This window comes from Salmo salar, chromosome 11 (genome assembly GCF_965601325.2).
Source record: "Salmo salar chromosome 11, fSalSal1, whole genome shotgun sequence".
In the NCBI taxonomy this organism is placed as follows: domain Eukaryota; kingdom Metazoa; phylum Chordata; class Actinopteri; order Salmoniformes; family Salmonidae; genus Salmo; species Salmo salar.
The window spans coordinates 35697435-35839319 of NC_138301.1; the positions used below are offsets into that span (position 1 = coordinate 35697435).

At 41.9% G+C, this 141885-nt stretch overlaps 10 protein-coding genes and 1 long non-coding RNA gene across 20 annotated transcripts in view; 6 read left to right on the forward strand and 5 right to left on the reverse strand.

Annotated features, from left to right (window-relative positions):
• The first annotated feature begins 2992 nt into the window (after positions 1 to 2992).
• Positions 2993 to 4444, forward strand: hypk (huntingtin interacting protein K). Its single transcript, XM_045689425.2, has 4 exons — positions 2993 to 3259; positions 3656 to 3711; positions 3805 to 3856; positions 4110 to 4444. Exons 1-4 carry the CDS (start codon positions 3098 to 3100, stop codon positions 4203 to 4205), a joined length of 366 nt encoding a protein of 121 aa, XP_045545381.1. The 5' UTR covers positions 2993 to 3097; the 3' UTR covers positions 4206 to 4444.
• Positions 4439 to 8761, reverse strand: mfap1 (microfibril associated protein 1). Its single transcript, XM_014127584.3, has 8 exons — positions 8563 to 8761; positions 7982 to 8198; positions 7542 to 7686; positions 7155 to 7348; positions 6454 to 6723; positions 5818 to 5977; positions 5393 to 5482; positions 4439 to 4984 (listed from the first exon to the last, which is right to left on the reverse strand). Exons 1-8 carry the CDS (start codon positions 8642 to 8644, stop codon positions 4805 to 4807), a joined length of 1338 nt encoding a protein of 445 aa, XP_013983059.1. The 5' UTR covers positions 8645 to 8761; the 3' UTR covers positions 4439 to 4804.
• A 29709-nt stretch (positions 8762 to 38470) lies between these two features.
• Positions 38471 to 41957, reverse strand: hddc3 (HD domain containing 3). Its single transcript, XM_014127586.2, has 4 exons — positions 41735 to 41957; positions 41000 to 41055; positions 40550 to 40790; positions 38471 to 39555 (listed from the first exon to the last, which is right to left on the reverse strand). The coding sequence occupies exons 1-4, from the start codon at positions 41844 to 41846 to the stop codon at positions 39425 to 39427; spliced, it is 540 nt and encodes a 179-aa protein (XP_013983061.1). The 5' UTR covers positions 41847 to 41957; the 3' UTR covers positions 38471 to 39424.
• Positions 41958 to 64963: 23006 nt separating this feature from the next.
• LOC145859126 (uncharacterized) lies at positions 64964 to 74427 on the reverse strand. Its single transcript, XR_014379377.1, has 3 exons — positions 74090 to 74427; positions 72663 to 72777; positions 64964 to 66126 (listed from the first exon to the last, which is right to left on the reverse strand). It is a non-coding gene; the product is annotated as an uncharacterized LOC145859126 (long non-coding RNA).
• On the forward strand, positions 74265 to 82534 carry LOC123725156 (vacuolar protein sorting-associated protein 33B-like). 3 transcript variants are annotated; one of them, XM_082957897.1, is made up of 17 exons: positions 76051 to 76068; positions 76586 to 76635; positions 77228 to 77295; positions 77389 to 77434; positions 77515 to 77609; positions 77809 to 77953; positions 78284 to 78364; positions 78494 to 78555; positions 79205 to 79254; positions 79848 to 79915; positions 80009 to 80054; positions 80135 to 80229; positions 80429 to 80573; positions 80904 to 80984; positions 81114 to 81175; positions 81825 to 81874; positions 82467 to 82534. In XM_082957897.1, the coding sequence occupies exons 5-13, from the start codon at positions 77560 to 77562 to the stop codon at positions 80507 to 80509; spliced, it is 678 nt and encodes a 225-aa protein (XP_082814023.1). In that variant the 5' UTR covers positions 76051 to 76068; positions 76586 to 76635; positions 77228 to 77295; positions 77389 to 77434; positions 77515 to 77559; the 3' UTR covers positions 80510 to 80573; positions 80904 to 80984; positions 81114 to 81175; positions 81825 to 81874; positions 82467 to 82534. The 3 variants fall into 3 exon arrangements, with proteins under 3 accessions (XP_045545384.1, XP_045545385.1, XP_082814023.1); XM_045689428.1 differs by lacking the exons at positions 80009 to 80054; positions 80135 to 80229; positions 80429 to 80573; ... (2 more) ...; positions 81825 to 81874; positions 82467 to 82534 and adding exons at positions 74265 to 74372; positions 75322 to 75466; positions 75797 to 75877 and having other exon boundaries at positions 76007 to 76068; XM_045689429.2 differs by lacking the exons at positions 80009 to 80054; positions 80135 to 80229; positions 80429 to 80573; ... (2 more) ...; positions 81825 to 81874; positions 82467 to 82534 and adding exons at positions 74668 to 75466; positions 75797 to 75877 and having other exon boundaries at positions 76007 to 76068.
• A 1242-nt stretch (positions 82535 to 83776) lies between these two features.
• LOC106562628 (vacuolar protein sorting-associated protein 33B) lies at positions 83777 to 97182 on the forward strand. Of its 2 annotated transcripts, none has more exons than XM_045689426.2 (28): positions 83777 to 83794; positions 84444 to 84493; positions 85086 to 85153; positions 85247 to 85292; positions 85373 to 85467; positions 85667 to 85811; positions 86142 to 86222; positions 86352 to 86413; positions 87041 to 87090; positions 87685 to 87752; positions 87846 to 87891; positions 87972 to 88066; positions 88291 to 88395; positions 88734 to 88824; positions 89053 to 89130; positions 90120 to 90193; positions 90305 to 90391; positions 90649 to 90739; positions 91319 to 91393; positions 91506 to 91570; positions 91939 to 91993; positions 92098 to 92144; positions 92553 to 92685; positions 94838 to 94911; positions 95780 to 95881; positions 95983 to 96058; positions 96201 to 96323; positions 96709 to 97182. In XM_045689426.2, the coding sequence occupies exons 5-28, from the start codon at positions 85418 to 85420 to the stop codon at positions 96786 to 96788; spliced, it is 1953 nt and encodes a 650-aa protein (XP_045545382.1). In that variant the 5' UTR covers positions 83777 to 83794; positions 84444 to 84493; positions 85086 to 85153; positions 85247 to 85292; positions 85373 to 85417; the 3' UTR covers positions 96789 to 97182. The 2 variants fall into 2 exon arrangements, with proteins under 2 accessions (XP_045545382.1, XP_045545383.1); XM_045689427.2 differs by having other exon boundaries at positions 96204 to 96323.
• A 99-nt stretch (positions 97183 to 97281) lies between these two features.
• Positions 97282 to 108945, forward strand: prc1b (protein regulator of cytokinesis 1b). Of its 6 annotated transcripts, XM_082957523.1 has the most exons (15): positions 97283 to 97458; positions 97995 to 98123; positions 98455 to 98577; positions 99054 to 99287; positions 99775 to 99945; positions 100304 to 100453; positions 100909 to 101056; positions 101286 to 101422; positions 103286 to 103381; positions 103570 to 103716; positions 103983 to 104093; positions 104346 to 104459; positions 107456 to 107644; positions 107774 to 107814; positions 108434 to 108945. In XM_082957523.1, the coding sequence occupies exons 1-15, from the start codon at positions 97444 to 97446 to the stop codon at positions 108480 to 108482; spliced, it is 1854 nt and encodes a 617-aa protein (XP_082813649.1). In that variant the 5' UTR covers positions 97283 to 97443; the 3' UTR covers positions 108483 to 108945.
• A 4421-nt stretch (positions 108946 to 113366) lies between these two features.
• Positions 113367 to 127081, forward strand: si:ch73-314g15.3 (Rieske and Ferritin_like domain-containing protein). Its single transcript, XM_014127591.3, has 12 exons — positions 113367 to 113594; positions 113742 to 113830; positions 114031 to 114149; positions 114629 to 114731; positions 114996 to 115093; positions 115385 to 115534; positions 121448 to 121615; positions 121949 to 122018; positions 122311 to 122389; positions 122670 to 122823; positions 124456 to 124560; positions 124905 to 127081. Exons 1-12 carry the CDS (start codon positions 113488 to 113490, stop codon positions 124935 to 124937), a joined length of 1275 nt encoding a protein of 424 aa, XP_013983066.2. The 5' UTR covers positions 113367 to 113487; the 3' UTR covers positions 124938 to 127081.
• LOC106562631 (methionyl-tRNA formyltransferase, mitochondrial) lies at positions 125294 to 130154 on the reverse strand. Of its 2 annotated transcripts, none has more exons than XM_014127592.3 (9): positions 129594 to 130154; positions 129207 to 129404; positions 128737 to 128859; positions 127992 to 128094; positions 126952 to 127027; positions 126698 to 126789; positions 126393 to 126471; positions 126116 to 126189; positions 125294 to 125914 (listed from the first exon to the last, which is right to left on the reverse strand). In XM_014127592.3, exons 1-9 carry the CDS (start codon positions 129851 to 129853, stop codon positions 125717 to 125719), a joined length of 1203 nt encoding a protein of 400 aa, XP_013983067.2. In that variant the 5' UTR covers positions 129854 to 130154; the 3' UTR covers positions 125294 to 125716. The 2 variants fall into 2 exon arrangements, with proteins under 2 accessions (XP_013983067.2, XP_013983068.1); XM_014127593.3 differs by having other exon boundaries at positions 130012 to 130148.
• Positions 130155 to 132585: 2431 nt separating this feature from the next.
• Positions 132586 to 137320, forward strand: LOC106562634 (uncharacterized). The gene is made up of 6 exons (XM_014127595.3): positions 132586 to 132738; positions 133573 to 133639; positions 133796 to 134191; positions 134573 to 134701; positions 135587 to 135677; positions 135984 to 137320. The coding sequence occupies exons 2-6, from the start codon at positions 133600 to 133602 to the stop codon at positions 136381 to 136383; spliced, it is 1056 nt and encodes a 351-aa protein (XP_013983070.1). The 5' UTR covers positions 132586 to 132738; positions 133573 to 133599; the 3' UTR covers positions 136384 to 137320.
• Positions 135914 to 141885, reverse strand: part of rasl12 (RAS-like, family 12) — a 7235-nt gene continuing 1263 nt past the window's right edge. The window contains exons 4-6 of the mRNA XM_014127598.3: positions 141792 to 141865; positions 141211 to 141401; positions 135914 to 139063 (exon numbers count right to left, since the gene is read on the reverse strand). Of these exons, the coding sequence (XP_013983073.1) occupies positions 138715 to 139063; positions 141211 to 141401; positions 141792 to 141865 (614 nt within the window). The 3' untranslated portion in view covers positions 135914 to 138714. The remainder of the gene's footprint in view (positions 139064 to 141210; positions 141402 to 141791; positions 141866 to 141885) is intronic.

The following is a 141885-nucleotide window of genomic DNA, read 5'->3' on the forward strand; positions in this document are numbered from 1 at the left end:
CCAAAACAACGCTTGAGTGAAAGCATTCCATCTATGGTTTCAATAGGCCTTTTGGAAGAACGGTTCGATCGAGTCCAAGCACGTTTTCCAAAAAACACAGTTGACTGTAGTTTGTTTTGTGTGTAAAAAATAAAACATCTTATGATTCTTTAGAGCCCAGTTATTTAGAGATATGTCTGAAGTGTAAGAATGTAGAAATATTGTAGTCTTACTGTCCATTGAGAGTGATATGAGACAGAACTAAAACGATGACCCAGAGAGAGTCAAGCCTCACATGTCAGTCAGAGGATTCCCATGCCAACCCATGGCAACACAATTTATCCATTCATCAACAGTGACATAACTGATTGAGTGTACATAACAGTCCATTTTCCAGTTTACGTTCTCTGGATTACACAGAAACGGCAGATTACGGCAAACGTCCTACACGTAATCTACACCACAATCCCAAACATTTTTGAAAGGATGAAACATAATATTTCTGCTTCACAGGTTGGGGGATTGAAAACAGTATTTCATTGCCTTTTTTATGTGGCTCAGCAACCCATGAGTGCAAAGTTCAAACTAGCAGTTTAATGAATTGAGGATTTTTTCAATGAGACTTTCTATCAAAAATAATATACAGTATAGGCCTATGTGAAATGAATTGTATAACAGTAAAATGGGCCATTTCACTCTAAGGAATCATATCAATATGATCACAGTGTACTGCCTGCCAGCCAGCCGGTATCTGTGGGTTGGTTGTTCAGTCTGTTTGTCAATCCATAGCATACTGTAACTGTATATGTCTAGGTCAACAGTAACTATTACAGATCAAGAAGTGGATCATAGTGAGGTGTTGATGAACTACTGAACATGGCCAGGAGCTAAATTGGGTGAGAAGGAAGGCTGGCGAAGGGAAGGGGGGGTGACACAATAAGACATTCTATTCTTTCCATTGTGTTTACCAGGATGGTAATGTCTGAAACACCATTCACTGTTTCTCAGGCTGGCAATGCGATCCATAAAAACTACAGAATTTGATATAATTAATTAAGTATTCTTTGTTATTGAATTTTAGGTAGATAGTCTAATCTCATCCATTTTGAGGGAAGTCCCACCAGAGTTGGATTCAATTCCATTTAAATGAAATAAACTGAATTGAAATGGAATTGATCCCAACACCAGTCCCACCACTTGCAAAAGCCCAAGCTCACTCCCTGAATGCTTCGTTCTGAGTTCATCAGTCTCTCACCTGAGTACAGAGACACAACATTACTTCCCAGACTGGTGCAGCAGGCACTGAGGTGGGTGAAGAAGCTCCAGGTCCACCGGCTCTCTACGATCAATCATAAAGCAGGATGAAAGGGGTACCGGGACAGCAGTACAGAGTTAACAAGCCCGTAAACACTCAAGTTTAGTATATGCATATCACCCTCCTGTTTTTCGTTAATAAGCCCCAGCACCACCATTCCTCTGGGCCCCATCGATCATTCCACACATCTCCCCCAACAGACAGACATACATGATTTACAAGGCAAACACCCTGAGAGGGAGAGCCAGTCAAAGAGATGTTGGCTTCAGATGTGATCAGGGAAGGTTTCTCTACTTTTTAGGCTTAAGCTGATTAAAATAAATTTGATTGATTGGTAAGTGTAGTGTAGTGTACAGGAGGTGGGAAAACTATTGTGGGGGATCAAGAGAGAAACGTAGGAGGTTGGCCAGGTTGTTGGGACTTCGAGTATTAAAGTACTGTAAACCTCTTATGCAAGACAGAAATAGGCCTAGGTGTGCGGAGTACCCTTTAATCCAACCACATGCAGTCTACACATCAACCTATCCAGTCAGAATATAATTTGGCATTTTGCCCATCTGGCCAAGTGACACTTGGAAGTTGGATATCACATTTTTTTAAAGAGAGTGAACTGGATCTTAAAGTAACTGTCCTGAGAAAATCTCACTTTTGAAAGTTAATACTTTGTTAACTCATACCCAAATAATGTTTTGACTCATCTTATACTCGTATTTGTGGCCAAAGCATAAATTGGAGAAAAAAACACTTAAAAAACCCAATCTCAAACTTGTATCTCAAACAGACCAATTAAAAAATGCTTGCTATTTCCTCATAGAGTGGAGCAGCAGCGTAGCCTAGTGGTTAGAGCGTTGAGCTAGTAACCGCAAGGTTGCAAGATCAAATCCCTGAGCTTACAGGGTAAAAATATGTTGTTTTGCCCCTGAACAAGGCAGTTAACCCACTATTCCTAGGCTGTCATTGAAAATAAGAATTTGTTCTTAACTGACTTGCCGAGTAAAATAAAGAGTATAATGTCATCCAGCTGGCCAATCAGTGGTCTATGTTCATGAATATCTTTAATGACCGGTATACACCCATACCATTACGTTGTTGTGGTACACCCACACCATTCCAACACAGAAAAGCTGATTTTTAACATACTTGATTACAATTTTTTTGAAGAAAAACTATTTCACTCATATTGTAATTAATTATAGGTCATATATCATCGAAATCTGGAAACACTGGACAGTTACTTTAAGCACTTACAAATTCGTAATTGCATGACATTTCTTTTTTTCCAGGATGTAACATATCACCTTGCACACTTTTCGGGGACCAGTTTTGGCTGGTGATGAATTACTGGCTGTATCACCAAGGATATCAAGAAATGTTTCTTGCATGGTAAATTAAATATTTGCCAGGCATGCTAGAATATGCATAATTTGTAGTAATATTAGTATAACTACTATAAGATGATTTAGGATAAAAATTTAGTTAATCTAATTGTATAGGAAGTTAACAAAATATAAATTAAAAATGAATATCAATGTAAAATATTTTACTTTTTGCTTACAAATTGCTGATAATGGATTGCGGTTTTCTATAGCGCTATCTTCGATCCTTGGGACGTCCCTACCATACAACTCTTACATAACCCTAACCTTAACCTTTTTGGAACTGCAATGAGGGTACGAAAGTCCCAAGGACTTGGTTAGCACTCACACTGGAAACCAAGTGACATCGGTGCTTCTTAATTTGCCTTCCGATAGTTTTGTAAACGGGTACCCACTCTCTTTTCGTTCCGGCTCTACAGGAGCAAACATGGCGGCAGAGGGTGATGTGGATTTGGACCTGGAAGCTGAGGAGAACTGCACTGGGAAACCAGCAGAAAAGCCTCGGAAACATGATAGTGGGGCTGCCGATCTGGAGAGAGTCACTGATTATGCCGAGGAGAAGGAAATATCAAGCTCCGATCTTGAAACGGTGAGGCTGGGCCAAGCACGCGGGTGGCGATGGGTGCCCACGTTAGCATGAAGGCTAGCTAGCTTATGCTAACAACGGGCCTAACCGGCGTACAGTGAAGAATGGAAACATATTTGCACAAACAATGTGTTGTTGTGAATGTTACCGTAATCAACTCACAAACGCGTCATTTCACGTTGGCACGTGCTGTTTATCCAAGTCAGCCCTGAACAGAACAGGCGCTGAACATCCCAGGACAGGGTAGAGCTTCTGTCTATTCAGCAAACGTTAGCCTATGGCTGCTTGTATGTTTTTCTGCCTTGCATAATTAATAGTCTTCCAACCTGTGTTGGGAGTTCTAGTTACTGACTCGTTAGTGCTGTCATACTAATATGATCCCTGCCTGTCCTGTTTCAGGCTATGTCAGTGATTGGAGACAGGAGATCAAGAGAACAGAAAGCTAAACAAGATAGGTAAGTCACTTCCTTTGTCAGATTTTCATTCAACAACCATTGATCTGCCAATTAATTAGTATACTAATGACTTGTCTGGGGTTATGATTTCAGGGAAAAGGAACTGGCTAAAGTCACTATCAAGAAAGAGGATGTAGAACTCATTGTAAGTATCCCCCCAGACATGTTTCTTGTTTAAGTGTCAGTGTCACAACCCTCATCTAAAGTTAAATGGTATTTTGCATCACAAAAGCATTTAATCAAATGAGTCCTCTGGAACTCTAGTCATCCATATTCTACTAGGGGAGTTATTAGAAACTCTGCTTCAGAGGTACATTCACAGACCGTCTGAAGTGTTCTATCAATACAACTACCCATTCTGATTATTCTAATGTCCTGCCTCAACTGGCTTTCCACAGATGGGTGAGATGGAGATCTCCCGAGGAGTGGCCGAGCGCAGTCTGAGAGAACACATGGGCAACGTGGTAGAGGCTCTGATTGACCTGTCAAACTGACCAGGAGAAACTGATCCTAGAGCAGCTTTATGCAGCAGCATTGGACACCGGACTGCTTCCTAGCCTGACCGTATTCACTGACTCCATTTCATAGCTCAAATCAGACATTTTGTCACTGAAATAAAATGTTGCGTTTCTCTTTATGTATATTCAACAATACTTCAAAATTGATTACTTTTGCAAGCACCTGTTTTTGATTTATAATAAATGTGGAATGAAATAAAACCAATGGATGAAAATGTTATGTTTTAATCACGTACGCTTTATATCCAAATTAGAAGAAATGAACAGATGACGATAAAACAATGGCGATAAAACAAAATAGCTACACAACTTTGAAAATGTACAAAATTACATCAATATGCCTCCATGAAGCATCCATACATTATCAGGGCATAGCCCTAAACCCAGGGCCTTGCTCAAAGGGTTGGTGCATTCAGGATATTGCAGGTAAATGTATGGCCATAGAACATACTTCAGTGAAGTGTAGTTCATTTCCATCTGCAACATTCTGAAACGTTTCATCCCACTGAACACACCCCAAGCTTGTTAAACAGTCTGAATATACTGAAGTCTCTCTTCCCCCTCCAAACTTAGATTCAGGTCTTCCTCTTTTGCACTGTTGGCCGGTCAAACACGTCTCTCACTCCTGCAGCCTTCTGCTTAAAGAACTTGCTGTTCTGAGCGCTCTCCTGAGCCCAGGCTGAGTCAAACGATGTGGTGTCCTGGTCCACCAGGTGGGTGTACTTAGTGCGTCCGGAGCGACCAAAGTTCTTGACCTGGAATTAAATGAGGGGGTTGTTAAAGATGAACTATCTGTGGATGTTTATTTACCAATTGTTGACATCACATTTTGGATTGATTGTTGGCTGTATGGCTCATATATAATTGTATAATTTCTTGTCATGAAACCACACACATCCTTATTTTGAGGTAATGTCTGGATAATATCTGTCTATTTAGGAGAACATTGTCTCAAGAGCAGCTCCAGAACAAAACATTCTGTATAGCCACTACAAATGAAAGAAATTCATTTACACAGGGGTTGCCAATACACTGGGTTCAAAAACAGTCAGAATTTTCTGTTTACATCGATAGTGTACATTTATAATAGATAAACAGGGGGAATTCATGTGCTACAAAAGTAGGATGTGTGCTACGTGATGTTTGAAAGAAGTCCAGCTGACCTGCATGACTTTGGGGAGGATGGTTTTGTTGAAGTGGTCCTCCAGAGTGGGGGCACTGAAGTCTCTCTTGAACACATTCTCTTCTTCATCCTGGAAACAGATCACATTCAGCCAACATCAAAGACAAGACAAGCTATTCGGACAAAATACGTTTACCAAGTTTCAATTATATGAATGGAGGATCATTTCTTTTTTATATACCTGAATCACATCTCTGAATATTCTATAACAGTGCACACACTGCTTATAAGAATCACTCAAACAATCTAACACACGTAGTGGTTAACAAACGTGGGACAGTTCACTCCTGTACTTACACTTTCTCCTACAATTCTAACAATCACTCATCAGCAACATATGGTGTGTTTCTTATAAGAATGCACTGTATTGAGTTCTCTGAACCCCAGTGTCTACAGCAAACTCACCATGAAGAAGGCTCCTCTGTGGTAGTACTTCTGGAGGAACTTGTATTTGCCCTTTGAGGCCTTGTTTGTGATCTGTTTTCCATTATTCCGCAGCTCGGCCCTGCGCTCCTCCTCGGTGAGGCTGTGGAACCTCTCAATCTCAGACTTCTCTTTCTCCATTCTGGAAAATCCGATAAGGCAAGTGGGTTACATGGACAGCAAAGGCCTGTGTCAACATAACTAACACTGGACCAGTAATTATTAACATGGTTCAAAACACTTAAAGTGTACAGATCATTCATACAGATAATCAAATAATATAAAACAAAGACGCTAGTCTTTTTTACTTTGAGAGGGAACACCAGCTTTCAATGGTTAAGTGAATCAATGCACTGAAGTATTTCTGATGTCTACTTCCATTGTCATCCAAGACGGTCTTAATATGTTCCTCTCTTATGCATTTGCCTGTAAATAGTTTTGAATGGTTTAAAGTGCTGCACAATTAAATGTACCACCGTGGGGCACTTTAGGGCACACTAGCAAAATTTTTCTAAAATTAAAACGAGTGTTTGAAGATAGTACTTGCCCGTTTCAGATCTATATTCATTTAATGCCTAGTGAACACCATGGTTCATGTTTAAGTCTGTCTGTACTCACGCTTCACGGGCCTCCCGGTCCCTCTTGATGCGCTTGAGCTCCCGGACCTTCCACGCCTCGTACTCCTCCTCCTCATTCTCCCCGTCCGTGTCCAGGGAGTCGAGAGCGGCCAGAGTGCGGCGGTTCTCCTCAAACTCCTTCTTGGCCTCCTCCTCCACGATCTTCAGGGTGTAGCGCCGCCGCTCCTCCACCTGCTTCTTGGCCTCCGCCTCCAGCTCCCGCTGTTTGAGCTCGTCCGCCTCGCGCTCCGCCACTGTTACTCGGTCCTTCCTGAGGAGACACACATCAAAATCCAATTTTCTCACTCGGGACACAAACGCTGCAACACAATCCATTTGTTGTGAACATACTCTGTTTATACGATAACAGGACAGCAGGTATACACATTTAAGTCATTTAGCAGACGCTCTTATCCAGAGCGACTTACAAATTGGTGCATTCACCTTATAATACACAAACTGATGCATGCAGTAGAAAACAGCATAAGAACTGATAACAGTTTTGTACTGGCTTTTAAATTAAAATTGTTTCTCATATAAGCCTAATGTATTTTCAGTCAATTTGGCCATTTTGAATTGTCTAATCCCAAGCCCACGATCAAAGTGTCCCTTAGAGAAATAATGTTATTACATTCTATGAAATAAGTCATATTAAGCCCTGATAATGGTTCAGGAGTGATCTTGGATGGCAGGACTCCTTACTTGCGGATGAAGACTGGTTTTAGCCGCGGCTCGGCCTCGTCTTCACTGTCCGTGTACTCCTCGTACTCTGACTCCGACTCCTCCTTCTCCGCGCCCGAATTCCCTTCTTCCTCCACCTCCATGATCTCCGGCATGTCCTCGTTCTTCCGCTCCTGCGCTCGCTGGCGCATCATCGCTCGCCGCCTCTCGATTTCCTACACACAAAACAAAGTCAATGTGTTACATACAGGGTATCTTGTATACCATTCCATGTTAAACACCTGGGACCGTATTCACAAAGCATCTCAGAGTAGGAGTGCTGTTCTAAGATCAGTTTTGTCTTTTAAATCTTAATGAATAAAAGGGGTGCCTGATCCAGCTTTCCAAGAAGATCCTTGTGCCACTCACCTCATCGTCCACTTCTTCCTCTTCCTCCTCCTCTTCGTCACTGCTCTCTTCGGGTGCTCTCTCCGGGTGCCAGGTTCCCTCGTCGGAGTCTTCACTGCTCTCTGCAACCACCTCCGGCTCTGCGATCTGTCTGTGTCTTGCCAACCTGAGAGAGAGAAAGAAACATTTACAATCATCACAGCACTCAACATCCAGTAGGGCTAATAGTTAGGCCTAAATGGTTTAGAGATCAAAGCCCAATAAAAATCAATCAGTCATTCATAGTATTCAAATTCCTGATAACCCACAATATGTGCAGGCATTTTTTAACAACCCCTCACCCAACTATGGGTGTCCACTGACAAATACAGTTCAGCTCAATAAAGCTGGGACTGGGAGCCATCACAACCAACACAGGATCCCACTGGTTTACAAGATGAACTGATGAGAATTATCTTCACCTCTCCTCCGCATCCTCAGAGACGCGGTTTAGCAGACGTTTGAGACGCGGGTCAGACACCACCTCTTCCTCCATCTCCATCTCAGGCTCGGCATCCTTTGCCTTTTTTATAAACTGGAAGTCCTCCTCCTCCTCGTCAGAGGAGTCCATGGGAGCATAGTCGGGACGTTTACCCGACACATAGCGCTTCACCTTCACCTTCTCCATCGAAATCTCACCTGGGAAGGGGAGTAGGGGAGCACACTTGGTTACCATGAACTGTCCATTATCATAGATGGCTCTATTTACTCTGTTACATGTGGTGAGGTTAAGTTGTATATACTGTCGTTTTGGTTTTGTGATGGATTGAAACATGAGTAAGGGCATGAATTGTGTTTTTATATCTACTGCAGACGCATACAAAAAGTTTGTCCATACGATTAAGGAAATGCAGCATGCAATTATATCGTGATATTGACTAGCTAAGTTATAAAAAGTTGTGCACTTGGATGGCTAGATAGCGATCTATTGCTTCCATTAAATCGGCTACCACCTAGTCCAGGATAGCTTGCCCTAGCTAACGTTAGTTACAGGAAAACTCACCTTTCTCATTTCGAATCGGCACAGCACCAGCCGTGGACTGGATCGGCGGTTGCTTCATGTTGAGGGCGTCCCGTCCAGACATGACTGCCCGATCAACAATATCAATATATGAACAAAAATTAAATCAACTTCTAGATAGGAAAACAAACCCGACGTTTATTTTCTCGACCACCACTGGAAATACTCTAACAGTACCGGAAATCATTCTTCTTCTTTGGGATTGGGTTGGCGGATCGCATCCAACTTTTAAGGTGCATACACTGCCACCTACTTTACTGGAGTGTGAGGCCAGTCACGGCCTACTTATATTATATTACATTATATTCATTATTCCTGTTCCTCTAAGTGAAATAGAGCCCTAGACACCACTTTCCTCTGTCCACTACAGCAACCCAGCCAGCATCTAACCCTTTCACACAATCTCTCCCTATCTACGTCATACAGTCCACAAAATAGAAACACCTGCACCACTGTTTCCTCCACTACACTCATCAGACATACCTGTTTCATGTCTCTCTATCGTCCACAACGTGGCATTCAAACCCAAACTGTAGTCTACTCCACACAACTTCCTCTGTCCTACATCCCATACTCCCCACATCTTCCTTTCCTGACTGGTGTATGCTGTAACATTACCTCCCCTTACTACTAGCATCACACTCCCTTTGCCAAAGATCAAGCCCTTTTGCCCAGATCAAGGACTTGACTTCCCTGCAGCCCAGCGGGACCTGAATATCTACCCCTTCTCTCCTCACAGCACTCTTAGCCACCACATCTGCCTTCTCATTACCCCTCCACACCCACATGGGTTGGAACGCAGCAAAAGCTTACCACCATTCCCATCCTCTCCAATCCAATAATAGCACCATCATCTCCACAAACAAGCCTCCCCTATCCAACCTGCCCGTCTTCACACTACTCAGACTGCTGGCGAATCAGAGCCGATCACCACGGAGTGTTTTCACCTCCTCCACCCATCTTAAACCTATAATCATGGCCATCAACTCGGCTGCATACACTGACACATAATCAGTTAAACACACCATAATCACATCATAATCAGTTAAACAGATATTCTAACATTGAAATCTGGGATATACACCTCTGCCCCACCCTACCACTGACTGGATCATTTTAACCATCTGTATATATCCTTAAAAACAAATAAAACCGATTATCTATATATCTCTCCACACACCATCTCACATCCTCACCCCATTCTCTCCTACCCTCAATTATGTCCACATCTACTCTTGGTTTTCGGAAAAAGCCATGGAGGAACGTTACCTGATGCAATTGCTAGCCCTATCTCGCTCGCCCCCAGTCCATATTCTACCAGCTTCTGCCCGATTGTCCAGCCGTATGCCCTCTGCTTACCCAATCCTTGCTCCCAGCATTCCCCAGTTGTCGTGACCGCAGTATGTCCTTTCAACCTTGTCCAGTATGCAAGTTTGTCCCACTTTATCAGAGTGGCAGGTAGCCTAGTGGTTAGAGCGTTGGGCCAGTAACTGAAAGGTTGCTGGCTCGAATCCCTGAGCTGACAAGGTAAAAATCTGTTGTTCTGCCCCTGAACAAGGCAGTTGTTCAGGGGCAGGCTGTCATTGATGTTCCCCGGTAGGCTGTCATTGTAAAATAAGAATTTGTTCAGAACTGACTTGCCTAGTTAAATAAAGGTTACATTTAAAAAATCCTCAGTGGCAGTTTCACACTATCCACCTGCAATGCCTCAACAGGTTGTGTCCTGAAGGCACCCACACACAATCTCAGGGCTTTTGACTGTATCCTATCCGTGTGTTGTAGTGCCGTTTTGGCTGCCGATCCATATACAAGGCACCCATAATCCAAAGATGAGCTGATCAATGCCTGGTATATATACAACATGTGCAGTAAATATACATTGTCTATCTGACCCCCAATCATATCCTGATACTGCCCTCATGAGGTTCAGCACCTTCCTTCACTTAATTTCAATATGCTCAACATGTTTCTTCCACGAAAGCCTCTCATCAAACCACATACCTAAATATACTGCTCAAAAGAATAAAGGGAACACTAAAATAACACATCCTAGATCTGAATGAATGAAATAATCTTATTAAATACTTTTTTCTTTACATAGTTGAATGTGCTGACAACAAAATCACACAAAAATGTAGGGGCCGGCTGGGCCCCAGAGACAAGGTCAGGTGGTCTTCCACATCGGCAGGGCTTTGAGTTGTCCAAGGCAGGAGGCGAGCGGCCCCATAGAATTAGAGACAGCAATCCCCCTGGGTCAGGGAACAGTGTGTCCCCCAAGTCATGGGGCTGAACCTATCAGTGCAGGAAACTCAGGGTCTCACAGGGCAGGGGACTTTTAACCTACTACTAAGACTGACGATTGCAAGCCCGTTATGGTGGGAGGCTGCAGAACTAGCTGAGCAGGGAACTTATAGCCTACTGCTAGTTTAGGCTACTGGTTGCAGACTAAGGCTGGGGGCTGCGATCTGGCTAGAGACAGGGACTGCATACCTAGTGGGGCAGAGAACCTATAGCCTGGCGGAGCAGTGGACTGAGGTCTGACTGCAGCTGGAGACAGCAAAACTAGAATGGCTGAAGGCTGGGAGCGCAGTGCTGATTACTTTGCACCTGAAAGGGAGAACGACTCTGAAACCGAGAGGGAGAAAAGCTCTGGACCGGACAGGGAACTGACTTTGGCCTTGCAGGGAAACTGACTCTGGAATGCCATGGAAACTGACTCTGGAACTGAGAGGGAAAATGACTCTGGGCCTGCCAGGAGAAACGACTGAAGGCTAGGAGAGCAGTAGGGCTCAGGGCCTACTGGAAAGATTGGTACCTTTGAGCCTGGTGAGGAAGGAGCCTGATGACCCACCTGGGCTAGGGACTGAGGGCCGACTAATGCTGGAGACAGCAGACCTAGTGCAGCCGGAGACTGAGGACCTAGTGCTAGGGACTGAGGGCAGGGCCGGAGGCTCTAAGCCTGGTTGGCCAGGGTACTGCAGACTGAATATGTCTGGAGACAGCAAGCTAGTGCAGCAAACTCTGGGCCTAGTAGGCCCTAAACCAGGCGGGCTAGGCAACTGTCAAACAGCTAAGGCAGGGGGCAGTGATCTGAGCAGGGCAGAAGACTGCAGACCTGCAGACAGGCCAGCGACTGTGGGGCCTAGCTGGGTAGGATACCTAGGGCCTGGCAGAACAACAAACTTAGGGGCTACCAGTACAGGGAATTGTGGACCTAGAACAACAGAGGACTGGGGGACTACCAGTATGATAGGAGTCCGGGAACCTAAGTCAGAACAGTGTGAACCTGCAACCAGGGCCAGAGACTGAAGGCCAGGTACAGATAGAAACTGAGAGCCTACCAAGGAGGCAGGATAGACTGGATCAACCGGGAAGGTAGGGAACTCTAGACTTACTTGAGAGTCAGGATACCTAAACCCTACCAAGGAGGTAGGCAACTGGACAAGTAGACCAGGGGGGACATCAGGGATGACTTCGAGTAGGTCACCCGGGGTGATGTCTGGCGGGTCCCCTGAAGCGTGGTCTGGAGGTAGCAGGACCCTCTGGGCTGGAACTTGCACGGTGTTGGCAGGCGGGGCTGGAGAGGCCCCAACTTCCTGGCTGCACTTGACATCTGCAATAGCTGCAGGCTGTAGCTCCATCCTAGGAGCAGGTGAAAAATCCACAGCCTGCTTGGGCTCTGGGCCCGGAACAGGGAGGGGCTCCTGAGGGAGAGCAGGTGGAATCTTTGTGGCTGAAGGTTCCAGGGTAGCAGACAGATCAACCTCGGGCACCCCAGTGTCTGCCTGACCACTGAGGAGGGGCACCCCAGTGTCTGCCTGACCACTGAGGAGGGGCACCCCAGTGTCTGCCTGACCACTGAGGAGGGGCACCCCAGTGTCTGCCTGACCACTGAGGAGGGGCACCCCAGTGTCTGCCTGACCACTGAGGAGGGGCACCCCAGTGTCTGCCTGACCACTGAGGAGGCCTGGTCGACTGTAGGAAGAGAGGTACGTAAGGCCTCGCAGCTCATCTTCCTCTGAGAAGCGACGGCTTTGTGTGTGTGTTGTGGGTGGTGACAGCAGCCCCTTACGGCGTACTTTTGTATCTTCTTCTTCCGACGTCAACCAAACACTAAGCTAGAATGGGCAGCTGTAGTGTCCATATGCGTGTCCAAACCCACTAATTATCCAAACCGAATGTTGTGATTGACAGCTGAGATGGAGAGATATCCACCCTAAAGGGTGAGGAAAGTCACACGCACAGGCATGACCTTTTTTACACCAATTTTAGACCATTTTCTTTTTGTTCTACTTTTCGACATTACTGTTGTTCAGTATCCATTGAGGATATTAATCTTCACTAACTTTGCTCAACACACTGCTTGACATAAACTCAGCATCCACCTCCGCCATCTCTAGATCGCCAACTATGGTTCCTACGTTGCTTCCAATAAAATAATCATCTCAGCTTCTTTACGTCTTTGATTGGTTGACTTCTCATGTAAATTTATTTGAGGACAACTATCATTTGTATGGGATACAAACAAAAAATCTATTGCGTTACTTTGAACAGTTACTGGTAATTGTAATCCAGTAATCCACCTGGTCAACTCGTTCAAAATGCATACAAAGGAATCCCAAAAGTTAACAATAAACTTCGTCCAAACAAGTCAAACAACGTTTCTAATCAATCCTCAGGTAAGCTAATATGTAAATAAACTATAACATTTAAGATGGAGAATAGTGTGTTCAATACCGGAGATACATTTTTATTAATTTTTTATTTATTTCACCTTTATTTAACCAGGTAGGCAAGTTGAGAACAAGTTCTCATTTACAATTGCGACCTGGCCAAGATAAAGCAAAGCAGTTCGACACATACAACAACACAGAGTTACACATGGAGTAAAACAAACATACAGTCAATAATACAGTAGAAAAATAAGTCTATATACAATGTGAGCAAATGAGGTGAGATAAGGGAGGTAAAGGCAAAAAAGGCCATGGTGGCAAAGTAAATACAATATAGCAAGTAAAACACTGGAATGGTAGATTTGTAGTGGAAGAAAGTGCAAAGTAGAAATAGAAATAATGGGGTGCAAAGGAGCAAAATAAATAAATAAATACAGTAGGGGAAGAGGTATTTGTTTGGGCTAAATTATAGACGGGCTATGTACAGGTGCAGTGATCTGTGAGCTGCTCTGACAACTGGTGCTTAAAGCTAGTGATGGAGATAAGTGTTTCCAGTTTCAGAGATTTTTGTAGTTCGTTCCAGTCATTGGCAGCAGAGAACTGGAAGGAGAGACGACCAAAGGAGGAGTTGGCTTTAGGGGTGACCAGAGAGATATACCTGCTGGAGCGCGTGCTACAGGTGGGTGCTGCTATGGTGACCAGTGAGCTTAGATAAAGGGGGACTTTACCTAGCAGGGTCTTGTAGATGACCTGGAGCCAGTGGGTTTGGCGACGAGTATGAAGCGAGAGCCAGCCAACGAGAGCGTACAGGTCGCAGTGGTGGGTAGTATATGGGGCTTTGGTGACAAAACGGATGGCACTGTGATAGACTGCATCCAGTTTATTGAGTAGGGTATTGGAGGCTATTTTGTAAATGACATCGCCGAAGTCGAGGATCGGTAGGATGGTCAGTTTTACGAGGGTATGTTTGGCAGCATGAGTGAAGGATGCTTTGTTGCGAAATAGGAAGCCAATTCTAGATTTAACTTTGGATAGATGTTTGATGTGAGTCTGGAAGGAGAGCTTACAGTCTAACCAGACACCTAGGTATTTGTAGTTGTCCACATATTCTAAGTCAGAACAGTCCAGAGTAGTGATGCTGGACGGGCGGGCAGGTGCGGGCAGCGATCGGTTGAAGAGCATGCATTTAGTTTTACTTGTATTTAAGATCAGTTGGAGGCCACGGAAGGAGAGTTGTATGGCATTGAAGCTATAAATAACGAAGTGCGCGCCCTCATCCACGCGCACCACAAGACTACAGTCAAAATGAGAGCCACCTTGAAAAACTACAACTTCTAGCTAATTAAAAAAAAACAACAACCCTGAAACCCTTTCTAAAGTCTGTTGACATCTAGTGGAAGCCATAGGAACTGCAATCTGGGAGGATTTCCTTTGAATTTCCCATAGACAAGCATTTTCAATAGGTGGTGACCTCAACAACAAAAGAATTCCTGTTATACTCACAGACATTATTTTAACAGTTTTAGAAACTTCAGTGTTTTCTATCCAATATTACCATGCATATATCCTAGCTTCTGGGCCTGAGTAACAGGCAGTTAACTTTGGGCACGTCAGTCATCCGAACTTCCGAATACTGCCCCCTAGACCTAAGAAGTTAACATGTTGTTTTTGAATCACGATGTGAATCATGTGTTCGAAGGGGAAATGACCAGTTCCCTGGGGCCCTGGTCTTTGGGTAAATACACAAATGTATTTTGTTCAGTCTGCATATAGAAGGAAAACATATATGTTAATGAGGGTTGACAGGTATTTCAAATGGATTGTGATATGTGTATTGCGGATTTCATGAAATGGATTGTGATATGTGTATTGCTGATTTTGTTTTTGTGTTTGTTTCGATACAAATTTTACCAGATTGGGTCTGCTGGAGTGTTGGGATTCCTCCATAGGTTAGGGTGCTACTCCCTGATCTGGTAACTCTTCCGAGAGGTCGCCAGTAAAATAAGGGAGTATGAACTAAGTTGGAAAATGGTTTCAACAGTAACAGTATGCTGTTATGCTCTTTGACATTTGTCGTAGAGATAATGTTATTAAGAAAATTGGGAATGTAATAATTTGTCATATAGTCAATGCTTGTCTGGATTTCATGAATCAGAAATGAATTGAACTAAACTGTTGTTCTGATCTGTCCTCTCTTGAGGTTATCATGGAAGGTGAACGTCAGATTGTGTCTTAATGCATGGTAGGAATAGTTTGACCACAAACAGTGAGTGTGAACCTCAAAACCCTTCCTAACCGGCTGAAGAAAGAGCGACAAAGGTGTTCAATGCGACAGTGACTTTTAACACTCCTATCTGAGTTCGAGTCATTAACCTGGGTACTGGCGGTAGGAGTGTGCCATGAGTCCTGAGACCGCGGCTGTGGAGTGAGCATGGAGAGAGATAACATTCAAACTTCTCTCATGCTCCTGGTGTACTGGTGGGAGAAATTGACCAGGCAGAATGGTGGTAGCGGCTCAGGTGAGAGACTTGTGTACGTGGGAAAAACTGATTACCTTATATTGAAATCGGGACATTACCAAGGGCCATCAAATGTGACAGGCAAGAGTTCCATGTGCCGTTGGGAAGATGAACTGTAATGCTATCAGAAGAAGACACGCTAGAATGATAAGTGCCGGGAGAAGGGTGGGGTGGTCAACCGTGCCCGTAATTATTTAATTGGGGGGTGGTATTGAGGAAGGTCTACACACTGCAAACAATTTAGACTAAGATACTGATCTTTCATTACCATGCCACTCGAGGGAGTTTGAGGTATGCGTCATGGGCAGTGTCAGTAGTAGTAGGGGTTACTTTGGCTTGGTAGAGGGTAACTGGGAGACTGATGAAAGTACTAGGGGCTGTTATTCACGTGTCACAAATTAGTGATCTGACCATAAGGGGAGAGTCTATGTTGTCCTGTTGACAGGAAATGACCCATGCGTTGCAGTGTGCATATTCCCAGGTGGAAGTGGCACATGAGTAGCAGGAGATAACCGAGGGCACGGGCTGAATTCTGGAGATTGTGTACATCAAGATACACCAGGCGGTGGTGTTGGGACAGCGTTGGTCTGGTCCACACACAGAACTATTTACAGCACCTGCAGCGGTAAAGATCGTCATGTCTCTCCTCGGTGTGTGCATAGCTCTCACGTGAAGTGAGGTCCAGCTGCATAATGGGTGAGCTTGAAGACACCATGACAGAGGAAGCGGAGCTAAAGAGAGAAAGACTAGATTCCACTGTAGACATGCAGATGGGTTGGGTCTGGGAGCTACTTTAACTGCCATAGTTGGGTTGGGTTAGTTGCGTTACTGGTTAATGCATCATATGAAAGAATAGATGTTGGGGGTAATTGTACACTGGACAACATTCTGAAGGCATTGATGTGAAAGCATATACAGTGCTGAGTTACCTCAAGAGGATGTAGCGTTGATTAGGGATACCCACTTGCCTTCCAGGTGACGTGCCTATCAGGTGGCAAGGGAGGAGATGGGGAACAAAGTCAAAATGACATGGCTTGGGAACACCTCTCAGAGCCTGTGGCCGGAAAGGGGAAGACTGGGAGAAAGCATGAGGAGGCTTTTTAGGGCTTTCATTTTTGACAAACTCAGCAGAAAAGTGTCTTGGAGGCATAAAGTCAGGCAAAGAGAGAGTGGGAATTGTCATGTTATCAGACTTTGGGTTTTCATGCATATATAATTATGCATAGCTTACCACATTGTTAATACTGTTAAGTTTTATTTTTTGTTTGTGTTTTATTATCATTGTCCATCTATAAGTAATTTCCAAGTTTATGTAATGTTGAACAGTATGGAGTTACATGTTCAAAATGGGGGACTGATGGATTCTGGGTTCTAACTCCTAAACTTGAAACAGGGTTAATTATCAGGTATCCTATTGAAATATTGAGTGCTATGGTTTAGAGGGTTTACACCAGAAGTTAATGGTTATCTGTAGGAGGTAGGTATATGGTGGGTGCAATTAAGCTTGGAATGTACTGAGTGTAGGGGAAACAATCATATGTGGTAGGCATTGATAAGGGGAGAGCCATGGATTAGTGATGAAGGGGGTGGAGGTCAGGTCACGTTAAGGGAAAAGGAAAAGTGTATTGCCTGTATCACTTAGTTTCCTGCCTAGCAATGAAGATACATAGTTTAGTGAGAGGAGACTCCACCCAAAGTGGGGTACATATACCACCACTATAGTAACCATGTCTTTGTCTGTTCAGCTGTTCAATCCTTTGGGAAGAATACACTTGGTTTAAGCTTTCATAGTGTCTGTTGAGTTCTTACTCTGATAATTAGAATCTAACAGAAAAGGTAATATACAGTAGCCTGAAACATTCAGATGAAGGATAGGCCTACCTAGCTACAGATCGTACACCAGATAATGTAATATAAACAAAGATTTTGATATCCATTACTGGGCATTACAGGTTTGCCTATACAAAACGTTGCCATGGACTTTTCAACTAACTTGATATTGGTGATACGATCTTTGTTCTCAATTCAGAAGAAATGTGTATCTTATCAAATGTCTGTGTTCAGTTATAGGTGGTTCTCCAAAAACCACAGAATATTCAGAAAGATAGCAAAATCCACACTTTTCACCGAGTGAGGAGTTCCCTCAGCATTTTAGCTGCCAGACATCTTGTATTACCCAACATCTTTGCAGGAACTAGTCGTTTCTATGCGACGCGGCCACATATATAAGTAGATGACAGCACATCACAGTGTGACAAAACAAAGGATCTACACATGCAAGAGGCATTTCTCACTCGATACAAAACGTGTATTTTACTCTTTCTGAATATATTCTGGTTTTTGGAGAAGCACCTGCAACTGAACACAGACATTTTAAGGTACACATGTCTTCCCGATTCGAGAACAAATAAAGTAGAAGCAAGAACAGGTTAGTGGAAAAATTGCTTCCGACCCATTCTACTAGCAAAATGTATAATGGCTACTATGGAATAATAGATAGATAGAAGATAGAGACAGATTTGTTTTAGTGTTAAGAATATCGTCTTTGGTCCAGCCCATTATTTTACACAGACCACATTCCACAGTGCTTGTGGGCATTACAATGACTATTACTGGACACAACTGTCAGATGAAACATATATATTTTTTAAATAAAACAATTTACAAAATTTGCACATAAGCTGAAATCAGATACATTGTACCATTAACTTAGCTAAGTTAATATAAAGTATTTCACCATCTGTCTGTTACTCCCTCCTTCTGTACCTTCCTCCCCCTCTGTTGCTCTCGTCCTCCTTTTGTACCTTCCTCCCCCTTCTGTCCCCCACTTTAAATACATTTTAATTTGATATGTTTCCTTCAAATGCATTTTGGATTACTTTTTTTGTAACCAAAGTAAACAAAGTAAATACTTAGTAACTATTTTCCCTATTTCAGACACATTTCATGGTACATGACAGGTTATCAATGAGAAGTTGTGCTCTTTCAAAGAGATGTTCTGCTATTTATTTTCTTGTTATGTTGCTAGGTGCACCAATAAATATGAGAAGGAATGTCTAACATTTCTAAAAACCTGTTTTTGCTTTGTCATTATGGGTCATTGTGTGTAGATTGATGTGGGGGGAAATAACTATTTAATCCATTTTAGAATAAGGCTGTAACTTAACAAAAAGTCGATGGGTCTGAATACTTTCCGAATGCACTCTATTTCAGGAGATCATCTGCAAATAAGTTAGTTTATATTAATGTTTACCAATACTGATACCTGTTACGTTTGTGTCCTTTCTAATTATTCTGCAAGAGGTTCAATTGCCACTGCAAACAGGAAGGGGAAAGGGGACATCCTTGTCTTGTGCCCCTTTCTAAAGCAATTTCATCAGATTATGTTTTAATTGTGTATATTTTTGCTTTAGGACATTTATATAATATTTTTATAAAATGTATTATTTCAGCTGGAAAGTTCAAAGCTTCCAAAGTTTGAAAAGAAAAGTCCATTCAAGACGGTGGAAAGCCTTTTCGGCATCAACATTTTTGATGAATCTATATCTTGTTTATTAGTGTATTGTATTAAACTGAAACATGTTCCTGTATTTGTTTATTAGTGTATTTTTAATAAACCATGTTTGATATGTACTATACATTGGAGAAAGACTGCCACTTCAGTACTGTGGCCGGTTTGTGTTACCTTATAAATTAAATTAAAGAATAATGGCTGGTGGGGGTCTACTTGGGAAGAGTAGGTCCACCGAAAGACTGAAATGAGTGGATGCCCCATGTACATCTCAGAGAAGTGTCTGATGCCCTCCCAGTCACCCCATCCCAGTCCCCTGGTTAAAACACCCTTCCATTCTCACCAATAACCACAATTGAATCTTAGTTATTATGACAAACAAGGAATAATAATGATTTGACATCCTTTCCTAATCGGTCCAGAACTCTTTTAGCAAGTTTAATATTGTATGTTTTTATTATCCTTCTTGTATGATTAGGTCCTTCCTTCTCTCTCTCCCAAACCAAATCCATCGCTCTCCACCACCCCTTCCCAATTCTCCCCCCTTTAACACATCTAGCCAAGCGCATACACACACATTTACCGATAAGTAGTCTAGTGGTTGAGGAGATGTCAATTCGTAAGTAGCTGAACGGAAGAATGTCCTCCCCTCCTCAATAGTTACCCTTCAATGAGGACATCGTAAATGTCATCGTAAATCTCCTGTCAGTGTTATTTCCCAGAGGCCCATCCTCAGTAGAACACACACACAATAGTTATAAGAATCCTAAATTCTGTTGCATAAAACAACCATTTGATGCAATAAAAGTATTATAACATCATCTTGCAATTTTCCACCATACTGGTTAGCTGGATGGTGGTGGTAGTGAGTTAAGGAGGCACTCTTCAGGCTATGATATTCCTTGAAACAAAAGAAAGTAACGCCAATTGCGCCATTGACATTTAACGATGTATTAAACTGAAGGACTCATGACATGTTGGTATAACTTAAGAATACTGTGATATTTTCTTCAGATTTTTCTATGTTATTCAAAATGGGTATAATGTGTATTTGCTGTAACATGGAATGTATGAATTTCACCCAAGGCATGTTTAGAACCTACAGGCTACGTATTTCATCCTAGGGACTGTTGAACTGTTTTCTGTACAGTAGGAACATGCTGTGGACACTTATGAGGAAATCTCAGGTTTGTCTCAATGGACATGGATTGAATTCTCAGAATCAATGGGGTGGTCCCATGACACAATGCCTGGTCTATCAGAGCCCGCTCCCTGTGAGTATCCCTATAACTACAAGACTTGCTAACAGACTGGCAGATCAAGTATCTTAGCGGTGCGGCCACACCATGTTGAATGAGGCACATTCCTTGGAAACCAAACATCGACGAGACAGAAGCAATCATCCCAGAGGATGATCCTGCAGAAGGCTCTGTTGGTTTATTCAAGACTAATTCAAGACTAACTGACTGAGTTCATAATCCATCCCAGCTTTGATCAGAGGAAGAATTTACTGATCTGAAAAGCTCTAATATACTTTCCTTTCCTGGACTGAGAACTGAGAGAGAGAGTGAGAGAAGTGGGTATTGCTCCTTTGGCTGTGAGCTACTTTGTTCTGCTAGCTTCAGCACTACTGTCAAGAGAGACATGGACAACAAACTTTTTCCCACTCCATCCCATCCTAATGGAATCCAACCGGGCAGGCAACACCAACATACAAGTAATCTACCCTATTACATTCTTCATTAACTCTGCAAGTGGCGCTGTTTGTGTAAAGTGGTGGAAGTCATTGAGTATTGGAAGACGGCAGGTCTAATTTATAAACTAATGTTCAACACTGTCCACATCGGATGCTATCGGGTAGCCTAGTCCATTGCCTATTCCTTCTTGGTGAAGCTCTCTATAGTTCACGGTTGTGAAAGCCTATGTCGTTGTAGACCTCTCACATTTTCTCTTTCAATTAATAAGATCATATCATTCTCAAAAGTCCTGTGAATGTGTTGTTGTAAATACCTGAGTTGAATACGAAGCCTATTCATATTGATCTGTGTGGCTTCTCACCTCAATAACTGTGTTGTATCCCATTGTACCCTGTCTTTACTGTATATTGTATATTTTAACTACCTAATTTTCAACTTATTTAGTCAAGTAAAGACAACCTTTAATTAATTATTTGTGGCCTTGAAGTAATTTGCGACCGACTGGGTTATTTGAACCTCCAGAGCTAACGACTATTCAGAATGAGAATATAGTAAATGTACCGTTGATTAGAATATTGTTGCTATAGTAATTAATGGTATAATGGTTTATGATAACTACTGATATAGTTAATTCAAGGGTTTATCTATATCCAACCCTTAATGGTGCCCCTCAGATTTATTCGGATAGGATAACCAAATTAAGCAAATAAATCACATCAATGAATTATTACTTTCCAGTTGAAAGAGAGCCTAATGCCCTGATGAGAGGAAGAGTTGGGAAAAAGTGATAAGCACACTAGGCTACATAAAGTGATGCCCAAGACCAGCTTATCGTAAATTTAGTCAATATTATTTTCCCCTCCCCCCAATACAATCTAGACTCTATTGTCCCCAAGTACACAGTTCTTTTCTAAGAAGTAGATATGGAATTAGCCGATGCCAATGAGATACATGCACAATGAAAAAAATATATAAAAGAAGAAATATAGCATGTACTGTATGTCACGTGTGCGCTTGGCTAGATGTGGTAAAGGGGGGAGAATTGGGAAGGGGTGGTGGAGAGCGATGGATTTGGTTTGGGAGAAAGAGAAGGAAGGACCTAATCATACAACAAGGATAATAAAAACATACAATATTAAACTTGCAAAAAGAGTTCTGGACCGATTAGGAAAGGATGTCAAATCATTATTATTCCTTGTTTGTCATAATAACTAAGATTCAATTGTGGTTATTGGTGAGAATGGAAGGGTGTTTTAACCAGGGGACTGGGATGGGGTGACTGGGAGGGCATCAGACACTTCTCTGAGATGTACATGGGGCATACACTCATTTCAGTCTTTCGGTGGACCTACTCTTCCCAAGTAGACCCCCACCAGCCATTATTCTTTAATTTAATTTATAAGGTAACACAAACCGGCCACAGTACTGAAGTGGCAGTCTTTCTCCAATGTATAGTACATATCAAACATGGTTTATTAAAAATACACTAATAAACAAATACAGGAACATGTTTCAGTTTAATACAATACACTAATAAACAAGATATAGATTCATCAAAAATGTTGATGCCGAAAAGGCTTTCCACCGTCTTGAATGGACTTTACTTTTCAAAACTTTGGAGGCTTTGAACTTTCCAGCTGAAATAATACATTTTATAAAAATATTATATAAATGTCCTAAAGCAAAAATATACACAATTAAAACATAATCTGATGAAATTGCTTTAGAAAGGGGCACAAGACAAGGATGTCCCCTTTCCCCTTCCTGTTTGCAGTGGCAATTGAACCTCTTGCAGAATAATTAGAAAGGACACAAACGTAACAGGTATCAGTATTGGTAAACATTAATATAAACTAACTTATTTGCAGATGATCTCCTGAAATAGAGTGCATTCGGAAAGTATTCAGACCCGTCGACTTTTTGTTAAGTTACAGCCTTATTCTAAAATGGATTAAATAGTTATTTCCCCCCACATCAATCTACACACAATGACCCATAATGACAAAGCAAAAACAGGTTTTTAGAAATGTTAGACATTCCTTCTCATATTTATTGGTGCACCTAGCAACATAACAAGAAAATAAATAGCAGAACATCTCTTTGAAAGAGCACAACTTCTCATTGATAACCTGTCATGTACCATGAAATGTGTCTGAAATAGGGAAAATAGTTACTAAGTATTTACTTTGTTTACTTTGGTTACAAGAAAAGTAATCCAAAATGCATTTGAAGGAAACATATCAAATTAAAATGTATTTAAAGTGGGGGACAGAAGGGGGAGGAAGGTACAAAAGGAGGACGAGAGCAACAGAGGGGGAGGAAGGTACAGAAGGAGGGAGTAACAGACAGATGGTGAAATACTGTATATTAACTTAGCTAAGTTAATGGTACAATGTATCTGATTTCAGCTTATGTGCAAATTTTGTAAATTGTTTTATTTAAAAAATATATATGTTTCATCTGACAGTTGTGTCCAGTAATAGTCATTGTAATGCCCACAAGCACTGTGGAATGTGGTCTGTGTAAAATAATGGGCTGGACCAAAGATGATATTCTTAACACTAAAACAAATTTGTACATTATCCCCTAAACCAGGCATTCATCTACTAAATGCCATATGTTGTAATTATAATTACACATTTACAAACAATATATTTTACCTCCACCACGAACACCCATGTCATTTAAACAGTGCTCTTGAATATCAGCATAAAGACAGATATAAAAACAAATTATGTTAAAGATGCAGGAAATAAGTTATTTGGAGCATTTTGCAGGTGCAGTGGACTTCTGATAGAACCTGTGAGAGGATATAGGTAACATAAGGTAGGTGTAAAGTAATTAATAATATCCCAGCAACATTACTAATTCAAATATTTGACTAACTCCCTCTACCACTAGTATTACTGCTACAAACTGCCATTGATGCCCACTCATTTCACGGTAAAGGAAGTAAGATATTTAGCCAAAAAGGACACCCATATACTGCTAAAAACTATTTACAGTGTTCACACCCCGATTTCACACCTATGTATGCTCTCTACTTATTACTAGTTAATGCTGTGATTGATCATTCACTCTATTTACTTGTTGGTGCATATAAACCTATTGGGTGTGTGTTTTCTACAATAGTCTACTATTATTGTACCTATAGATGCTGTGGTTATAATAGTGTGTGATTTGTGAGTTTTGATTTACATTTAATTGAGTTGGGAATTATTTTATTTTTTTAAACATTCAATTTAGGTGGAGTAAAAAAAATAAACAAGAAATCACAAAAATCTTTCAGGTTGATGACTTTTTGCAAATCCAATCAGTTTTCCACTTTGATTAATCATGTTCTGAATGAAAAACATAGATTATTATATATATATATATTTATTACATGGATACAACATTGAATCAACCAGTTTGTGTACAGGGGGAAGTCACCTAGCTCACACTATGTTTCATAATTATATAACATGATAAAAAGAGTAAAAATGCTAAGATGCTGCTGTATGCTAGATACTAGCATCTGTTGGTACACTTAAACTCCATGTTAATTCCCCCTTCAGCCTGTAGGCCTAAGTCTGTGTATTATTACCATTAGCTCAGACAGTAACAGTAGACATGAACGTACATATCATTTATTGTGTATCATGTCTTGAAACCGACTGTTTGTATGAAATAAACAATTGACATAAACAATATTCCTTCTCATTTTTATTGGTGCACAGTGCCTTCTGGAAGTATTCATACCCCTAGACTTTTTCCAAATGTTGTTGTGTTGCAGCCTGAATTTAAAATGGATGAAGTTAAGATTTTTTGTCACCAGCCTACACACAATACAATACCCAATAATGTCAAAGTGGAATGATGTTTTTTACATTTTTACTAATTCATTAAAAATTAAAAGCTGAAATGTCTAGAGTCAATAAGTATTCAACCCCTTTGTTATGGCAAGCCTAAATAAGTTCAGGAGTATATACACTACCGTTCAAAGGTTTGGGGTCACTGAGTAATGTCCTTGTTTTTGAAAGAAAAGCTAAAAAAAATGTCCATAAATAACATCAAATTGATCAGAAATACAGTGTAGACATTGTTAATGTTGAAAATGACTACTGTAGCTGGAAACGGCTGATTTTTAATGGAATATCTGCATGGGTGTACAGAGGCCTATTATCAGCAACCATCACTCCTGATGTCCAGTGTCTGTGTTCTTTTGCCCATCTTAATCTTTTCTTTTTATTGGCAAGTCTGAGATATGGCTTTTTCTTTGCAACTCTACCTAGAAGGCCAGGATCCCAGAGTTGCCTCTTCACTGTTGACGTTGAGGCTGGTGTTTTGCGGGTACTATTTAATGAAGCTGCCAGTTGCGTCTGTTTCTCAAACTAGACACTCTAATGCACTTGTCCCCTTGCTCAGTTGTGCACTGGGGCCTCCCACTCCTCTTTCTATTCTGGTTAGAGCTAGTTTGCTCTGTTCTGTGAAGGGAGTAGTACACAGCGTTGTATGAGATCTTCAGTTTCTTGGCAATTTCTGGAATGGAATAGCCTTCATTTCTCAGAACAGGAATAGACTGACGAGTTTCAGAAGAAAGGTCTTTGTTTCTGGCCATTTTGAGCCTGTAATCAAACCCACAAATGCTGATGCTCCAGATACTCAACTAGTCTAAAGAAGGACAGTTTAATTGCTTCTTTAATCAGCACAACAGTTTTCAACTGTGCTAACATAATTGCAAAAAGGTTTTCCAATGATTAATTAGCCTTTTAAAATGCAAAACTTGGATTAGCTAACACAATGTCCCATTGGAACACAGGAGTGATGGTTGCTGATAATGGGCCTCTGTACGCCACGTAGATATTCCATAAAACATCTGCCGTTTCCAGATACAATAGTCATTTAAAACGTTAACAATGTCTACACTGTATTTCTGATCAATTTGATGTTATGTTAATGGTCAAAATTTTTGATTTTCTTTAAAAAACAAGGACATTTCTAAGTGACCCAAACTTATGAACGGTAGTGTAAGTGCTTAACAAGTCAGTAAGTAAGTTGCATGGACTCACTCTGTGTACAATAATAGTGTTTAACATGGTTTATGAATGATTATCTCAACTCTGTACCTCACACATACAATTATCTGTAAGGTCCCATCATGTTATGGGAATGCTTGTACTCGTTAAGGACTGGGGAGTTTTTCCAGGAAAAAATAAAATAAACAGAATGCAGCTAACCACAGGCAAAATTCTAGAGGAAAACCTGGTTCATTCTGCTTTCCACCAGACACTGGGAGATGAATTCACCTTTCAACAGGACAATAACCTAAAACACAAAGCCAAATCTACACTGGAGTTGCTTACCAAGAAGACAGTGAATATTCCTCAGCGGCCGATCTACAGTTTTTACTTAAACCTAAATCTATGGCAAGTCCTGAAAATGTTTGTCTAGCAATGATCAACAACCAATTTGAAAGAGCTTAAAGAATTTTGAAAAGAATAATGGGCAAACGTTGCACAATCCAGGTGTGGAAAGCTCTTAGATACTTACCCACAAAGACTCACAACTGTAATCGCTTCCAAAGGGGATTCTGACATGTACTGACTCATGTAAATAAGATATTTTTGTATTTCATTTTTAATACATTTTTTTTAAAGGTATTCTAAAAACATAATTTCACTTTGTCTTTATGGGGTATTGTGTGTTGATGGGTGAAAAAAAAAATATTTAAAACATTTTGAATTTAGGCTGTAATATAACAAAATGTAGAACAAGTCTAGGGGGATGAATACTTTCTGAAGGCACTGTAGGTCCTTACCAGCTCCCGACTGTGAATCACAACGTTGGACAAAATAAATCACATAATACATGAAAATTTTGTATAGTAATGACCAACAACCAGAGCGTGAAACATTTGAAAAATAATAATGGGCAAATGTTGCACAATCCAGGTGTGGAAAGCTATCAGAGACTTACCCATGCAGAAAGACTCACAGCTGTAATCGCTGCCAAAGGTGCTTCTACAAAGTATTGACTCAGGGTTGTGAATACTAAACTGGCAAACATTTCCAAAAACCTGTTTTCACTTTGTCACTATAGGGTATTATATGTAGATGGGTGAGACAATCTATTTAATCCCTTTTGAGTTCAGGCTGTAGCACAACAAAATGTGGAATAAGTCAAGGGGTATGAATACTTTCTGAAGGCACAGTAGCAACAATAAATAGCAGAACATCTCGTTGAGAGAGCACAGATTCTCGCTGATAACCTGTCATGTGCCATGAAATATGATATGCCTGAAATAATGAAAATAGTTACTAAGTATTTACACGGTTTATGGTTACAAAAAGACGTAATCCACCTGAAGGAAACATAGAATTGACAATAACTGCACATCTTTTACAATTAGTAGTCAACTTGTGATGATATTATTAGACCACTGTTGAATTGATAGGACATTAACATATACGAAAATATTTGACATAATTCTGATGATTCCAATTGAAATTAACTCATTTCTAATCTAGAATACTCATATATCAGTGGGTTTTTTTGTAATGAAGTGTTAACATCCATTCAACATTCATATTTTTCTTTATTGGATGTACTGATATAGAGAGGAATGAAAGTTTAAAGGTGCAGGGTGAGTTTTGAAACCACGCCAATTTGGGTAATGTGTGGTCCGGCATCGGCAGCACTACCACAAGAGCAGACTCTGGCACAAATATTAATGCTTTTACTGTACACCTATCCAGGGATTAGCAGTGGTGGAAAAAGTACCCAATTGTCATGCTTGAGTAAATGTAAAGATACCTTAATAAAAAATGACTCAAGTAAAAGTGAAAGTCACCCAGTAAAATACTACTTGAGTAAAAGTCTAAAAGTATTTGGTTTTAAATATACTTAAGTATCAAAAGTAAATGTAATTGCAAAAATGTACTTAAGTATCAAAAGTAAAAGTATAAATAATGTAAAATTCCTTATATTAAGCAAACCTGATGGCACAATTGTTCATGTTTTTTTTTAATTTTGCATGTGTATGGGGAAATGTATGGAGTAAAAAGTACATTATTTTCTTAAGGAATCTAATGAAGTAAAAGTAGTCAAAAATATAAATTGTAAAGTACAGATGCCCCCAAAAACTACTTAAGTAGGGTTTTTTTTGCCCTCAGAACAGCCTCAATTTGTCAGGGCATGGACTCTACAAGGTGTCAAAAGCATTCCACATGGATGCTGGCCGATGTTGGCTCCAATACTTACCACAGTTGTGTCAAGTTGGCTGGATGTCCTTTGGGTGGTGGACAATGTTCCCTCTACAGGTGCGCAGCCGCATATGTCTTCCAGGACTGCCGTGCAGAAGAAATGCCAGGCTGTGCAGAGACACAAGATTGAAAGTTCGCCCCATTAGTTTGCACTATATACAGTGGCGATGTTAGCATATAAATCTTGGTGGGGCAAACGCAAAAAAAAAAGTTTGATGCATGCCAGCAAAGCCACAACACTAAACAATACATTAATTGCACTATAACGGCGAAAAGCGGTGCCCAAAAACGTTCAGGATACATTTTATCTATATTTTCTCTTCATTATTTTGCGGTCAGAGGCCGAGCAGTTGCCATACCAGGCAGTGATGCAACCAGTCAGGATGCTCTCGATGGTGCAGCTGTAGAACCTTTTGAGGATCTGAGGACCCATGCCAAATCTTTTCAGTCTTCTGAGGGGGAATAGGTTTTGTCGTGCCCTCTTCACAACTGTCTTGGTGTGCTTGGACCATGTTAGTTTGTTGGTGATGTGGACACCAAGGAACTTGAAGCTCTCAACCTGCTCCACTGCAGCCCCGTCGATGGGATTGGGGGAGTGCTCTGTCTTTTTCCTGTAGTCCACAATCATCTCCTTTGTCTTGATCACTTTGAGGGAGACGTTGTTGTCCTGGCACTACATGGCCAGGTCTCTGACCTCCTCCCTATAGGCTGTCTCGTTGTTGTCGGTGATCAGGCCTACCACTGTTGTGCCACCGGCAAACTTAATGATGGTGTTGGAGTCGTGCCTGGCCATACAGTTATGAGTGAACAGGGAGTACAGGAGAGGGCTGAGCACGCACCCCTGAGGGGCCCAAGTACTGAGGATCAGCGTGGCGGATGTGTTGTTACCTACCCTTACCACCTGGGGGCGGCCCGTCAGGAAGTCCAGGATCCAGTTGCAGAGGGAGGTGTTTAGTCCCAAAGTCCTTAGCTTATTGATGAGCTTTGAGGGCACTATGGTGTTGAACGTAGTCAATGAATAGCATTCTCACATAGGTGTTCCTTTTGTCCAGGTGGGAAAGGGCAGTGTGGAGTGCAATAGAGATTGCATCATCTGTGGATCTGTTGGGGCGGTATGCAAATTGGAGTGGGTCGAGGTCTCTGGGATAATGGTGTTGATGTGAGCCATGACCACCCTTTCAAAGCACTTCATGGCTACAGACGTGAGTGCTACAGGTCACTCCTCATTTAGGCAGGTTACCTTAGTGTTCTTGGGCACAGGCACTATGGTGGTCTGCTTAAAACATGTTGGTATTACAGACACGGACAGAGAGAGGTTGAAAATGTCAGTGAAGACACTTGCCAGTTGGTCAGCACATGCTTGCAGTACACGTCCTGGTAATCTGTCAGGCCCCGCGGCTTTGTGAATGTTGACCTGTTTAAAGGTCTTACTCACATCGGCTGTGGAGAGCGTGATCACACAGTCTTCCAGAACAGCTGGTGCTCTCATGCATGCTTCAGTGTTATTTGCCTTGAAGCGAGCATAGAAGTAGTTTAGCTCGTCTGGTAGGCTCGTGTTACTGGGCAGCTCTCGGCTGTGCTTCCCTTTGTAGTCTGTAATGGTTTGCAAGCCCTGCAACATCCGACGAGCATCAGAGCCGGTGTAGTACGATTCAATCTTAGTTCTGTATTGACGCTTTGCCTGTTTGATGGTTTATCGGAGGGCATAGCGGGATTTCTTATAAGCTTCCGGGTTAGATTCCTGCTCCTTGAAAGCGGCAACTCTAGCCTTTAGCTCAGTGCGGATGTTGCCTGTAATCCATGGTTTCTGGTTGGGGTATGTACGTACTGTCACTGTGGGGAAGACGTCATCAATGCACTCATTGATGAAGCCAATGAATGATGTGGTGTACTCCTCAATACCATCGGAGGAATCCCGGAACATATTCCAGTCTGAGCTAGCAAAACAGTCCTGTAGCTTAGCATCTGCTTCATCTGACCACGTTTTATTGATCTAGTCACTGGTGCTTCCTGCTTTAATTTTCACTTGTAAGCAGGAATCAGAAGGGTAGAATTATGATCAGATTTACCAAATGGAGTGCAAGGGAGAGCTTTGTATGCGTCTCTGTGTGTGGAGTATGTGTGTGGAGTAAAGGTGGTCCAGAGTGTCTTCCCCTCTGGTTGCACATTTAACATGCTGATTGAAATTTGGTAAAACGGACTTAAATTTCCCTGCATTAAAGTTCCCGGCTACTAGGAGCGCCTCCTCTGGGTGAGAGTTTTCTTGTTTGTATACATCTCATTTAATGCTGTCTTAGTGCCAGCAGTGTTGTATTTTGAGACAGTCTTGAACATGCAAATAAGCCAATAGGCAGAGGGGTAGCCTACATTGTCTAATTCTCTGTTTGGTACTAATAATTAATTGTATTTTGTAAAGTGGTTTCTTGCATCATACAACGTAATACAATGCAATTTACAGTCACCGACTTGGCCCATTGTGTTACAGACCAAGTAAACAAGTATAAATTAATGTCAAGCCCTTCATAATGTAAAAACGTTTTTAAAAGTCTCATGCAATGTAGGCTGCTTTGAACACCACATATAGGCTACTGTAGGCAATATCATAGAAATAAAATGCCATTTCCATGTGAAAATGTGACGGGATTTGCTCCATTGGCTTTGTTCAGAAAGTATTCAGACCCATTGACTTTTTCCACATTTTGTTACGTTACAGAGAGTTTTTCCCCCCTCACCAATCTACACACAATACCCCATAATGGAAAAGCAAAAACAGGTTTTTAGACATTTTAGCAAATGTATAATTTTTTACTAATTTAAATATCACACTTACATAAGAATTCAGACCCTTTACTCAGTACTTTGTTGAAGCACCATTGGCAGCGATTACAGGCTCGAGTCCTCTTGGGTAAAACGCTATAAGCTAGGCAGACCTGTATTTGGGGAGTTTCTCCCATTCTTCTCTGCAGATCCTCTCAAGCTCTGTCAGGTTGGATGGGGAGCGTCGCTGCACAGCTATTTTCAGGTCTCTCCAGAGATGTTCGATTGGGTTTAAGTCCGGGCTCTGGCTGGGCCACTCAAGGACCTTCAGAGACTTGTCCCAGAGCCACTCCTGCGTTGTCTTGGCTGTGTGCTTAGGGTTGTTGTCCTGTTGGAAGGTGAACCTTCGCCCCATTCTGAGGTCCTGAGTGCTCTGGAGCAGGTTTTCATCAAGGATCTTTCTGTACTTTGCTCTGTTCATCTTTCCCTCGATGCTGACTAGTCTCCCAGTCCCTGCCGCTGACAAACATCCCCACAGCATGATGCTGCCACCACCATGCTTCACCGTAGGGATGGTGCCAGGTTTCCTACAGACATGACGCTTGGCATTCAGTCCAAATAGTTCAATCTTAGTTTCATCAGACCAGAGAATCTTGTTTCTCATGGTCTGAGAGTCTTTTAGTTGTCTTTTGGTAAACCAAGCTTCCGTCTAGCCACTCTACCATAAATACCTGATTGGTGGAGTGCTGCAGAGATGGTTGTCCTTCTGGAAGGTTCTCTCATCTCTACAGAGGAACTCTGGAGCTCTGTCAGAGTGACCATCAGGGTCTTGGTCACCTCCCTGACCAAGGCCCTTCTCCCCCGATTGCTCAGTTTGGCCGGGCAGCCAGCTCTAGGAATAGTCTTGGTGGTTCCAAACTTCTTTCATTTAAGAACGATGGAGGCCACTGTGTTCTTGGGGACCTTCAATGCTGCAGGAATGTTTTGGTACCCTTCCCCAGATCTGTGCCTTGACCCAATCCTGTCTCGGAGCTCTACGGACAATTCTTTCGATCTCATGTTTGGTTTTTACTCTGACATGCACTCTCAACTGTGGGACCTTATATAGACAGGTGTGTGCCTTTCCAAATCATGTCCAATCAATTGAATTTACCACAGGTGTACTCCAATCAAGTTGTAGAAACATCTCAAGGATGATCAATGGAATACTTATGTAAATAAGTTAGTTCTGTTTTCATGTTTTTTATAAATTAGAAAAACCTGTTTTCGCATTGTCATGATGGGGTATTGTGTGTAGATTGATTAGGGGAAAAAAATATTTAATTGATTTTAAATTAAGGCTGTAACGTCACAAAATGTGGGAAAAGTCAAGGGGTCTGAATACTTTCTGAACGCACTGTATATGCTCTCATAGGTTCTATCAGAAGTCCAGCACTGCACTTATTTCCTGCTTCTTTAACTACATTTGTTTTAGTCTACATCCTTAAATTCAAGAGCACTGTTTGATTGACATTGGTTAGTAGATGAATGCCCGGTTTAGGGGATAATGTACACATTTGGTTTTGTGTTAAGAATATCATCTTTGGTCCAGCCTGTTATTTTACACACACCACATTCCACGGTGCTTGTGGTCGTTACAATGACTATTATTGGACACAACTGCCAGATGAAACCGATTAATTTACTATTATTATTACGTTTATTTGATGGCCCAGAGGCTGGAATCAGATATATTGTATCAGATATAGTTAGCTAAGTTAATTTTGAGTATATCAGTAACCAAACTACAACAACAAAGCGATACACAAGGACACTTCCCAGACAACAGGTTTCCGAGATCACCGTCTGTCTCTCCGTCCCCCTCCCTCTGTACCTTCCTCCCTCCTCTGTCTCTCTCACCCTCCTTCCTCCCCCGTCTTTCTCTCCCTCCTTCCGTACCTTCCTCCCCCCTCTGTCTCTCGCTCCCTCCTTCCTCCCCCTTTTGTTTCTCTCTCCCAAAATCCGTACCTCCCCCTCTGTCCCCCACTTTGTGATTTGATTTGCAGTTATTGTCAATTCTATGTTTCCTTCAAGTGCATTTTGGATTACATCCTTTTGTAACCATAAACCATGTAAATACTTAATATTTTCACTATTTCAGACACATATTTCATGGTACATGACAGGTTATCAATGAGAAGTTGTGATCTATCAATTAGATGTTATCCTATCTATTATTATTTCTAAGTGCACCAATAAAAATGATAAGGAAGGTCTTTGTCTAAGTTAATTATTTATTACATACCAACAGTTGGTTTCCTTACATGATATACAATACATGATGTGTACGTTCATATCTACTGTTACTGTCTTTCATTCTGATGACGATGAATCAAAGCGGAAAACTGTTTGGATTTGCAGAGTCTTCAACCTGAAGGAATTCCGTTATTTCTTGTGTATTTTTTTTTACCCTACCTAAATCGAAGGACATGGTAAAAAAATAAGTGAATTACCAACTCAATTAAATGTTATCAAAACTAGACATTGAACTGACACCTGTGCTCAGTGTTCTGGTCTTTGTACACACAAAGCACCCACTATCATAACCACGGTATCTATGGGTACAAAACTAGTAGACTATTGTAGAAAACACACACAAAAAATATATGTCTTATTGTCACATACACCAGATAGGTGCAGTGAAATGTGTTGTTTTACAGGGTCAGCCATAGTTGTATGGTGCCCCTGGAGTAAATTAGGGTTAAGTGCCTTGCTAAAGTGCACATCAACAGATTCTTCACCTTGTCGGCTCAGTTATTCCAACCAGCAACCTTTCTGTTACTGGCCCAACGCTCTAATCGCTAGGCTATCTGCCACCCCGTGGGTTAAACCCAATAGGTTTATATGCACCAACAAGTAAATAGAGTGAATAATCAATCACAGCGTTAACTAGTAATAAGTAGAGAGCATACATAGATGATCATATCTACTACAGTAATATCTGTCTCCTCTGGGGCTCACGCTCTGTAGCAGAGGAAGTTCATCCTCTCCTCACAGTTCCTGGTTCCCCAGTGCTCTTAATCTCTGGTCAGGGTCCCACAGTGGAGGTATTGGGCGGGGCAGTGGGGCAGCTTCCTGCTGGTCCAGGCCTGGTACTCCAGGTGGTCCCCGTTCACCCACAGCCATTCTCTGGCCAGGAAGATCAGACCCGTCCACACATGGTCGGTCTGGGCGGCCTCCATCTTGCTCTGGGCCTGGAGATGTTCAGTCTCAGAGAGCAGGCTGGGGAGGTCGGTGTAGTAATCCCTGCAGTACTCCAGAGCCTCCTCCCACGTCTTCATCTCCTGAACCAGGATCAGCTTCTCCTTGTAGCATAAGAAGGGGAGTGTCTGGGAGCAAAGTGAATACATCCATCTCATATCCCACTGTACCATGACACAGTCCTCAATGCCACCAGCATTGTTTGGTTCTCCTGACTTCCAAAACCTAAATGCTGAGTTCTCTCCTCCTGACCATGTCCATCCTGTTGGGTCGTTAGCATCTCTGTGCAAACCAATCCAGGTCCAATCACCCCTTGAAATGGGAAGGAGCTGATCTACTTCTTCCTGGTTACTGATGAAGGCCAGATCAGTGTAGTGCTCATGACAGTACTGCTGAGCCTCTGACCAGGTCTTCTCTTCAGACACATAGTGATATGCTCTGAGTTTACCTTCCTCATAGGTTTCCTGATTGGTCACATCCTCTTTCCTCGCCTTCTCTAAACGAATTGGAGGACAGCGTCAGAGGGGAGAGACTTTGAAAGTGGATGTGAGGATTCAGGGTAAGACAATATAGTAAGGGCCCTGTACACACATTGCCTAAAAAGGAACACCACAGTCAAATAACGCCTGCATCTTTTAAGCAAATTCTACCCAGGAGCTTCAGAAAATCTCACGGTCCAAAGAACACGAATAAACTTTAACCAAAGTTGACATGTAAATTCCTCCAACAGAGAATCAGTAGTGAGTTCAGAGAACTCAATATTCTTGACCATATTTGATCATACATGTTTAACCTCAATCAGGGCTGTAGTGGTGCCTGGAGAAGTGGGTATACTCTCATTTTACCAAACGGATCATCCGGCGAAGGAAAGGCGCCCTGTGTGGAAAAGTTATATGAGAAACAGTGACATACACTCTGAATGACCTAAAATGATAAATCCCATATTGGTCTTTCACAGTCAGACCAACCCAAGCTGTACTGTTCATATTGGTCTTTCACAGTCAGACCAACCCAAGCTGTACTGTTCATATTGGTCTTTCACAGTCAGACCAACCCAAGCTGTACTGTTCATATTGGTCTTTCACAGTCAGACCAACCCAAGCTGTACTGTTCATATTGGTCTTTCACAGTCAGACCAACCCAAGCTGTACTGTGCAAGTAGGCTAATAGTAGGCCAACTATTTAAACAGATAAATGAGGCTGCCAACTGAGTCACAAATTCACAGGTTTCAGATTTTTCCACATTTCTGTAAGGTTTTCGTTCAGTCACACTTTATTTCTTACAGAAAACAACGTAATTGTATTATCTAAGTCCATAACAATGCTTAAACCACATCAGGAGACCACCTTTGAGGTTTGAGTGTAGTTACCCTTTAATTCTAGTGTGCAGGCACTTAGCACTATTGATTGGTTAGAGGTGTTTCTGTAGAGCATGAGATGGATTCGGGCTATTTCAGCCACACCCATTGCTGACAGGTGTATAAAATCAAGCACACAGCCATACAATTTCCCTAGACAAACATTGGCAGTAGAACAGCCTTATTGAAGAGTTCAGTGACTTTCAACGTGGCACCGTCATAGGATGCCATCTTTCCAACAAGTCAAATTTCTGCCCTGCTAGAGCTGCCCCGGTCAACTGTAAGTGCTGTTATTGTGAAGTGGAAATGTCTAAGAGCAACAACGGCTCAGCCGCGAAGTGGTAGGCTACACAACCTCAAAGAATAGGACCACCGAGTGCTGAAGCGCGTAACGCATAAAAATCGTCTGTCCTTGGTTGCAACACTCACTGCCGAGTTCCAAAGTGCCTCTGGAAGCAACATCAGCACAAGAACTGTTTGTCGTGAGCTTTACCAAAAGGTTGTTGGATGGAATCCCTGAACTGACAAGGTAAAAATCTGTAGTTCTGCCCCTGAGCAAGGGAGTTAACCCACTGTTCCCCAGGCACCGAAGATATGGATGTCAATTAAGGCAGCCCTCCGCACCTCTCTGATTCAGAGGGGTTGGGTTAAATGCGGAAGAGACATTTCAGTTGAATGCATTCAGTTGTACAACTGACTAGGTATCCCCCTTTCCGTTCATGAAATGTTTCCATGGCTGGGCAGCCGCACACAAGCCTAAGATCACCATGCACAATGCCAAGCATTGGCTGGAGAGGTGTAAAACTCGTCGCCATTGGACTCTGGAGCAGTGGAAATGCGTTCACCATCGGACAGTCTGACGGATGAATCTGCATTTGACAGATGCCAGGAGAACGCTACCTGCCCGAATGGATAGTGCTAACTGTAAAGTTTAGTTGAGGAATAATGGGGATATTTTTCATGGTTTGGGCTAGGCCCCTTAGTTCCAGTGAAGGGAAATCTTAATGGTGCAGCATACAATGAAATTCTATACGATTCTGTGCTTTTAACTTTGTCGCAACATTTTGGGGAAAGGCCCTTCCTGTTTCAGCATGACAATGCCACCTTGCACAAAGCGAGGTCTATACAGAAATGGTCTGTCGAGATCGGTGTGGAAGAACTTGACTGGCCTGCACAGAGCCCTGACCATCGAACACCTTTGGGATTAATTAAATTGCCGACTGCGAGCAAGGCCTAATCATCCAACATCAGTGCCCGACCTCACTAATGCTTTTGTGGCTGAATGGAAGTCTAGTGGAAAGCCTTCCCAGGGGAGTGGAGGTTGTTATAGCAGCAAAGTGGGGACCAACTCCATATTAATGCACAAGATTTTGTAATGAGATGTTCAACGAGCAGATGTCCACATACACTACATGACCAAAAGTATCTTTCTGACAGGTAGGCATAGGCTACTTTGTAGCTAATTAACATTTAATAGGGAAGGTTTTAGGGAAAGCCTTTCCATCTACCAGAATACGGTTAGAACTATCATTAGCTGCTATATTTTTCCTGTTCCTTAATTGTTTGAAACCTGGACGTTTTACTTCATATTATGAGGCATGTCTTATCTTGCTTCAAAGTAGCCTATAGTCAAAATCTCTACATAGAACGTGGAGGCAATTATTTTTATAAAGATTTACTTACATGCATTCTCCTGTTCTATTGGTTTTCTTTCAACGTAAAGGCATTATCCTAATCATATTAGCAACCCATGATAGTTGTTGCATCTTTAAATTCTCCTTTTTCTAATGAAAGCTTGCATGTGGGATGTGGATTTTAGAACGGTGTTTTCCCGCAAATTGCATTTTGAAACATTCACATGTAGGCCTACCGCAGTTTGCACATCGCTGTGCCTAAAATGTGAAGAAATAATAGTTCAACATTTTATGCTGATCTGTTCCATTAGCCCTATTAATTGATACGGCACAAACCTCCACTACACTACTTTGATAAGTACCAGTGGGGATTAAGAAGTGAGCATATGCAATGACCACTGAAAAATAAGTGGGTATACGGCGTATACCCTACACTACATCACTGACCTCAATGTGGGTGTGGAATAGTAACGTGGAATATAGCATATGATTTCATCATAAACCATTTGTATGTATGATTAACTTGTCAAAATAGGACAAAACTTATGATTGCTGTACTTGTTAAACATTTTGCTACAATAATACAACTGAAATAGAATGCCCTATGATAATATAGGTTACTTGTTTGTAATTAACTTGTAGGTGAAGCCATAAGAACAGGGACACTGTAATAACGACACTTTAACCCAGATGTACAACATGGGACTAGGAGGCCGCAGGCATATTTGTATCAACATAACGCCACCAAAAATATAGTTTTGAGCATACTACAAGAACATGGTACTTGCTTACAGAGCAGCAAGAGGAGCTGCCCCTCCATACCTTCAGGCTATGCTCAAACCCTACACCCCAACCTGAGCACTACATTCTGCCACCTCAGGTCTCATGGCCCTTCCACGTCTACGGGAGGACAGCTCCCGCTCAGCCCAGTCCAAGCTCTACTTTGTCCTAGAACCCCAATGGTGGAACCAGCTTCCACCTGAAGCTAGGACAGCAGAGTCCCTGCCCATCTTCAGAAAAAATCTAAAACCCTACCTCTTCAAATAGCATCTTAAATAATCCTACAGAAACCCCCCCTCCCCCCCCAAAAAAGCACTTTCATTAATTTACACTAGACTTTTCCCCCCCTTACTAGCTCTGACCTAGCTGATAGCTACTTTATCTATGAAAAATGTACTTACTGTGATATGTAGTTCTCCCACCTAGCTACAGTATCTTAAGACGAATGCAATAACTCACTCTGGATTAAAAAAAAAATTAAATGGTGTAATTTACATTTTTTATTGAGGGGGACAAACATTACATTTATTTTCACTACCCCATCTTTGATTGTCAGTATATTAATGATACAAAAGGCAACTGATGCAATGTAGGTGATAAAACAAATATCCGAATTCAGATGAATCCTGCAAACTATGATTTACAAAAGTAACTGTGCTGGAAATGTTTAACTTTGTGCTTTTCTAAGAACTAATTTCTGTGTTCTATTCATGTGATTTTCTAATAACTGTTTTCTATGTTCATGCAAGTGACTGACTGAATCCTCACCATCAGTAGCTACAATTTGGCAGTACGCCCAGACCTTTGTTTTGAGAACAAAATCTCTGTTTCAAGGTCTTGGCTTAGAGAGAAGCCTTGAGGTATTGGTCTGTCATGTTATGAACCAGTATTGGTCGATCACATGAATGAAACAAAACGGTAAGGATGAATTAATTATGCAAGTATAACTTGTCTGTGTATAGCCATATATAAGACAACAGTTGGGACTGCCCCAGCAGAGCTCCTGATTGACATGTGTACTATAGTGCATCGAGTTGGTTGGAACCTCTCAGGCGCGCTGATAATAAAGGATGATTCATTTAAGATTGACTTAGTGTCCCTGGTGGTCATTTCCATGACATGGTGGTGAATTTCCACAACATAACCTTTCATCTTTACAAAATTATGCATATCATTGCTTTATTCAATACAGCGAGAAAACTCAAGGTGACATTGATGGTTTGCCAGTTCTACAGACAATGTATGCACATTACTGTAGAATGAATAATAAATTACCCATAAAAATAAATCCTTATGAGAGCAAAGAGATTATTCGATGGAGAAGGCTCCTAATATGAATACAATACGCTCAAATTTTTTCAAATGAACTCTTTACAAAAGTGTGCATCGAGAGTTGTTCTGTTGTGCCACCGTGTCAGAAGTAGAGAGTTGTCAAAGCTCAACCCCCCTCTGCTTGAAGAGCTCCTCTAGGTGTCTCTCCAGTGCTGGGTTGGTCCCCCTCAGTCCTCTCACTACCTGGGCTGACCACACAAAGTACTCCTGAACACGCTCTGCCGACCAACCTGGCAACCACAACACAGATTTAAATATAAGATATGGGACGGGGGTAAAGAGGGACAGTCAGACAACCAGAGAAGGAAGCAAGTAAAGAGAAGCAACGAGCCAGAGAGAGAGTTAGAAAATAAATATCAGTTTCCCCAGTTCAGAGAAATTAGTCATTGAAGTTGTTAGGTTTATGTCCCACCCTGCATCCTGATTTACCAGCTTCCAACCACTAGATGGTGCTGCTCTTGCTATTATTATTTTTTTAAGAATCAGTCACTCACATTTGTGGCACAAATCCAATGCAAGTCAATGGTACCTATATTAGCATTTTCACACAGTAACAACATTGAGTTACATATACACACATATACACTTTTTTAGACACTAGGATTTGGACATGATGCGTGAAAATTCTAATAAAGATACCATCCCCATGCATTGGATGTGCCAAACATGCTAAAAAAGTTAGCATTTGAAATGGTGGATAACAAAACCAAAGCATGGATTGCTGTCATACCTTGTCCATCAACTGCTTAGTCATTTAAGTTAACTTCTGACAACATTTTCTATCCCGCAGTAGTGGCCATGATTTAGCAGCGGATGCATATAGCAGACAAGCTGACATGTCATGTCTCAAAATCAATATCCATCTTACCTCTATATTGTTTTACGTCCTGTGGATTCGGGAAGATAGATGACTAGTTCAACAGAAAAGTGAGCCTGTCAGGTAGTTAACTCCCACACAGCTTCTAGCCTAGTTAACACAATGCTGTGCAATTTTCCTTATTTTGACCACTTTTTCTCTCTGGCCTCCATTGACTTAGTCACACAAATTTTGGCCATCCTACAAGAGTAAAAACTCCATTAACCTTTGAATGGTGAAATGGGGTTTATATGTTAGTGAAATGGGGTTTGGACCATTGGTTCTCATAGGATAACCAACACAATTAACATATTTTACACAGAGGGTCCAAATATGCTTTTTTGATTGGACACCCTACAATCAATCACCTGTGGGTGTGCAGCGGTTCAGGTCCCTCAGGTTGTATAGTTTGTCAGCCAGTTTGACCAGTTTGGCCTGGTGGCTGGCGTGAGGTGCATGCTCCACCTGCTGACGTTTCCTCTCCTGCTTGGGTAGCGCCTTGTCATCTGTCACTTCCTGAACAATTCGAGCCACCGTTTGCCCAAAGATGGCCTGTAGCTCTCCTATGCTGGTGTCAGTGTCCTCCACTGTGTCATGGAGCAAAGCTGCCTGAGGACAGTTGGAAAACACAAATATCGGTCATGACCTTCCTGTTAACAAACTTGTAACACAAATGTTGAATGTTTTCATGAGCTTAACATTGCCCATTGACTTGTCTATACTTAATAATCTAATTTAAATATGTTTTAAAATATTGCCCTCCAGGAACAAGTATGCAAGAAAGTATTTTGAGTTTGTCTGATACATAAAACACTTACTTGCAAAACTTCAATGTCTGTGATCCCACCTTCATGGCTCAGGATCCTTGCCACGCCTGCAAAAACGGCAAATGTAACTGCAGATATCCATGCACTGAAGTCCGAGTAGTGAGAGTTATTTCTAAGGACCTCTCTCAATAATGGACTAGGGGCTAACGTTACTCCTTATTGTCCAAGGACCTTGCATGTTTAGAGGCCAATTGGCCCTTGCAGCCAAAACCGCCAAATACACCATCTAAACATGAATCAAATCTCAATTACAGTACATTTCTAGAAACAAACTTTTATATCAAAAATAATTTCCCAACTGCAAAACATACACTTACTGTACACCGTTTTAACAGGTTAACACATATGGAGCTGACAGCATCTTTCAGTGACAACAGATGCAGACAGCTAATTGGCACATGAACGCCTCTGTCTTCAGTAAACAAGCGCTGTACCACGGAGATAAGACTGTGTGGGAACACTTACCCTAAAAAGGTGTGTAGTAGTTTTACCTTTTGTGTTAAAAAAAAAAAAGTCTAGCTAATCTGAAATATATGTTCCAAAACCGTACCGCAAAATATGTGTTTTAACGTTCAGAAGAAGCGTCGGGGCTCGTAACAAAACTTCCCCGGTCAGAAGATACTAGCTATCATCAATAGGCGCTAATGGTAGCTTGTTAGGTCCTTAAGGCTTTCATAGACGCTAACTAGCTAGCATCTGTTAAGATTGTTTTTATAACAACTGTACCTATTGGGTGGTTGATATATGGTGTTTGTTCCGCGTCTTTACGTCGTTGATAGCGGTGCTTTTCAGCAGCGAAGTTGACAGTCTCCAACAGAATGACCGATTCTGAACTCATGCTGTAAAAGTAGTTACTAACACACTACAAACGGCACATAATTACTAACGTTCGGTCGCAGATCGCACCGGTCATTTGTGCGTCAGTGCCTTCTCTTTAAATGTCCGTAGTCAGACAAGGTCTCGCAACATTTCATCCGCTTCTACAGAAGCAAGGGTAACATAATGCATTGGGATAAAATGTGTGGATCCTTGCGAAACAATATAAATACGAATGAGCCTTACCTTTATATTTTTTAAACAATAAAAAATGTATAGCAGTATTCCTTTCTAGGGAGTTTTTCCTAGACACCGTGCTTCTACACCTGCATTGCTTGCTGTTTGGGGTTTTAGGCTGGGTTTCTGTACAACACTTTGAGATATCAGCTGATGTAAGAAGAGCTTTATAAATACATTTGATTTGATTCATAATAGAGCGTAAATCAATACTTAGTCCTAATGTCCATGTGTTCATTAGAGACAAGAACGTTTTTGCATAAAGTCCCCATTATGAACAGGGGTATGTTTGAATGTCATGATCAGGAGCTGGATTTGTCTAGGAAGCAGAGACTTGTGGACATGTGGATGAACGGGTAGGCTACCCCAAGTAGTACGTACCAGGCCTGGACCGGGGGAAAGCTTCCCCACTGCCCCGCCCACCACCTCCACTGTGCGACCCTGATCAGAGAGGTAGAGCACTGGCGAACAAGGGACTGTCAGGAGAGAAGGAACTTTATCTGCTGCGTAAAATGATTTGGTAAGTCATCATGTGAAATCCAATCATTGGGGGGGGGGATTATTATCAGAAAGAAGTTGCAAAAATGTAATAGTTTGCCCAAAAAAATGATCAACTTGATCAGTATTTTGGCATCAAAAACATGTATTTTAGACATCTTTTTTATGTGTGTTTTCCTATGTAAGGAGGACATCTAAATTATTTTTAGTAGTATTTTGTTTGACCTTTCTGGCTACATTTGAAAAGATAACCAAATACTTCCTTTACCTACCCTGCCTTTCTAAGGTCTTCGAAAGCCAAGTTAACAGATTACCAACCATTTCGAATCCCACCATACCTTCTCCGCTATGCAATCTGGTTTCAGAGCTGGTCATGGGTGCACCTCAGCCACACTCAAGGTCCTAAACGATATCATAACAGCCATCGATAAGAGACATTACTGTGCAGCCGTATTCATCGACCTGGCTAAGGCTAACGACTCTGTCAATCACAACATTCGTATTGGCAGACTCAACAGCCTTGGTTTCTCAAATGGTTGCCTCGCCTGGTTCACCAACTACTTCTCTAATAGAGTTCAGTATGTCAAATCTGAGGGCCTGTTGTCCGGACCTCTGGCAGTCTCTATGGGGATGGCACAGGGTTCAATTCTTGGGCCGACTCTCTTCTCTGTATACATCAATGATGTCGCTCTTGCTGCTGGTGATTCTTTGATCCACCTCTACGCAGACGACACCATTCTGTATACATCTGGCCCTTCTTTGGACACTGTGTTAACTAACCTCCAGACGAGCTTCAATGCCATACAACACTCCTTCCGTGGCCTCCAACTGCTCTTAAATGCAAGTAAAACAAAATGCATCCTCTTCAACCGATCGCTGCCCACACCTGCCCGCCCGTCCAACATCACTACTCTGGACGGTTCTGACTTAGAATATGTGGACAACTACAAATACCTAGGTGTCTGGTTAGACTGTAAACTCTCCTTCCAGACTTACATTAAACATCTCCAATCCAAAATTAAATCTAGAATCGGCTTCCTATTTCGCAACAAAGCATCCTTCACTCATGCAGCCAAACATACCCTCGTAAAACTGACCATCCTACCGATCCTCGACTTCGGTGATGTCATTTACAAAATAGCCTCTAACACTCTACTCAACAAATTGGATGCAGTCTACCACAGTGCCATCCGTTTTGTCACCAAAGCCCCATATACCACCCACCACTGCGACCTGTATGCTCTCGTTGGCTGGCCCTCGCTTCATACTCGTCGCCAAACCCACTGGCTCCAGGTCATCTACAAGTCTCTGCTAAGTAAAGACCCGCCTTATCTCAGTTCACTGGTCACCATAGCAGCACCCACCCATAGCACGCGCTCCAGCAGGTATGTCTCACTGGTCACCCCGAAAGCCAATTCTTCCTTCGGCCGCCTCTCCTTCCAGTTCTCTGCTGCCAATGACTGGAACGAACTGCAAAAATCACTAAAGCTGGAGTCTCTTACCTCCCTCACTAGCTTTAAGCACCAGCTGTCAGAGCAGCTCACAGATCACTGCACCTCTACATAGCTCATATGTAAATAGCCCATCGAATCTACCTCATCCCTATACTGTATTTATTTATTTATCTTGCTCCTTTGCACCCCAGTATCTCTACTTGCACATTCATCTTCTGTACATTCTACCATTCCAGTGTTTAATTGCAATATTGTAATTACTTCTCCACCATGGCCTATTTATTGCCTTACCTCTCTTATCCTACCTCATTTGCACATGTTGTATATAGATTTTTCTACTGTATTATTGATTGTATGTTTGTTTATTCCATGGGTAACTCTGTGTTGTTGTATGTGTCAAACTGCTTTGCTATATCTTGGCCAGGTAGCAGTTGCAAATGAGAACTTGTTCTCAACTAGCCTACCTGGTTAAATAAAGGTGAAATAAATAAATACAAAATAAACCATACAATTAATGGGCATCAATGGCAGTTTGTAGCAGTAATAGGAGTTAGTCAAACATTTGAATCAGTAATGTTGCTCTAATATTATAAATTACTTTACACCTGTGGACTTCCGGGTTTGGAGCGAGTAGTCGTGGTGCACTTCGCTCCGCAGGTAATATTACATTTCATTACATTACAACGGTTTGATTTGTTTGATCTGAGCAATTTTTAGCTAGCTACATAGCTGTCTTTGTATCAAAGATAATTGTGTAGTTTAGAGTAATTATCGAGGTTAGCTAGCCAGCTATTTTCGTCCTCTGTGACGCCGTTCTCCAAACTTAGTCAACACTGCTAGCTAGCCAACTTCTACCGACTAGCAGCACTGTAGAAACTAATACATTACAACGGAACGATTTGATTAGTGTAGTGTTAACTAGCTACATAGTTGTCTTGGCTGTCTTTGTATCTAAGATAATTGTGTAGTTTTAGAGTAATTATTGGGGTTAGCTAGCCAGGTATTTTCGTCCGCTGCGACGCCGTTCTCCTAACTTAGTCAACACTGCTAGCTAGCCAACCTTTACCGACTAGCAGCACTGTAGAAACTAATACATTACAACGGAACGATTTGATTAGTGTAGTGTTACCTAGCTACATAGTTGTCTTTGTCATAGTTTGATAATTGTGTAGTTTAGAGTAATTATCGAGGTTAGCTAGCCAGCTATTTTCGTCCTCCGCGACGCCATTTTCCAAACCTAGCCAACTTTTACCGACGAGCAGCATTGTAGAAACTAAATACATTACAAAGGAATGTCTTGATTAGTGTTATGTTAGCTAGCTACATAGTTGCCTTTGTATCATGATAAAGGTGTAGTACTGAAACTATCGAGGTTACCTAGCCAGCTACACTTTCAAACAAAGTCAACAACGCAGCCACTGCTAGCTAGCCTACTTCACCAGCCAGCAGTACTGTATCATTTTAGTCATTTTTTAGTCAATAAGATTTTTGCAACGTAAGCTTAACTTTCTGAACATTCGAGACGTGTAGTCCACTTGTCATTCCAATCTCCTTTGCATTAGCGTAGCCTCTTCTGTAGCCTGTCAACTATGTGTCTGTCTATCCCTGTTTGTCTATCCCTGTTCTCTCCCCTCTGCACAGGCCATACAAACGATTCACACCGCGTGGCCGCTGCCACTCTAACCTGGTGGCCCCCGCGCGCACAACCCACGTGGAGTTCCAGGTCTCCGGCAGCCTCTGGAACTGCCGGTCTGCGGCCAACAAGGCAGAGTTCATCTCAGCCTATGCTACCCTCCAGTCCCTCGACATCTTGGCGCTGACGGAAACATGGATTACCACAGATAACACTGCTACTCCTACTGCTCTCTCCTCGTCTGACCACGTGTTCTCGCATACCCCAAGAGCATCTGGCCAGCGGGGTGGTGGCACTGGAATCCTCATCTCTCCCAAGTGGACATTCTCTCTTTCTCCCCTGACCCATCTGTCTATCTCCTCCTTTGAATTCCGTGCTGTCACAGTTACCAGCCCTTTCAAGCTTAACCTGTTATGGCTAGGGGGCAGTATTTTCACGGCTGGATAAAAAACATACCCGATTTAATCTGGTTACCACTCCTACCCAGTAACTAGAATATGCATATACTTATTACATATGGATAGAAAACACCCTAAAGTTTCTAAAACTGTTTGAATGGTGTCTGTGAGTATAACAGAACTCAAATGGCAGGTCAAAACCTGAGAGATTCCTTTACAGGAAGTGGCCTGTCTGACCATTTCTTGAACTTCTTTTCCATCTCTATCTTTTACTAAGGATCTCTGCTCTAACGTGACACTTCCTACGTCGTCCATAGGTGCTCAGAGCCCGGGAAAAAACAGAATGTCGTCATCCCAGCCCCAGGCTGAAACACATTATCGCCTTTCTCAAGTGGCCGATCAAGGGACTCTGGGCTTAGGCGCGTGACCCGACCGCCCCCGCCTTTGTGATTTTTTCCTCTGTTTGCCGAAAAGGAGATTCCCTGTCGGAATATTAACGCTTTTCTACGAGAAAAATGGCGTAAAAATTGATTTTAAACAGCGGTTGACATGCTTCGAAGTACGGTAATGGAATATTTAGAATTTTTTTGTCACGAATTGCGCCATGCGCGCGACCCTTCTTTACCATTTCGGATAGTGTCTGGAACGCACGAACAAAACGCCGCTATTCGGATATAACGATGGATTATTTTGGACCAAACCAACATTTGTTATTGAAGTAGCAGTCCTGGGAGTGCATTCTGACGAAGACAACAAAAGGTAATGAAACTTTTATAATAGTAAAGCTGATATTGGTGAGTGCTAAACTTGCCGGGTGTCTAAATAGCTAGCCCGTGATGCCTGGGCTATGTACTTAGAATATTGCAAAATGTGCTTTCACCAAAAAGCTATTTTAAAATCGGACATATCGAGTGCATAGAGGAGCTCTGTATCTATAATTCTTAAAATAATTGTTATGCTTTTTGTGAACGTTTATCGTGAGTAAGTTAGTAAAATGTTAGCGAATTCCCCGGAAGTTTGCGGGGGGTATGCTAGTTCTGAACGTCACATGCTAATGTAAAAAGCTGGTTTTTGATATAAATATGAACTTGATTGAACAAAACATGCATGTATTGTATAACATAATGTCCTAGGGTTGTCATCTGATGAAGATCATAAAAGGTTAGTGCTACATTTAGCTGTCTTCTGGGTTTTTGTGACATTATATGCTAGCTTGAAAAATGGGTGTCTGATTATTTCTGGCTTGGTACTCTGCTGACATAATCTAATGTTTTGCTTTCGTTGTAAAGCCTTTTTGAAATCGGACAGTGTGGTTAGATAAAGGAGAGTCTTATCTTTAAAATGCTGTGAAATAGTCATATGTTTGAAAAATTGAAGTTTTTGTATTTTAGAGGAGTTTGTATTTCGCGCCACGCCCATCATTGGATATTGGAGCAGGTGTTCCGCTAGCGGAACGTCTAGATGTAAGAGGTTAACATCCTTATCATTTATCGCGCTCCAGGTTCCCTTGGAGAGTTCATCAATGAGCTTGACAAGTTCCTTTCCTGAGGATGGCTCACCTCTCACAGTTCTGGGTGACTTTAACCTCCCCACGTCTACCTTTGACTCATTCCTCTCTGCCTCCTTCTTTCCACTCCTCTCCTCTTTTGACCTCACCCTCTCACCTTCCCCCCTACTGACAAGGCAGGCAATACACTTGACCTCATCTTTACTAGATGCTGTTCTTCCACTAATCTCATTGCAACTCCCCTCCAAGTCTCCGACCACTACCTTGTATCCTTTTCCCTCTCGCTCTCCTCCAACACTTATCACTCTGCCCCTACTCGGATGGTATTGCGCCGTCGCAACCTTCTCTCTCTCTCTCTCTCCCGCTACTCTCTCCTCTTCCATCCTATCATCTCTTCCCTCTGCTCAAACCTTCTCCAACCTATCTCCTGATTCTGCCTCCTCAACCCTCCTCTCCTCCCTTTCTGCATCCTTTGACTCTCTATGTCCCCTATCCTCCAGGCCAGCTCGGTCCTCCCCTCCTGCTCCGTGGCTCGACGACTCATTGCGAGCTCACAGAACAAGACTCGCCTCCCTGCGGACCTGGCATCCTTTCACTCCCTCCTCTCTACATTTTCCTCTTCTGTTTCTGCTGCTAAAGCCACTTTCTACCACTCTAAATTCCAAGGATCTGCCTCTAACCCTAGGAAGCTCTTTGCCACCTTCTCCTCCCTCCTGAATCCTCCCCCCCCCCCTCCCTCTCTGCGGATGACTTCGTCAACCATTTTGAAAAGAAGGTCGACGACATCCGATCCTCGTTTGTTAAGTCAAATGACACCGCTGGTCCTGCTCACACTGCCCTACCCTGTGCTTTGACCTCTTTCTCCCCTCTCTCTCCAGATGAAATCTCGCGTCTTGTGACGGCTGGCCGCCCAACAACCTGCCTGCTTGACCCTATCCCCTCCTCTCTTCTCCAGACCATTTCCGGAGACCTTCTCCCTTACCTCACCTCGCTCATCAACTCATCCTTGACCGCTGGCTACGTCCCTTCCGTCTTCAAGAGAGCGAGAGTTGCACCCCTTCTGAAAAAACCTACACTCGATCCCTCCGATGTCAACAACTACAGACCAGTATCCCTTCTTTCTTTTCTCTCCAAAACTCTTGAACGTGCCGTCCTTGGCCAGCTCTCTTGCTATATCTCTCAGAGTCACCTTCTTGATCCAAATCAGTCAGGTTTCAAGACTGGTCATTCAACTGAGACTGCTCTTCTCTGTGTCACGGAGGCTCTCCGCACTGCTAAAGCTAACTCTCTCTCCTCTGCTCTCATCCTTTAGACCTATCTGCTGCCTTTGATACTGTGAACCACCAGATCCTCCTCTCCACCCTCTCCGAGTTGGGCATCTCCGGCGCGGCCCACGCTTGGATTGCGTCCTACCTGACAGGTCGCTCCTACCAGGTGGCGTGGCGAGAATCTGTCTCCGCACCACGTGCTCTCACCACTGGTGTCCCCCAGGGCTCTGTTCTAGGCCCTCTCCTATTCTCGCTATACACCAAGTCACTTGGCTCTGTCATATCCTCACATGGTCTCTCCTATCATTGCTATGCAGACGACACACAATTCATCTTCTCCTTTCCCCCTTCTGATAACCAGGTGGCGAATCTCATCTCTGCATGTCTGGCAGACATATCAGTGTGGATGACGGATCACCACCTCAAGCTGAACCTCGGCAAGACGCTGCTGCTTTTCCTCCCGGGGAAGGACTGCCCGTTCCATGATCTCGCCATCACGGTTGACAACTCCATTGTGTCCTCCTCCCAGAGTGCTAAGAACCTTGGCGTGACCCTGGACAACACCCTGTCGTTCTCCACTAACATCAAGGCGGTGACTCGATCCTGTAGGTTCATGCTCTACAACATTCGCAGAGTACGACCCTGCCTCACACAGGAAGCGGCGCAGGTCCTAATCCAGGCACTTGTCATCTCCCGTCTGGATTACTGCAACTCGCTGTTGGCTGGGCTCCCTGCCTGTGCCATTAAACCCCTACAACTCATCCAGAACGCCGCAGCCCGTCTGGTGTTCAACCTTCCCAAGTTCTCTCACGTCACCCCGCTCCTCCGCTCTCTCCACTGGCTTCCAGTTGAAGCTCGCATCCACTACAAGACCATGGTGCTTGCCTACGGAGCCGTGAGGGGAACGGCACCTCCGTACCTTCAGGCTCTGATCAGTCCCTACACCCAAACGAGGGCACTGCGCTCATCCACCTCTGGCCTGCTGGCCCCCCTACCTCTGAGGAAGCACAGTTCCCGCTCAGCCCAGTCAAAACTGTTCGCTGCTCTGGCAGCCCTATGGTGGAACAAGCTCCCTCATGACGCCAGGACAGCGGAGTCAATCACCACCTTACGGAGACACCTGAAACCCCACCTCTTTAAGGAATACCTAGGATAGGATAAAGTAATCCTTCTAACCCCCCCCCCTAAAAGATTTAGATGCACTATTGTAAAGTGGTTGTTCCACTGGATATCATAAGGTGAATGCACCAATTTGTAAGTCGCTCTGGATAAGAGCGTCTGCTAAATGACTTAAATGTTAAATGTTAAATGTTCTGTTACCTTTTTCCTCTCACAGGTTCTATCAAAAGTCCAGCACTGCACCAGCAAAACACTCCAACACTGTTTTGCTAGCACAGACTGGAATATGTTCCGGGATTCATCCAATGGCATTGAGGAGTCCTTCTAACCCCCCCCCCTTAAAAGATTTAGATGCACTTTTGTAAAGTGGTTGTTCCACTGGATATTATAAGGTGAATGCACCAATTTGTAAGTCGCTCTGGATAAGAGCGTCTGCTAAATGACTTAAATGTAAATGTAAAGGAGTATACCACTTCAGTCATCGGCTTCATCAATAAGTGCATTGATGATGTCGTCCCCACAGTGACCGTACGTACAGGGCCTTGCAAAAGTATTCATCCCCCTTGGCGTTTTTCCTATTTTGTTGCATTACAACCTGCAATTTAAATGGATTTTTATTTGGATTTCATGTAACGGACATACACAAAATAGTCCAAATTGGTGAAGTGAAATAAAAAAAATTACTTGTTTAAAAAAATTAAAAAAAAATGTAAAACGGAAAAGTAGTGCATGCATATGTATTCACCCCCTTCGCTATGAAGCCCCTAAATAAGATCTGGTGCAACTAATTACCTTCAGAAGTCACATAATTAGTTAAATAAAGTCCACCTGTGTGCAACCTAAGTGTCACATGATCTGTCACATGATCTCAGTATATATACACCTGTTCTGAAAGGCCCCAGAGTCTGCCACACCACGAAGCAAGGGGCACCACCAAGCAAGCAGCACCATGAAGACCAAGGAGCTCTCCAAACAGTTCAGGGACAAAGTTGTGGAGAAGTACAGATCAGGGTTGGATTATTAAAAATATCTGAAACTTTGAACATCTCATGGAGCACCGTTAAATCCATTATAAAAAAATGGAAAGAATATGGCACAACAACAAACCTGCCAAGAGAGGGCCACCCACAAAAACTCATGGACCAGGCAAGGAGGGTATTAATCAGAGAGGCAACAAAGGGATCAAAGATATCCCTGAAGGAGCTGCAAAGCTCCACAGCTGAGATTGTAATATCTGAACATAGGACTACTTTAAGCCGTACACTCCACAGAGCTGGGATTTATGGGAAGAGTGGCCATAAAAAAAGCCATTGCTTAAAGAAAAAAATAAGCAAACACGTTTGGTGTTCGCTGAAAGGCATGTGGGAGACTCCCCAAACATATGGAAGAAGGTACTCTGGTCAGACGAGACTAAAATTGAGCTTTATGGCCATCAAGGAAAACACTATGTCTGGCACAAACCCAACACCTCTCATCACCCCGACAACACCATTGTTTTTCCATTGACTGGGAAACTGGTCAGAATTGAAGGAATGATGGATGGCGCTAAATACTGGAATATTATTGAGGGAAACCTGTTTCAGTTTTCCAGAGATTTGAGACTGGGACAGAGTGTAAGGGAGTGCGTAACTGGTGGCAGGGAAGTCAGGCGCAGGAGAGCAAAACTGGGTAATCAACGGAGCAGTTTTATTCATGAAACCAGAACAATAAACAAATGGGTACAAAACCCGTCGCGCACCAGAGAAAACGTGCACATGTACTTATGTAACCGATGTGAAATGGCTAGTTAGTTAGCGGTGGTGCGCGCTAATAGCATTTCAATCAGTGACGTCACTCGCTCTGAGACTTGAAGTAGGGTTTCCCCTTGCGTTGCAAGGGCCGTGGCTTTTGTGGCGCGATGGGTAACGATGCTTTGTGGGGTGTCAGTTGTTGATGTGTGCAAGGGTCCCTGGTTCGAGCCCAGGTTGGGGCGAAGAGAGGGACGGAACCTACACTGTTACATTGGTGCCGTGACCCGGATCATTGGTTGCTGCGGAAAAGGAGGAGGTCAAAGGGGGGGTGAGTGTAACCGATGTGAAATGGCTAGTTAGTTAGCGGTGGTGCGCGCTAATAGCATTTCAAAAAAATTGAGACCAGGTGTGTGAGAAGACAAGACAAAACAAATGGAAAATGAAAAGTGGATCGATGATGGCTAGAAGACCGCCGACCGCCGTCCGAACAAGGAGAGGAACCGATTTCGGCGGAAGTCGTGACACAGAGGTTCACCTCCAGCAGGACAATGACCCTAAGCATACTGCTAAAGCAACACTCGAGTGGTTTAAGGGGAAACATTTACATGTCTTGGAATGGCCTAGTCAATGCCCAGACCTCAATCCAATTGAGAATCTGTGGAATGACTTAAAGATTGCTGTACACCAGCGGAACCCATCCAACTTGAAGGAGCTGGAGCAGTTTTGCCTTGAAGAATGGGCAAAAATCCCAGTGGCTAGATGTGCCAAGTTTATAGAGACATACCCCAAGAGACTTGCAGCTGTAATTGCTGCAAAAGGTGGCTCTACAAAGTATTGACTTTGGAGGGGTAAATAGTTATGCATGCTCAAGTTTTCCGTTTTTTTGTCTTATTTCTTGTTTGTTCCACAATAAAAAATATTTTGCATCTTCAAAGTGGTAGGTATGTTGTGTAAATCAAATGATACGAACCCCCCAAAATTCCAGGTTGTAAGGCAACAAAATAGGAAAAATGCCAAAGGGGTGAATACTTTCGCAAGCCACATATCCCAACCAGAAGCCATGGATTACAGGCAACATCCGCATCAAGCTAAAGGCTAGAGTTGCTACTTTCAAGGACTGGGACACTAATCCGGATGCCCATAAGAAATTCCGCTATGCCTTCAGACAAACCATCAAACAAGCAAAAGTGTCAATACAGGATTAAGATTGAATCCCACTACACTGGCTCTGACGCTTGTTAGGATGTGGCAGGGCTTGAAAACTATTACAGACTACAAAGGGAAACCTAGACTCGAGCTTCCCAGTGACGCGAGCCTACCAGACGAGCTAAATGCCTTTTATGCTCACTTCGAGGCAAGCAACACTGAAGCATGCATGAGAGCACCAGCTGTTCTGGATGACTGTGTGATAACGCTCTTGGTAGCCGATGTGAGCAAGACCTTTAAACAGGTCAACATTCACAAAGCCGCGGAGCCAGATGGATTACCAGGACGTGTACTCAAAGCATGTGCAGACCAACTGGCAAGTGTCTTCACTGACATTTTCAACCTCTCCCTTACTGAGTCTGTAATACCTACATGTTTCAAGCAGACCACCATAGTCCCTGTGCCCAAGGAAGTGAAGGTAACCTCTCCCTCAATTTGATCAAGACAAAGGAGCTGATCGTAGACTACAGGAAAAGGCAGGCCGAACAGGCCCCTATTAACATCAACGCGGCTGTAGTGGAGCGGGTCGAGAGTTTCAAGTTCCTTGGTGTCCACATCACCAACGATCTATCACGTTCCAAACACACCAAGACAGTCGTGAAGAGGGCACGACAAAACCTTTTTCCCCTCAGGAGACTGAAAAGATTTGGCATGGGTCCCCAGATCCCAGAAGTTCTACAGCTGCACCATCAAGAGCATCCGGACCGGTTGCATCACCGACTGGTATGGCAACTGCTCGGCATTTCACCATAAGGTGCTACAGAGGGTAGTGCGTATGGCCCAGTACATCACTGAGTTAAGTTAATATTCATCTATAATGTGGTGGCTAATTTCTGCATTACCAAATGAGGAGAGTTACAAACACACCAGTCTGAGTTAAACTACATCTTTAATACTTAAGATACTTTTGCAAAAGCACTTGACCTTCAATGATGTCATTGAAAAAGGTGACTACACCTTCAATACAAAGAGCTTTTATACTCAAGGTCCACCCCTCTCAAAGTAATTTTTTTTTATTTTTTTATTTCACCTTTATTTAACCAGGTAGGCAAGTTGAGAACAAGTTCTCATTTACAATTGCGACCTGGCCAAGATAAAGCAAAGCAGTTCGACAACATACAAAAACACAGAGTTACACATGGAGTAAAACAACATACAATCAATGATACAGTAGAAAAAAATAAGACTATATACAATGTGAGCAAATGATGTGAGATAAGGGAGGTAAAGGCAGAAAAGGCCATGGTGGCAAAGTAAATAAAGTATAGCAAGTAAAACACTGGAATGGTAGATTTGTTATTTGAAGAAAGTTCAAAGTTAAAATATAAATAATATGGTGCAAAGGAGCAAAATAAATAAAATAAATAAATACAGTAGGGGAAGAGGTAGTAGTTTGGGCTAAATTATAGATGGGCTATGTACAGGTGCAGTGATCTGGGAGCTGTTCTGATAGCTGGTGCTTAAAGCTAGTGAGGGAGATAAGTGTTTCCAGTTTCAGAGGTTTTTGTAGTTCTTTCCAGTCATTGTCAGCAGAGAACTGGAAGGAGAGACGACCAAAGGAGGAGTTGGCTTTAGGGGTGACCAGAGCGATATACCTGCTGGAGCGCGTGCTACAGGTGGGTGCTGCTATGGTGACCAGTGAGCGGAGATAAGGGGGGACTTTACCTAGCACGGTCTTGTAGATGACCTGGAGCCAATGTGTTTGGCGACGATTATGAAGCGAGGGCCAGCCAACGAGAGCGTACAGGTCGGTGTGGTGGGTAGTATATGGGGCTTTGGTGACAAAACGGAATGCACTGTGATAGACTGCATCCAGCTTGTTGAGTAGGGTATTGGAGGCTATTTTGTAAATGACATCGCCGAAGTCGAGGATTGGTAGGATGGTCAGTTTTACGAGGGTATGTTTGGCAGCATGAGTGAAGGATGCTTTGTTGTGAAATAGGAAGCCAATTCTAGATTTAACTTTGGATTGGAGATGATTGATGTGAGTCTGGAAGGAGAGTTTACAGTCTAACCAGACACCTAGGTATTTGTAGTTGTCCACAAATTCTATGTCAGAACCGTCCAGAGAAGTGATGCTGGACAGGCGGGCAGGTGCAGACAGCGATCGGTTGAAGAGCATGCATTTAGTTTTACTTGTATTTAGGAGCAGTTGGAGACCATGGAAGGAGAGTTGTATGGCATTGAAGCTCGTCTGGAGGGTTGTTAACACAGTGTCCAAAGAAGGGCCAGAAGTATACAGAATGGTGTCGTCTGCGTAGAGGTGGATCAGAGATTCACCAGCAGCAAGAGCGACATCATTGATGTATACAGAGAAAAGAGTTGGCCCAAGAATTGAACCCTGTGGTACCCCCATAGAGACTGCCAGAGGTCTGGACAGCAGGCCCTCCGATTTGACACACTGAACTCTATCACAGAAGTAGTTGGTGAACCAGGCGACGCAATCGTTTGAGAAACCAAGGCTACTGAGTCTGCCGATGAGGATGTGGTGATTAACTGAGTCAAAAGCTTTGGCCAGGTCAATGAATACGGCAGCACAGTATTGTTTCTTATCGATGGCGGTTACGATGTCGTTTAGGACCTTGAGCGTGGCTGAGGTGCACCCATGACCAGCTCTGAAACCAGATTGCATAGCGGAGAGGGTGTGGTGGGATTCGAAATGGTCGGTAATCTGTTTGTTGACTTGGCTTTCGAAGACCTTAGAAAGGCAGGGTAGGATAGATATAGGTCTGTAGCAATTTGGGTCAAGAGTGTCACCTCCTTTGAAGAGGGGGATGACAGCAGCTGCTTTCCAATCTATGGGAATCTCAGACGACACGAAAGAGAGGTTGAACAGGCTAGTAATAGGGGTTGCAATAATTTCGGCAGATCATTTTAGAAAGAAAGGGTCCAGATTTTCAAGCCCAGCTGATTTGTAGGGGTCCAGATTTTGCAGCTCTTTCAGAACATCAGCTGAATGGATTTGGGAGAAGGAGAAATGGGGGAGGCTTGGGCGAGTAGCTGTGGGTGGTGCAGTGCTGTTGAATGCAGTAGGGGTAGTTAAGTGGAAAGCATGGCCAGCCGTAGAAAAATGCTTAATGAAATTCAAAATTATAGTGGGCTTATCGGTAGTGACAGAGTTTCCTATCCTCAGTGCAGTGGGCAGTTGGGAGGAGGTGTTCTTATTCTCCATGGACTTTACAATGTCCCAGAACTTTTTAGAGTTTGAGTTGCAGGAAGCAAATTTCTGTTTGAAAAAGCTAGCCTTGGCGTTTCTAACTGCCTGTGTGTATTGGTTTCTAACTTCCCTGAAAAGTTGCATATCGCGGGGGCAGTTCGATGCTAATGCAGAACGCCACAAGATATTTTTGTGTTGGTTAAGGACAGTCAGGTCTGGGGAGAACCAAGGGCTATATCTGTTCCTGGTTCTAAATTTCTTGAAAGGGGCATGCTTATTTAAGATGGTGAGGAAGGCATTTAAAAAAAATAACCAGGCATCCTCTACTGACGGGATGAGGTCAATATCCTTCCAGGATACCAGGGCCAGGTCGATTAGAAAGGCTTGCTCGTTGAAATGTTTCAGGGAGCGTTTGACAGTGATGAGTGGAGGTCGTTTGACCGCTGACCCATTACGAGTGCAGGCAATAAGGCAGTGATCGCTGAGATCTTGGTTGAAAACAGCAGAGGTGTATTTAGAGGGCACGTTGGTTAGGATGATATGAGGGTGCCAGTGTTTGCGGCTTTGGGGTTGTACCTGGTGGGTTCATTAATAATTTGTGTGAGATTGAGGGCATCAAGCTTGGATTGTAGGATGGCTGGGGTATTAAGCATGTCCCAGTTTAGGTCACCTAGTAGCACGAGCTCTGAAGATAGATGGGGGGCAATCAGTTTACATATGGTGTCCAGAGCACAGCTAGGGGCCGAGGGGGGTCTATAGCAGGCGGCAACGGTGAGAGACTTGTTTTTGGAGAGGTGGATTTTTAAAGGTAGAAGTTCAAATTGTTTGGGTACAGACCTGGATAGCAGGACAGAACTCTGCAGGCTATCTCTGCAGTAGATTGCAACACCGCCCCCTTTGGTTGTTCTATCTTGTCTGAAAACGTTGTAGTTAGGGATGAAGATTTCAGAGACAAACCACAGATACATAGAATGGGTCACAAGGTTAACCTCTCTAGGGTCGGCGGGACGAAATCGTCCCACCTACGTAACAGCCAGTGGAATCCTGTGGCGTGTTATTCAAATACCATAGAAATGCTATTACTTCAATTTCTCAAACATATGACTATTTTACACCATTTTAAAGACAAGACTCTCGTTAATCTAACCACACTGTCCGATTTCAAAAAGGCTTTACAACGAAAGCAAAACATTAGATTATGTCAGCAGAGTACCCAGCCAGAAATAATCAGACACCCATTTTTCAAGCTAGCATATAATGTCACAAAAACCCAGAAGACAGCTAAATGCAGCACTGACCTTTGATGATCTTCATCAGATGACACACCTAGGACATTATATTATACAATACATGCATGTTTTGTTCAATCAAGTTCATATTTATATCAAAAACCAGCTTTTTACATTAGCATGTGACGTTCAGAACTAGCATACTTCCGGTGAATTTACTAAAATGTTACTAAATTACTCACGATAAACGTTCACAAAAAGCATAACAATTATTTTGAGAATTATAGATACAGAACTCCTCTATGCACTCGATATGTCCGATTTTAAAATAGCTTTTCGGTGAAAGCACATTTTGCAATATTCTCAGTAGATAGCCCGGCATCACAGGGCTATTTAGACACCCAGCAAGTTTAGCACTCACCAAAGTCAGATTTACTATAAGAAAAATGTTATTACCTTTGGTGTTCTTCGTCAGAATGCACTCCCAGGACTTCTACTTCAATAACAAATGTTGGTTTGGTCCCAAATAATTCATAGTTATATCCAAACAGCGGCATTTTGTTCGTGCGTTCAAGACACTATCCGAAAGGGTAAAGAAGGGTGACGAGCACGACGCATTTCGTGACAAAAAAAATCTAAATATTCCATTACCGTACTTCGAAGCATGTCAACCGCTGTTTAAAATCAATTTTTATGCCATTTTTCTCGTAAAAAAGCGATAATATTCTGACCGGGAATCTGCGTTTAGGTAAAAAGACGAAAGAAAATAAAGCATGGGGTCGACTCGTGCACGCGCCTAAGCCCATTGTCCTCTGATCGGCCACTTGGCAAAAGCGTAAATGTGTTTCAGCCTGGGGCTGCCTCGATATCATTCAGCTTTTTCCCGGGCTCTGAGAGCCTATGGGAGCCGTAGGAAGTGTCACGTTACAGCAAAGATCCTCAGTCTTCAGTAAACAGAGACAAGAAGAACAAGATCTTGTCAGAGAGGGCACTTCCTGTAAGGAATCTTCTCAGGTTTTTGCCTGCCATATGAGTTCTGTTATACTCACAGACACCATTCAAACAGTTTTAGAAACTTTAGGGTATTTTCTATCCAAAGCCAATAATTATATGCATATTCTAGTTACTGGGCAGGAGTAGTAACCAGATTAAATCGGGTACGTTTTTTATCCGGCCGTGTCAATACTGCCCCCTACCCCCAACAAGTTAAGTTTTGTATGAAAATATATCTATAACACACAGCAGACAGCAACTGCTATCTCAACAGTGTTCATTATATAGACCAGTGTCTGGTCTCCCTAGAACCGTCCCTCCCTGGTACGGTATTGAACAGAACTATTAGCTCATGTCCTCTGGTATGCTTTTTAGGCGTTCTTATCAAAATACACCATAAATCTCCTCTATCAGTGCTATCTCATAGAGGCCCATCCTCAGTAAGACACCTCTTGTTCCCACTCCTGGACAAGCTCACTGAGGGGAGTGACCTGCGCACAGACATTGTGGAGACAAATAATTGGTTCCCCATTAATCACGCCATCCCTTCACATGGTTTAAGAATAGGTAAAGACACATTCACATGAAGACAAGTCTGACCTCCCCCTTCTCTGGGCTCCAAGTGACAGCCTCAGCTAAGGGAAACGTGCAACTGAAAGACACCAGAGTCCAAAGGACACTTTCTAATGACAAGTATCTCACATAAGCATATTATACTAATAAAACATCTTAATTATCTATATTACCCAACTAATTCTGATTCATCCACCACAATAATTGTTGGTGTACAATATCAGTAACACAACAACAACAAAAGCAAAGCGATACACAAGGACACTTCCCAGACAACAAGTTTCCCAGATCACCATCTGTCTCTCCGTCCCCCTCCTTCCGTACCTTCTCTCTCTCCCTTCTTCTGTCCAAGTTTCCCAGATCACCATCTGTCTCTCCGTCCCCTCCTTCCATACCTTCTCTCTCTCCCTCCTTCTGTACTCCCCTCCCTCTCTCCCCCTCCTTCTGTATCTTTCTCACCCCTCTTTCTCTCTCTCTCTCTCTCTCTCTCCCTCCTTCTGTACCGTCCTCCCCTCTGTCTCTGTTTCCCTCCTTACATAACTTCCCCCCTATCTCACTGTCACCCTCCTTCTTTACCTTTCTCCCCCTGTCCCCAACTTTAAAGAAATTGTGATTTGATTTGCAGTTATTGTCAATTTCCTTCAAGTGCATTTTGAATTATATCCTTTTGGAACCATAAACCATGTAAATACTTAATAGCTGTCTTTTTTACTGTTGTATTTATTTCTTTACTTATCTATTGTTCACCTAATATCTATTTTTTACTTAAAAATCGCACTGTAAGGCCTGTAAGTAAGCATTTCACTGTAAGGTCTACCTACACCTGTTGTATTCGGTGCATGTGACAAATAAACTTTGATTAGATTTAACTATTTTCACTATTTCAGAGAAACATTTCATTGTATAACCACAGCATCTATAGGTACAATAATAGTAGAAAACACACATCCAATAGGTTTATATGCACCAACAAGTAAATAGAGTGAATAATCAATCACAGCATTAACTAGTAATAAGTAGAGAGCATTCATAGGTGATCATATCTACTACAGTAATATCTCTCTCCTCTGGGGCTCACGCTCTGTAGCAGAGGAAGTTCATCCTCTCCTCACAGGTCCTGGTTCCCCAGTGCTCTTCATCTCTGGTCAGGGTCCCACAGTGGAGGTATTAGGCGGGGCAGTGGGGCAGCTTCCTGCCAGACCAGGCCTGGTACTCCAGGTTGTCCCCGTTCACCCACAGCCATTCTCTGGCCAGGAAGATCAGACCCGTCCATACATGGTCGGTCTGGGCGGCCTCCATCGTGCTCTGGGCCTGGAGATGTTCAGTCTCAGAGAGCAGGCTGGGGAGGTCGGTGTAGTGATCTCTGCAGTACTCCAGAGCCTCCTCCCACATCTTCATCTCCTGAGCCAGTAGCAGAAGGGGAATTGCCAAAAGCACGGCGCATCATGCCATGTTGTTACCATGGCAACAGTCTTCCTTACTATCATGATCATCTGGCTCTCCTGACCCCAAAAACCTTCTCTCCTCCTGACCATCTGCAGCCTTTTGGCTCATTAGTATCTATAGATTTCTCTGGTTGTTGATGAAGGCCAGGTCAGTGTAATGCTCGCGGCAGTATAGCTGAGCCTCTGACCAGATTCATGGATGACTGACAGTAATCTCTTTGCAGACCAGAGACCAATGCACACAGATCAGTGTTGAGGCGCCCGCTGAAACTGCTCATCCTTTTTATGATGCCCCAGTGCTTAGAGTGTGGAGTGGAGCCCACCCTGGGTTGTGACTAGATGGTATACAGCTACGGTCCCTGCTGCTGCTCTTATGACCACCAGGACCTTTCTTTAATCACGTGTACCCCAGCCATCAATCAGAGTGCTTCCTATATTCACCTGAACACAGGCTACCATTTAGTAGGGATGGAGGAAAAAAGATAGGTAGAGTATCACAATATTATAGTTGCTTCTTTTATATCGGCAGGTAGCCTAGTGGTTAGAGCGTTGGACTAGTAACCTGAAAGGTTGCAAGCTCGAATCCCCGAGCTGACAAGGTAAAAATCTGTCGTTCTGCCCCTGAACAAGGCAGTTAACCCACTGTTCCTAGGCCGTCATTGAAAATAAGAATTTGTTCTTAACTGACTTGCCTAGTTAAATAAAGGTCAAATAAAATATCGATACTGTAACTCCAAGTATCGATTTATATCGAATTATTATTTTATTTTGTATTCTTGTTTGTTAAAGCTAGCTATCGTTAGTAAGGTTTAACTGCACCAAAATGTAGCTATTTATCATCCTACAGCTAGTTGCCCATCTACTTTTGAAATGTTTTAAATGGTTAGCGAACATGTTTTGAGCACTTTCACATCCAAAACGTATTTTCTCACGGATTTCTCTTGTCCAGCAGTGTGGTTGGAACGCCTAATGGCAATAAAATTGCAGTATCGAATCAGAATACATATAGAATTGTGATACGTATAGAATCACACTGCATATCGTATTAGCACCTAAGTACCATGATATATCGTATCGCGAGGTCTCTGGTAATTTCCAGCCCTACCAATTAGATGCCTAGTATGCTCTCACCTGTACACAAGTGGACCAGGACCACCTGTCAGAGCATTTTCCTAACTCAGCATGTGCACACACACGATACCAACTACACACTCCTCTTAACTAAACAGAAAGACTGCAGTCAAATCACTTGTGTATCTTCTAAGTAAACTCTACCCAAAAAGATGGAAAATGTCAGATGGAGAAGGACAGTAACCAAAGCTTGCATGTGTCATGACGTTGGCCTCTTTGAGTACAGGGAGGACAGTTGACCCCCTCCCCCTTGCACCATCCCCCAACCTACCTTCCCCCACCCAGGCCCTGTGTGAAGGGGTGGTAAAATTCCAGAGAAGAATCTCTTGCCACATGGCCCATAGAGAGAGACAGGAAATTCTTCCAACTCACAGAATTGGGGAGCCAAGCGACATTTATGTTCTGGAGAAGGTATGGAAGATTGGTGAAGAATCCAGCTACGAACTGGTCCGCTTGGTACAATTCTGTGATACTCAGAAGAGACAATATAGCCATATTACCATAAAACTGTTTATATAATAGCCTCATCGATGGGACTTGCATCCAAATGGTTGTATAGAATGTATTAATAAGCATAAAGCTATTTGTAATACATTGAGATGCTATGTACTGATGTTAATGTGATAGAATTGTATTTCTGTACCAAGCTTAACTCAGTCATCGGCACGCCCCCAGGGACACAGACAGGACCAGGCGTCATTTGACAAGCCTGTTCTATGGTCACTATAAAACCCCACCCTGATTTACTTTCTAACAGACCAGGCCTCCACTCCATTGCGAGTTGGCCAATAGGTTTGACCATCCAATTCCGCTACTGAAAGTGAACTATACCACGTGGTTAACTTTTAGACTATTGATACCGACAGAATAAGAACAAGTCTTTGATATTAATTAATAGTCTGCAGCTAGAAATTATATCATTGAACGCGAAGACCAACGAAACATACATTCTATAACGACATTAATGAATGTCGCTTTGAAAGATCCATTCTAATCGAGAGAGAGAGAGAGAGAGAGAACTCTCCAACAGAACGACGCTCCCACAAGGATCCCGACGACACACTGAGCGTAAATATATATTGATTGCAATTGTTCCCGAATGAGTGAGCGTTCATGTGCAAAGGTTTAGCATATCAATTGTTAATATTAATGAACTCTGTGTGCATCCTCAGCTGACCGTTTATGACCCATTGTTGAACAAGACACCAGCCATGCCTGTTTAGTCCACTAGGGCACATTACTCTACCAATTCTTTGTGATGATAATTACTGTTTGTATGCTTTCTGTGAATTACTTAGTTTATTAAATAAATGATTTTAAGACAATTGATGTATGGATGACTCTTAGTAAAGTCTGGGTTCGTGCAGATACAACAATTTACGACGTTTGGAATGAGACTGGACGTGAGATAAAATACACCATTTAAACCAGAAGATAATCGGCCTATACTATAATATAATATAGTATATAATGTTATAATATAGGAAAGTTATATTAGGAAAATTATCACTTTGTAATCTGAATATTTTCCTTGGTGCCCCGATCTCCTAGTTAATTATAGTTAAACGATTAATCAGTTTAATCGCGTGATAATAATTACAGGGAGCTAATTGATAAACATGTCTTCAGTTTAATGGTACCGCAAAGACACGACACATGTAAATATTTATTTGGGCTTATCCAAGCTTTTGGCAGCTGCTGCTGACCCTTCAGCACACACTCTAACCTTCATTTCAGCTTAAAAATAGAAATAAACTCAGCAAATAAAGAAACGTCCCTTTATCAGGACCCTGTCTTTCAAAGATAATTCGTAAAAATCCAAATAACTTCACAGATCTTCATTGTAAAGGGTTTAAACACTGTTTCCCCATGCTTGTTCAATGAACCATAAACAATTAATGAACATGCACCTGTGGAACGGTCGTTAAGACACTAACAGCTTACAGACGGTAGGCAATTAAGGTCACAGTTATGAAAACTTAGGACACTAAAGAGGCCTTTCTAATGACTCTGTAAAACACCAAAATAAAGATGCCGAGGGTCCCTGCTCATCTGCGTGAATGTGCCTTAGGCATGCTGCAAGGAGGCATGAGGACTGCAGATGTGGCCAGGGCAATAAATTGCAATGTCCGTATTGTGAGACGCCTAAGACAGCGCTACAAGGAGACAGGACGGACAGCTGCTTGTCCTCACAGTGGCAGACCACGTGTAACAACACCTGCACATGATCGGTACATCTGAACATCACACCTACGAGACAGGTACAAGATGGCAACAACAACTGCCCGAGTTACACCAGGAACGCACAATCCCTCCATCAGTGCTCAGACTGTCCGCAATAGACTGAGAGAGGCTGGACTGAGGGCTTGTAGGCCTGTTGTAAGACAGGTCCTCATCAGACATCACCGGCAACAACGTCGCCTATGGGCACAAATCCACCGTCGCTGGACCAGACAGAACTGGCAAAAAGTGCTCTTCACTGACGAGTCGTGGTTTTGTCTCACCAGGGGTGATGGTCGGATTTGCGTTATCATCGAAGGAATGATCGTTACACCGAGGCCTGTACTATGGAGCGGGATCGATTTGGAGGTGGAGAGTCAGTCATGGTCTGGGGCGGTGTGTCACAGCATCATCGGACTGAGCTTGTTGTCATTGCAGGCAATCTCAAAGCTGTGCATTACAGGGAAGACATTCTCCTCCCTCATGTGGTACCCTTCCTGCAGGCTCATCATTACATGACCCTCCAGCATGACAATGCCACCAGCCATACTGCTCATTCTGTGCGTGATTTCCTGCAAGACAGGAATGTCAGTGTTCTGCCATGGCCAGCGAAGAGCCCAGATCTCAATCCCATTGAGCACGTCTGGGACCTGTTGGATCAGAGGGTGAGGGCTAGGGCCATTCCCCCCCCAGAAATGTCCGGGAACTTGCAGGTGCCTTGGTGGAAGAGTGGGGTAACATCTCACAGCAAGAACTGGCAAATCTGGTGCAGTCCATGAGGAAGAGATGCACTGCAGTACTTAATGCAGCTGGTGGCCACACCAGATACTGAACTGACTGTTACTTTTGATTTTGACCCCCCCCCCCCCCCCCCCCCCCCTTTGTTCAGGGACACATTATTCAATTTCTGTTAGTCACATGTCTGTAGAACTTGTTCAGTTTATGTCTCAGTTGTTGAATCTTGTTATGTTCATACAAATATTTACACATGTTAAGTTTGCTGAAAATAAATGCAGTTGACAGTGAAAGGACGTTTTATTTTTTTGCTGAGTTTAGCTAATTTCTTGCTCATCAATTTTGACATTGCCATTCGCGTTCTATGGTTTTCTAGGAACAAACATGTCCGCAGTGGTTTAAAAGTACCCAATTGTCATACTTGAGTAAAAGTAAAGATACCTTAAAAGAAAATGACTCAAGTAAAAGTGAAAGTCACCCAGTAAAATACTACTTGAATAAAAGTCTAAAAGTATTTGGTTTTAAATATACTTAGGAATCAAAATGAAAAGTAAAAGTATAAACAATTTAAAATTCCTTATATTAATCAACTGAGGCGGCACAATGTTTAAAAAAATTTTTTTATACGGAAAGCCAGGGGCACACTTCAACAGTCAGACATAATTTACAAACTAAGCATTTGTGTTTAGTGAGTCTGCCAGATCAGAGGCAGTAGGGATGACCAGGGAGGTTCTCTTGATAACTGTGTGAATTAGACAATTTTCCTGTCCTGCTAAGCATTCAAAATGTAGTAACGAGTACTTTTGGGTGTCAGCGAAATGTAGTGGAGTAAAAGTTTTCAAAAATATAAATAATAAAGTTAAGTACAGATAACCAAAAAACTACTTAAGTAGTACTTTAAAGTATTTTTACTTAAGTACTTTACACCACTGGACATACATAAGGTTTACATCCTACAAAAAAGGTCTGTGTGTAAATGGGTGTGACCACTTCGGATATGAATTGATGCTGGTTTTTCTATGCTGTATCTGTTACAGGCCTCAGAAAGGGTGTCTGAGTCGGCCTGCTGTAGATAAAGGAAAACAGACATCGAAGTTAGCCGAGCTATGTGTCAGTTCTAGCGCTTTTTTTATTCCTTTCCCAAATATTCTCTTGTTCAATCATGTCCCAATTCAATTACATATTTCTCATTAAACTTCAATACATCAGGTAGAATAATTATTCACAGTAAACATCATAAAATTCATTCAATGACATTTGACCTTCTTTCTCTTCTGTGACGCTGTAAGAAGCTCTCTGTATAGAGGACAGTTCTTTTCAAGCTTGTGTTGCTTTCTCTGGTGGGCTGGCAGTCTTTTGACCACTTCATGACAGCCTGTCATGGGGAAAGGCCTGGAGTGATGGTTGTTTTTAGCCTTGCTGCTGCTGCCACCATGTCTGCTTGGTGCTCTCAGGCCGACTTCAGACTGGGCCTCCTCTCTGCCCCACTCATGGACCTGCCGCAGGTGACGAGGAAAGTGAATGACGGTGACCTGGCAGCCATCCACTGGACACCTCTTCACTCCTCTCTTCTGTTTACTGTTGAGTGTTTTGAGTTTGTTTTGGGCTTTGCTTCGCTTTGCGGCTCTTGTCGGAAGTTGGTTGTTAGGTTTATGGAGTTTGTTTTTCAGTGTTACGGGAGTCTTGTTGTCAATAGACTCCTCAGAGGATGGAAGGACTTCCTCTTGGATGTGTAAGTCCTTTCCTCCGTAAACATTGGAAATCGAAATCTTTGGGAATGACAGAGCAGAATAAAATGATCAACATTCACTAGCATTGATGTTTGTATGACAATCCAACTGACAAATCTGGTTGAAATGACATCAGGCTGATGTGTTTTTTTGTTACATCATGGTCAGGTTGTATAACGATTGTAAAAGGACCCCAGCGGGCAAGATTTGGCACACCGTAAGCTAGTCTTACTGTGGGCCGACACATAACGAAAAATACATTACAGACAAAACACTTTACAATTGACATACAGTGGGGCAAAAAAGTATTTAGTCAGCCACCAATTGTGCAAGTTCTCCCACTTCCAAAGATGAGAGAGGCCTGTAATTTTCATCATAGGTCCACGTCAACTATGACAGACAAAATGAGAAGAAAAAAATCCAGAAAATCACATTGTAGGATTTTTTATGAATTTATTTGCAAATTATGGTGGAAAATAAGTATTTGGTCACCTACAAACAAGCAAGATTTCTGGCTCTCACAGACCTGTAACTTCTTCTTTAAGAGGCTCCTCTGTCCTCCACTCGTTACCTGTATTAATGGCACCTGTTTGAACTTGTTATCAGTATAAAAGACACCTGTCCACAACCTCAAACAGTCACACTCCAAACTCCACTATGGCCAAGACCAAAGAGCTGTCAAAGGACACCAGAAACAAAATTGTAGACCTGCACCAGGCTGGGAAGACTGAATCTGCAATAGGTAAGCAGCTTGGTTTGAAGAAATCAACTGTGGGAGCAATTATTAGGAAATGGAAGACATACAAGACCACTGATAATCTCCCTCGATCTGGGGCTCCACGCAAGATCTTACCCCGTGGGGTCAAAATGATCACAAGAACGGTGAGCAAAAATCCCAGAAGCACACGGGGGTCCTAGTGAATGACCTGCAGAGAGCTGGGACCAAAGTAACAAAGCCTACCATCAGTAACACACTACGCCGCCAGGGACTCAAATCCTGCAGTGCCAGACGTGTCCCCCTGCTTAAGCCAGTACATGTCCAGGCCCGTCTGAAGTTTGCTAGAGAGCATTTGGATGATCCAGAAGAGGATTGGGAGAATATCATATGGTCAGATGAAACCAAAATAGAACTTTTTGGTAAAAACTCAACTTGTCGTGTTTGGAGGACAAAGAATGCTTAGTTGCATCCAAAGAACACCATACCTACTGTGAAGCATGGGGGTGGAAACATCATGCTTTGGGGCTGTTTTTCTGCAAAGGGACCAGGCCGACTGATCCGTGTAAAGGAAAGAATGAATGGGGCCATGTATCGTGAGATTTTGAGTGAAAACCTTCTTCCATCAGCAAGGGCATTGAAGATGAAACGTGGCTGGGTCTTTCAGCATGACAATGATCCCAAACACACCGCCCGGGCAACGAAGGAGTGGCTTCGTAAGAAGCATTTCAAGGTCCTGGAGTGGCCTAGCCAGTCTCCAGATCTCAACCCCATAGAAAATCTTTGGAGGGAGTTGAAAGTCCGTGTTGTCCAGCGACAGCCCCAAAACATCACTGCTCTAGAGGAGATCTGCATGGAGGAATGGGCCAAAATACCAGCAACAGTGTGTGAAAACCTTGTGAAGACTTAAAGAAAACGTTTGACCTGTGTCATTGCCAACAAAGGGTATATAACAAAGTATTGAGATAAACTTTTGTTATTGACCAAATACTTATTTTCCACCATAATTTGCAAATAAATTCATAAAAAATCCTACAATGTGATTTTCTGGATTTCTTTTTCTCATTTTGTCTGTCATAGTTGAAGTGTACCTATGATGAAAATTACAGGCCTCTCATCTTTTTAAGTGGGAGAACTTGCACAATTGGTGGCTGACTAAATACTTTTTTGCCCCACTGTACATATAAAAACATGACATCTTAAAAGCGGAAATATGTAATTTTTTTGTCCGACTCAATCAAATTCACATAGAAATGGGGTTATAGATCTGTCATTGTCATTGAAAGCAAGTCTAAAAACTGGTAGATATGTTCTATGTGCGCTATTTCTACACTTCCCGTTCTCACATTTTGTTTTTGTGTGTTTTACTTTTGGTTTTGTATACCAGTGTCAAACAGCTGAAAATACAATATTTTTGGTTATGGGAAAATATATTTCACAGTGGTTTAGATGGTATAATGATTCTCTACACTATACTTGGTTGTTTGTTCACATAAATTGAAATTAGGTGAACAATTCAAATTTTTTTCAACCAGGAAATGGCGGAGCGATTTCTGCATATTGTATCTTTAATAAAGGAATTTGACTGTAAAATGGGTTTCATATTGAGCAGACATCATATAACCCGATTACAGCCAACTGTTTTTTGTTATAACCATGTAAAGATGTACTTTTAATGTCAAGATCAAGACATCATGGGAAAGATGTCATATTTTGGTTGTTATGTGGTCATTAATCTTGGTTAACCCTTAACTAAAATCTCATGTAATTTGGTCAGATGCTCGATTAGATTTCTGTAAGGCTATTAAGACTCTATACGAATGGTAACAGCTCTATGAAACTGAAACACGGCACCTCACCTAGATTTGAGTTAAAGAGAGGAATTAGGCAAGGGTGTGCTATCTCACTGTATCTATTTTTATTAAATCACCCAACTTCTTACAAATTCTTTAAATAATAGTCCTAAACAAGGTATTTCCATAGCTGGTAAAGAAATTATTATAAGCCAGCTGGCTGACGATACTACACTTTTTCTGAAAGAAGCTAGTCAGATTCCCATATCGATCAATGTGATAGTATCCTTTTCCAAAGCGTCTGGTCTATATCTTAATGGTAATAAATGTGAACTCATGGCTGTCAAACATTGTGTAACACCCTCATATTATGGTATTCCAGTGAAAGAACTTACATATTTAGGCATAACCATTACTACGGATCAGAAGTCTAGAGGCTTGCTAAACTTTAACCCTCTTATTAAAAAACCCCAGAAGAAGCTAAATCAATGGCTACAGAGGGACTTATCCTTAAAGGAAGAGTCCTAATAACCAAGGCTGAGGGTATCTCTAGACTGACATGTGCCGCTCTATCTTTATATCTTGACGGTAAAATAAGCAAAGAGATAGACCAGATGCTTTTTGACTTTCTGTGGAGAAACCGTACCCATTACATTAGGAAAACTGTTGTAATGAACATTTATGAGTATGGTGGGCTGAATTTTCTGGACTTTACTACCTTAAATAATACTTTTAAGATCAATTGGATAAAACAATTCCTAAGAAGACCCACTTCTATGTGGAATTTTATTCCTCATCATGTCTTCTCTACTTTTGGTGGCCTTAACTTCATGTTGGTTTGCAATTATAATATTGACAACGTTCCAGTGAAACTCTCTGCTTTCATCGGCAGATTTTCTTGTCATGGTCCTTAATATATAAGCATCATTTTTCTCCACACAGATATTATATATGGAATAATCGCGACATATTGTATAAAAATACTTCTTTCTTTTTAGAATATTGGTTCCGAAATAATATCCTATTGGTGAGCCAACTGGTAAATGCAGAGGGTTTTTTACTTAATTATAAGGAATTCTTAACACTTTACAAGATCCCTGTAACACCTAAAGATTTTGCCATTGTTTTAAATGCCATTCCCTCAGGTGTTGCTTTATTATTCAGGAACGTGTCAAGACCTGACCCTCAGAACATACCTACGATTACCCCTGTTGACTCATCAGTAGGAAAGATATGTTTTTATTTTTGTCAATTCAACAACAATAGATCTATACGAGCCTTGTTTCAACAGGATGTTGTATCTATACTAGAGATCGACCGATTATGATTTTTCAACGCCGATACCGATTATTGGAGGACCCAAAAAAGCCGAAGCCGATTAAATCGGCCGATTTTTATATACATATTTGTAATAATGACAATTACAACAATTCTGAATAAACACTTTTATTTTAACTTAATATAATACATTAATAAAATCAATTTAGTCTCAAATAAATAATGAAACATGCTCAATTATGTTTAAATAATACAAAAACAAAATGTTGGAGAAGAAAGTAAAAGTGCAATATGTGCCATGTAAAAAAGCTAATGTTTAAGTTCCTTGCTCAGAACATGAGAACATATGAAAGCTGGTGGTTCCTTTTAACATGAGTCTTCAATGTTCCCAGGTAAGAAGTTTTAGGTTGTAGTTATTATAGGACTATTTCTCTCTATACCATTTGTATTTCATATACTTTTGTCTATTGGATGTTCTAATAGGTACTTTAATATTGCCAGCCTAATCTCGGAAGTTGACAGGCTTGAAGTCATAAGAGCTGCTGGCAAACGCAGTAAAGTGCTCTTTGAATGAATGCTTACGAGCCTGCTGCTGCCTACCACCGCTCAATCAGACTGCTGTATCAAATCATAGACTTAATTATAATAACACACAGAAATATGAGCCTTAGGTCATTAATATGGACAAATCCAGAAACTATCATTTCAAAAACAAAACGTTTATTCTTTCAGTGAAATACGGAATTAATATTGCTGTTACATTGAACAACCTTCAATGTTTTGTCATAATTACGTAAAATTCTGGCAAATTAGTTCGCAACGAGCCAGGCGGCCCAAACTGTTACATATACCCTGACTCTGCGTGCAATGAACGCAAGAGAAGTGGCACAATTTCCCTAGTTTAATATTGCCTGCTAACCGGAATTTGTTTTAACTAAATATGCAGGTTTAAAAAGATATACTTCTGTGTATTGATTTTAAGAAAGGCATTGATGTTTATGGTTAGGTACATTCATGCAACGATTGTGCTTTTTTCGCAAATGCGCTTTTGTTAAATCATCCCCCGTTTGGCGAAGTTGGCTGTCTTTGTTCGGAAGATATAGTCTTCAACCAGTTCGCAACGAGCCAGGCGGCCCAAACTGCTGCATATACCCTGACTCTGTTGCACAGAACGCAAGAGAAGTAACACAATTTCCGTAGTTAAAAGAAATTCATGTTAGCAGGCAATATTAACTAAATATGCAGGTTTAAAAATATATACTTGTGTATTGATTTTAAGAAAGGCATTGATGTTTATGTTAGGTACACATTGGTGCAACGACAGTGCTTTTTTAGCAAATGCGCTTGTTAAATCACCCGTTTGGCAAAGTAGGCAATGATTCAATGATAAATGAACAGGCACCGCATCGATTATATGCAACGCAGGAAAAGCTAGCTAACCTAGTAATCTCATCCACCATGTGTAGTTAACTAGTGATTATGTTAAGATTGATTGTTTTTTATAAGATACGTTTAATGCTAGCTAGCACCTTAACTTGGTTCCTTGCTGCACTCGCATAACAGGTAGTCAGCCTGTCACGCAGTCTCCTCGTGGAGTGCAATGTAATCGACCATGATCGGTGTCCAAAAATGCCGATTACAATTGTTATTAAAACTTGAAATCGGCCCTAATTAATCGGCCATTCCAATTAATCGGTCGACCTCTAATCTATACCTTATGTTATGCCTTATTGGAATGGTTTTATTGATAATGTATGTTGGGAAAAAGTTTGGATGTTGCCACACACATTACCTATTTATAAAAAAAATTAAGTAAGTTTCTTTTAAAATTATTCATAAATATTAACCTCCTGCCAACCACTATATGAAAAACATAAATTCAAATTGTACCTTTTGTAATGACCACCCAGAAACAGTATTGCATCTTTTTTGGCATTGTATTCATGTAAGGAAACTGTGGCAAGACATCAGTAGATTTATAATTGAACACATTTATGAAGATTTTACACTATTATGGAGAGATGTGGTGCATGGATTCTTTACTTGTGATAGAAATAAGTTGAAACTATTTTATGTAATTCATTTCATTATTCTTTCGGACAAATTTCATATTCACAAATTTAAATTTACAAACAAAACACCACATTTTATTACCTTGAAAAAAGAAACTGAACTATATTTTATGACAATGAAATACTCAGCCAACAAAAAAGCTGTTAATATTATAAGTGTGTGTATGTCCCTTAAGGCCCTTGTGTAATGTGATATTATACCCCCTAGCCCAAATGTCCTTTGTATTGTTTTTATATATACACACACTTGTGTTCCGCATGTAGTTTTTGTATTGATTTATTGTTAATAAAAATAAAAAAGCTAATTATCTACGGTACCATAAGGTTTACGTAGTTTGTCCACCAGAGACTACGTGGTCATGTAATCATATTACATGGTATCATAAGGTTAACATAGTCTGTCCACGAGAGATCATATTACAACCAGATAAATAAATACAAATTCTGGCCGCTAAAAAGTCGTGAAGAAAACTGTCATACAACCTGACAATGTCATAAAATATGCAACCAGTTTTGACTGCAAGGATTTTTTTTTTACCTCTTTGTTTAGCAACCAGAAAAACATGCCTGTTTCTGGTTTTAATCTGGTTACGATTTCTTTGTTTTTATTATCAGAAAACCAAATAACAGCTAGATAATTATGTCATTGTGACATCCCATGCCGGCCTAAGTTTACCCACTATTAATAATTGGTTAAACAAATACTTAAAGACTTACATGCAGGTCTTCTGTTTGTTTTGACAAAGGAGAGATCGGTATGAAGCAATGGGTCTGTTGGGCTCCTGGTCTACAGGTCTGTGTCTTTCTCCTCCCGGATGAAGTAAGAAGCTCTCTGTATAGAGGTATCAGTGTCAGTGTAGTGGAGATGAGAAATAGAGTCAATCGCAGGACACCGAACTGAGTAAAATATACGTATTTACTCTTAGAAAAGCTCATCAGTCAAAATCCACGCAGGGATAAAACAAATATGACAAACACAACTAACACGACCAACAGTAAAATAATAACGCACAAAACATCATGATAACCAGAGGGTTTAAATAGGGAAATAATCATAACGAAATGGGAACCAGGTGTGAACAATCAAGACATAACAAATGGACAAAGAAACATGAATCGGTGGTAGCTAGAAAGCCGGTGACGATGACCGCCGAACGCCGCCCGAATAAGGAGAGGCACCAACTTCGGCGGAAGTCGTGACAAGAGGAGAGTTCTTTTCAAGCTTGTGTTGCTTTCTCAGGTGGGATGGCAGTCTTTTGACCACTGCATGACAGAATGGGGAAAGGCCTGGAGTGATAGTCGTTTTTAGCCTTGCTGCTGCTGCTGCCATCATGTCTGCTTGGTGCTCTGAGGCCGAATGTGTTGACTGCAGACTGGGCCTCCTCTCTGCCCCACTCATGAACCTGCCGCAGGTGACGAGGAAGGTGAATGACGGTGACCTGGCAGCCATCCACCAGACACCTCTTTCGTCCTCTCCTCTGTTTACTGTTCAGATTGAATGAAGACTTCTAATGTTGACTGTATCTGTGGTGTGTTTTCATTTGTTATGGGGCTGTTGTTGTAGAAAGACACTTCAGAAGATGGAAAGACATCCACTGGGATGTGTAAGTCCTCGCCTCTGCAAACATTTGAAGTTGTAATCTTGGATAATTAAAGAGCGGAATAAAATTATTAACATTCACAATTACTGCCCTTTACATATACTGCACCTGTAATGCAAGAAAATACACTACATGACCAAAGGTATGTGGACATCTGCTCGTCAAACATCTCATTCCAAAATCATAGGCATTAATATGGAGTTGGTCCCCTTTTGCTGCTATAACATCCTCCACTCTTCTGGGAAGGCTTTCCACTAGATGTTGGAGCATTGCTGAGGGGAATTGTTTCCATTCAGCCACAAGAGCATTAGTGAAGTTGGGCACTGATGTTGGGCAATTAGACCTGGTGGTTTGCTCTGCTAGGGACCTGGTGCATCTAAATGGTCAAAAAGAGGATCTTCAGGATAAAGGAAAGAAACTTGGTGAGTGCTGGATGCTGCCAACTTGGTATTTGCTTTCAAAAATCCAGTTTTCCACCACATTAGTACGAATGATTTTTATATAGCTCCATCATTGATAGGTAATAGGGAGAGGCTACGGTACCTATTGGATAGTTGGTTTCTTTGGGGTCTTTAGTCCGTTGATCTTGGTGGTTTTCAGCAGAAAATGTCACCGTCTCCAACAATATAACCGAATCTGAACTCATAGTAGCAAGTTGCATACATTAAACAGCAAAGTGCATTGACTAGGTACAGTTCTCCAAACAGTTTTTCTCTCCAGTCATATCTCTCCAGTCATGTCTTGAGATACGGTGCCCTCTATTTACTTGTTAGTAGTGAAACAAAGATTCGCAAAATCCAATCCGCACATACGGAAACAAACCAAGGTAATGTACCTAGCTAGCTAAAATTGATTGAGCATTTTTGTTTATTTTACATTTTAAAATCGTCTAAATCGTCCAATAACCTATACAGTAACGGTATATACATTTGGTGTTAATGACTGTCGTCGTCTCCTTATTGCCATATACAGTTAATCATGGTGTGACTACTAAATCAGCTGATAACTACAGTATGCTAACGTTAGCTCTCGAAAACCCTTCTCTGTATATTGGTTTTCAGGGGTTCAGGTGTTACACCGGCATTTGTCTCAATGTAAACAAACATTCGACGCTCTGTTTTAACGTTTAGAAAAGTAAAAATTATACACTATACTGTAGCTGGCCCGGTTCCACGATTAGTCAAAAGAGGGATTAGCCCCCTCAGTTGAAACTTGTGCCCCCTCAGTTTTTGTTGTAATGTCTCAATATAAAAACATTTTAAAAGTTATAACGATTGAGTGACAGGTTGACACAAAATGTGTATCTCTGCTGCAGTGTCAACACAATGGACAGCCTACTGCTGTGTGTGTGTGTGTGTGTGTGTGTGTAGGTGCACCTGGCCTCAGATCATTTCTTATTATTTTGTATTTAAATCCGAGACATTCCATTTAGTATGATATGTTATATTTCGTATGGTATGAATTAATTTGTGGATGTCCATCAACCATTTCGTATGATATTAGACAAATTATAATTCATATTATATTTTATGAATTTGCAAAACGTACAATATATTACCAATTAGCAATATGTATAATATGTTACGAATTCTAGCTAGGTGCCTAACGTTAGCTAGCTCGTTGTCATTGTGAAGCTACCCATTCGGCAAAAGAAGTCAATTCAATGTCTATTCCACGTTGGTTCAACTTAATTTAATTAAAATGACGTGGAAACAGTGTTAATTCAGCCAGTGTGCCCAGTGGGTAGCCCATCACAGCTGGATTGCATTTTCCAGGGAGGTGAATGGTTGGGCAGGTGTGCTACTCTGTTCCACCTCAGGCCCCATGGCTCACAGTGTCAGGAGAGATGCCCCTGAGCTCCCTGACTTCTCTCTGCTCAAGAGGCTGGCCAGGGACCAGCTCATTTACCTACTGGAACAGGTAGGACTACTCCACTCTTCTTCCCCCCACTCAGGTTATCAATTGTCTTGGTTCTCAGTATCCACAAGTACTCACACAAGTCATGGATCCTATTAAAGTTGTAAAGCCTGAGTCAGTTTCACAGACAGTCCTGGTCCTGGACTAAAAATCTGTTTCAATTGAGATTCTATAGACTTAATCTGTGTCTGGGAAACCGTCCCTCTATGTTTCTATAATGTATATTAGTCTCTACTGCTGGGAACAATCCTAAATTCCTCTTCTGGGGATTGATTAGGTATATTCATCATCCTCATCATCATCATACTGCATTTTTACTCCCCTGGTTTAAAGCTACTTGGGAGGAAGGACCTGTTCATTGAGGCAGATTTGATGAGCCCCCTGGACCGCATTGCTAATGTCACAACACTAAAGGTACATGTCATTGTTGTTTCTGAATATTGCTGTATACCATATTGATTATGCCTGTCCTTACATATATCAGTTTACCAGGTTACAATGAGGTTCAGTTCTATACAATCTTTGTCACCCTTCTCCTTGTAGCAACATGATGTGGACAAGCTTTACAAAGTGGAATACAAACCCATTGTCAGCACCTCAGATCAGTAAGTAGCAAAGCCTATTGTAGTTCCATAGATCTTCTTCTCTTTTATTGTCTTGGAGGAACAAGTATAACCGCCATAACAATGTTGTAACACAGCCATAACAATGTTGTAACACCGCCATAACAATGTTGTAACACCGCCATAACAATGTTGTAACACCGCCATAACAATGTTGTAACACCGCCATAACAATGTGGTAACACCGCCATAACAATGTTGTAACACCGCCATAACAATGTGGTAACACAGCCATAACAATGTTGTAACACCGCCATAACAATGTTGTAACACCGCCATAACAATGTTGTAACACAGCCATAACAATGTGGTAACACAGCCATAACAATGTGGTAACGCAGCCATAACAATGTGGTAACACAGCCATAACAATGTTGTATCACCGCCATAACAATGTTGTAACACAGCCATAACAATGTTGTAACACCGCCATAACAATGTTGTAACACTGCCATAACAATGTGGGAACATAGCCATAACAATGTGCCTTCCTTGACAGACTATGCTTCCTGATCCGTCCAAGAATAAAAACTGTCAAGTGGATATGTGGTAAGTAGAATGGTGGCACCCTGATATTGAAAATCAGCTGATTCATATTGTATTTTATAAAAGTGTAATTGTTGGGATGCCAGTGCAGTGAAAGATTAAGTTAGCAACGCTATTCCCTTCCTGAGAAATGAATTACTGTCGTCCCAGACTTTGAAATGCCTTGTCTTTTCTGGATCAGTGGTATTATCGACAGTGCTTCTGGAGTACGTTGTGTTACTGTGCAAACAAAGGCTTCTGATTTGATGTCCTTGATCGGGAAGACAATGAGGGAAATCACTCTGTTATGAGTTTGACTTTATTTATTCTTGCTCACAGATAAAACTGAAGAAATGCAGAATTTACATGACTACTAATTGCAAAACACTAATTTAAATACATAACACATAATACATTATATAAATAGAATACAGAACACTTGAAACATTACAGTACATTTTTTAGATGGGGGGGGGACCATTTAAGAGGTAGAGTTATTATACAGTCTGACAGCAGTGAGTAGAGTGGCGTTTCGCAGGTGGTTCGTACGGGCAGTTATACAGGACAGTTCGTGGCTGTTTCATATACTCACTGACAAATTGGTTTCCTTTTCCAGATGTGGTCAATGCAGACAAAGCATTTGGGAGATACAGAAGATACAAGATCATATTTAGCCCTCAGAAGGTGATTATTAAGTACTTATTGTATACTCTCTGCAATAAAACAATTATATTTATTTTCTTTGCTCATTCTTCTCTCGCTTTCCGTGTCTTACAGTTTTATGCATGCGAGAACCTTTTGGAGGAGCAGGGAATCTTTGGTGGTAGGTGTCTTTTGATATTTCATATTTTGTTATTCCAGATGTTTGAATGTTAACAGACACTTTTTCACTCCCTTGTGAAGATGTGACTACTGACGAGTGGTCATTCTACCTCCTGCCCCTGGACGATGACATCATTAGCTTGGAGCTTCCGGAATTCTTCAGAGACAACTTCCTGGTAATGATAGACAGTAGTGCTGACGGGAACTGTGTTTAGGAATATCATTCCCACTTTATGATGCAAAAATGATGTATTTACATGTAGTTACATAAGCAAGTACAGTGTAATAACAAATGAGTAACACATTTTGACATATAACTAACAACATAGTACTGGGACTAGTGTGGTTATATTCATAGTGCTCATTATTTTCCAGGGAGGTGAATGGTTGGGCAGGTGTGCTACTCTGTTCCACCTCAGGCCCCATGGCTCACAGTGTCAGGAGAGATGCCCCTGAGCTCCCTGACTTCTCTCTGCTCAAGAGGCTGGCCAGGGACCAGCTCATTTACCTACTGGAACAGGTAGGACTACTCCACTCTTCTTCCCCCCACTCAGGTTATCAATTGTCTTGGTTCTCAGTATCCACAAGTACTCACACAAGTCATGGATCCTATTAAAGTTGTAAAGCCTCAGTCAGTTTCACAGACAGTCCTGGTCCTGGACTAAAAATCTGTTTCAATTGAGATTCTATAGACTTAATCTGTGTCTGGGAAACCGTCCCTCTATGTTTCTATAATGTATATTAGTCTCTACTGCTGGGAACAATCCTAAATTCCTCTTCTGGGGATTGATTAGGTATATTCATCATCCTCATCATCATCATACTGCATTTTTACTCCCCTGGTTTAAAGCTACTTGGGAGGAAGGACCTGTTCATTGAGGCAGATTTGATGAGCCCCCTGGACCGCATTGCTAATGTCACAACACTAAAGGTACATGTCATTGTTGTTTCTGAATATTGCTGTATACCATATTGATTATGCCTGTCCTTACATATATCAGTTTACCAGGTTACAATGAGGTTCAGTTCTATACAATCTTTGTCACCCTTCTCCTTGTAGCAACATGATGTGGACAAGCTTTACAAAGTGGAATACAAACCCATTGTCAGCACCTCAGATCAGTAAGTAGCAAAGCCTATTGTAGTTCCATAGATCTTCTTCTCTTTTATTGTCTTGGAGGAACAAGTATAACCGCCATAACAATGTTGTAACACAGCCATAACAATGTTGTAACACCGCCATAACAATGTTGTAACACCGCCATAACAATGTTGTAACACCGCCATAACAATGTTGTAACACCGCCATAACAATGTGGTAACACCGCCATAACAATGTTGTAACACCGCCATAACAATGTGGTAACACAGCCATAACAATGTTGTAACACCGCCATAACAATGTGGTAACACAGCCATAACAATGTGGTAACACAGCCATAACAATGTGGTAACACCGCCATAACAATGTTGTAACACCGCCATAACAATGTGGTAACACAGCCATAACAATGTTGTAACACCGCCATAACAATGTTGTAACACCGCCATAACAATGTTGTAACACAGCCATAACAATGTGGTAACGCAGCCATAACAATGTGGTAACGCAGCCATAACAATGTGGTAACACAGCCATAACAATGTTGTATCACCGCCATAACAATGTTGTAACACAGCCATAACAATGTTATAACACCGCCATAACAATGTTGTAACACTGCCATAACAATGTGGGAACATAGCCATAACAATGTGCCTTCCTTGACAGACTATGCTTCCTGATCCGTCCAAGAATAAAAACTGTCAAGTGGATATGTGGTAAGTAGAATGGTGGCACCCTGATATTGAAAATCAGCTGATTCATATTGTATTTTATAAAAGTGTAATTGTTGGGATGCCAGTGCAGTGAAAGATTAAGTTAGCAACGCTATTCCCTTCCTGAGAAATGAATTACTGTCGTCCCAGACTTTGAAATGCCTTGTCTTTTCTGGATCAGTGGTATTATCGACAGTGCTTCTGGAGTACGTTGTGTTACTGTGCAAACAAAGGCTTCTGATTTGATGTCCTTGATCGGGAAGACAATGAGGGAAATCACTCTGTTATGAGTTTGACTTTATTTATTCTTGCTCACAGATAAAACTGAAGAAATGCAGAATTTACATGACTACTAATTGCAAAACACTAATTTAAATACATAACACATAATACATTATATAAATAGAATACAGAACACTTGAAACATTACAGTACATTTTTTAGATGGGGGGGGGGACCATTTAAGAGGTAGAGTTATTATACAGTCTGACAGCAGTGAGTAGAGTGGCGTTTCGCAGGTGGTTCGTACGGGCAGTTATACAGGACAGTTCGTGGCTGTTTCATATACTCACTGACAAATTGGTTTCCTTTTCCAGATGTGGTCAATGCAGACAAAGCATTTGGGAGATACAGAAGATACAAGATCATATTTAGCCCTCAGAAGGTGATTATTAAGTACTTATTGTATACTCTCTGCAATAAAACAATTATATTTATTTTCTTTGCTCATTCTTCTCTCGCTTTCCGTGTCTTACAGTTTTATGCATGCGAGAACCTTTTGGAGGAGCAGGGAATCTTTGGTGGTAGGTGTCTTTTGATATTTCATATTTTGTTATTCCAGATGTTTGAATGTTAACAGACACTTTTTCACTCCCTTGTGAAGATGTGACTACTGACGAGTGGTCATTCTACCTCCTGCCCCTGGACGATGACATCATTAGCTTGGAGCTTCCGGAATTCTTCAGAGACAACTTCCTGGTAATGATAGACAGTAGTGCTGACGGGAACTGTGTTTAGGAATATCATTCCCACTTTATGATGCAAAAATGATGTATTTACATGTAGTTACATAAGCAAGTACAGTGTAATAACAAATGAGTAACACATTTTGACATATAACTAACAACATAGTACTGGGACTAGTGTGGTTATATTCATAGTGCTCATTATTTTCCAGGGAGGTGAATGGTTGGGCAGGTGTGCTACTCTGTTCCACCTCAGGCCCCATGGCTCACAGTGTCAGGAGAGATGCCCCTGAGCTCCCTGACTTCTCTCTGCTCAAGAGGCTGGCCAGGGACCAGCTCATTTACCTACTGGAACAGGTAGGACTACTCCACTCTTCTTCCCCCCACTCAGGTTATCAATTGTCTTGGTTCTCAGTATCCACAAGTACTCACACAAGTCATGGATCCTATTAAAGTTGTAAAGCCTCAGTCAGTTTCACAGACAGTCCTGGTCCTGGACTAAAAATCTGTTTCAATTGAGATTCTATAGACTTAATCTGTGTCTGGGAAACCGTCCCTCTATGTTTCTATAATGTATATTAGTCTCTACTGCTGGGAACAATCCTAAATTCCTCTTCTGGGGATTGATTAGGTATATTCATCATCCTCATCATCATCATACTGCATTTTTACTCCCCTGGTTTAAAGCTACTTGGGAGGAAGGACCTGTTCATTGAGGCAGATTTGATGAGCCCCCTGGACCGCATTGCTAATGTCACAACACTAAAGGTACATGTCATTGTTGTTTCTGAATATTGCTGTATACCATATTGATTATGCCTGTCCTTACATATATCAGTTTACCAGGTTACAATGAGGTTCAGTTCTATACAATCTTTGTCACCCTTCTCCTTGTAGCAACATGATGTGGACAAGCTTTACAAAGTGGAATACAAACCCATTGTCAGCACCTCAGATCAGTAAGTAGCAAAGCCTATTGTAGTTCCATAGATCTTCTTCTCTTTTATTGTCTTGGAGGAACAAGTATAACCGCCATAACAATGTTGTAACACAGCCATAACAATGTTGTAACACCGCCATAACAATGTTGTAACACCGCCATAACAATGTTGTAACACCGCCATAACAATGTTGTAACACCGCCATAACAATGTGGTAACACCGCCATAACAATGTTGTAACACCGCCATAACAATGTGGTAACACAGCCATAACAATGTTGTAACACCGCCATAACAATGTGGTAACACAGCCATAACAATGTGGTAACACAGCCATAACAATGTGGTAACACCGCCATAACAATGTTGTAACACCGCCATAACAATGTGGTAACACAGCCATAACAATGTTGTAACACCGCCATAACAATGTTGTAACACCGCCATAACAATGTTGTAACACAGCCATAACAATGTGGTAACGCAGCCATAACAATGTGGTAACGCAGCCATAACAATGTGGTAACACAGCCATAACAATGTTGTATCACCGCCATAACAATGTTGTAACACAGCCATAACAATGTTATAACACCGCCATAACAATGTTGTAACACTGCCATAACAATGTGGGAACATAGCCATAACAATGTGCCTTCCTTGACAGACTATGCTTCCTGATCCGTCCAAGAATAAAAACTGTCAAGTGGATATGTGGTAAGTAGAATGGTGGCACCCTGATATTGAAAATCAGCTGATTCATATTGTATTTTATAAAAGTGTAATTGTTGGGATGCCAGTGCAGTGAAAGATTAAGTTAGCAACGCTATTCCCTTCCTGAGAAATGAATTACTGTCGTCCCAGACTTTGAAATGCCTTGTCTTTTCTGGATCAGTGGTATTATCGACAGTGCTTCTGGAGTACGTTGTGTTACTGTGCAAACAAAGGCTTCTGATTTGATGTCCTTGATCGGGAAGACAATGAGGGAAATCACTCTGTTATGAGTTTGACTTTATTTATTCTTGCTCACAGATAAAACTGAAGAAATGCAGAATTTACATGACTACTAATTGCAAAACACTAATTTAAATACATAACACATAATACATTATATAAATAGAATACAGAACACTTGAAACATTACAGTACATTTTTTAGATGGGGGGGGGACCATTTAAGAGGTAGAGTTATTATACAGTCTGACAGCAGTGAGTAGAGTGGCGTTTCGCAGGTGGTTCGTACGGGCAGTTATACAGGACAGTTCGTGGCTGTTTCATATACTCACTGACAAATTGGTTTCCTTTTCCAGATGTGGTCAATGCAGACAAAGCATTTGGGAGATACAGAAGATACAAGATCATATTTAGCCCTCAGAAGGTGATTATTAAGTACTTATTGTATACTCTCTGCAATAAAACAATTATATTTATTTTCTTTGCTCATTCTTCTCTCGCTTTCCGTGTCTTACAGTTTTATGCATGCGAGAACCTTTTGGAGGAGCAGGGAATCTTTGGTGGTAGGTGTCTTTTGATATTTCATATTTTGTTATTCCAGATGTTTGAATGTTAACAGACACTTTTTCACTCCCTTGTGAAGATGTGACTACTGACGAGTGGTCATTCTACCTCCTGCCCCTGGACGATGACATCATTAGCTTGGAGCTTCCGGAATTCTTCAGAGACAACTTCCTGGTAATGATAGACAGTAGTGCTGACGGGAACTGTGTTTAGGAATATCATTCCCACTTTATGATGCAAAAATGATGTATTTACATGTAGTTACATAAGCAAGTACAGTGTAATAACAAATGAGTAACACATTTTGACATATAACTAACAACATAGTACTGGGACTAGTGTGGTTATATTCATAGTGCTCATTATTTTCCAGGGAGGTGAATGGTTGGGCAGGTGTGCTACTCTGTTCCACCTCAGGCCCCATGGCTCACAGTGTCAGGAGAGATGCCCCTGAGCTCCCTGACTTCTCTCTGCTCAAGAGGCTGGCCAGGGACCAGCTCATTTACCTACTGGAACAGGTAGGACTACTCCACTCTTCTTCCCCCCACTCAGGTTATCAATTGTCTTGGTTCTCAGTATCCACAAGTACTCACACAAGTCATGGATCCTATTAAAGTTGTAAAGCCTCAGTCAGTTTCACAGACAGTCCTGGTCCTGGACTAAAAATCTGTTTCAATTGAGATTCTATAGACTTAATCTGTGTCTGGGAAACCGTCCCTCTATGTTTCTATAATGTATATTAGTCTCTACTGCTGGGAACAATCCTAAATTCCTCTTCTGGGGATTGATTAGGTATATTCATCATCCTCATCATCATCATACTGCATTTTTACTCCCCTGGTTTAAAGCTACTTGGGAGGAAGGACCTGTTCATTGAGGCAGATTTGATGAGCCCCCTGGACCGCATTGCTAATGTCACAACACTAAAGGTACATGTCATTGTTGTTTCTGAATATTGCTGTATACCATATTGATTATGCCTGTCCTTACATATATCAGTTTACCAGGTTACAATGAGGTTCAGTTCTATACAATCTTTGTCACCCTTCTCCTTGTAGCAACATGATGTGGACAAGCTTTACAAAGTGGAATACAAACCCATTGTCAGCACCTCAGATCAGTAAGTAGCAAAGCCTATTGTAGTTCCATAGATCTTCTTCTCTTTTATTGTCTTGGAGGAACAAGTATAACCGCCATAACAATGTTGTAACACAGCCATAACAATGTTGTAACACCGCCATAACAATGTTGTAACACCGCCATAACAATGTTGTAACACCGCCATAACAATGTTGTAACACCGCCATAACAATGTGGTAACACCGCCATAACAATGTTGTAACACCGCCATAACAATGTGGTAACACAGCCATAACAATGTTGTAACACCGCCATAACAATGTGGTAACACAGCCATAACAATGTGGTAACACAGCCATAACAATGTGGTAACACCGCCATAACAATGTTGTAACACCGCCATAACAATGTGGTAACACAGCCATAACAATGTTGTAACACCGCCATAACAATGTTGTAACACCGCCATAACAATGTTGTAACACAGCCATAACAATGTGGTAACACAGCCATAACAATGTGGTAACGCAGCCATAACAATGTGGTAACACAGCCATAACAATGTTGTATCACCGCCATAACAATGTTGTAACACAGCCATAACAATGTTGTAACACCGCCATAACAATGTTGTAACACTGCCATAACAATGTGGGAACATAGCCATAACAATGTGCCTTCCTTGACAGACTATGCTTCCTGATCCGTCCAAGAATAAAAACTGTCAAGTGGATATGTGGTAAGTAGAATGGTGGCACCCTGATATTGAAAATCAGCTGATTCATATTGTATTTTATAAAAGTGTAATTGTTGGGATGCCAGTGCAGTGAAAGATTAAGTTAGCAACGCTATTCCCTTCCTGAGAAATGAATTACTGTCGTCCCAGACTTTGAAATGCCTTGTCTTTTCTGGATCAGTGGTATTATCGACAGTGCTTCTGGAGTACGTTGTGTTACTGTGCAAACAAAGGCTTCTGATTTGATGTCCTTGATCGGGAAGACAATGAGGGAAATCACTCTGTTATGAGTTTGACTTTATTTATTCTTGCTCACAGATAAAACTGAAGAAATGCAGAATTTACATGACTACTAATTGCAAAACACTAATTTAAATACATAACACATAATACATTATATAAATAGAATACAGAACACTTGAAACATTACAGTACATTTTTTAGATGGGGGGGGGACCATTTAAGAGGTAGAGTTATTATACAGTCTGACAGCAGTGAGTAGAGTGGCGTTTCGCAGGTGGTTCGTACGGGCAGTTATACAGGACAGTTCGTGGCTGTTTCATATACTCACTGACAAATTGGTTTCCTTTTCCAGATGTGGTCAATGCAGACAAAGCATTTGGGAGATACAGAAGATACAAGATCATATTTAGCCCTCAGAAGGTGATTATTAAGTACTTATTGTATACTCTCTGCAATAAAACAATTATATTTATTTTCTTTGCTCATTCTTCTCTCGCTTTCCGTGTCTTACAGTTTTATGCATGCGAGAACCTTTTGGAGGAGCAGGGAATCTTTGGTGGTAGGTGTCTTTTGATATTTCATATTTTGTTATTCCAGATGTTTGAATGTTAACAGACACTTTTTCACTCCCTTGTGAAGATGTGACTACTGACGAGTGGTCATTCTACCTCCTGCCCCTGGACGATGACATCATTAGCTTGGAGCTTCCGGAATTCTTCAGAGACAACTTCCTGGTAATGATAGACAGTAGTGCTGACGGGAACTGTGTTTAGGAATATCATTCCCACTTTATGATGCAAAAATGATGTATTTACATGTAGTTACATAAGCAAGTACAGTGTAATAACAAATGAGTAACACATTTTGACATATAACTAACAACATAGTACTGGGACTAGTGTGGTTATATTCATAGTGCTCATTATTTTCCAGGGAGGTGAATGGTTGGGCAGGTGTGCTACTCTGTTCCACCTCAGGCCCCATGGCTCACAGTGTCAGGAGAGATGCCCCTGAGCTCCCTGACTTCTCTCTGCTCAAGAGGCTGGCCAGGGACCAGCTCATTTACCTACTGGAACAGGTAGGACTACTCCACTCTTCTTCCCCCCACTCAGGTTATCAATTGTCTTGGTTCTCAGTATCCACAAGTACTCACACAAGTCATGGATCCTATTAAAGTTGTAAAGCCTCAGTCAGTTTCACAGACAGTCCTGGTCCTGGACTAAAAATCTGTTTCAATTGAGATTCTATAGACTTAATCTGTGTCTGGGAAACCGTCCCTCTATGTTTCTATAATGTATATTAGTCTCTACTGCTGGGAACAATCCTAAATTCCTCTTCTGGGGATTGATTAGGTATATTCATCATCCTCATCATCATCATACTGCATTTTTACTCCCCTGGTTTAAAGCTACTTGGGAGGAAGGACCTGTTCATTGAGGCAGATTTGATGAGCCCCCTGGACCGCATTGCTAATGTCACAACACTAAAGGTACATGTCATTGTTGTTTCTGAATATTGCTGTATACCATATTGATTATGCCTGTCCTTACATATATCAGTTTACCAGGTTACAATGAGGTTCAGTTCTATACAATCTTTGTCACCCTTCTCCTTGTAGCAACATGATGTGGACAAGCTTTACAAAGTGGAATACAAACCCATTGTCAGCACCTCAGATCAGTAAGTAGCAAAGCCTATTGTAGTTCCATAGATCTTCTTCTCTTTTATTGTCTTGGAGGAACAAGTATAACCGCCATAACAATGTTGTAACACAGCCATAACAATGTTGTAACACCGCCATAACAATGTTGTAACACCGCCATAACAATGTTGTAACACCGCCATAACAATGTTGTAACACCGCCATAACAATGTGGTAACACCGCCATAACAATGTTGTAACACCGCCATAACAATGTGGTAACACAGCCATAACAATGTTGTAACACCGCCATAACAATGTGGTAACACAGCCATAACAATGTGGTAACACAGCCATAACAATGTGGTAACACCGCCATAACAATGTTGTAACACCGCCATAACAATGTGGTAACACAGCCATAACAATGTTGTAACACCGTCATAACAATGTTGTAACACAGCCATAACAATGTGGTAACACAGCCATAACAATGTGGTAACGCAGCCATAACAATGTGGTAACACAGCCATAACAATGTTGTATCACCGCCATAACAATGTTGTAACACAGCCATAACAATGTTGTAACACCGCCATAACAATGTTGTAACACTGCCATAACAATGTGGGAACATAGCCATAACAATGTGCCTTCCTTGACAGACTATGCTTCCTGATCCGTCCAAGAATAAAAACTGTCAAGTGGATATGTGGTAAGTAGAATGGTGGCACCCTGATATTGAAAATCAGCTGATTCATATTGTATTTTATAAAAGTGTAATTGTTGGGATGCCAGTGCAGTGAAAGATTAAGTTAGCAACGCTATTCCCTTCCTGAGAAATGAATTACTGTCGTCCCAGACTTTGAAATGCCTTGTCTTTTCTGGATCAGTGGTATTATCGACAGTGCTTCTGGAGTACGTTGTGTTACTGTGCAAACAAAGGCTTCTGATTTGATGTCCTTGATCGGGAAGACAATGAGGGAAATCACTCTGTTATGAGTTTGACTTTATTTATTCTTGCTCACAGATAAAACTGAAGAAATGCAGAATTTACATGACTACTAATTGCAAAACACTAATTTAAATACATAACACATAATACATTATATAAATAGAATACAGAACACTTGAAACATTACAGTACATTTTTTAGATTGGGGGGGGGGACCATTTAAGAGGTAGAGTTATTATACAGTCTGACAGCAGTGAGTAGAGTGGCGTTTCGCAGGTGGTTCGTACGGGCAGTTATACAGGACAGTTCGTGGCTGTTTCATATACTCACTGACAAATTGGTTTCCTTTTCCAGATGTGGTCAATGCAGACAAAGCATTTGGGAGATACAGAAGATACAAGATCATATTTAGCCCTCAGAAGGTGATTATTAAGTACTTATTGTATACTCTCTGCAATAAAACAATTATATTTATTTTCTTTGCTCATTCTTCTCTCGCTTTCCGTGTCTTACAGTTTTATGCATGCGAGAACCTTTTGGAGGAGCAGGGAATCTTTGGTGGTAGGTGTCTTTTGATATTTCATATTTTGTTATTCCAGATGTTTGAATGTTAACAGACACTTTTTCACTCCCTTGTGAAGATGTGACTACTGACGAGTGGTCATTCTACCTCCTGCCCCTGGACGATGACATCATTAGCTTGGAGCTTCCGGAATTCTTCAGAGACAACTTCCTGGTAATGATAGACAGTAGTGCTGACGGGAACTGTGTTTAGGAATATCATTCCCACTTTATGATGCAAAAATGATGTATTTACATGTAGTTACATAAGCAAGTACAGTGTAATAACAAATGAGTAACACATTTTGACATATAACTAACAACATAGTACTGGGACTAGTGTGGTTATATTCATAGTGCTCATTATTTTGCTAACACGCATGACCTGTGTGTCCACAGGAGGGAGACCAGCGCTGGGTGAGAACAGCGGGTAGTGCCCTGCATCTCCTACACTCTGTCTACGGCCCCTTCTCTAAGGTGTATGGGATCGGACGATGCTCCAAGGTAAGATCAGCTCAGTACATCAACACTCTTTAATGTATTTTTGTATACCGCAATTCAGCGTTTAGCTGCCTTGTGTACTGAATTAAAACAAAACTAAAATACATCTGGGATTATGATTCTAGATGGTACTGAATGAATGATTTACTATGGGTGCCAGTCTGTTTATGCTTCAGCCAACCAGTCTTTGTCTTGTTCATCAAGGTAGAGCTGTATGTTGTTGAATGCAGACACAGTCAGAAAGCAGCACCGGTACAGATGATTTAGATTTTCAAACACCATGATTTAGACAAGATTCATAGAGTAAGTGTTAACAGTATCTGGTCTCTTGCCCGGTTCAGATGGCGTATGAATCGTGGAGGGAGCAGGTGGAGGAGGGGGAACAGAGAGCGCGTCAAGCGGAGATCGGAAATGTGTTTCTCATTGACAGAGGTAGATCTTTCTTGAACTGTGAATCACGGCAGTTGTGACGTTTGTCTTATTTGTTGCTCTCATTTTTTGACATTTTAAATATGCTATTGGATAATGGTGTTATTATTCATTCTCACAGACTAACGCATGAAAATGTGGATTTCGAATGGAATTCTCCTTTAAGTATAACAATATGTGTCATAATAATAGTTGATATCATACTAATGTTCTTTCTCATTCTCTTTGCAGATGTGGACCTTGTGACTCCTCTGTGTTCCCAGGTTGTCTATGAAGGACTTTTGGATGATATTTTCAGAATTAAATGTGGTAAGCAATGATATTTGCTCTGATTACAGTCTCTACTTTGAAATAGCTATACTGCAAATAATGTGGTCTTTATATATTGTGTCATTTACATTTATATACATTTACATTTAAGTCAATTTGCAGACGCTCTTATCCAGAGCGACTTACAAAATGGTGCATTCACCTTATGATATCCAGTGGAACAACCACTTTACAATAGTGCATCTAAATCTTTTAAGGGGGGGGGGGGGGGGGGGGGTTAGAAGGATTACTTTATCCTATCCTAGGTATTCCTTAAAGAGGTGGGGTTTCAGGTGTCTCCGGAAGGTGGTGATTGACTCCGCTGTCCTGGCGTCGTGAGGGAGCTTGTTCCACCATTGGGGTGCCAGAGCAGCGAACAGTTTTGACTGGGCTGAGCGGGAACTGTGCTTCCTCAGAGGTAGGGGGGCCAGCAGGCCAGTGGTGGATGAACGCAGTGCACTTGTTTGGGTGTAGGGCCTGATCAGAGCCTGAAGGTATGGAGGTGCCGTTCCCTTCACAGCTCCGTAGGCAATCACCATGGTCTTGTAGCGGATGCGAGCTTCAACTGGAAGCCAGTGGAGAGAGCGGAGGAGCGGGGTGACGTGAGAGAACTTGGGAAGGTTGAACACCAGACGGGCTGCGGCGTTCTGGATGAGTTGTAGGGGTTTAATGGCACAGGCAGGGAGCCCAGCCAACAGCGAGTTGCAGTAATCCAGACGGGAGATGACAAGTGCCTGGATTAGGACCTGCGCTGCTTCCTGTGTGAGGCAGGGTCATACTCTGCGAATGTTGTAGAGCATGAACCTACAGGATCGGGTCACCGCCTTGATGTTAGTGGAGAACGACAAGTCAAGTAGTCAAGGACCACACACACACTGAAGCCTCTTATTGCTGTATACCATTACAGTTGCAATAAGATCTTAATGCCATTTTATGCATTGTATGTCCATTGTCTGTATGGAATTATAATCCATCTCTTTGTCTTATAGGATGTGTGGAGTTTGGTCCAGATGTCACCTCCTCTGACAAGAGTATAAAAGTGATGCTAAACTCTCAAGATAAGGTTGGCCTTTTAGAAGTATAACACGGTTGAATTGATATCATTTCCCCTTCACTGGTTTAAGGATGACAAGGATGACAGTCTCACTGGAATTTATATGCGTTTCTCTCTCAGGTTTTTAACGAGATCAGGAACGAGCATTTCTCCCAGGTGTTTGGCTTCCTAAGTCAAAAGGCCCGAAACCTCCAGACTGCATATGATGTGAGTGTTTCATTCTGACCATATTTACATCTCTATGGGCCTTTGTGCTTCCAATTGATTTGTTTGCCTTTATTTGCTAGGTATGGTAAGCTGATTGACAGCACATTTATAATTTACAACAATGCCCCCTGGTGAAGTGTTGCCCTGCGTGGATGCATAATATTTGTCTTAAATGTCCTCTTAGAACTTTCTTTACATCAAAGAGTAGAAGTTCATGTTTGACGATTATTCATCTCTCTCCGTCTCGGTCATTACAGAAGCGTAGTGGAATGGACATTAAACAGATGAAGACGTTTGTGTCGGAGGAGCTGAAAGGGTTAAAACAGGAGCATCGGCTCCTCAGTCTGCGTGAGTATTGAGTCTCTACTTCCCCAGAGTCAGATGAATTGGTTGAGACCATTTTTATGTCTGTGTGCATTTTGAAGGAAGTTGTTAACTGGTGTTAGCGCAATTTATATTTCGTTTTTATTTAACTTGGCAAGTCAGTTAAGAACAAATTCTTATTTACAATGACGAGCTACACCGACCAAACCCTCCCCTAACCCGGACGACGCTGGGCCAATTGTGTGCCGCTCTATGGGACTCCCGGTCACGGCCGGTTGTGATACAGCCTGGGATCGAACCCGAGTCTCTAGTGACGCCTCTAGCACTGCGATGCAGTGCCTTAGACTGCTGCGCCACTCAGGATCCTATGAATGAATGGAAGTCTATGGTAACTGCTAGTATGCTATTAGATACCAAAGACTTTCAGTCATTGCGCTAACACTAGTTAAAATTGGCTCGCGAAACTACCTCTAACTTCCTTCATACTGGATGTAGAGACATACAAATGGTATCCATGAGTTCATCTGACTATGAGGAAGTAGATAAAGGGCTTCATTGCAAAAATCCCAAAGTATCCCTTTAAAAAGACATGTCTCTCTTCAGATATTGGTGCCAGTGAGTCGATGATGAAGAAGAAAACAAAGCAGGACTTCCAAGAGCTGTTGAAGACAGAGCACTGTAATATTACATTACATAGTCTATACTATACTTTGAGGCATATGTTTTTTCCCCATATGAATCCCATTTCCTGCATTGCATAATAACTGATACTTATTTCCCCACCCGACAGCCTTACTGGAGGGGTTTGAAATCCGTGAATGTATTTCCTACATAGAGGAGCATATCAATAGGCAGGTGAGATTGTCTGGAAGATAATGGTACCATAGAAATATAATGAATAGCTTCCAAATCCATTCTATTCATTATATTTCTATGAATGGTACATGCATACAGGTAATCATAGTGCTAAATCGGCCCAATAAGATTTATATTGCAGGTTGTATTCATCAATCATCCTGGCACATAATTGTTCTCTCCAACCACATCAAACTGTAAACCTTGTTGCCAGGGACCACACTGGAGGAAGCTATCATCCACCTTATTGTGTTATCATCCACCTTATTGTGTTATCAACCACCTTATTGTGTTATCAACCACCTTATTGTGTTGTCATCCACCTTATTGTGTTATCATCCACCTTATTGTGTTGTCATCCACCTTAGGTCTCTATGGTGGAAAGTATGAGACTCCTTTGTCTGCTGTCTCTCACAGAAAACGGTGAGTCTTCACAGATATGTTTTTTAACCAAACACATGAAAATATAGTTGATCTCATGATAAGACTCTTGTCCTTTTAAATCAGCTGTTTATATTTTCCTTCAGGCCTCCTTCCCAAAGATTATCGGTCATTAAAAGCCCAGTTTCTACAGGTGGGTTCTGCTATCATAGGTATTGTTTTAAATGATATCTAGCACTGGTTGGGAAAAACTGGTTGCAATGATGTCAGGCTGACATATTTTGTGATGTCATGTTGTGTACTGGTTGTAAAAATTGTTTGGGGGGTACAAATCTTTTTAGTGACCAGAAAAATATGACCTCTCCCAGTCCCAGATATCTTGACGTTGTCAGGAAAAAAAGACGTCTATACAACCAACCATTTTACAACCATAAAATGATGACATCCCAGGCCAGATTTTGCCCGCTAGTGTGTTACTGTGTTACACCGTCAGTGTAATGTGCATTTAGACTGGATTCATTCTGTATCTTTGTATTTCCATTTTTGTTTTGTTGGAGCCTTTTCCTTGTTATATAGTTCTCTGTCCTATTTCTTCTCTCAGAGTTATGGCATTGAACACCTACTGACGTTTTCCAAACTGAAGCAGCTAGGCCTGCTGGTGGAGCAGCAGCCTGGAGAGACCCTCACTGTCATGGAGAGCAGAGTGGGCAAACTGGTCAACGACAAAACCGCAGGTCAGATACAGGCTGGTCCCAATACCATTACTGTATTTAATACAGGCTGGTCCCAATACCGTTACTGTATTTAATATAGGCTGGGTCCCAATACCGTTACTGTATTTAATACAGGCTGGGTCCCAATACCATTACTGTATTTAATACAGGCTGGTCCCAATACCGTTACTATATTTAATACAGGCTGTGTCCCAATACCGTTACTGTATTTAATACAGGCTGGTCCCAATACCGTTACTGTATTTAATACAGGCTGGTCCCAATACCGTTACTGTATTTAATACAGGCTGGGTCCCAATACCGTTACTGTATTTAATACAGGCTGGGTCCCAATACCGTTACTATATTTAATACAGGCTGGTCCCAATACCGTTAATGTATTTAATACAGGCTGGTCCCAATACCGTTACTGTATTTAATACAGGCTGGTCCCAATACCGTTACTGTATTTAATACAGGCTGGTCCCAATACCGTTACTGTATTTAATACAGGCTGGTCCCAATACCGTTACTATATTTAATACAGTCTGTGTCCCAATACCGTTACTATATTTAATACAGGCTGTGTCCCAATACCGTTACTGTATTTAATATAGGCTGTGTCCCAATACCGTTACTGTATTTAATATAGGCTGTGTCCCAATACCGTTACTGTATTTAATACAGGCTGTGTCCCAATACCGTTACTGTATTTAATACAGGCTGTGTCCCAATACCGTTACTGTATTTAATATAGGCTGGTCCCAATACCGTTACTGTATTTAATACAGGCTGGTCCCAATACCGTTACTGTATTTAATACAGGCTGGTCCCAATACCGTTACTGTATTTAATACAGGCTGGTCCCAATACCGTTACTGTATTTAATACAGGCTGGTCCCAATACCGTTACTGTATTTAATATAGGCTGGTCCCAATACCGTTACTGTATTTAATACAGGCTGGTTCCAATACCGTTACTGTATTTAATACAGGCTGGTCCCAATACCGTTACTGTATTTAATACAGGCTGGTCCCAATACCGTTACTGTATTTAATATAGGCTGGTCCCAATACCGTTACTGTATTTAATACAGGCTGGTCCCAATACCGTTACTGTATTTAATACAGGCTGGGTCCCAATACCGTTACTGTATTTAATACAGGCTGGGTCCCAATACCATTACTGTATTTAATATAGGATGTGTCCCAATACCGTTACTGTATTTAATATAGGCTGTGTCCCAATACCGTTACTGTATTTAATATAGGCTGTGTCCCAATACCGTTACTATATTTAATACAGGCTGGGTCCCAATACCCTTACTATATTTAATACAGGCTGGGTCCCAATACCGTTACTGTATTTAATATAGGCTGTGTCCCAATACCGTTACTGTATTTAATACAGGCTGGGTCCCAATACCGTTACTGTATTTAATACAGGCTGGGTCCTAATACCGTTACTGTATTTAATATAGGCCGTGTCTCAATACCGTTACTATATTTAATACAGGCTGTGTCCCAATACCGTTACTGTATTTAATACAGGCTGGTCCCAATACCGTTACTGTATTTAATACAGGCTGGGTCCCAATACCGTTACTGTATTTAATACAGGCTGGTCCCAATACCGTTACTGTATTTAATACAGGCTGGGTCCCAATACCGTTACTGTATTCAATATGGGCGGTGTCCCAATACTGTTAATATATTTAATACGGGCTGTGTCCCAATACCGTTACTTTATTTAATACAGGCTGTGTCCCAATACCGTTACTGTATTTAATACAGGCTGGGTCCCAATACCGTTACTGTATTTAATACAGGCTGGGTCCCAATACCATTACTGTATATAACTACTTTGTTTTTCTCCTCGTTTCCTTTCCTAAGTGACCACCACTAATTGATGAAATGTCTGAATAGGTTTCTCAATGTTACTTTAACCTGTCAAGTCATTGTAATAAGGAAAAGGGATAAGGAAATTAAGCTAATTAAGAATAGTGAGAGACTGACTGATCTGAACCAAGTGAGGGTACAGTGATTTTAGTTTTTGAGACTACTACTACCCACAAAATACACATCATAGATATACTGTACTTTAGAGTCCTGACAATGACAAGATGCTCTGCAAAATATCAGCACTTGAACCTTTCAACATGTTCTATTTTAGGAAAGCTGACTGATGCCTTCTCCTCCCTGGCCAAGAAGAGCAATTTCCGTGCCTTGGGCAGGAGGCTCAATCTGGTATGTAGTCTTTTAATTTAATGAACAACCTAATTACCATATTAAAAACATAGCCATGTATTGAGTTACTTTAACTTCATGAAATTTCACTAAACATTATAGGGCGGATTCGTGTACACAGATTAAGCCTAATCCTGGATTCTCCATTAAACTTTGTTTTTAGTTCAGGACTAGGCTGGGAAAGGGCCAGGAAACTCGCCCTAAATCAGGGTCTCCCAAACGTTTTTGGCCGTGACCCTATTTTGACATAAATAAAAAGTTGACCCCACTATGTCAAAAAACTGATGTAATCAACGGCAAATGTTTACTTTTTACATTTTGGCTATGACAGTCTATGATAAATCAGTCTGACAGTACTTTTGTCAGTATTTCAATCTGAAGGAAATATGGTTTGAAGTGACTAAAATGCACCAGGAAAGGTATAAGTTCAGAAGATCATCAGGCAATAATGTTGTCTGATCTTCAGTTTGATTTAGTGCCAGTCTGTTCTAATGAGTCCTGCGTGGCTTGTGAGCATTGTGGAGGGAAACAGAAGATACATACGTGTTCCTGAGAGTCTAATCTTACAGTAATGGGGTCATAATATTTTGTATCTTGAACCATTTAAAAGATAGAGCCAAATTTGTAGGAAGGAAACAGAAACCGCTCTGTTTATTACAACTGTATCTAGAGGCTACCGGAGGTTACTGATGAAACCCTGGTTCTAAGAACTAAGAGCGATTTTCTTTATATATATTTTTTTCAACGTTTCTCTCGGGACCCCATTTTCAAATCACGACCCCTAGTTTGGGAAACACTGCCCTAAAATAACTCCATAACCAAACAGTATTGCAATGAAACCAGGTGTCCTTACTATATCTATATCAAGGTGCCCAAGTCGGATGAAGAATATGACCTCCGTGTCCCTCGAGACATGGCCTATATCTTCAGTGGAGCCTACATTCCTTTGAGCTGCAAACTCATCGAACAGGTAGGTGGACTCCAATATGAATGAACTCATGGATACTAAGACAGAAGTGTGTTACAATTAGTGATATAATAAAGAGTATTCCGCTTGTGCTACGTCTGCAGGTATTGGAGCGTGATGGCTGGACAGGGCTGGAGGAAGTCACCCGCATGCTCAACGGACATGAATTTGCAGTCACAGGTAAGACAAGTGGGCTTGACATTGACACTGAAATGTATGTAAAAGGCACTTTTGAATGGAAAGTCCATAGAGGAAAGGGGAACACTCAGAGCATTCCAGTTCTTTATTTTCTCTTGCTCTCTACCTCCCCCCTCTCTCTCAGCAGGTAGTAACGGATCAGACGCAAGGGTGAAGACTGATTCTCAGCGTATCATCCTAGTCATGTTCCTGGGTGGGTGCACCTTCTCAGAGATCTCAGCACTACGCTTCCTGGGCAGAGAGAAAGGTAAGGAAGGCTTTATATTGGGATTCTGGAGGGTGGTAGTACTAGAAATGTAACAGTGTGCCAATGTAGGGAACAGCAGAAGTCTTGAGAGGTGGGCCAGTAACCAGAGGGTTGCCGGTTCGAATCCCAATGCTGACAGGGAAGATGTAGAGGGTGTGAGCTAGGGAAAGATATATTCATGCCCCTATTTCTACCTCTATTTCTCCTAGGTTATACATTTATTTTGGTGACTACATAGTTTACAATACATGTTTTTATAGGTCAAGCGGGTTCTCCATATTACTTTGTACCATTGAAAAAGAGACCATGGCTCTCAATTGGGATTCTCTGTATAAATACAAGTTGAATAAAAGTGGATAATGTGTTCTCTCTATGGTGTTTCTAGGTCTTAAATTCATTGTGGTGACCACAGCTATCACAAACAGTACCAGACTTCTGGAGTCTATGTTGGACAACCATGCATGAGTCCTGGGGTCTTTCTATCATTGCCAATGGAAGCATCCAGCTTGTGGTCCAAGACATCATGGGGACACATACAGATTACTTTTTGGACAATTTGGATCTACAATATGACAACAAGCTACATGTTTGCATTTGTTATTCAGAGTCTTGTATTGGAAGCAGTCACTGTCTAGGCTAGATCTGGTTCAGAAAAAAATTGATTGACGTTGGAATATATTCCATCATAGTGCTATACCAACTGCAAAAGGTGTACAAAGAATTTCGTTTTCAGTCCACAGTACAAAATAAATATGTTTTATTTGTCTGTGATTTATAATAAATTATATTTATGAATCTTACTATATCAAATACCTGTAGGTAAATAAACAATGACGTCTCTGTACAGTGACATTTGAAAGCATGTCTGTCACTTTACTGGTAATAACTGTTCGTTTTCTTAAGTCCACGCCCTTGCGCATGCGCAAATGGTACCACCATGTCCAGACGATGACATAATGTTCATCCTCAACCAATGAGAAAGAAGACCGCAATTTGATGCATATTTTTAAATCGGACAGAAACGGCTTGACTTAAGACAGGCAAAGCTGAAGGACAGAGATCTGAGGATTTATGAGAAGTTTTGCTACAACACAACTGACTTAATTACTGGGACTTCACGATGAGGAAGAGGCAAGTGAATTGTATTTGTAAAAAGTATTGTATTTGGCATGCAGAATTGAAATGTCAAGCTAGCTGTTAGCTAACTTAACAGCAGCAGTGTTTTGTGACTAACGTTATACCTATCTAGAAATAAAACTGCAAGATTACTGAAGATTATGAGTTTGCTAGCTAAATCAACATTTTAGCAAACGTTAGATGTCAATTTGCCAGGAATGACTAACGTTAGTCATTCACAGACTCGGCTGCGAGCACGTTAGCTTACGTTACTGTCTGTAATACCACAGATAACATTTGATTGTACTATACTGTAACGTTAACGACTGTGTGCGTCTGCAAAGCTGTATGAAGGATGGACTGCTGTGTGCTGCTATCAATTCAAAGACTGATAAATTACAATAGAAGGACGACATTGACACTAACGTTACTGCTGCAGTGCTGCCCCTTGTCGTTGCAACTTGCAGCAGTCCAGAAAAATCAAGTAACTTTAACTAGTCATGCCAGTCCAAAAATTAAACCTTTTTATATATGTCCCCGGCCCATTCCAGTGAGGTGCTCGCAGCGGAGTCTGTGGCTTGCCTGAATAAAGCTCTCTGCCACCTGAAGGACATCTGGGAAGAGATAGGAATACCAGAAGACCAGAGACTACAGAGAACCAATGTGGTCAAGAATCACATCAAGGTGAGTCAGAACAAATTGACACTCAAGCATAGAGTGTAATTATTCTCCAAGAAACAACATTATCAAAGCCGTAACACCTGTCTGTGCACCTGCTGTAGCTAGTTAACTAGCTAGCTCTGCACCAGGGCCTTAGTGCAGCTCGACGCCCTGGTCAGTAGCTAGTACAGTAGCTAGCTAACCTACTTTTGAGGGGTGTGTTGCTAGGGCGTATGCGTGACGTAGCCTATCTATTTAGTCTGCTAAATGTGAGATTTCTATATGTAGCTAATTCACAAGTATGTATTCCTTCCTATATGTGGACTGACTAGTCATTTCTGCACATCTCTCACAGGGTTTGTTAGACATGATGATAACAGAGGAGGAGTCTCTTAGGACCAGACTGTTGAGCAGCATCGAAGCTTGTCGCAAACAACTGGATACGCTGTGCTTGGAACTGCAGCTACCCCCATTTGAGGTAAGCATCCTAACAGTTTCTAACAAGGTCTGCAAAGTTTTACTAGTATGCAAATGACATAACGCATAGAAATATAATGACTGGTGGATAGGGATTCAAATCGATGTCCCACTCAAATTGCCATGGTCTGATTGGCTTTGTCCTTTCTAGTAATTATATTTCTAGGATAAAGGCTTACTATTATGATTTATGGACTTATTGCTGTCCATTTCTTGAAGATGAGTGGATGGAGAAAAAAAAAGGGCTATTATGGAAAAGAAGGGAATGAGGCCATTCCAGACTGTTTAGATAAGTCCATTTTTGAATTTGAAGATTTCTTTGGATAAATATTCTGCCTGGGTCTTAACCCCAACCCTGGTGCCTTCCCTGGGTACAGATCTGGGATCAGTTTCTCCTCCTCAATCCTCACCTTAACCATTAGTGGGGGAAATGCAGTGTCTACGGGCAACTTCACCCAATACCTTTTCTCTCACCAGGAGGAGCGGAGCGTCACCGTACTGCAGCAGGAGAAGGAGATCCGGACCCAGGTGGAGGTGTTGGTGAAGGAGCGGACCCAGAGGATGCAGCAGCTCAAGGCCTTGACGGAGCGCGACCAGGACCTGTGTGACACTCTGTGTTCGGACCCCTATGCCCTCGACCCTAACGCCGTGCCCTCCCTGGAGCAGCTGGACGGCTTCCGCCAGCGCATTGCCAGCCAGACCACAGAGAAGGTGGATAGGGATTTGTAATAAAAGCAGACCCTGGATTCACATACCAGTAGTATTTGTAAAAAAATATATAATGTAGCTGCACTTGATTGCGCTTACCTGGCGCAACGGAACTAATGGAATAGTCCCAAAGGCGCAAACCCCATGTGATACATCATGCAGGCTCAATCAAATACTCAAAGGAATTGAAAGAATACATGTTATTTGAACGTAGATGTGAATGATGGTCCATACTTCAATCCTGCTCCTGGAGAGCTGCTGCTTGTTCTGCCATTTTGGTTTAGCCCGGCACTTATTTGCTGATTCAACTACTCTCCGTCTTTAATCTAGAGTCATGATTAATTGAATTGGTTCTAGTAAAGCCAAAAAAGTTTGGCCATTGATTCTGCACCTCACCTAAAGAAAATAATATTGGGGGGAAAACACTGATGTAAACTAATATACACATTTGAGGAGATCCCTAACGGCGTGTCTCTCTGTCTGTGGCCAGGAGCGGCGGCACGCTGAATTTGTGGGCATCAAGAGGCAGATCATCCTGTGCATGGACGACCTGGACCAGCTGCCAGAGACCAGCTTCGAGAAGGACGTCGTCTGCGAGGACCAGGAGGCCTTCTGCCTGTCCAAAGACAACATCGCCTCACTCAAACTCCTCCTCGGCCAAGTGAGAATGGAACTAATCCAATATGTTATAGATCATAGTGAATGTTTTAGTTTGAGCGATACTTTGCAATGTCTGTGCAGAATGAACAAAGTTGATCTGCTCACCACCACAATACAGTAGAAAACCAGTCGACCTACACGCATTCCATTTCTACATTACTGTATCAGTTCATTATCACTTCACTATAGATCATGTAAATATCTTCATTTGCATTTTGTTGCTAATATCTGTCATTGGCCGTGTTCCAGGTCTTTATTGCAGTCGCGCCCCATGTAAAGACAATACAGACTTCCTGGAACGTTTCTATTTCCATAGTGCTCCTTTACTGACCGTCCCGTGTCTATGTTGTTCTGTCTAGCTAGAGGAGAGGAAGGCAGAGAACCAGGCGGTGTGTGAGGCTCACAGGGAGAAGATCCAGGAGCTGTGGGACAGACTGCAGGTGCCCCAGGAGGAGAGGGAGCTCTTCTCAGAACACATGGTCGCCTCCAAGAAGAAGAACCTGGATGCTGTCAGTGAACACTCTTAGCTTATGTCCCAAATGGCACCCTAATCCCTTTCTAGTGCTAGTGCACTTATTTTGACCAAAGCCCAATGAGCAAATGTTGACCATGCCCCTTACTTTCCTAAATATTTTGAAATGACTGTTTTTATTTATTTATTGAAAGATGAGCTTGAAATGGGCTTGGTCTAATTGACTCAACAACTTAAAACGCATATCTAAGTTTAGCTTTCTTAATGAACCAGAAAGTCAATAGTTGTTTATGGTGTTTAAAAAAAATTAAACGTTATCTAATTGATCCTGCTTTGTAGTATGTATAGCCCTCTGGTTTGTACCCTGGCTAGTCACCATTGTCTCCAGTAGTCTACATGCATTCTAAAGCTGTTTCTAAACAAGGTCTGTCTATTAATCAAGAAAATGTTAGAATCAAAGAACCAAATTGTTCTCTCTTTTTCACACCTCAGTTAGAGGCAGAGGGCAGGCGACTGATGGAGCTCAAACGACTGAACATGCGAAACGTTACTGAAGCCATCCGCTCAGAGATCGCAGGGCTCTGGGAGAAATGCTTCTTCAGCAGTGATCAGCAACAGGCCTTTGTGCCCTATTTTAGCAGTAAGTTGGGTTTTAGGGTTTGGATTACAGGTAAAACACAAGCTTTGGTAGACCAATCAATAAATGAAGACTCAGAAGTCTTTCTTGTGAACAATGTGTTTTATGATTGTTAACTTATTAATCACATATCTATGCATTTAGTTTTCCCTTTTGAAAATGCAATTTTTTTTCTCAATGTGACTTCCTGATTTTAATAATGCATTTAATTATTTGTTTTTCCCTCCTTCAGATGATTTTACAGAGGAGCTGTTGGGGCTGCACGAAGCTGAGATCCTGAGGCTGAAGCAGCACTATGAAGAACACAAGGAGCTGTTTGAGGGGGTTCACAGCTGGGAGGAGAGCTGGAGACTCTTCCTGGAACTAGAGGTTAGCAGTGGAGAAGCACCGTGGAAACATTTTAGTCATTTAGCAGATGCTCTTATCCAGAGCGACTTGCAGTTAGTGCAGTCATCTTAAAATAGCTAGGTGAGACATATCACACATATCACAGTTGTAGTTCGTACATTTTTGTCAATAAAGACGTTATCATCAAAGTTGGTGCTAGTAGGAAAAGACAAGTGCAATCATCTTTTTTAATTTGTTTTATGGGCTTTAAAGGAATAGTTCACTTTAAGAAAACGTTTATTGCTTATTTTTGAATTACCTAGGCAGTTTCATCCAAACAATTTTTTTGAGGTGCCTTACTGCTATTAGCCCATACAAATAACCCTCACAATCTGAAGGTGTGTTGGGTCATTGTCCTGTTGAAAAACAAATGATATTCCTACTAAAGCGTAAACCAGATGGGATGGCGTATCGCTGCAGAATGCTGTGGTAGCCATGATGTTTAAGTGTGCCTTGAATTCTAAATGAATTACTGACAACGTCACCAGTAAAGCACCATCACACCACCTCCTCCATGCTTCACGGTGGGAACCACACATGCGGAGATCAACCGTTCACCTGCTCTGCATCCCACAAAGACACGGCGGTTGGAACCAAAAATCTTACATTTGGACTCATCAGACCAAAAGACCGGTGGAAATCTGTCCAATGTCCATTGCTCGTGTTTCTTGGCCCAAGCAAGTCTCTTCTTATTATTGGTGTCCTTTAGTAGTGGTTTCTTTGCAGCAATTTGACCATGAAGGCCTGATTCACGCAGTCTCCTGTGAACAGTTGATGTTGAGATGTCTGTTACTTGAACCCTGTGAAGCATTTATTTGGGCTGCAATCTGAGGTGCAGTTAACTCTAATGAACTTAGCTCTGGGTCTTCCTTTCCTGTGGAAGTCCTCATTAGAGCCAGTTTCAATATAGCGCTTGATGGTTGTTGCGACAGCATTTGAAGAAACTTTAAAAGTTCTTGAAATTTTCCGCATTGACTGACCTTCATGTCTTAAAGTAATGATGGACTGTCGTCACAACACAACTGATTGGCTCAAACTCATGAACTTTTAACAAGGCACACCTGTTAATTGAAATGCATTCCAGGTGACTACCTCAAGAAGCTGGTTGAGAGAATGCCAAGAGTGTGCAAAGCTGTCATCAAGGCAAAGGGTGGCTACTTTGAAGAATCTCAAATATAAAATACATTTGTTTTAACACTTTTTTTTTTTGTGTGTGTTACTACATGATTCCATGTGTTATTTCATAGTTTTGATAGCTTCAATACTATTCTACAATGTAGAAAATAGTAAAAATAAAAAAAGAATGAGTAGGTGTGTCCAAACTTTTGACTGGTACTCGACTTCCATTAAAATGTCAACCGGTACCGAGGGACATTCAAACGAGTCTTCTGTGAGGCCTGTGGGTGTCCTAGAGCAAAACAACCGACGTACTTGTTTTTGAGAATCTCACCTTTACACAGGGGTATTAGTGTGTAGCCCAAACTGTTCGGACAGTATAGACAGAAGTTGGCAGATCGTCTGTACCGACTTCAGACGAGTCCCAAGACGCTTGTGGGGGTCGTGGAGCAAAATGTTCCAAAGAGGGGTCATGATAGTTTCTAGGCCAAACCGTTTGGATGCTACAGACGATTTTGTGCAAAGACCAATTTTCGGTATGTCTCATGGTCTGACAAACACCGCTCTGTCACTTTTCACCCCAAATGCGGATGCAGTAGATTGAGACACATCCAATGCGGACACATCTAGCTTAAATTGACCAACACATTTTTTTTTAGATTTCCAAGGAGGCGCAGACATCGACCTTGGGAGGTTTTAACCCTTGGCATGACCTTTTTATCCCCACAGGAAAAAGCCACAGACCCCTCCAGGTTCACCAACAGAGGAGGGAATCTGCTCAAAGAGGAGAAACAGAAAGCAGAGCTCCACAAAAGCCTGCCCAAGGTAAATCCTTTTGAAAAAGACAGGAGTCTGTATTATTCCCTTGTTAGGGGGGTAGCTACTGTACATACAAACATGACAAGGCTCTGAGTTTTTTTTTTTTTTTACCAGCTGTACATAATGCTATATAAACACATACTCTACTGTAAAACACTTGGCTATATCCCTATATGTTTGTTTTGTTTGTCCAGCTTGAGAAGAAGCTGAAGGCTCAGATTGATGCGTGGGAGCAGGATCAGGCCAGGGAGTTCCTGGTGAATGGACAGAAGTTCCTGCAGTTTGTAGAGGAGCAGTGGGAGCTGCACCACATCAAGAAAGAGAATGAGAAACTGGAGAGGGTAAAGACATGTCTACTCATTTGAGGGCAGAATCCTAACTTGAGAGATACAGTATTGGTCCTCTTACCTGGACCCAGATCAAACCTAGTCCTGGACTAAGAAGCATGACCAAAGCAGTGTTTTCCAGTCCAGGATTAGGTTTCATTTGGATCTGGGAAACCGGACCTATCATCATTTGTTACACACTTGTCTCAAGTTAGGGTTAGGTCTGTGCAGCTGAAAGCTTACTTTGTTACAATACTTTGATCTATATTTTATTGTAACAGCAACTGAAAAAGAGCAAGCAGATTGAGGTGGATATGCTGTATGGGACAGCTGTCCGGACGCCTACCAAAAGGAGATTCCTTGGCACAACTACCCCCAGCAAAACACGGAAGGTACCACTCCAGTAACTTTGCTGCTGCTCTTTCTAGCCTTCATACTCATGGAACAATTGCGTGCCCCAATCTTAGCCTGGGTATCCAGTCTGTTTCTGGACTGCCTACGTTTTTATGACAAAGGTGGCTAAAGCAGAAACAAGACTGGACACCCAGGCTAACACAATCACTGGCTTGTGTTTTAATGAGTTGCGCATTAATAACGTGAGCTTTTGGCATCACTAACTAACTCTCTGTCTGTGTTTTCTCCAGTTCAATGGCACCACCTCCAGCCTCTCTAGTGCCAACTCTAACAGCACCGTGCGCTCAGCCTATGGCGGAACTGTCTGCCACTCACCCTCCCGCCCCGCTCTGTCAGTCAACAAGGTCAATGCAGCATGTTTGCACAACAACTAACTACACTGAAAAAATATATATAAATGCAACAATTTCAAAGATTTTACAGAGTTACAGTTCACATGAGGAAATCAGTCAATTGAAATAAATAAATTAGGCAGTAGTCTATGGATTTCGCATGACTGGCAATACAGATATGCATCTGTTGGTCACAGACACCCTAGAAAAACTGTCAGTATCAGGTGTGACCACCATTTGCCTCATGCAATGCGACACATTTCTTTCGCATAGAGTTGATCAGGCTGTTGATTGTGGAATGTTGTCCCACTCCACTTCAATGGCTGTGTGAAGTTTCTGGATATTGGCGGGAGCTGGAACACGCTGTTGTACACGTCCATCCAGAGCATCCCAAACATGCTCAATGGGTGACATGTCTGGTAAGTATGCAGTCCATGGAAGAACTGGGACATTTTCAGCTTTCAGGAATTGTGTACCGATTCATGCAACATTATCTAGCTGAATGGCATGACAATCGTCACGGTATCTCTGCATTCAAATTGCCATTGATAAAATGCAATTGTGTTCGTTGTCTGTAGCTTATGCCTGCCATAACCCCACCTCCACCATGGGGCACTCTGATCACAACATTGACATCAGCAATCTGCTCGCCCACAAAGCGAATAAACACACACTGCCTGCCATCTGCCCGGTACAGTTGAAACCGGGATTCATCCGTGAAGAGCACACTTCTCCAACGTGCCAGTGGCCATAGAAGGTGAGAATTTGTCCAATGAAGTCAGTTTCGATGCAGAACTGCAGTCCGGTCAAGACCCTAATGAAAAATCTGGATGTGGAGGTCCTGGGCTGGCGTGGTTACACATGGTCTGCGGTTGTGAGGCCAGTTGGACATATTGCCAAATTCTCTAAAACGACATTGGAGGTAGCTTATGGTAGAGAAATTAACATTCAATTCTCTGGCAACAGCTCTGGTGGACATTCCTGCAGTCAGCGCGCCAAATGCACGCTCCCTCAACATGAGACATCTGTGGCATTGTGTTGTGTGACAGTTTTTTTTTTTTTAGAGAAATAAGCTTTTTGTGCATATGGACAATTTATTTGATCTTTTATTTCAGCTCATGAAACATGGGACCAACACTTTAAAAGTTGCGTTTATACAGTGAGGGCAAAAAAGTATTTGATCCCCTGCTGATTTTGTACGTTTGCCCACTGACAAAGAAATGATCAGTCTATAATTTTAATGGTAGGTTTATTTGAACAGTGAGAGACAGAATAACAAAAATCCAGAAAAACGCATGTCAAAAATGTTATAAATTGATTTGCATTTTAATGAGGGAAATATGTATTTGACCCCCTCTCAATCAGAAAGATTTCTGGCTCCCAGGTGTCTTTTATACAGGTAACGAGCTGAGATTAGGAGCACACTCTTAAAGGGAGTGCTCCTAATCTCAGCTTGTTACCTGTATAAAAGACACCTGTCCACAGAAGCAATCAATCAGATTCCAAACTCCCCACCATGGCCAAGACCAAAGAGCTCTCCAAGGATGTCAGGGACAAGATTGTAGACCTACACAAGGCTGGAATGGGCTACAAGACCATCGCCAAGCAGATTGGTGAGAAGGTGACAACAGTCGGTGCGATTTATTCGCAAATGGAAGAAACACAAAAGAACTGTCAATCTCCCTCGGCCTGGGGCTCCATGCAAGATCTCACCTCGTGGAGTTGCAATGAGCATGAGAACGGTGAGGAATCAGCCCAGAACTATACGGGAGGATCTTGTCAATGATCTCAAGGCAGCTGGGACCATAGTCATCAAGAAAACAATTGGTAACACACTACGCTGTGAAGAACTGAAATCCTGCAGCGCCCGCAAGGTCCCCCTGCTCTAGAAAGCACATATACATGTCCGTCTGAAGTTTGCCAATGTACATCTGAATGATTCAGAGGACAACTGGGTGAAAGTGTTGTGGTCAGATGAGACCAAAATGGAGCTCTTTGGCATCAACTCAACTTGCCGTGTTTGGAGGAGGAATGCTGCCTATGACCCCAAGAACAACATCCCCACAGTCAAACATGGAGGTGGAAACATTATGCTTTTCTGCTAAGGGGACAGGACAACTTCACCGCATCAAAGGGATGATGGACGGGGCCATGTACTGTCAAATCTTGGGTGAGAACCTCCTTTCCTCAGCCAGGGCATTGAAAATGGGTCGTGGATGGGTATTCCAGCATGACAATGACCCAAAACACACGGCCAAGGCAACAAAGGAGTGGCTCAAGAAGAAGAACATTAAGGTCCTGTAGTGGCTTAGCCAGTCTCCAGACCTTAATCCCATAGAAAATCTGTGGAGGGAGCTGAAGGTTCGAGTTGCCAAACGTTAGCCTCAAAACCTTAATGACTTGGAGAAGATCTGCAAAGAGGAGTGGGACAAAATCATCCCTGAGATGTGTGCAAACCTGGTGGCCAACTACAAGAAACGTCTGACCTCTGTGATTGCCAACAAGGGTTTTGCCACCAAGTACTAAGTCATGGTTTGCAGAGGGGTCAAATACTTATTTCCCTCATTAAAATGCAAATCAATTTATAACATTTTTGACATGCGTTTTTCTGGAATTTTTTGTTATTCTGTCTCTCACTGTTCAAATAAACCTACCATTAAAATTATAGACTGATCATTTCTTTGTCAGTGGGCAAACGTCCAAAATCAGCAGGGGATCAAATACTTTTTTCCCCTCACTGTATTTTTGTTCAGTATACTTAGACGCTATTGAATTACTTTTCTCAATTTAGACCAGTCATTTGGTATGGGTAACATGCTAATTTTTGGCCAAACCCTGACATTCACTCAAAGCGAACGATCTGTTGCGTTTTCTGTTCCCAAGCTTGGAATACAAACTGATGCTCTGTTTCACCATTGTTGAAGTGATGGGGAAATGGAATATATCAATTCGGATTTCAGGCTTCTTTTTCTCCTCATCCATCTTTTCTCTGTGTTCTCCCCATCCAGGTCCCATCGGTACGGACCCCGGGTCGCAGTAAGCCCCCTCTTGCGGGACTGCAGGAGCGCAACAAGGAGAACATGGGCCAGGTGACCGGACTTGGAGTCCCTCTTCAGAGCGGTGGGTTTAAAACCCTGGCTAGACCACAGCGTAACTTCAGCATTAACTCTGTCGCCAGCACTTATTCCGAGTTTGCGGTAATATGTGTTTTTTCTGTGTCTTATTTTCCACATTTTACTGATTCTATGCAGCAACACACGGTCTCGCCATGAGGGGGGGTTTGAGTGGAGAATTGTGGCTAATTGATAAATGTATTCTGATTTTAGACGGGCTTAATCAACACAGTAATTGAATCGGTTCAATCAAGGTTTGTTTGAATGTGTGAATTGCCTAAACTAAAACCATATACATCAAATAATTATTCCTGTATCCAAATGTATGCATGTCATTAACCACTAAGATACATTTTTAAAATGCTTCATCCCTGATTATGTTCCCGGCTAACAGTAGTGTACCCTTGTTAGTGTGTCCTTCTAAACCCTCTGAGGGCTCTCAGGCTAGGCTGTGTGTTGCTATTTACTGATGTAACCTTTTTTACAACCACACTCCTAATACCCTTTCTTCAGTCTTTCTCTGGCTGTCACTGTGGTTGTTTCTGCCTTTTTGAATGAAAATGTATTTGGGAAATGTGCAATTACCAGAATTGCATATTTTCTAGATTTGTGTTTATTTACTGTGAAATGAAAACTGAGGTAGTGCCCAATGCTATTTGTCGCTACTCAATTTGTTACCACTGCACCTTGGTCATGTTCATTAGGATATGCTGTAGCAAAATATTTTGCATGAAAATAGCATTTACTAATTTAGATCCCCATTATACTCTGTTTTGTAAATATTTTGTAATGTTTTGTGCCTACTGAATACTAGCCTGTTGATGTTGGGTGGGAAGGGAATATCTATGCTTATCTCTGTACCTTTGTCCACAGCGAGACCTCTCCAAGGCCACTAACACCAAGAGCAAGCCAGACATACTGAACTCCACCATTGCTCACCATTGACCCCGACACCAGATGACGCAGTTGGTTGAATGACATCCTGTTTGTGTCCCATCAAGTCCCCACCAGCTGTCATTTTAAAGTGGATCACTATCCTTTTTAAATTTTTTATTATATATACATGTTGTGTAAACTATGTAAGTGTTCTAAATTTAAAAAAAAAACTTAAATGTCATGTTATGAAATGTATCATATTGTAGCAAACCATTTTTTTAAGCTCTAAAATAGCACGGATGACTGTTCCTTGTATGTAAGATGGAGCAGACAGTATTGCCTGCAATCTCGTGCTCCAGATGGTTTTGGTGAAAGAGGCTTGGGGGTAGCCAGTGTTCGTTCTTTCCTTTAAGCCAGGCTTTCACTATTTTATTATACTCAAAGCATACTGATCATGAATATTTTGCACATGTTTTCTATTGTATATTAAATCATTTATTTTACACTCATGAGTTATGTGCCGTCATCTTTTTTCCCCGCAACTGTTGATTTTCTATGTGTACAGTACCAGTCAAAAGTTTGGACACGCCTACTCGTTCAAGGGTTTTCCTTTATTTTTACATTGTAGAATAATAGTGAAGACATCAACTATGAAATAACACATGGAATCATGTAGTAACCAAAAAAATTGTTAAACAAATCAAAATATATTTTAGATTATTCAAAGTAGCCACCCTTTGCCTTGATGACAGATTTGTACACTCTTGGCATTCTCTCATCCAGCTTCACCGGTAATGCTTTTCCAACAGTCTTGAAGGAGTTCCCACATGCTGAGCACTTGTTTGCTGCTTTTCCTTCACCTTGCAGTCCAACTCATCCCAAACCATCTCAATTGGGTTGAGGTTGGGTGATTGGAGGCGAGGTCATCTGGGTTTGGCCGGAGTAGGCCGTCATTGTAAATAAGAATTTGTTCTTAACTGATTTGCCTAGTTAAAGACAACAAAAAAGAAATCTGATTCAGCACTCCATCACTCTCCTTCTTGGTCAAATAGCCTTTACACAGCCTGTGTTGGGTCATTGTCCTGTTGAAAAACATGATCGTCCCACTAAGCGCAAACCAGATGGGATGGCGTATTGCTGCAGAATGCTGGTTAAGTGGGCCTTGAATTCAAAATAAATCACTGACAGTGTCACCAGCCCCACACCATCACACCTCTATGCTTCACGGTGGGAACCACACATGCGGAGATCATCCGTTCACCTACTCTGCGTCTCACAAAGACGCAGCGGTTGGAACCAAAAATCTCAATTTTGGACTCCACATGTCTAATGTCCATTGCTCGTGTTTCTTGGCCCAAGCAAGTCTCTTCTTATTGGTGTCCTTTATTAATGGTTTCTTTGCAGCAATTCGACCATGAAGGCCTGATTCACGCAGTCCCCTCTGAACAGTTGATGTTGAGATGTGTCTGTTACTTGAACTCTGAAGCATTTATTTGGGCGGCAATTTCTGAGGCTAACTACTGAATTTATCCTCTGCAGCAGAGCTAGCTCTGGGTCTTCCTTTCCTGTGGTGTCCTCATGAGAGCCAGTTTCATCATAGCGCTTGATTGTCTTTGAGACTCCACTTGAAGAAACTTCAAAAGTTCTTGAAATTTTCCAGATTGATTGACCTTCATGTTTTAAAGTAATGATGGGCTGTCGTTTCGCTTTGCTTATTTGAGCTGTTCTTGCCATAATATGGACTTGGTCTTTTACCAAATAGGGCTATCTTCTGTATACCAACCCTACCTTGCCAACCCTACAAGACAACTGATTGGCTCAAACGCATTAAGAAGGAAAGAAATTCCACCAACTTTTAACAAGGCACACCAGTTAATTGAAATGAAATTAAGCTGTTGTCATGTGTTGCTACCATGCTGTGTTTTCATGTGTTGCTGCCATGCTATGTTGTCGTCTTTGGTCTCTCTTCATGTAGTGTTGTGTTGTCTCTTGTCGTGATGTGTGTTTTGTCCTATATTTTTATTTAATTTAGTTATATTTTTAATCCCAGCCCCCATCCTTTTGGCAGGCCTTTTGGCAGGTCGTCACTGTAAATAAGATTTTGTTCTTAACTGACTTGCCTATTTAAATGAAGTTTTAAAAGATGAAGAAAAAAAGCTGGTTGAGAGAATGCCAATATTGTGCAAAGCTGTCATTAAGGCAAAGGGTGGCTACTTTGAAAAATCTAAATTATATTTTGATTTGTTTAACACTTTTTTGGTTACTACATGGTTCCATAGAAAAGTCCTTGAATGAGTAGGTGTGTCCAAACTTTTGACTGGTACTGTAGGTCACTATGTAGATGTACTTACAATTCAATTCCATTTCAAACATTCACTGACTTGAATGCCTGCAGTCTGTATGTTCCTCCTGGCAATTTTGAGATACAATGTCGTACACTAGATCGTATCAATCATATTTTTTTCTATCCCAAAGACCGGCAGATGGCGATATTGAGTTGTTTCATGTTATTTAAAAAAAAGAAAATCTTTAACCTCTCTAGGGTAGGGGGCAGTATTTTCACATCCGGATAAAAAACGTTCCCGAATTAATCTGGTTATTACTACTGCCCAGAAACTAGAATATGCATATAATTGTTTGATTTGGATAGAAAACACCCTAAAGTTTCTAAAACTGTTTGAATGGTGTCTGTGAGTATAACAGAACTCATATGGCAGGCCAAACCTGAGAAGATTCTGTACAGGAAGTGCCCTCTCTGACCATTTCTTGGCCTTCTACACTCTCTTTATTGAAAACAGAGGATCTCTGCTGTAACGTGACACTTTCTAAGGCTCCCATAGGCTCTCAGAAGGCGCCAGAACATTGAATGATGACTCTGCTGTCCCAGGCTGAAAAACAGTAGCGCATTTGGATAGTGGTCGATCTGAGAACAATGAGACGGTGGCACGCGTGCACGAGACGACTCCATTTTCAACTTTGAGTCTTTGAACGAAAACAGGGTTTCCCGGTAGGAATATTATCGCTATTTTACGAGAAAAATTGCTGATTTTAAACAGCGTTTAACTTGCTTCGAAGTACGGTAATGGAATATTTAGAATTTTTTTTGTCACGATACGCGTCCGCGCGTCACCGTTCGGATAGTGTCTTGAACGCAAGAACAAAACAGAGGATATTTGAACATAACTATGGATTATTTTGAACCAAAACAACATTTGTGGATGAAGTAGAAGTCCTGGGAGTGCATTCTGACGAAGAACAGCAAAGGTAATCCAATTTTTCTTATAGTAAATCTGAGTTTGTTGAGTGCCAAACTTGGTGGGTGTCAAAATAGCTAGCCTGTGATGGCGAGCTATCTACTCAGAATATTGCAAAATGTGCTTTTGCCGAAAAGCTATTTTAAAATCGGACACCGCGATTGCATAAAGGAGTTCTGTATCTATAATTCTTAAAATAATTGTTATGTTTTTTGTGAACGTATATCGTGAGTAATTTAGTAAATTCACCTGAAGTTTTCGGTATGTTTGCTAGTTCTGAACGTCACATGCTAATGTAAAAAGCTGGTTTTTGATATAAATATGAACTTGATTGAACAAAACATGCATGTATTGTATAACATAATGTCCTAGGAGTGTCATCTGATGACGATCAAAGGTTAGTGCTGCATTTAGCTGTGGTTTTGGTTTTTGTGACATTATATGCTAGCTTGAAAAATGGGTGTGTGATTATTTCTGGCTGGGTACTCTCCTGACATAATCTAATGTTTTGCTTTCGTTGTAAAGCCTTTTTGAAATCGGTCAATGTGGTTAGATTAACGAGAGTCTTGTCTTTAAAATGATGTAAAATAGTCATATGTTTGAGAAATTGAAGTAATAGCATTTCTAAGGTATTTGAATATCGCGCCACTCGATTCCACTGGCTGTTGAGTAGGTGGGACGATTTAGTGTCCAAAGGCATTGTTTGCAGCTGGCAATAAGCCTGTGGCCGGTTCGTACATGAAACATTCTCCATTCAGGCTGCAAAGGCGTCGATTTCCTCCTTAATTTGATTTAATATTGAGAAGGTTTGATTAAAAAAAATATATATATATATATATATGCGTGTTTCATGTTGTTTCATAATATTCTTTATGAAACACCATTTCCCACCAACATGCTAGAGTGGCTAATGCTACTTTCTGACATTGCATCCCCTTTTTCAGCCAGCGGTAAACAACAGACTGCTGCAGCCTAAATGGCTAAAGGCGATATGCACATCTGGGACTAGCGGTCCTGGGTGTTATGCTGCGTTCATGTCATGTCGGAAACTCGGGACCTGTGACTTAAAATGAACTAAAGTTATTTGCGTAAAGCTTCCTATTGGTTGATTCTGGTACAAACCCAAGTGGGAAACTCAGGATCCGATTCTTCCGCCTAGGTTAGCAAGTGAAACATTTCAGAGTTTCTAACATCAGTGAACACGCATTAGCCACCCTAGCATGCTGGTGCAAAATTGTATTTCATAAAGTACACATACTTTCCCTGTTTTTTTCCCCTGCGGCATTATCGCAAATAAATCAAGTTAAGGAGGAAAGGGACACCCTTGCAGCGTGAATGGAGAATGTTTTATGTACAAACCTGTCCATGGGGGATACAAGTGTATAGCTGACTGCATCGTCATCTGCTGGCCTTGAGGTTAATTGTTCTCATTGTAATTTCGTTAAAATATATATTTTTTAATGTAATCAACCATATCAAAATTGGAAAATGACTTAATTGTAATTCTAAATCTTGTCTCATCAACAAATACATTTCTATGCATTCATTCTTTGTCTCAAGTGTTATCTTTTTGCATAGACTGTCAAGGTTTGTCTCGGTTATGTTTTAGGTTCTTGTTATACCTTAGTGGTTTTATGTCGGGCAGAATTCGTGGAGTACCAACATCCGGTTGAAACAATTTGATTTTGTAGTTCAGAAGAAAACAATTCTGCCACACATCGGCAGGGACGGCAGCAGTAGCAAGCTAGTTATGCACAATATTACTCTTACTAATATTTTCTGCATCGAATATTTTAAATGGATCACTTCGAGGAAGATTTAGTCGCTGCATTAAGAGAAATTGTCAAAGACGGAAACTGGCAATGTGTAGGAAAGAAGTGTGATTTTGACTCACCATGCACAAAGTAAGCAGTCCAATTAGCGAGAATAGCAGCAGCTAGCTAGCTAACTGTTGATCTCCCCAATGTATATGATTTATACACATTAGCTGCCCTTGTCTATTCTGAAAAGATGGTCTAACTTGGTGCATGACTTCTCTACGTTTCCCCAAGGCTGTACTCTGCGGATGGTGAACACATTGTCCTGGTTCACACAGAAGATGACAGATTCTGGGCTATGGATTCATCCTGTCCCCATGAAGGTATAAGCTAGCCTAATTGATGGCATGCAATTAATCACTCAGCACTATGCTATGGTAGCTTGCTGTTATGATGATTAATTCATAAACAACTACGTTGCTATAGGATAAACCAGAAGGATGAGAGTATGCTATAAGAAAGAAATGATCATGGTCACCATACTATGATGTCTTTCATCATTACAACCACCGTCTTGGCGCAGGAGGCCCTCTTGACCTCGGTGACATTGAGGACCTGGGAGATGGGAAGAGGGTGCTGGTCTGTCCCTGGCATCACTTTGACTTCTGCCTGGAGACAGGTGCCTCTTCCATGGGACTACAGGTAGAGAGAGATGGTCTCCAACAGAGCCTATTTATTCCTAGTATTGTAAATATAGGTTTCCTGTAACAGTGTGATAAAGGGAAGGTTGATATGTATTACCACCATCGGCTTCATAAAGAAGTCAATGTGGCATTTATGTGTGTGCTTGGGGGCGAGAGACAGGCATTTGGAGTTGCTTAGAGAAAGTACTCACACCCCTGAGACAATCAGGACATCTTGAATTTTTAACAAATTCTGTAATTTGTCTTTCACTTTGAGAATGTGTAGTCAGCTGTGTAGATCACAAGCGGATAAAACAATCTAATTGAATCCCTTTTTATATTTACATAAGGCAAAGGGTGTGACAACTTTGCAAGAGGTGTGAAGACATTCACTAGGCAATGTACTGTGTGTGTTATTAGAATTTTTTTCATTAAATAACAGCTTATTAATCAATAATACCATGAGACTAAAATGAAAGTTAGTTTTTCTGTCTACAGAACCAGGTGTATGAGGTCAGAGTTGTCCAAGACATGATTTATATCAACACACAGAATGAACTGTGTCTAAGTCCCATCCCAGAGATAGACACAACATCTAATGGTAAGGCGATAGTATACCTAATGAACCATGTACACCAATCAAAGTTTTTTAACTGACAATTACATAAAGGAAAGTACTGTAGCCTGGGTGACAGTCTGTTTCTGCACTCTTTCCATCTCATGGAATTGTGATGCCTAACTTGGCTTGATGATGAGCAGGCAAGAACACACAGATCTGAGAGCAGGCTAGTAGTTAAGATATTCTGTTCTGGCAAAGCTTTGAATGATGTTAAGTACATTAATAAGAGATCTCTTTTTGTCTCAGGCAAGTTGTCAGCAGATGATGTCGAGCCACCACCCTCTGAGGACACACTGTGCTTCTGGGCCACAAAGATCCTCTGCACACCGGACCCCAAAGAGAAGGCAAGCCCCATTCACACTAACCACCACACGAAGTGTTAAACTGGGAGGGAATGGAGTGTTGGGTTGTGTTCATTAGGCACCAAATGAAGAAAAAACATGACTGAAACAGGCAGAGACTCTCTGGACTTTCCATGGCAAAACATACAAAAATAGTTTTTGGTCGCATACATAGATTTGCAGATGTTATCGCAGGTGCAGCGAAATGCTTGTATTTGACTATAGTGTAACGTTGATGATTTGATCAACCCTGCATATCTCACTGGCTCACTGACTTTGATCCAATCCCTGTAGGTAGCCATGACGCTGGAGGTCCAGGAGAGGTGGAACAGTGGGGAGATAACAGAGGTGGGTCAGGCTACACCACCTGTCCAGCCAAGCAGGAAGGAGAACCTGACCGTACTGCAGCCGGGCAAAATCAAGCGTGGCAAAGGTGGCACACAGGTCAGTGTTAAGAACACCCTCTAATCACTCAGACCAGACAGGTTGGCAGTATGAACTAACAAGTTCGGAATCTCTGAAATCTTAAAAAAAACTAGCCTAAAATCCCATTGGCATTATTCTCTTTAGCACTGTATGTAAATTGTAGTCCTGCATCCTAAATAACAGGCTCTCTTCTCACTATCTAGAACTGTCTGGTCAGCTTGCTGATGAACAGAATGGCTTTAGGAAAGCCAGAGCATGTATAGAGCACATCTATACTGTCTCTACAGTGGTCCGGGCTAGAATTCAAGAGAGAGAACCAACTTTTGCCTGTTTTATTGATTTTATGAAGGCTTTCGATTAGGTAAATAGAGAACTAATTGCTTTTAGACTGGGGTAAATCCATTTGAATTCAATCACTTTTTGACAACACCCTTTATTCAGGAGCATGTTGTATCTCAACCGCGGAAACAACACAAAAACCTCAGATGATGTAAAGTAGGGTTTAAGCTACAACATATGCGAATATGAAAAAAAAATCTGAGTTTACGTGTTTTTACATAATTAACATAAAAGGTAATTTTTTTTAATATATATTTTTTAAATTTAGTTTGACAACCCTATTTGTTGTGAGCTTTTGAATTATATCAAACTCAACCGTTTATCTTTTCCAGTGATGATGACATGGATGTCTCATGGTATGGTGGGGTATGCAAAATGGGTCAACTTTGAGCACATCTTATCTCCTGAATGTTTTGGCATTCAGATCCAAAAAGTAACTTTCTGACCACTTCTTCCATGAGCAAACATGTATGGAAAGTTTTGTTTAAATCAAAAGGGAAGCTGTCAAAAAGTGATTGAATTCATATGGATTTAACCACTAATTAAAATGGGAATTGATGGAAGATTCTCTGATGTTATCAAACCGCTATCTGGCTCCAGTTGCCTGTGTTCAGGTTAATGACCTGGTTTCCAACCCCTTACTGTGTAAAGCAGGGAGACATACTCTCACCCACTTTATTTACTCTATATGTTAATGATTTAGACCAAATGAAAAGGACCTTGGTTACTGTGCTTATTCTCAACTGTATCAATCCTGTGTGTGTCCAGTGATGGACTATGCTGCTGGGGTATGGGGATCCAAAGTACATACTAATTGTAACAATGTTCAAAACAGAGCAATCCGCTGCTTTCTTGGTGTGCATAAACTGACTCGAAACCTGGCCATCTGTGGAGATATGGGTTGCGAAGTTAGTTAAAAAGGTGACATGGTACATCTATGGAACAGACTGATGAATATGTCAGAACACAGAATCACAAAAAAAAGGGTTTGACTGGGACCTAGATAATTACCTATTTTTTGTGAAACTGATTTGCAGTATATATATATATATATATATATATATATATATATATATATATATACACAGGAACAAATTACTATGTGGTGTTAACCAAATCAAGGACAAGCTTTTTCTGATCCACAAGGAAAAATGGGCAGCTGATGTATGGTTTAAACCTAAAAACAGAACATACTGTCATCAAAGAGAACTATATCCCTGAGCCATATGTCCTCCTGAACCTAACAAAAAGCCAAAGGTCAGCTTGTGCTCAACTCCCATCCGGCCCTCTCCCTCTGGCTTAGAGAAGGGCAGATTTAACACAGTGCCTGAAGAGGAGATAATTTGCCTACTGTGTTGGGAAATCAAAAACGAAATCCATTTAGTGTTTTATAGCACTTTGTATGACGATCTGAGACATGTTATTTTCTGTAAAAGTGTTTGGTTCTAACCCTGAAGTATTCTGGTTACGGGACAAGCAGGGGCTTGGATTTTGTTTCAGGCAGAGTGTTTGCAATTGCTCAGTTTGTTTACACTGCCTGGAGAAGGAGAAATGAACTCTTTGTGTAGTGTACTGTTTGTGTAGTGGGGCTAGATGGTAGCTGTACTGTTTGTGTAGTGGGGCTAGATGGTAGCTGTACTGTTTGTGTAGTGGGGCTAGATGGTAGCTGTACTGTAGTGTAGTGTGGCTAGATGGTAGCTGTACTGTTTGTGTACTGTACTGTTTGTGTTGTGTAGTGTGGCTAGATGGTAGCTGTACTGTTTGTGTACTGTACTGTTTGTGTTGTGTAGTGTGGCTAGATGGTAGCTGTACTGTTTGTGTACTGTACTGTTTGTGTTGTGTAGTGTGGCTAGATGGTAGCTGTACTGTTTGTGTACTGTACTGTTTGTGTTGTGTAGTGTGGCTAGATGGTAGCTGTACTGTTTGTGTACTGTACTGTTTGTGTTGTGTAGTGTGGCTAGATGGTAGCTGTACTGTTTGTGTACTGTACTGTTTGTGTTGTGTAGTGTGGCTAGATGGTAGCTGTACTGTTTGTGTACTGTACTGTTTGTTGTGTAGTGTGGCTAGATGGTAGCTGTACTGTTTGTACTGTACTGTTTGTGTAGTGTGGCTAGATGGTAGCTGTACTGTTTGTGTAGTGGGGCTAGATGGTAGTTGTACTGTTTGTGTAGTGTGGCTAGATGGTAGCTGTACTGTTTGTGTACTGTACTGTTAGTGTAGTGTGGCTAGATGGTAGCTGTACTGTTTGTGTAGTGGGGCTAGATGGTAGCTGTACTGTACTGTTTGTGTAGTGTGGCTAGATGGTAGCTGTACTGTTTGTGTAGTGGGGCTAGATGGTAGCTGTACTGTTTGTGTAGTGTGGCTAGATGGTAGCTGTACTGTTTGTACTGTACTGTTTGTGTAGTGGGGCTAGATGGTAGCTGTACTGTACTGTTTGTGTAGTGGGGCTAGATGGTAGCTGTACTGTTTGTGTAGTGGGGCTAGATGGTAGCTGTACTGTTTGTGTAGTGTGGCTAGATGGTAGCTGTACTGTTTGTACTGTACTGTTTGTGTAGTGGGGCTAGATGGTAGCTGTACTGTTTGTGTAGTGGGGCTAGATGGTAGCTGTACTGTACTGTTTGTGTAGTGTGGCTAGATGGTAGCTGTACTGTTTGTGTAGTGTGGCTAGATGGTAGCTGTACTGTTTGTACTGTACTGTTTGTGTAGTGGGGCTAGATGGTAGCTGTACTGTTTGTGTAGTGGGGCTAGATGGTAGCTGTACTGTTTGTGTACTGTACTGTTTGTGTAGTGTGGCTAGATGGTAGCTGTACTGTTTGTGTACTGTACTGGTTGTGTAGTGTGGCTAGATGGTAGCTGTACTGTACTGTTTGTGTAGTGGGGCTAGATGGTAGCTGTACTGTACTGTTTGTGTAGTGGGGCTAGATGGTAGCTGTACTGTTTGTAGTGGGGCTAGATGGTAGCTGTACTGTTTGTGTACTGTTTGTGTAGTGGGGCTAGATGGTAGCTGTACTGTTTGTACTGTTTGTAGTGGGGCTAGATGGTAGCTGTACTGTTTGTACTGTTTGTGTAGTGGGGCTAGATGGTAGCTGTACTGTTTGTAGTGGGGCTAGATGGTAGCTGTACTGTTTGTGTAGTGGGGCTAGATGGTAGCTGTACTGTTTGTAGTGGGGCTAGATGGTAGCTGTACTGTTTGTGTACTGTACTGTTTGTGTAGTGTGGCTAGATGGTAGCTGTACTGTTTGTGTACTGTACTGTTTGTTGTGTAGTGTGGCTAGATGGTAGCTGTACTGTTTGTGTACTGTACTGTTTGTTGTGTAGTGTGGCTAGATGGTACGCTGTACTGTACTGTTTGTGTTGTGTAGTGTGGCTAGATGGTAGCTGTACTGTTTGTGTACTGTACTGTTTGTTGTGTAGTGTGGCTAGATGGTAGTTGTACTGTTTGTGTACTGTACTGTTTGTGTTGTGCTAGTGTGGCTGACGATGGTAGCTGTACTGTACTGTTTGTGTAGTGGGGCTAGATGGTAGCTGTACTGTTTGTGTACTGTACTGTGGCTAGATGGTAGCTGTACTGTTTGTACTGTACTGTTTGTGTAGTGTGGCTAGATGGTAGCTGTACTGTTTGTGTAGTGGGGCTAGATGGTAGTTGTACTGTTTGTGTAGTGTGGCTAGATGGTAGCTGTACTGTTTGTGTACTGTACTGTTTGTGTAGTGGGGCTAGATGGTAGCTGTACTGTTTGTGTAGTGGGGCTAGATGGTAGCTGTACTGTACTGTTTGTGTAGTGGGGCTAGATGGTAGCTGTACTGTTTGTAGTGGGGCTAGATGGTAGCTGTACTGTTTGTAGTGGGGCTAGATGGTAGCTGTACTGTTTGTACTGTACTGTTTGTGTAGTGGGGCTAGATGGTAGCTGTACTGTTTGTACTGTTTGTGTAGTGGGGCTAGATGGTAGCTGTACTGTTTGTACTGTTTGTGTAGTGGGGTTAGATGGTAGCTGTACTGTTTGTAGTGTTTGTGTAGTCTGGCTAGATGGTAGCTGTACTGTTTGTACTGTTTGTGTAGTGGGGCTAGATGGTAGCTGTACTGTTTGTACTGTTTGTGTAGTGGGGCTAGATGGTAGCTGTACTGTTTGTACTGTTTGTGTAGTGGGGCTAGATGGTAGCTGTACTGTTTGTACTGTTTGTGTAGTGTGGCTAGATGGTAGCTGAACTGTTTGTGTAGTGGGGCTAGATGGTAGCTGTACTGTTTGTACTGTTTGTGTAGTGGGGCTAGATGGTAGCTGTACTGTTTGTACTGTTTGTGTAGTGGGGCTAGATGGTAGCTGTACTGTTTGTACTGTTTGTGTAGTGGGGTTAGATGGTAGCTGTACTGTTTGTAGTGTTTGTGTAGTCTGGCTAGATGGTAGCTGTACTGTTTGTACTGTTTGTGTAGTGTGGCTAGATGGTAGCTGTACTGTTTGTACTGTTTGTGTAGTGGGGCTAGATGGTAGCTGTACTGTTTGTACTGTTTGTGTAGTGGGGCTAGATGGTAGCTGTACTGTTTGTACTGTTTGTGTAGTGTGGCTAGATGGTAGCTGAACTGTTTGTGTAGTGGGGCTAGATGGTAGCTGTACTGTTTGTACTGTTTGTGTAGTGGGGCTAGATGGTAGCTGTACTGTTTGTACTGTTTGTGTAGTGGGGCTAGATGGTAGCTGTACTGTTTGTACTGTTTGTGTAGTGTGGCTAGATGGTAGCTGAACTGTTTGTAGTGGGGCTAGATGGTAGCTGTACTGTTTGTACTGTTTGTGTAGTGGGGCTAGATGGTAGCTGTACTTGCCTTGATTATTGTACAGTATATGCATATAATTTGTACAATCTTATTTTGTTTTGAGTACAAGGAAAATGGTACTGTGTTTAGTAGTTTAGTAGTTTAGTAAGCCCATGTGGGCTGGGCGCCAGTAGATACTTAAATAAATCACAATCAATCATGTAGCCTAACAAATAGAAGACCAGACATGACTGAATGATGATAGAGACAGGTAATGGTACTGTTGAGAAAAAGGAGGGAACATATCCCATGCCAGTATTGAACTACACAACCCCTAGATTACCAAAATTGGCATTCTAACTACCCACTGTCGCAATAAAATAATCTCTTCGGAAGTCAAATCAAAGTTTGTCACTTGCACAGGATACAACATGTGTGAAACAGTACAGTGACATGCTTACTGCAAGCTCTTTCCCAACAATGCAGTATTCAATATAAAGGTAAGAGAAATAATACGAAGGAAAAACAGAAGAAAAACTCGATCGTAAGCTCTATAGAGGATCAGTACCAGCACCATCATTTCAATGTGCAGGGATACTGGAGTAGTTGAGCTAGATGGGTCAGCAGGGGTAAAAGTGACTGTCCGCAGTATAAATAATAGAATACATAGTAGCAGCAGCGTAAATGGTGTGTGTGTGTCTGTGTGGCATTAGCATTCGTTGTCATGGTATTAGCATTTGTTGTCATGCCATTAGTACATATAGTACGGACGAGGCTATAGAACTGCAACATTCCATGCTTCATCAATGATGATTGATATGAGCGTGTGTGTTTACTATGTGTCTGACCAGGCTAGCAGGATAGCCCTCCTCCACTCCCTGGCTAACATAGAGCAGTGGGCTATAGACCTGTCCTGGGACGTCATCGCTCGCTTCTCATCGGTCAGACTGGACACTGGAGAGCCCCTGCCCCGCCAGTTCTTCAGCGACTTTGTCAAAGTGGCCGGAGACGAGGCCAAGGTCAGTGTCCTAACATATATTTAAGTCATGTGGTCTGTTACGTGTTGTTTTAAGTATAGTTCACTTTCTGAAGTTTCAGCTTATTTTTTTAAAACAAGCTGAAACAAAAAAGTGGAATAATTCTTTAAGAATGATGCACATTATTGTTATGGATGTCTGTTGTTCAAACGTCTGTACTTCAGATATTGGTAGTCCAAGTATATTTAGTATGTTTATATAATACTGCAAGGCAGTGTTCCTCAAGGAGGATAAAAAGTGGTAGTACTGTATCAGTTGTGAGTAGTGGATGGACTGTTACCCTGGGAATACAATGAATTTCTACTGTTCCAACAGCATTATCACTTACTAGAGACGAGGATCACAGAACTCGACAGCTTCTTTGGCGCGTTACCTGTTCATAATGGTGGGTGGTTCGCTGGCTTCTCCAGACTAAGGCCGGGGTTCAATCCGATCTCTTTTGTAGACAATGCGTGTTTGGAAAGGCAATGTTCCCCGTGTTCGTGGAGATCGAATTCACAGTAAACACTGCATATATCGGCTCAATCGGAAATTTACTTTTAAGTATCAAGCGTGCTATAATGCAGATTGGATTGAATCCTGGCCTAACTATTAATATCATCACAGTTGGTTTTCTGAAAAAAATACATGACATTTTCAGTGCACCCAGTGTAAGTTGAGCTTCCTCGTCTCCACAGGACTGTGGCAGTCAGCAACGGATACGTCCCACGACCTTCTGGCGAGGCTAGCCATTGTGCATATGGTACATGAAGCCAGGTACAGCATTCACCTGAATTACAACACCAACAGAATATGATGATGTTATCAGTGCAGTGGAAACATTATGATCCCTATTACCTTGACACATCTTCTAATACACCCATGGGGTTCACATTATCTGAAAGGCTTGGATAGGTGTGAGAAATTTCACTCCTCCTTGGCCACAAATAACCACAGGGTGGCTAAAACAAAAAACTTGGTGAAATTCTTGGCTTTTCTAATCGACTGGGCTCGGGGAAAGTACATCTACCTAACTCCCTCGCTCTCCTCCTGCAAGGGGCCTGGATGTGCACCCCCAGACCCTCTCCCGCTTCGCTGCCCAGGGGGACTGCAGCTCTGTGGAGGTGCTGGAGGTTATCTACCGGGATGAGATCACTCACGTGGCCGCCGGGCTCCGCTGGTTCACCTACATCTGTTCACAGGAAGAACGGGTATGGCTATAAGGAGGCCATTATTTAACTACAGTTTAGTAGACTGAACAGTACAAATAGTTGCCTCTTTATAATGCACATTGTTGAAGAAATGTTTGAAATAAAATCACTCTAGAAGAAAAAGAAACGCACACCTATTAAGGCGAGGTGCTGGCTAGCGGAGTAGAAAACTTGAAAATAAGGGAGAGCCGCACATTCTAGGAGCTCAGATGCAAAAATGTAATTTCCAACGTTTGGACAGCCAAGCTGTCTTCATCAGGGTATGATCACAAACACTGCAGGGTGACTCGTTTATATAGTGTCAAAAGACACACAGGTGTCTGTAATCATGGCCAAGTTTGGCCTAATATCATTGATTAATTCTCAAATATAAAAATGGCATACAAAGAACAGCATACAAAAAACAAATGGATATCATACGATCATAGATTCATTTTAGACTACACAAGCTTACAAACAATTACAATGGCAAAGTCACATTAATCACACGAATGGCTTAAGATCAAAGTCTATGTTGAGACCGAAGGGTGCAAGGATCTTTAAGTTAAAGATCCAGGCAGCCTCTCGTTTTAACAATATATTATCAAGGTCACCCCCTCTCCTAGGGAGGGTGACATGTTCGATGCCAATATAACGCATAGACGAAATCGAGTGGTTTGCTTCCAAAAAGTGGGCCGCAACTGGGTAAGTCAAGTTTTTGCACCTAATGGTGCTACGGTGCTCTGAGATACGTACTTTTAATTCACGCTTTGTTTTACCCACATCATTTTTACCACAAGGACAAGTTATAAGATAAATAACTGCCTTAGTGGAACACGTAATAACACCTTTTTTGCTCCACTAAGGCAGTTATTTATCTTATAACATGTCCTTGTGGTAAAAATGATGTGGGTAAAACAAAGCGTGAATTAAAAGTACGTATCTCAGAGCATCGTAGCACCATTAAGTGCAAAAACTTGACTTACCCAGTTGCGGCCCACTTTTTGGAAGCAAACCACTCGATTTCGTCTCTGCGTTATATTGGCATCGAACATGTCACCCTCCCTAGGAGAGGGGGTGACCTTGATAATATATTGTTAAAACGAGAGGCTGCCTGGATCTTTAATTTAAAGACCCTTGCTCCCTTCGGTCTCAACATAGACTTTGATCTGAAGCCACTCTTGTGATTATTGTGACTTTGCCATTGTAATTGTTTGTAAGCTTGTGTAGTCTAAAATGAATCTATGATCGTATGCTATCAATTTGTTCTTTTATATGTTCTTTGTATGCCATTTTTATATTTCAGAGTTAACCAATGATATTAGGCCATGATTACAGACACCTGTGTGTCTTCTGACACTATATAAACGAGTCACCCTGCAGTGTTTGTGATCATACCCTGATGAAGACAGCTTGGCTGTCCAAACGTTGGATATTACATTTTTGCATCTGAGCTCCTAGAATGTGCGGCTCTCCCTTATTTTCAAATAAAATCACTGCCACATTACAATTGGGTTTATGGTAAATGTAGTAAATCACTGGTCTGGTAACACATTCACCATAGTTGCTGCAGCTGTGCCTCATCTAAAATTACATCCAAAAGCGTAATACATTCTAGTAGCTAATATTCAGCTTTCCTGATGCTCTTTTTAGGATTGCTTATCTACTTTCCATTACTTGGTGAAGCAGCACTTCAAAGGTTACCTGAAGCCTCCTTTTAACACAGAGGGTAGGAAGACAGCAGGGATGACAGAGGAGGTATGATGACACCCTAAACACATTCACACTAGCTAACGGCAGCTAGCTTTGACTAAAAGGAAACATGCAGTCTAAATCAGTGTTTCCCAACCCTCTCTTAACCACCAGACATTTTTGTTCTACCACTTCACTGATATATCCTTATCACTAATCAGCCTACCAAGCACTTGATTAGTTGAATCAACAGGGCTAAAATAAAAAATGTGATCATCCTTGAGGGGGTTGGACAACACTGGTCTAATTCACACCCACTTTAGTGAATAAATACATTTCCTTCAATGTTTTGTTTAAAACTTAAGTCAGTGAAATGCTACAATTCTGAACTTTCTTTCTCTCTTCCATAGTGGTACGTGCCTCTTGTAAAGCCTCCCAGTTAACAGACAATGTCCCCGAAACCAGCATGCCGTGACAAACACAGCTGCTGCGTCCCAGCGGGTGGGGGAAGCAGTTTCACACCAAATCTCATAACACCTGGATAAAGGTCCAACTGTTTTCTATTATAAAGGTTTAAACTCAAACATGTCAGTAGCCGTATCAATGTGGTATTGCAATCTAATATCTGAGCCCAATGTAGATGACGTGGCATTCGATCATTGGTTAATTTGTGCAGCGCGACTGCAATGTAGTCGGCCTGGAAGAGTACATCTCTAAAACAGACCCCACTATCTCTACAAATGTGATAAATATTAAAGTCCAATGCATAATGTCATAGAGCAAATGACAAAGGCAACAGAACCTTGTAAATGTTTATTTATGCAAATACAACTCAGTTATTTTGGTAGTCTAACAGGTTTGAGGGTTTTGCATTCGACAACAAACTACTCACACAACAGCCTCTCCATGATATCACTATTATTACATTCATGTGTTCCATAGGCTATCAGGAAATAGTTTCCAGTAGGCGTAAAACAAGAGAAAATCTTTTTGAAACAGAGGGTACTACCTGGACTTGAACAATAAGAAATGCTCATTTTTAGTTTCTGTTTCAAAACGTTTTGCCACGGTGATCCCTGCTGAACACTACTCTTGTGTGTACTCTAAATATGTTGTCTTAAAACAGACAGTATAGATCCTTTATTTTTTACAGGAAATGCATCTAATCAAATAACATTAAAGTAGGTTGTTGTTTTGTGTTTAATTACCACATCATGGTGTTTTAATACACAGCGTGTAGCTGTGTCAATGAGTTCTCCTCTCCAGCTGAATGTAATTCAGTTCTGTTACTGTGGAACAGGCACTCCTGCTTGGGGGGGCCATATCTGTTCTGGAAGCTCTGATGGAGATATCCGTTGTAGAAGTCTGCTGCTGACAGTCTCTTCTTCAGCATCACCACCTTGAATCCCACCCAGCCATCCTTGACCACCGAACACACAAAAAGTGCTTGTCATAATTTTTTTTATGGGATACATCAAGTTAATTTGTATTATGCCATGATACATCAGGAAGTGAATAATTTTTCATTAAATTAGACATTTCAATAAGACAAAAATTGAAGTGTTTTGACATAATAGTAAACCATGGAAAGTGTCAAGGATGAAAAGCCTGGCTCACGCACCTTACAACAGACAGCCAAGGTGTTGGATTCTTTCTGATAACTCATAGATCCTGGCACTGGTATCCTCCCTCGACCTGTCATTAAAACAATCACAACCTTTCTCAACCGAAAATATTCAAAATGGATGTTACCAGACATTGTCTCCGCAGCGTGTGGACTCAAGCACTACTGCTGCCGATCCACACAGTTACTTACCACTAGCTGACTGAGTCAACCACCATCTACCACCAAGCAGTGTTGGAAACAATGAAGAGTCCTGATTAAAAGAGGAAATGACCTGATAGTGAAATGTTGCATTTGCCAGCAAAGTCCAGCAGCTTTATGGTCTTGCCCATCCAAATTGTTCTCAATGGGATCTAATGAGAGAGAAGAGGGCATTATTTTAACACTCCTGGACAATGTGTGTTTAGAGGCCAGTCACAGTAAATCAAGGTCATGTTCGGTATGCACAAAATTAGAAAATCATCTTGAAACAGGTGAGGAACGGCCTGAAATCACCCAATAAGACTGCTCACTTTAGTTTTACGTTTTCAGACTTTTCTAGTTTCGTGCCAACTGAACATGACTGGTCTGTCTTATTACCCGGGATGCGATGGCACGAAACAGGCAGTCGATCTGGACACAGGTCTGCTCCTCCCATACGATCCAGCTCATTGATGTGCTGATTTTAGGGGCTGTTGAGAAGAGTCAACTCTAAGCTGAGGCATGAATGGGTGCTTAGAATGTACATGCAGCTTTCACCCTCCTGTAAGTTGCAATTCTTGCTGATTGTTTATCATTCAAATTGTAATTACTACTAGCATCAAATGTCTGGTTGAGCAAATACATGTTCTTACCTAAAGTGGCACCATCTTCATCTTGCTCCCTTCGGTTTGTGATTCTCTCTGGAAGGGTCCTTAATGTGTCAATCAACTGTTCAAGCAAAATAATAAAGGTCCCATATAAGAGGGCTTACATTAACCATGACTGGTTTCTGACAAGCCTCTTCAAATGGATTTTTATTTATTTATTTCACCTTTATTTAACCAGGTAGGCAAGTTGAGAACAAGTTCTCATTTACAATTGCGACCTGGCCAAGATAAAGCAAAGCAGTTCGACAACATACAAAAACACAGAGTTACACATGGAGTAAAACAACATACAATCAATGATGCAGTAGAAAAAAAAAAAATATAAGATTATATACAATGTGAGCAAATGATGTGAGATAAGGGAGGTAAAGGCAAAAAAAATGCCATGGTGGCAAAGTAAATAAAGTATAGCAAGAAAAACACTGCAATGGTAGATTTGTAGTTTGAAGAAAGTTCAGAGATAAAATATAAATAATATGGTGCAAAGGAGCAAAATAAATAAATACAGTAGGGGAAGAGGTAGTAGTTTGGGCTAAATTATAGATGGGCTATGTACAGGTGCAGTGATCTGTGAGCTGCTCTGACAGCTGGTGCTTAAAGCTAGTGAGGGAGATAAGTGTTTCTAGTTTCAGAGATTTTTGTAGTTCGTTCCAGTCATTGGCAGCAGAGAACTGGAAGGAGAGACGACCAAAGGAGGAGTTGGCTTTAGGGGTGACCAGAGAGATATACCTGCTGGAGCGCGTGCTACAGGTGGGTGCTGCTATGGTGACCAGTGAGCAGAGATAAGGGGGGACTTTACCTAGCAGGGTCTTGTAGATGACCTGGAGCCAATGTGTTTGGCGACGATTATGAAGCGAAGGCCGGATTGAGCTCTGGATGTACGTCCCAAATGAGTGATCTCAAATCACACCCTATTCCCCATGCAGTGCACTACATTTGACCAACAGAGTCACATAAGACTCGAGCCACGTAGTGCACTGGATGGGAATAGGGTGCTATAACTACACAGTGTGAAGTGCACTCACTAGCTGGGCTCCCTTGGTGGCCAGAGTAGCTCCTAGCTGGTCAGCTGTGAAGTTGTCTGGGACCTGGTAGATCTCCTGGTGAAGAATGGGACCCACATCAAACCTGTAACAGAGACCAGAGACACACCGAGGTTTACTGGAACACAGAGACACACCGATGTTTACTGGAACACAGAGACACCCTGCGGTTTACTGGAACACAGAGACACCCTGCGGTTTACTGGAACACAGAGACACCCTGCGGTTTACTGGAACACAGAGACACCCTGCGGTTTACTGGAACACAGAGACACCCTGCGGTTTACTGGAACACCGAGATCAGAGATACACTGAGGTGCAAAGGAATAGCAGTATGCGCTTTGACAGTGAATACAGTAGTAGAGTACACTATTATATATAGGCCTATTGCAATCTGGTGGCCTCTGGAGACTTTATGGTTAATTTTCCTGGACCCAGATAAAGCTGTCCTGTACAGGACTATAACACATGCTCAATGGGGAAAATCACCATTAAAATGGCTTTTCAGTCCAGGATTAGGTTGGGAAACCATCCCTAAATATGCATTTGAACAAACAACCATCTGCTAATGTCATCCCTCACTTTTGCTTGTCGATAGTAGGTCCATGTTACTGGCAGATGACTGGTCCCTTTCATGACTCACCCTTCCTCCCTCAGAACCATGAGGAAAGGGAGAGAGGAAAGGAGGGAAGGGGACAGAAAGTAGCTCTGGGTCACGTTAGCCTACCTCTTTGGTCGTATCTGCATGACGCTGACCCCGGTGATAGTGTCTCCGTGTAGGATGGTGTGGAACACTGGGGCGGGGCCGCGCCATCTGGGGAGAAGGCTGGGGTGGACATTCAGGATCCCACTGGAATAGAGGCAACAGACACACATGCTGCAACTCTCACAATCAAACAGATTGGACACTGTCAGGGTTTGACTCTTGGGATGTGCTCATAAGATTGACACTTCTTGGGGAGTCTGCTGCTTGTGTAGCTGATATGGAACATAGTAGCTACCATGGAGCAAGTGATGTCGCCCGCCCTGAGATCGACAAGTACATTCTGGGTCAGTGGTAATGACAATGCTTATTTTGGTGGCGAGTCAGAGTGTTGTGTGCGGGTCCCTGGTTTGCACCCAGCTCGGGGCACACAGGGACAGAAGCTATAATGTTACACTTGTATTGCATGAGTCACTTTCAGAGAAGTTACTCACCATGGAAACTGGTTGATAAGTCCTTCCCGAAGCAAGCAGCCAAATGACACCACCACCCCGACATCGAACTGCCCTTGAAGATCCCCGAGAGGCCAGACATGAACGGGCAGTTTGTTTTGATCAGCAAAATTCTTCACAGGGACGTCATTGGATAGTGTGACAACCTCAAGTGATTCCACAACTCGGTCATTGGAGTCCCTGCGACAAATAATGACAGCAAACAACTGACATTAGGCGACGAGAAGTTACTCTAGCCTGGTCCCAGATCTGTTCGGACTGTTGCTCCAACTCTTATGAGACAGCACAATATGGGACCAGGTTAAAGTTACCCACTGCAAAGACTCTCCTCTTTGCTCACTGGCATGTAAATTGTTGTGGGTGTCATACCTAGACGCAGAGAGCAGCTTGAGGGATTCAACAGCAAAATTATCTGTCCCAAAGAAAAGGACCCTCCAAGGTGGTTCTGTTGATAAATAGTTCCTAGTGGCAAATAGGCGGGTCTTGCCAGGGCCTTGTCCACAACGTCTATGTTTCTCCGGCGTTCTTTTGACCCACACGCCAACAGATGCATGCCTCTGGGTGCAATAATTGCAAAAGCCATGGAGTATTTTCAGACCCATTACTTTTGCCTTGACATTGTTCCACATCTGTCATTGGTCGGGCGGGCATCTACCAATGCCACCAGTGTGTCAAAATTAGCTAGCAATGCTCGACTCCAATATGGCTAGTTTATTCGTCAAGACAAGCTCAACAAATTACACGAGGGCCCCTCTAGAATTAAGATTTATTCGTGTGACACGCTTACCTTTAGCGTTAATGAATATTGTCCAACATTTAGCTTGATTAATGTCAGCTATAACGTTAAGGTATTTCTACATATGGGCGCCGCCATGTTTTTTTCTTGACATACACCATGTTTCCGGTTCTATCGAAAATAGTTGTCCCTTCGTTTGATCAGACACTTTTAGTTCCGACTAGACAGTGACGCCTTGATCACACCGATAGTACACCTGCGCAAAATAGAACGCAGCATCATCTGGATATGCGTGCAACAAAAGTTCAACATTCACCTTCTGCTACCATTTCTGTCAACTCGTCTACGCATACAGTTTGACGCATACATTTTTAAAATCCTATGTTTAGCGCCACATAGAACGCATTGCAACTGCCTCTGCAAAGCAGCGTTCCATTGGAATTAATGTACTTCTGGGGTCCCGGAATTCTTATTTATTTTTATTTCAGCTTTATTTAACCAGGTAGGCAAGTTGAGAACAAGTTCTCATTTACAACTGCGACCTGGCCAAGATAAAGCAAAGCAGTTCGACACATATAACAACACAGAGTTACACATGGAGTAAAACAAATAAGCAGTCAATAATACAGCAGAAAAATAAGTCTATATACAATGTGAGCAAATGAGGTGAGATAAGGGAGGTAAAGGCAATAAATAGGCCATGGTGGCGAAGTAAATACAATATAGCAATTAAAACACTGGAATGGTAGATTTGACAGTAGATGAGTGTGCAAAGTAGAAATACTGGGGTACAAAGGAGCAAAATCAATAAATACAGTAGGGGAAGAGGTAGTTGTTTGGGCTATTTATAGATGGGCTATGTACAGGTGCATTGATCTGTGAGCTGCTCTGACAGCTGGTGCTTAAAGCTAGTGAGGGAGATAAGTGTTTCCAGTTTCAGAGATTTTTGTAGTTCGTTCCAGTCATTGGCAGCAGAGAACTGGAAGGAGAGGCGGCCAAAGGAGGAATTGGCTTTGGGGGTGACAAGTGAGATATACCTGCTGGAACGCGTGCTACGGGTGGGTGCAGCTATGATGACCAGCGAGCAGAGATAAGGCGGGACTTTACCTAGCAGGGTCTTGTAGATGACCTGGAGCCAGTGGGTTTGGCGACGAGTATGAAGCGAGGGCCAGCCAACGAGAGTGTACAGGTCGCAGTGGTGGGTAATATATGGGGCTTTGGTGACAAAACGGAATGCACTGTGATAGACTGCATCCAATTTGTTGAGTAGGGTGTTGGAGGCTATTTTGTAGATGACATCGCCAAAGTCGAGGATCGGTAAGATGGTCAGTTTTACGAGGGTATGTTTGGCAGCATGAGTGAAGGATGCTTTGTTGCGAAATAGGAAGCCGATTCTAGATTTAACTTTGGATTGGAGATGTTTTATGTGAGTCTGGAAGGAGAGTTTACAGTCTAACCAGACACCTAGGTTAGAATGAAGGACACTGTCAGTGTGATCGAGGCGTGAGTCCCTAAGAAGAGGCCTGTGCAGAGAGGTATATTATGTGGTCCTAACCTTCACAGATAATCAAGTTTATTTGAGGTTATGCATTTTCCTCACAGAGAAGGGATATTATAAATGTAAATAATTGACTTTATTCCAACCACAACCAATGGGACTCCCTAAAAACACACCACTTTGAAACAACTATGACCAGAAGTTACTTTTCGTTGCAGGTTATGATATGAGAGCGTTTTCGCTAACCCAAACCCTAACACTTTTCCTAACTTTAACCTAATTATCCTAACCTGCTATGTTGATTCTCCTTACCTGCTGTGTAAATTCTCCTAACCTGCTACAAAAAAAGTCACTTCTGGTCGTAGCTGTATCGAAGTAGTGTGTTTTTAGGGAATCTTCACCACCAACCAACAAAATGATTTGTTATTTGAGTATCCTCATCCTGTTGATTTTTAAAGTGTTGGCAAATGTATTTGTGTTCCCAAAACAGTTTAACTCAGTCACTTAAAAGGCCAGCCTACTTCTTTCTCCTCTGCTAAGGTATGGTAGATGACCTGGAGGTCATTTACCTTTAACTGTAAAACATACTTGCCATAAAGAAATAAAAATCCCTTTAAGTCTCTTGTTTAACAGACAGATATCACGACAGTTACACATGTGCCAGATGTTTGACCAAACACAGACTGTTTTCCTCCCATGTCTACAAACTGCAATGGCAAGGTCCCAGCAAGGCTAACTAAACAGTAACCAAGCAACCCTGGTCACTGACCTTGTCAATGCAAGGATAATGCCCCCCCAATGTAGAGTTTAAAAGCTTGAACACAGGATGGATTCCATTCCATTGAGTTAGGAGAAGATTGTAATGAAGTAGGCCCAGTTGTGGTGCAGTACACTAGGCAATAGTTTACAGTAGCCTAATGAAGCATTCACAACTTCTTATCATTGAGAACGAAAAGACTGCCATCACTATAAGGAGGCTGTTTCACCTGTCTCAACATTTCTCTCTAGCAATAACATCCCCAACTAGACTTCCAGACTCTGCATTTTGTAATAAATGAAGAACACATTGCACCACATAAAAAGTCCCCATATCCCCAGCTATAAAGGGAATATTTACAGATGCCATATAGCCATAATCAAGAGACTCACTGAACCAATCTCCTCCCACATGCACTTTGGAAAGCCTCTCCTCTGCGTTGTGTATGTTCAACAGGTAGAATCATTTTCCCCACTGCACTACCTCCCTTCTCCAAGTCAGGCAGTGAGAGAAACAGTCCCTGGTAAGTGAGAATTGTTTTCATTACCTTAAAGCTACTGTCTGAAATTGGTACATACATTTTTTTACTTTTAAATGAATGATATATAGCCATTGGTTAGGAGGACTTGTAGTGTATTATTTTTTATTTGGATTGTTAATGCTTATAGCAACTTTTATTGATAGGATGTTTGGATCATAATTAATAGGATCATTGGGGTAATAAGATTGATAACCATCAGCTTTTGATGTGTACTGTACACACAGAGAGTCAACCATTAGATTATCTACATTTACATTTGAATTTGTTTATGGGATAGGAGTATGTTTCGATTTAACCTCTAACATTTTATTGGCGCCTTGCTATCGGCCATAAAAGTGCAATGATGGACAACTTTTCTAAATAGTTTACTTGATAATGAGTATTTCTCTTCAGGACCAAATATTGTAGCCTAATACACACTATTACAGTACGTAATGGGATATACATGTACATAATGGAATTAGCAAGGTACAATGCCTCTACATACTTTCAACGTTGTTTTGAGTGTAGAGATGGAATTGCGGCATAAAGAAGGCAGTGCTTTGGATAAACTCTCAGTTTATAAGGTGGATGTGTATGTTTCCCTTTGGTCCACTAATTCAATGCAGACTTATGCTTTGTTTTTGACGGTTGAGAAGCCCAGTAGAAATGTGTGCTGGATACTACCATCCCAGGAATACTATCATAAAACTTTCTAATGTGAACCAAGCCATAATAAAAGTTACATTTACATAACTATGATTATTATTATGTGTAAGTGTTGATCTTGTATTCTTGATTAAGGGAATACATTGCCATTCTGATTTATGTCAACAGTCATTGCAGATTTCATCCACTTCAGACATGTTTCGTGTGTGGATCAAACTCTGTCTCCTCTTGCCAGGTAATGCTATCCCTTCACACGTACACCTTTCACTGAAACATCAAAAATCCCCTGATTCATTTCGTCATAAAACCACAACAACAAGTGGAAGCATGTTTTTGATTTGTCATAACACTACGCTCACTACAATGCATGTCCACTATACTGCACTTCCAGGGGTAAGTAGTTTCATGATCCACAACACCCTCCACAGCCTGTGCTTGGAGGACTTCCCCAAGACGGGCCTGGTTCAGCTGAATAAATGCAACCTGGACTCAGTTCTCCAGCAGTGGATCTGGAGGGACCAGAGTCTCCTGGAGCGTGTGGGGACCTCCAGGTGCCTGTCGGCCCACCACTCTAACCCCATCCAGACTGTACCCTGTGAGGGGGTAGAGGATGGGGGACACAGGGGTGATGGGGGGCTGCGGTGGGGGTGTGAGTTGAACAGGCTGATCAGTCAGAACAGTTCTCTGGAGCTCTCCACAGACGGGAAACGACTGACGCTGTCCCACAGGAGCAAGCAGACCAAGTGGAGGTCTCTGGATGAGGGGGATATATGCCAGGAGAGGCTCAGTAAGTGATTGTTGTTACCTCCAAACAAAACCTCATGGCATGAAATTGGATCTTTGTGTAAATTGACTTACATGAGTGAAGCTCTAGAATGAGCCAAATAAGCACTCAAGATTATGAAAATAATGTAACATTTTCATCTCCTTTTGAATGATTGACTTCATCACAAGTTAGCAGTTGTTAGATTGGAGCTTTGTGTGAATTGATACTGTATGGGCCTCTCAAACCTAGGCTAGAAGATATTAACTCAATGTCCTTCCACAATAGTCCCTCAGTCCACCTTGGCCACATGGTGCCATTGTGGCCACCATTTTGTCCGCATGAAAACTAACACAGGGGATGGTGATGCAATATGTGTTTGTAAATTTGTATTGGCACCTGCAGGATCCAAAAGGGCATCGAGCGATCCCGATGAGTTTGAGGTGAAACCTGCGGAAGAGCAGAAAGCGGAGCCTCCTGGTATGACCGATGAACAGAAAGAATTCCTCAGATGGTTCTATCGCACTGAGGACCGTAAGTGCTGCTCTTTACAAAGCTATTGTACCTTTTTCCCACTACCGAGCTGAGCCAAACTGAGCTAAGCTGTTCTGTGCCTTGCTGGAAAGGACAATGAGGAAGGAAAATAGCCAAGCCAGCACAGTACAGATAAGGTTGGCATGATAGTGTGAAAAGGGTATTATTAGTGTTGTATTAGGTTGATGTTGTTTCAGGGTAGCGAACTGATCCTTGGCCATTGTTTGGGAAATTACAAGTAAAATAGATATGATTGGATTGTTCTTAAGTAGGCTATTTGACAGCTCCATTACGTTATCCAGCTCCATTACGTTATCCAGCTCCATTACGTTATCCAGCTCCATTACGTTATCCAGCTCCATTACGTTATCCAGCTCCATTATGTTATCCAGCTCCATTACGTTATCCAGCTCCATTATGTTATTCAGCTCCATTATGTTATTCAGCTCCATTACGTTATCCAGCTCCATTACGTTATCCAGCTCCATTATGTTATTCAGCTCCATTATGTTATTCAGCTCCATTACGTTATCCAGCTCCGTTACGTTATCCTACTTGAGCAGTTTGTTCTTACAATATATACTCAGTTAATCAGTTTTCACTTTTCATGGCACTGTAGTGCTGGTGGTGTCATTTATGTGATCTGATCCCAAAACCTCCATAAAGGGATTGGTTATAGTGAAGCACTTTTTCTCTTAGTCAGATTTACATGGTAGTAAACTTTTATACCCGCCAAGGCTCCAAGTCTGTAAAAAAAAAAGCTGTTAAGTGCACACTTGGTCCAGGTTCCAATGTTTTGTCTTTGATCACCTCTGAAATTTCCTGTGGGGTTATAAAGGTGGGAAGATTTTCCGCAGTTACAACTATGTGTTTTTGTCATCACAGCAACTCCCTGGAAGTTTGCGATGCTGGCTCTGTCCTTCGCTGCCCTTCTGCTGGGCTGTCTGCTTCTGGGAATGGGCTCCATGGCGAACAAGTAAGCCCCTATCTGATACTTACTCAACTTAAGTAGACTAATGTCTACCCACTCAACTCAAAAATACTAATGCAATACACTGTAATTCTAAACAAGAAATATCCCATGTGTCTTCAATTATGAAACATGGTGTGGTGAAGATACTTATGGTCAACAACAGTAATTGATGCAACCAAAGGCTCTGTGGAACCTAAATACAGGACCTGTTATGGAAGAAAACAAAAGCAATCGCCATATTTGCGCGTGTTGGTCTGGCCATCTTTATTTACACCACAGTGACTACATTTCCCATCATCCTCCACACAGAAACAGGAATAAGATAGCCAAGTACAAGGCGGCGGCCATGAAGCCGGAGGCGGAAGAACTACAGGTCATCGTAACAGAAGTTAGAGGTCAAAGAACTAACTCAGAGGTCAAACCCGTCAACAGCACTTCTGTCCAGGTCAGTATGAGCCAATCTGAGATCCCAGTGAGCCAGGCCAAGCCCCTCCAGGACAACGGGGAGGTAGTGGGGCTCAAACCGGGGGACATTGTGGTGACCTGGAATGACGGGAACGTGTCCAGCCTGTACCCCGAGCCTGAGGGGGAAGTGGAGGTGTTGGCGGAGGTAGAGAAAGAGGAGGTGTTGAAGAAAGAGGAGGTGGTTGAGGTGGTGGAGGAGGTAGAGAAAGAGGAGGCAGCGGAGGGAGTGGTGGTAGAGGGATGAAGGAGAGAGATATAACAGCCACGTTTCTCATTACTGCTCCTCTGCAGAGGCAGAACAGAAACTCCTATTTACTTAGGCATAACTGTCATTTTAAGTTGTTTTATTTTTACCTGTAACTTAAACAACTACTGTCTGTTTAATTACTGTAATGCCCTTTTTACACTACTTTGCTGAGCCAGACCGTACTGTGCTGTGATGCGTAACCATGCCAGCGCAGTACAGCTTGACTTGGCTCAGTAGTGTGAAAAGGGTATACAACTACTACAAATAATGCTGTGTACAAGATGTGCAGTATCACAGTCATCATTCACAAGTACTTTACTGGTTGCAGTTTCAGCAATGCTTGGAATATACATCTACTGTAAACATTGCTGGCCGTCGAAACATCGCAACCAACTATTTGGGATACCAAATAGTTTGTAAATGTTGTTTTTTGGTCATGAAGAAGTGCAACGTGTTGTTTATAGTGTAGTTAAAAGTTTTCCTATGTCACTTGACAGTATGTAGGAACACTTATAAACCATGTGTCATAAGCTATTCAAGTTTAGTCTACTTGGGAAACACTAAAAGGCAACTAAACATGGTCTGAGATAACATTAAGATTGGAAGATCAAACTTCTCTTTATACATCTCTTTTGTAATTCTATTTGTAAAGTTTTTTTTAGTTATAATGCTGGACACCAGGAAGATTAGCCGACGTCATGGCATCAGCTGATGGGGATCCTAATATAATCCAAACTCGAATTATCTTGCTGTGAGTATAGTGGAAAGCTCTTGTGAGAGAGTATTCACATATAGATGTTTTGGACTGAAAACAGAATTCAGTTGGTTAACTTTTGTCATCTCCATATGTAAGATAGATTTTCCTTGTGTTATAAAAGCATTCCACCATTTGCAGTATTTACAATAAGGAAATAAAACTGTTCATATCAACATAGTTCTGTTTTGTACTTTTGGTTGGGATGGCATTAGCATACAATAGTATAAAAATGTGTTTTAAGTTACAAGAAATGCAACAGTTGTTACACTGATGAGCCTGAGGAGGGCGCCCACAACTCGTGAAATCAATGTATATATGAAGTTAAAGCCCCAATGCAGTTGTTTTGATATCAGTATCAAATAATTACTGGGTAGCAATTAAGTACCTTACTGTAATAGATTTCCATTAAAATTGGCAAAAATAGCTTTTTAGCAAAAACATATTTCTCAAGCAAGAATTTCACTAAGAGTGGGAGTGGTCTGAGATGGGAGGGGAAAACTGAAAACTAGCTGTTATTGGCAGAGATGTTTGGAACTGTCTTTGTTATTTGTCTATGAACCAATTTATAGCATGGTGATGTCACCATGGAAAGCCAAAACTCAAAAGGGTTTGACTGCACCGGGCCTTTAACTCAAAGATTGACTTGCTACTTACTGTTATGTGTTGCAACATCAATAACTTAAAACATGTATCTACATTAACAAAATATGTCTTCATTCGATCAAATTAGTTTTCCTTTAAAGCTTATTAAAATGTATATAAAAATACATGTGCATAGTGTCAGCAATCTACACTACAGTGAACATACCATCACCATCATAAGCACTCCAATCACCACAATACATTTGGCAACTAACATAACTTTGTCCCAGTAACTGACTTCAAGACAAACTTTGAAAACTTTGGCAATATAAATTCAACATTCACAATGACAGTTTAAACACCAGTCCATTACTGTCCATCTCTCAAGGAGCTCTGATAATTACTGTTCCTTCTCTTCACTTGAAGGTGCAGTAAGTCATCATGATGTTTTGGTACACGCTCCAACTTAGTGATTGTGATATCCATCATGACAGTTTCTGCTGCATACAGTATGTTGATGGCTTGGTTGTATGTTATTCTGACTCCATTTTGTTCTGCTTTTCACATTTGACACAGTCCATTGTCTCTCATAACCTATTTCACAGTTCTCTCACTTGTCCATATTGTAAGCCACTTTGGCAGACTTGTCAATAAGTCACTTACGGAAAGTCCAGGTTGAGTCTCAAGTCTTCGAGCCTGAGACACTCAGAGTCAAGTCTCAAATCTCTGAGCACAAGTCCAAGTTAAGTCTGAGCACAAGTCCAAGTTAAGTCTCAAGTCTGGCACAAGTCCAAGTTAAGTCTCAAGTCTCTGAGCACAAGTCAAGTCTGAGCACAAGTCCAAGTTAAGTCTCAAGTCTGGCACAAGTCCAAGTTAAGTCTCAAGGTTTGAGCATAAGTCTCAAGTCTTTGAGCACAAGTTTGAGACAAGACTCAAATTTCCAGTCTTGGTCTCATGGTCTCAGTCTGGTCTTATTCTCCATCAACTCATCAGAAGATCTTGAAGCCCTTGAGCAGCGTCAACGTGGGTGCCCGCCGTTTGCTCTGTGCCCGCGACGACTTGACCGTCACCAGCTTGGCGGTGGCGGGCACTGGGAGCTCCTTGTAGCAGGGGGTGTTGAACGGGGGCACGGTGGCGAGGCTGAACAATGGCTTGTTGTCCTCACTGATGTAAAGGGGGCGTAATGGGGGGCTTCTTTTGCCACCCGCCTGCCTGGCCTCCCTCACGGCTTCATGGAAGACCCGCTGGACAGACAGGAAGTCCAGGCAAGCAGACACCTCGAAGAACAGGCAGCCGAAATGGGAGGCGAGGGCCGAGCCGTCCAACTTACTCACCTGCCTGAAAGACAGAGTGGGTGAGACAGGGTGATGGGGAGTGAGGAGAGAGAGAGAGAAGAGAGCGAGAGAGAGAGAGATAAGGAGTGAGTGAGTGAGGATGGGTGAGAGAGAGAGGTGATAACAGAGAGAATGAGAGAGAGAGGGAGAGAAAGAGAAAACAGGAGAGAGAGAGAGGGAGAAAGAGAAAACAGAAGCCCTTTAGTTGAAACAGCTTCAAAACAATAATGTGCCAACTTTGCACATATCATTAGTCAATCACACTCCGTACATCCTTAGCTAACAACAAACTTTCCCACAACTTTAAAGAGTGTTCCCTTAAAAGTCTCATTAGGTCATAAACTAACGTTTTCATAGGAATGTTCCAAGAGATTATTCCATTCAAATATAACTAATGTTCTCAGAACTTAAGATATACATTTTCTAGACATGTTTCATGGGAACGTTGCAAGAACATTTACATGTATGTGTCCAGTTTTCTGTGGGTTTGGAGAATATTCCATCGACATCCCACCAAACATACACTGAACATGATTGTCATACTCTCCGAACATAATATATTGATGTTCTAGACACGTTTCATGTGAACGTTGCAAGAACATTCATGTGTCCAGTTTTCTGAGCGTTAAGAGAATATTCCATCAACGTCCCACCAAACATACACAGAACATGGTTGCCATATTCTCCAAACATAATATATTGATGTTTGGGCCTCCCAAGTGGTGCAGTGGTCTAAGGCACTGCATCGCAGTGCAAGAGGCATCACTACAGATCTGGGTTCGTTCCCGGGCTGTGTCACAACCGGCCGTGATCGGGAGTCCCATAGGGTGGTGCACAATTGGCCCAGCGTCGTCCGGGTTAGGGGAGGGTTTGGCCGGGGGGGCTTTATTTGGCTCATTGTGCTCTAGCGACTCCTTGTGGCAGGCCGGGTGCCTGCAAGCTGACAATATTTGTCAATTGAACAGTGTTTCCTCCGACACATTGGTGCAGCTGGCTTCCGGGTTAAGCGAGCGGGTGTTAAGAAGCGCGGTTTGGCGAGTCATGTTTCGGAGGACACATGACTCGACCTTGAGCCGGTTGGGGAGTTGTAGTGATGAGACAAGATCGAAATTGGGGAGAAATAATAATAATATATTAATGTTCTAGACAAGTTTCATGGGCAACGTTGCAAGAACATTTCTGTCTATCAGTTGTCAGGACATCACCTGATGGAACCAAAGAAATGTTGACCCACAAAATTTTTTAATTACACATCATGCCTTGTTACTAGCAACATGACAACGTCTTACACCTAAAAGAAAAAAAGAAGGTGTGTTGGAGTGGCTATAAGTCTGCTGGCCATTATTGCTTCATACATTTATGTACGTTATATGTTTTGGTTAAATATAGCAACATGAAGACATCTTACACTGGGAGACAAATATAAGTGGTTGGAGTCTTGCCATGAATCAACTTTACTGGAAGTGCTTCAATAAACATGAGTCTTTCCATAAACACTAGCTAAGAGGGCTTGGGTTGCCACACATGCAGCAGTGATGGAGGTGTGCATTAACATTGAGTAGGACTGACATGATGTTTCATTTCAGGCTTTCAGATGACTACCAGAAGTAGGCCTAGAGCTGCAAAACGCTTTGGTGTTACTTGAGAGGCTATGGGCCAAAACAGAACTTTGCAGACAGCATCACTCCTCCTGGAAGCCCTGTCGGACCGGACCAAGACATGCCTTGGCTTTTGGAGTATGTTGTGGTGTGGGTTTGAATCGCAGGTCAGCCTTGGTGGGGATGATCCGGATTATATTGAGAAGTGTGCATGTACAGAAAGCCTATTTCTAATTAAATGCACCTGCCTCTTAAATGTCCACCAGCTGTGTCTCTAACAGTCTAAAACAGACATCTTGGCATGCAAGACTTCTGCACCGGTATCTCTCCATGTCTAACTACTGTGGTATGTATCGCTGCTACTGGCTATGCTGATATGAGCCAGTAGTGAGCTCTGAGCGCCTGCGGCAATGCTTAGTAGCTATAACACCGGAATCTCATCAAGACGTTTGGACCTCTTGGTATAATGTCTCAGGCATTACACTAACAGACGAGTAGTTGCAGGTTTGAGTCCCACTCAGACTTCCATCCACCCCACCAATTCGCTACACACCTGTATCTCTCCATGTCCAGCTTGTTGCCCAGCAGTATAATGGGGGTCTTGGGCTGCAGGGCCTTGGTGTGGACGGTGACGGCCTCCAGGTACTGTTGGCAGCCCTCAAAGCTCCGTCTATTGTCTATGCTGTAGACCACAAGGAAGGCACTGGCCCACGAGAGGTAGCGCTCACAGTTCACTGGGCCGTCCTGACGGTAGAGACAGACAAGGGGAAAAGGTCATCACTTCAAAACAATTAGTGGCAAAGGCTTTAGAAGACCTATCAATTTATTTAGAATAGAATAGATCTTCAAATGGTATCCATTTGCACAGAAATTCTGTCATTGTGGCCCGGCTCTTGTAATGGTAATGCCCCAGCCTACGGCACACACGTCTTCCGGTTTGAATCCGACCTACTGCCCTTTGACACAACCTCTATCTTTCCTCACTATCATCCTCTGTCTCTGTGTTCAATGCAAATCTGAAAACCTTTTTTTCTTCTGTCACAGTGTCAGCGGCAGAGCAGCGCCCCTGGAGCAGTTCAGTGCCTCAAGGGCACAACGGCAGTAGTATAGTCTTTCAAAAAAGACTATTCCCACCTGGTCAGCTGTGTCCATAACTTTCACAACGACAGGCTGTTGGTCCACCATCTCCTCAGAAGAGTAAGTATCCTCTAGATGGCAGTGAACACAA

Coding starts and splice junctions, on each gene's coding strand:
- hypk (XM_045689425.2), top strand. CDS start 3,098: ATGGCGGCAGAGGGTGATGTGGATTTGGACCTGGAAGCTGAGGAGAAC. Junction 3,260..3,655: donor CAAGCTCCGATCTTGAAACG/GTGAGGCTGGGC, acceptor GTCCTGTTTCAG/GCTATGTCAGTGATTGGAGA. Junction 3,712..3,804: donor CAGAAAGCTAAACAAGATAG/GTAAGTCACTTC, acceptor TTATGATTTCAG/GGAAAAGGAACTGGCTAAAG.
- mfap1 (XM_014127584.3), bottom strand. CDS start 8,644: ATGTCTGGACGGGACGCCCTCAACATGAAGCAACCGCCGATCCAGTCC. Junction 5,978..6,453: donor GACCGGGAGGCCCGTGAAGC/GTGAGTACAGAC, acceptor CGGATTTTCCAG/AATGGAGAAAGAGAAGTCTG. Junction 4,985..5,392: donor TCCTCCCCAAAGTCATGCAG/GTCAGCTGGACT, acceptor ATTTAATTCCAG/GTCAAGAACTTTGGTCGCTC.
- hddc3 (XM_014127586.2), bottom strand. CDS start 41,846: ATGAGTTCAGAATCGGTCATTCTGTTGGAGACTGTCAACTTCGCTGCT. Junction 41,056..41,734: donor ATATATCAACCACCCAATAG/GTACAGTTGTTA, acceptor CCGTTTTTGCAG/GCGTGGCAAGGATCCTGAGC. Junction 40,791..40,999: donor CAGACATTGAAGTTTTGCAA/GTAAGTGTTTTA, acceptor AACTGTCCTCAG/GCAGCTTTGCTCCATGACAC.
- LOC123725156 (XM_082957897.1), top strand. CDS start 77,560: ATGACATCATTAGCTTGGAGCTTCCGGAATTCTTCAGAGACAACTTCC. Junction 80,055..80,134: donor GGAGCAGGGAATCTTTGGTG/GTAGGTGTCTTT, acceptor TCCCTTGTGAAG/ATGTGACTACTGACGAGTGG. Junction 80,230..80,428: donor TCTTCAGAGACAACTTCCTG/GTAATGATAGAC, acceptor ATTATTTTCCAG/GGAGGTGAATGGTTGGGCAG.
- LOC106562628 (XM_045689426.2), top strand. CDS start 85,418: ATGACATCATTAGCTTGGAGCTTCCGGAATTCTTCAGAGACAACTTCC. Junction 87,753..87,845: donor TCATATTTAGCCCTCAGAAG/GTGATTATTAAG, acceptor CGTGTCTTACAG/TTTTATGCATGCGAGAACCT. Junction 91,394..91,505: donor GCTGTTGAAGACAGAGCACT/GTAATATTACAT, acceptor CCCACCCGACAG/CCTTACTGGAGGGGTTTGAA.
- prc1b (XM_082957523.1), top strand. Junction 98,124..98,454: donor TGGTCAAGAATCACATCAAG/GTGAGTCAGAAC, acceptor CATCTCTCACAG/GGTTTGTTAGACATGATGAT. Junction 103,382..103,569: donor TCCACAAAAGCCTGCCCAAG/GTAAATCCTTTT, acceptor TTGTTTGTCCAG/CTTGAGAAGAAGCTGAAGGC.
- si:ch73-314g15.3 (XM_014127591.3), top strand. CDS start 113,488: ATGGATCACTTCGAGGAAGATTTAGTCGCTGCATTAAGAGAAATTGTC. Junction 115,094..115,384: donor CACCGGACCCCAAAGAGAAG/GCAAGCCCCATT, acceptor CAATCCCTGTAG/GTAGCCATGACGCTGGAGGT. Junction 122,019..122,310: donor CGCGTTACCTGTTCATAATG/GTGGGTGGTTCG, acceptor TCGTCTCCACAG/GACTGTGGCAGTCAGCAACG.
- LOC106562631 (XM_014127592.3), bottom strand. CDS start 129,853: ATGTGGAACAATGTCAAGGCAAAAGTAATGGGTCTGAAAATACTCCAT. Junction 128,860..129,206: donor CTTATCAACCAGTTTCCATG/GTGAGTAACTTC, acceptor CCTCTATTCCAG/TGGGATCCTGAATGTCCACC. Junction 126,472..126,697: donor TTCGTGCCATCGCATCCCGG/GTAATAAGACAG, acceptor CTCTCTCATTAG/ATCCCATTGAGAACAATTTG.
- LOC106562634 (XM_014127595.3), top strand. CDS start 133,600: ATGTTTCGTGTGTGGATCAAACTCTGTCTCCTCTTGCCAG. Junction 133,640..133,795: donor ACTCTGTCTCCTCTTGCCAG/GTAATGCTATCC, acceptor CTGCACTTCCAG/GGGTAAGTAGTTTCATGATC. Junction 134,192..134,572: donor TATATGCCAGGAGAGGCTCA/GTAAGTGATTGT, acceptor TGGCACCTGCAG/GATCCAAAAGGGCATCGAGC.